Below are 118960 nucleotides of genomic sequence, written 5' to 3'. Positions count from 1 at the left end.
TCTGCCAAACGATGGAGGTGCCTGGTGTTTTTTGGCCACGTGTCCCTCGAACCGCCTCGCCGGCCAATAGAAGCTGTGGGTGGGGCGGGCGTTAAAGAAGACTTCGGGAATCATCGCTGGCATTCCCGGGGGCAAGAATTGATTGTTGACCATCAGCCTTAAAATCAACAAAGAAAAAAAAACAGTGAAAAAACACAGAAAATCACATAATAATTAAAGTAACATAAATAATTCAGATAATAATTATAGAAGAGGGAGGGGGAAACGATTGAGCGGTGGGGGGGTGTATCATCGTTGTTGAATGAACCGAGAAACAAAATAATTGAGAAGAAGATCACGATCGTAGCGGAGGGTCTCGTGAATCGCAGATAATAGCGGCAGAAGGGTACTCGCGGAGCTCGGAGTCGAACCGAACGGTGTAGTGCTAATTGTAGTGCGATCGTAGCGGGATCGGTGAAATCGTAGTGATCAACCTTAGCGAGCATCATCTCTTCGTTGTTGGCCGGCGCACCCGGTGCGTCGGCGTGTATGCTTTTCGTAGCGTTCCGCGCCTAGTATGCTTCCGTGCAAGAGCCACCTTCCAGCGTGTGTGCCTGTGTGGAGTGGACGATCGCTTACTCCAACGTTCAAAACGGATTGATGGCCAATGCCTTTAAGTAGCGGTTCTTTGGTTTCGCGCTTCGCTCTCGCGGTGGACAGCCGGCGGAACAGAGGAAAAAGAATATTTACAACCACCAAAAACAAAAACAAAGAACAAAACACGGAAAGCAGACAAAATCCTGACTCGTGTAGCCCAGTTTCGGCCTTCGCCAACGATCGTTGCGCTCGATCGTGTGTAGAGAGCTTCGTACAAAAACAAACCCAATGAAAGCAAATCTTATTTGCGCGGTGATAGAACTTTTGATTTCATTCGGCGAGCGAAACGCACAAAATCCGTGTTGGTAAGGGCGCTTCGGTTTCAGCCCTTTTGCCACTCGCGGCTCCGGAGCAAAATATTGAAGCCTAGTCTAAGTTGTTAAAGTGACACCGGCGTAGCAAATTGAAAAAATGTTCGACAAAAAACCAAAGCAAAAATGTGACGCCATTTCGGGAGTGAATATTAGTGCCGCATTCTTTCCAACTACTTTCCTTTCGGGCCATTGACAAGCACCCGACTACCATTTTCCAGTCTCGCGGTTTCGTCCGGTGTCCGTAGAGTGGTTTAGGAGCGCTTCGCTTTAGGATAACCCTCCGTGTCATTCTATCGACTTCTGGTGCAGGATGCCGGCGACCGGGAGCGCTAATCACACTCAGTAGATAAATCGAAGAAATAGATGATGCAAAACGAGGAAAGAAATAAAACGATCTCCACGTGACGGTCGTCTTGACGTGGATTCCCATGTTCCATCAAATGGTAGGGTCATTCGTTACCCACATTCGTTCGTGCGAAAGGAAAACGAGGTGGACACATTCCAGGCACACTAGCAGCTAGTAGCATCGGTGACCGATTTGCGTCGTAGAAAAACTAACACACTACAAACAAGATCATGATCATATGTTCCAATCCGGCGTAGAGTTGTGTGTAAAGTACCAAATCAAAATAAAATTATACATAGCAAAAACAGGAAGAGGACGCGCGACAGAGAGAGCCAAGCAAAACACTTTAGTGAGAAACACAATATGTGGGGCATCCGGTTTTTATACAAAAACACTAGCGCTAGCCGATCGTCGGCCTGCCGTCGATCGAGTTCCGGCGGAAGCGCCCGCACGATCGCGCACGTGATGATGTATTTTTGAATCATTGCGCATCATCATCAGCAAGCTGCACAAGAGAAGCGGCCCCGAGAAGAGCATAAGCCACCACAGCAGAACCCCCAGGAAGAGGGCATTGTACAATAACGGGAGGGCGACCCGGTGGGGCCGGAGCACGAGGTTTGAACCACACACAAACACATACACAGATTATTTACCAACGGATGGCCGAAAGGACGAACGAAGCGGTTCCATTTTTATAGCGACGAGCTTCGAGAGGAATAACACAATTGGCAATAAAAACATTCACCACCATTTTGTTGACACTTTTCCCATTGGCAAAAGTGGAACGGAGTGGAACGCGTAGATAAATGATCATTAGAAGACTCGCAAAATATTGATAAAAAAGGAGAGCAAAAAAAATATTCCGAACGTATTAGCGAAACTAGCGAACCTCTCCTCGATTGAGGCACCACGGTTTGGTTCCATTGTTTTTGTTCGGTTTCCGTGAAACAATCACTAGCGAATGAAGCGTAAGGACAAGCCGCCCACGGAAGGACACAGTCACGAACACAAACACACACCATCAAACCTCGAAACAAAAAGAAACCCGTTCGCTCAGTTCCGTTGCATCGGACAGCAGAAAAGTAACAATCGTAAACCGAAAACGGAAACACCGACAACAAAGTGGAAACAAATGTCAAGGCTGAACCTCACTTTCCTCGGCAATCTCCTCCGGAGGGAAGTGATAGTCTTCAAACGAAACCTCAGCTTCTATTTCTATCGCGTTTTCATTTTCCTATTATACCCCTTGTACTAACGCCAACGATACTGCACACCGGAAGCACAAATCTGTAACGCGCCGAGCGACGATAGGATTACTTTTTGTGTACCTTTTTTCGAACAACGTTTATACAATGCTTCACGAGATCCGACACATGGGTATGCACACGGTTATGAGGTCAATTAGATGGTCAACACAGTAAAACCGTACAACCAACCGGTCGCGCGGCTGATCTTCGAATCGAGCCTATAGTTCTAGTTTTGAGGCGCACCTTTTCTGCTCGACCCACTCCCGACCCAGGCACTAGGCAACCCCAACAAACCATCAGAGTACTATCAGAGAATACCTAGCTGAATGCGCTAATTTAGCTACACGTACAAATGTCGGAACAGCCGCTCTGGACCATTCAGTATTCCATGGTTTCCCCGGGGGAGGCCGGGAGCAACGTGACCGGATGGGAGAACCGGAGAACACAAGAATCAGCAAAAGAACACGAACGAGAAAAGCGAACCCGGACACGGCAAACACGGTTCGAAAAATCCAACCACTTGACATGAACTATTATACCAAGATTACAAGAAAATGATATTGTATTGTACAAGAGTATAGTAATAAAAATATTTCGTAAATGTGCTTTAACCGTTGCTGTAACGTTTTCTGCGTTGTAACCAGCCAAGTGCTCAGCAAACGGTCGTTTTTGAAATTTTGCTGAGCACTTGTCAAAACACTACAACGGCGTCCGGCGCGTAGCATTTGTAGTGTGCAACGTGCGCTCGAAACGTCAAACTTCTTCCGCCGCAGGCAGTTGTTTATAAATACTGGTGCGAATCAATCGATATTGTTTGCGTGTAAATCTATAGTATTTTTAAAGTTTCCACCATTGTTCACGTTCTTAAAAATCACGTTCTCCTTCGTTCCTGAAATCATGAGGAACGCTTAGCAAAAGTGTGCAGCTCATTTTAGGTATGCCCCCCCGAAGGCATCATGATTTCCCAGCTATGCTCACCCCATTTCCGTGTTCTCACAAGCAATTTACGTATTAACGCCTCCAGTAAACGAGTGCTTCCGCTTTTCATTAATGCAATGAGACTATTATTTCGTGCCTGAGCGTGTGATGCGAGCACGTTTTGACCGAAACGTGGCTCAGCGCTGAAACCGGCTTCAAAACCGTTCGCTGGATTGTTTTGCATTTCATGACCACACGATCACCACACAACTACAACGGCCTACTACCACTAGCAAGGCGCTTAAACCGCGAACCCGTTTCCTTTTGCTTCTTGTTGTTTGCTTTCCGCCATCGGTGAACGCGTGTGGTGGTCGGTCCCGCGGTTCGGTCGATTCGGTTCCAGATTTACGCGAATCGTCGTGCGGTGCGGGCTCGTTGTTTGCACAGTGAACATGTTGGTGGTGCGATAGCAAGAGGTCGGTGTGAGCGAAACTGTGTCACGCCGTTCAAAACAATTCGCACATCGCAATAAACACGGCCACACTGGGAACGTGAAACGGAAAAACAACGCATCATCTGTGGACCCGGATTGCGGATGGGATCCGATGGGGGCTGTTGAGGAAATTACTCACCAAGTAGTGTAATTTATTGCTTTCCCCAGGGCGGTCTGCCTGTCTATCGGTGTGTGGATAAAATACGCAAATTACATAATTTCCTTCGGACCGTTCCGAACGGTGGTGACGGATCACTGGCCGCACGTGGCACGAAGTGGAGCGAGAGTGGTGGGAAAATTCGGCACACAGAAACCTCGCAACTGAGGCCCAGCGGTTTAGGAGTGGAAAAGTGTAACACTCGCTGAAGATGCTGAACCCGGTGGAAGCGCTGGCCAGCGTGTCGGGTGCATCGGCGCCCGCAATCCGGCTCATTCTGTCCGTCCTTTTGGGTAAGTGTTTCCCCGCAGCGAGGCCAGGGGCCATTACGCAAAACACGTGGCAACGCGTAAGCTCTCGCTCTTCGTCGCCGTATTACGTGGATGCTCCCCGCGCGGAGGCAAGGGATTCGATAAAGCTACCCAGCTACCCGGCAATGATATAACGAAAATCATCGTCATTTGAAAAGGTTAGGCTCGCGTGAGGGGCGCCAATGGGGCGGCTGCCAATCTCTTTCTCGCCCTCGTGCTATCGATTGGACAGACCCCCTCCCCGGTCGGTGCAGTATGGCATTACACATATATTTTTAGCCGTTTTATATTTAACACCAACGGACGCCTCCTGCAACGCCGAAGAACCACCGCCGTCGTCCTTTTGTTCCACCTGGGGTTTCATCGCCTTTTTATCCCTTTCCCAATTGCAGCGTACCCGATCGGACTGGTCTACCGGCAGCTGAAGGGTGGAGCGACAGTACGGAACCTCTTCCTCGCCTTCACCGGCTTATCGATCGTCGTGTTTAACTATGGCACCGACGTGTGCCATAGTTTGCTGGCCGTCGTTGTTACCTTCGTGTGTAATTCGCTGCTCGGCACCAGCTCCCTGCTGGTGCCGGTGAGCTTCGCGTTCCACATGGGCTATCTGCTTACCGGTGAGTGGACGAATGTTTACGCTCGGGCCGCGACTCGTTTGATTTCCTGGTTCGAACGACAACTCAAAGTTCAAACTGGGCATGGATGGGTGTCACAATGTCCGTAGGCATGATAAAATTGTGCCACTAAACTTATGCCCTCATGGTTTGAGATTTGGTGGTCAAATCAAACGAACGTGGAACGAGAGAGGAAGCCGATGGGCCCATGGAGACCGTGACGCGCGTAACCTCTTGCTTATCCCCCAGGGTACTACTTTACCACGAGCGACACGTACGACATCAAATGGACGATGCCGCACTGCGTGCTCGTCCTGCGGCTGATTGGCCTTGCGTTCGATCTCTCCGATAGCCGCCAGAAGGAGAGACAGGGCAAAGCCGATGCCAAGTGCATCACGGCCCCGACCCCGCTGGAGTTGATTGCATTTAGCTACTTCCCGGCCTCGGTGCTGGTTGGGCCCCAGTTTAGCTTTCTGCGCTACCGCCGCTTCATTTCCGGTGCGTACGAGCCGCACACGCAAGGGGCACCGGCGTACGCGATCAAAAAGTTTCTGCAGGGCGTGTTCTATCTGGTGGTGAACCAGGCCGGCACCCAGTACGTGTCCGATGCGTACCTGATGTCGGGCGAGTTCGAGCAGGAGTCGCTGCTCATGAAACACATCTACATGGGCTGCTGGGGAAGGATTACGCTCTACAAATATATTTCCATCTGGCTGTTGGCTGAGGGGGCCGCCGTTTTGTACGGTAAGTGGGTTGTGCAATCTTTACGCCTGCTCTCTTCTCTCTCTGTCTCCCAGCGTGGCCTGCTGTCGGCGCTTTAATATTTAGGTCAATGACAGTGCATGAAAGTTGACTATCTTAATCCCCGTGTCCCGTGCAGGTTTGACGTATATTGATGCAAAGCCCGGCGAGCGAGAATACTGCTCGGACGAGCTTTCCGGTTGTACCAACATCAAAGTGGGCGTATTCGAGAACACCAGCAAATACGGCCACTACGTGGAATCGTTCAACGTGCAGACGAACACGTGGGTCGCCAACTATGTCTACAAGCGGCTGCGTTTCCTTAACAACCGCATGCTGAGTCACCTGGGCGCGCTGCTATTCCTGGCCGTGTGGCACGGGTTCCACAGTGGATACTACATTACATTCCTGATGGAGTTCACCGTGATCCGGATGGAGAAGGAGGTACGTCCATTCGTGAGAGTTTACCGTAGGTTCGAAACGATCTGTTTATCCACTTTCCTCCTGCTTCGCTCGTAGGTGGAACCGATTCTGGCGAAGAGCGAAAAGCTTCAGCAGCTGTACCGGGAGCAACCCCTTCTACGGGCCCTTGTCTTCGTAGTGCTCAAGTTCTACACGATCGTGTGGGCCGGCTGGTGTCTGGTGCCGTTCGTGTTTCTCAGCTTCCACAAGTGGTGGCACATCTACACGGCGGTCCGTTACAGTGGCTTCATTCTGTTTCTCGGTGGCAACGCACTGCTCCCTCCACTGTTGCGTGCCGTTCTACCCCGGAATGTCTCCTCGACCACTAAAGAACCTTCCGCCGCTAAGGATCAACCACCGCAAGGTGCAGTGAAAAAGGACATCTAACCTGAGGGTGGGTCCAACCTCAAAGATATTTTATATTTTCTCGATTGATTTCTAAAACACCGTCTACCGAGAGCGGTGCTATCGATATCGTTGGCGGAGGTTGAAAACAGATCTTGTCTTGAGATTCGGCAAAGGAAGAAACCCGATTTCGGGGTGATAGGGGGTCGTCGACCTCTGATCTCCTCCTTTTCGCAGGATTCTTTCAGAAAGTCAGGCACGCGAACGGTGCGTGGAAAAAGTGTGCGCCCTCCCTAACCATATGCTCAATTATCTTAACGAAGCAAAAGGCAAAGACAACAGGGATAATGAAATTTATATATTCTCGAGTTCTTTCACACCTCTGGCGCGGGTAGAGCGTAACGAACACGTGGCAAACAAGTTTGCTGCAAAACCGCTTACGCTGCGGACTGTGCGTCGTAAGAGTTGCTGTGTTGCTGTGACCATGAGCCGTTCCTAATTCTTTCTTCCGGCATGATGCTTGCCCGTGTGTTTGTGCTTGCGCTTTCTTCCCGTTTCCTCTTCTACTCTTCCAAGTTGAAAAAAATATACCAAAAAGTAAAAGGCAACGGATGGAAACCCAAACTACACCGAACCGGATCGCCGGAAACGGTTTCGGACTTCCGGTTTGAGGTTTCGCGAGTGATCTACTGAGAGTGCGAGTCCGATGCGAGCGTCTGTCGCATTCTGCATAACACGTAGACAAAGAAAGGTTTGACTCTAGACTAAAGGAACCTAGAATAAAGCAGTACAACCACTAGTCATATTACTCTTGGCGAGACAGAAAATACAACGGATTCGGACTTTGCATTTTAATCAGTCAAAGTGTGGTACTCTCGTTTGCACCGGTACTGAAAGAAACAGCTCCACCCCAGGGAAGTGTGACACGCTGCAAGTTGGAAGCATGTATGTTTTATTTCGTCCTAAAATACAACTCAGTGTGTCACGTAGTTTCTAGTCCTACTTTCCACCAAACCTTTTTGTTTGATCTTATCCACCTAATTCCACTTAGCAATAGCGATACGGCACCCAACCACCCATACGTCCCATGGCTCCGGTCACCACTGGATGTAAGGTAGCAGATTATTTGTTTTTGCGAATTTATATACATATAAAAGCATGTCCTTAGAGACGACACCTGCCTCATGTTCGAAAGCAACATGAATTACCAAACAAAAAAACCAAACAGATTTGCCCATGGGCTGGCCTGGAAATATAAACCTAAAACCGACACTGCTGACGCTCGAGACTCTCGATTTCGGCCCATATGCTGCGCACCTCCTTGAAGAGCTGTAACGGAAGGGAGATCGGTGAACGACACGGCGGAATGGGTTAGCCTCAGGGTGCGCCTTACCATCGCGAGCCAGTGTTCGTCGGCGAGCAGTTCGTTCAGGATGACGGTGGCCGCTTTGCCGGAATCGTGCGAAATCTGCTGGTTAACGCGCTTGGCACACTCAACAAACATCATGTACTTTTGGTGGCAAATCTTGTGCAGTAGCTCGAATCGCACCGAACACGCGCTGCACAGTTGAAAGCTTTTATCGTAATGCGAAGCAGCGTCTACTGCGGCCGGGGCCAGCGTGGCGGCGTTGTACGTCTGGCCCTGCAGCACGATCCGCATCGCGATGCCCGGCTGATGGCAGGCCACACACACCGGCTGAAGCTGGTGAATGTGATGGTGCACTTCGGTTATGATGTTGTACGCCGGAAAGGTACCAATCGACGTCAGTATGTTCCGAGACCAGGGCGTCAGCTGAATGAGACGCCGCCGGCGGTCCTCCGTGAGATTGTCGATCGTTTTCACGCGTGTCAGGAAGTAATCATCTATCGTCAGAGGGGGAATGAAAATTAGTGGAAATCCTGGTGGAACACGCGCAACTTACAGTTACCTTGTTCCTGGAAGATTTCTTTCAAAAAGTTCGCATCGAGTGCCTGCGATATCAGCGTCTGGATGTACACCTCAAACACGTCCTGGTACATCTTTGTTTCGTCCATCGATTTATCAAGGAAATGCTGCTGCTGCTGATCGATGGCACCGCCGTTGCTACCATCAGAGCCGGTCCCTCCAGACTCGTCCGGGCTGATCGGCAGTTCGTTGCGCATAAACTCGACGACCGATTCCGTCGCGTTGTGCGCCCGGAAGCGGACGGGAATTTTTACGTACAACTTTTTCGACTCCCCATTCCACGCGGCGTACTGCGAAAAGTTTTCGATGGAATTAACTCACCTCACTCAAACATACGATTCAAAAGGAGATAGAACGCCGACGGGACTTACGGTTGATACGTTCCGATGTAACGTTTTGCCACTCGGATCGTCGTACGCTTCGTATTTTTGCAGCAACGTTTTGCCATCGACACGCCAGATGAACGGATAGTTTTGCACCAAATCCGACCGCAACACAACAAAGTCCCCCACCTTCGGAGAAAACAAACGGACCGGCGCAAGGCGGCATTAGTAGATAGAAAATCTGGAATCGTCAAAAAGGCAAGGCCAACCTGGAACTCGTCAGTTGGGGTCTGGGAGATGGAACTGGCCATCATTGCGGTGCCGGGTGCGTTGAACGATTGCTGTGGCTGACTGTGGTGCATACCATACTGATCCGGTACTGCAATGTGATTGTTTGCTTGTTGGCCGTAAAGGATTGGCTGTGTTTGCGCGTTGATCATCTGCTGTTGCTGGTGTTGCAACGGCGCTGGTGCTTGGTGAAGCATCGTCGCTTGCTGCTGAAGCTGCTGATGTTGGATAGACAAAGTGTGCTGCGATAATACCGTTTCTTGCGTCAGAACAACGGTGGAAGGGTCATCCTCGTCGCTTCCGTAATCATAGTCGGCTATGCCGGCGCCTGCAGCTGCCACTGAACAACGTCACGTCGGTCACGGAAAATAGATAAACACGTTCAAATCAATCAATCGGTGGTTGGTTTTACTTGCGCAACAAATTCGGCCACTTAATGTTCAACTACTTCCACCAACGCTAGAGCAGAAAAAACATTTACCATAAGGTCGGGCAGGGTGATTTATTATTTGTGAGCCAAGTAATGATGTTGCGAAGAAGATTTACGGATGAGAATCACACAGGATGGGAAAATGGCAGCAGGAAAATTACAACGAGTAGAATGTTAGTGAATGAGCGTTAGCTACCGTTATTCACAGCCTAATTGCACTACTGTCTCTATGTTTGATATAGCAATGGAACACGGATCTGAAGAACGGGTCGATAACTAGTGTAAGGGCTGTTATGTGGATTATGCTTCAACGATTGATCGATACCTGACAGAATGTTGGACCGCGCCCGTTCCGGTTGTTCCTTGGTCTGAGCTGTGGTCCGTTTTTTCGCAAATTTTTTGCTGCCTTCAACAATGGGCTCTTCATCGTCATCGTCCTGTAAGGAAAAATTACAAGTGACTCAACCGACGACGAGAACAAGGAACCTTCCCTCGAGAGAAAAAGGGGAACGTACCTTATCGTCGGTCGGTGTCCACGCAGGATCAGAATCGGAATCGTGCGCAAAATCGGCCGGCTCTTCCATGGTACTGGGCTGCAGCAGCTGTTGCTGCTGTAAAATGGCCTTTGCCTTTGCCTTTCGACTGGTCGTTTGACGGCGCTGCGGTGGCATCGTGCTGAGAGGATCTGCATAGAGAAATGGTTACACTCTCTGCGTATTTGGAAAGCAACCACGTGACTCTTGTTGGTGAAAGCTTCTTTCGATCGCACACTTCAGCAACAGCAGCATCACTCGTCGGTTATACCATCCGGTCTGTCCTGTAACCACCACCATACTTTAAATACTTACCACGCCGAGTAAAGCGATTGTTCGGATAAGCGAACGTAACAGAAGTAGCAACACGACCGACGGGAGGTTTTGGGAAACATAATGACCGCCAGCGGCGATCCTTGACGATGGCGCGATTTGTTGGGACAGTAAGGGAAGAGGAAAATTGGTGGACATTGTTGCAATCGTGCCAACTCGCGAGCTCATGGTTCCTTCCTCATTCACATTGCGCTTCGAGAACTGGATGGCAAAAATAAGACAGTTTACCTTTTGCGCCCATATCAGAAAGCGGGTGAGTCATTTTCTTACTTTGGTGTACAACAGTACACACAAACAGAAACTGGCTAAAGAATGTATGGCCTTCCCACGGGGTGCTACCTCTGTTACGCTTTTTTCCCAAATAGACACACAAAAGTGTTTGGCGCAGGGATGGTTATGTTTTGTCATAAAATCAAAGGCATTATATTCTCTTTGCACGTGTCGCATACGTAGGTTCCAAACTCTCTCTCTCTCCCTCTCTTTCTTGCGTTACAATCTCATACTTAGACCATAGTGTATCTCACCGTCCACGAGACTGAATTGTACCTTCCGAACGTGCCGGAAGCTGGTGCCGCTTACTATCTACAAATGACTTTGTGGACATTCAGATGAATTGTGGTAGATGGAGAGAAAGAGAAAGAGAGAGGGTGTCGAAAATTACTGGGGGGTTTTTTCGTTTGTTCCTTCGAGAGTTCTCCTTGTACCCTGGGGCTTACACACTACATTTTGTTGATTCAACAATAGATTTTTGTTCGTTACGCTTTATGGCATTGTAAGTTTCCTCCTGTCCCCTCGCCCCTGATTGCCCTACTACCCGGCCGCCAGCTATGCCAACGCCTGTGTCGGTTCGACTCACGATGAGATGTCCGATAACCCTAACTCTAGTATTGTCCCATTCCGTAGCAGCTTCCTTACATGCGCTCTGTTAGTCAGTTTTAGTATGCTAAAAATGCGTCTTTGCTCGCATCATCATTCTAGCCAATAAAGGACTTGTTACTGGGCATAGTTTGCTCACTGGATGACTTACGTAAGTTAAAAAAATATGGCTATGGCTCTATGGAAGGAATCAGGTGTGAATCGAAATCAACTACTGTGCAGCTGCTGCTCGCAGCTGACCAAACTACTGAACCGTTGGCTCTAAATTATAAAAAAAAACATAAAATATGTAAAAAAAAACACTGCACAACTCCAACCAATCACTAAAAAGCTACTATCACTAATACTTCTTGGCCGACCTGCAGCATAACCGAGATTTTCCACAAGGCGTGATTGTAGGAGCTGTAGCTCTGACGTTGGCCATCGTCCTATGCACATCGTTTGATTCGTTTGTCCTGTGTGTCCTCAACCTTGTGGACAGTGGCGGGAATTACGTACTCATGCAACGTTACATCGCATATTGTCATGTGTTGTTTCGCAGAGCACTACCAACAGTATACACGCCAGCAACGCACCTCGCACGTCTCTCTCTGTCTTTAAATAGTTCCATTTTCGTCACAAAGAGGCGGTAGAGGAAATTTCTTCTCCGGAGATTCTGGAGGACATTGGGACTGTTGGCATATCACAGAAATTCACTTCAAAGTCAGCAAGTTTGCTGTGAGTATTTTACAGTCTGACGTTACACTACGAGTAGACGGTTGTTTGATCGTCTGTTGCACCCTCGGTGAGACAGTTATTGCTTTTGACCACTTTTGTGCTTCGCGAGTCAGGAGAAGATTAAAACCTAAGATTACAGCTTGACCTACAAAACGCCATCGCGTAAACACCATCGGTAGCACCCCGTTTGTCCCCGTTGGCATCGGTTAGAGCAATCATACCCAAAACTACCAAAACCAAAATCGTAAAACTTTCCGGCGGAAATGACAGCGATGTAGCGCGATCGCAACAATGTCCTAGCGAAAGGTGGGTGTAAAAAGTCTAGGCGGGTAAAGAGAAACAAAGAATCCGAGCTGGTCCTCAGAGCCATCCTGCGCATCCCGCTTAGCACACCCATCACACGCTTGCAAGCGTCACAGCGTCACTCTACCATCGTTGCCTACGTTGATGCAAATCGTACATACTGAACGCAGTACCAGCCGCCTCCTCGGATTGTTGCTGCATTTGCTGCTGCTGCTGCTGCGGCTGTTGCTGATGGTGGTGGTGTTGTTGCTGTTGCTGCAATAAATGTGCATTGTGATGATGCGGATGTTGATGTTGTTGGTGGGGATGAAAATAAGGTTGGTGCATCATTGCGTGCTGCTGTTGGTGTGATGGTGGCTGCGGTGGAAGCGCTTGCTGATGGGGCTGCTGCTGGGATGCTGCAGGATGGATGGGACCACCAACGGGCGGAAGCAAGTGGTCCGTGTTGCTACTTTCCGATAGAGGGGACGCAAGCATCCCAATGCTCGCCGTAGATGGCGGCACGGCTGACGCCTGCTGACTCAGCCCTGCCACCACCGACGGTGTATCGACAGTGCTCGGAGTGGTTCGAGGAACCGCTGGCTGATTATGATGCTGTTGATGCTGAAGATAGCGTGCCTTTCGGGGCATCGATAATAGTGGCTGTGCCGAGGGTATAGCAGTGCCCGACGAAGGCGGTACGGTCGGTTTTTCATTACTATCACTGGCCATCGAGGCAATCGATGGCGGTGACGAGTTCGTGTCACTTAGTGGGGGTTGTTTACCTTGTTGACTCCTACTGGCAACCGCCGATGGTGCATTGTACTTTCGCTTTCGATTATCTTTCGCACCGCTACTATACATCTGCTGTTGACCTGTCCCATCGTGGTTCGCTTGTTTGGCCTGCAGGGCAGGGATACTGTGATTAGAGCCGCCTCCCGTAACCCTACCGCCGTTTTTAGTACTAACATCCAGCTTGTGCTCCGGTTCGCTTGGATTGCTACCGTACGGTAACGCTTTGACGGAGGACGTTCCCGATCCCGCCGTTGTTGTAGTGGTGGGCATCGTTGTAGCTCCTGTCGTCGTAGCCACTTGGGCTGCAGCGTTGGAAGTGGTGCTTTTATTTGCTGGCGCGCTGCGGCCCTCAGGCCTTGACCATATCGCTTTCCGTCCACCGCGAGTGGTCGGTGGCGGTGAGCTGTCCCGTTCGCCTTGCAGAAACTTCAGATAGCTTCCCATGAAGCCTTTGTTCATGTTGGCGGGAATATTGAATTTTTTCAGGGCATTCGAAACGCATCCATTATTTGTCGTTCCAGTTCCGGATCCTCCGGCGGCAGATGTCTCCGAGCTGTTAGGCACCGCTTTACCCGAGGTATGTATCGCTCCTTCTCCTCCTCCACCAGCCAAACTATTGTTTGCTCCATTGTGTTCTGAAAGAAAGCCAAGTTCTTCTTCTATATCCGGCACGACGACCTTATCCGAAACTCCACTACCAACACGTCGTTCGTCTTCGCTTCTACGAGCCTCACTGTTGGCGATCGTGGTCGAAACGCTCAGTAACGTTGTGTAAGAACTAGTGCCTAAATTGCCTACGGTGGAGGGACCCGGCCCGCCACTAATTATCTCACTCGGAGTAAGCGGTACCAGAGGTGGGCCACTGCCCCCTGGCAGTGAATGAAACGATGGATGGTGATAATAGAGCGAGTGAGGTGAGGAGGAAAATAAGGACGACTGTGAACCAGTGGCCAGATGGTGGCCGGGGAAGATTCTCCCCGGGAGATTGGCACCAGCCCCACCAGCACCACCCGAACCACCATCGCCACCGTAATGCCAGCGTTGAATCGACTCGCCCGCTCCCGGCTCACGGTGTTCCGTTTTGCTCGCCACGTTCTGAACCTGCAACAAACGATCACTATTCGGAAGCCTCGCATCCTCGTGTCCCACCGTGCCGTTTAGCGTAGCGTTAGCCTTTGCCGGGGACGAGGTAGTCGCCGGATCTGTTTTCTTGCGTCGAGATCGGGCTCCTTTCGCGCCACTAGCACGGGATCCTTTCGATGCCGGCTTCGGGGCAGGCTCCGGTGGGATATTTTTCTCCGCCACCGGCTCCATCGTCATGGGAGGTCGCTGTAAATTTTTTACCATCTGCATTGGATCGGTTTTAGCAGCCTCGTGGGCTGCCGCCGAGTTCCACTGACCGATATGTTGTTGCTGGTGCTGCAGGTGCTGTGCCGTCGGAACAGTTTGTTGTTGTGCCGCTCTGGTCGTTATCACCGACGGGTAGGCGATCTGCTGGTGTTGTTGTTGAGCGTGATGATGCTGCAAAAAAAACCCTCCTCCACCTGGCCCCGATCCTGGCCCTCCCCCTTTCATGGACTGATCGATCACGTAGAGCTGCTGCTGTCCGCCGTTATTGACCGCAGAGTAAAGCGCATAGCCTGAGAGCGACGACGAAGGGGACCCCTTTCTCGGTGGTGGGGCACCGGCGACGGTGCCGGAGGAATAATCCGACGATACACCGGACGACGAGGAGGAAGTTGAGCCGGCAGCGGGCGAAGACGGTGGCAAACCGGAGGTGAGCGATGGGGTGCATTGCCCCCCGGTGGCCGCGTGAGAGGCTGCGGCTGCTGCAGCTGCCGCCGCAGCCACCGCTAGCATGTGGTACGAGGCGTGATGTGGATGCGCCACTGTCGCATCCGGAAGCCCGGGAGAATCTTCCCCTGCGCTCCCTTGCGAAACCCGGCCGTACTCGCCACTAGCGGCGGACGGATTGAGCCCGTGACTGCCTGTAGCACCTAAATGCGGATTATAACTACTGGACCTATAAGTAAGAGAGGCACTGGCGTGTTGCTGTTGATATTGCTGCTGCTGCTGGGACAGGGGCGCATTGTTATTACTATTACTATTACTATTTGCGGCACTGTGGCCACTGCTATTGCTGCTATTGCCGCCGCTTCGAGCGTGCTTCTGCTGTTGACTATCCGTCAGCGAGTAGCTAATCGGTGACGATTGCGGTTGCTGGCTCACGATCACCTGGGACGGTTCACTACGGTGCGCCGCTCCCTTCTGGCCACCGTACTGTGCTGCCACCGGTGGCGAGTGATTTGCCGACGGACGCGGAACCGTAAAGTGATTTAAAAAATGCTGCAGTTGAGGTTGTTGCTGTTGTTGGTGGTGGTGCTGCTGCTGGAAGGAAGTCACTGGACCGGGTGAATGCAGCCGCCGTTTTTCCTCGCCGTGCCGACCATCACCACGAGGCGATGCAGAGTATTGCACCACACCCGGTCCACTAACTGAGGGGGAGGATGAGGGAGAAGCGAGCGGAACTGCTCGCGGGTGATACTTGAAGTCAACACCGGTGGCCACCGAGGGAGAGGACGAGGAAGCTGATGAGGTGACGGTTGTTGCGGCCAACGAAACGGCGGCACCCGACGTCGGTAGAAGTGAAGACGAAAAGCCGACTCGCCGGTCATTCGGTACGGAACAAGACTTACTCGCTGCAGCGCCGGGGATGTGATGTTGCGTGGTGGCTGCCCCTGCCAAACCCGGATAGGTTCCGGTTGCCAGAGATTCATTCACGGCGTACGGCGAGGTGGTGGTGACCGTGGGACCGCTGCTGCTGCTGCCGGTGTTTGCCGTGGGTGAAAAGTAACCGCCCGGTTGACCGATCACTTTCGTGACGGCCGGCGACGAGGCACGGCCAGCGACCGGAGACGATGTTGCACCAACCTTCGCGCCCAGGGTATTCAGTGGCTGCTGCTGCTGCTGATGGTGATGGTGGTTCATGGTGTTGCTGTAGTGTGCTCCAAACGCTTCGTACGGATGGCCACCGGATACGGAGGTGACCTTCGATGGCACAGAACCACCGCCGATCACGACCGGATTGTTCGAAGAAGGACTCGGTGGAAGGACGTTTTCGTGGGGCATTATGCCAAACGGGCTCGGCAGCTGATTGTTGCCGCCCTGCCAGGATCCGCTAGCTGGTCCTCCGGGTGCCGCAGCGCCTGTCGCCCCGGTGTGCGGTGGACCATTGCTAACGGCCGCCGTCTGTTGCTGTTGTTGCTGCTGCTGCTGTTGTTCGAAGAACGTTCCGAGCGCTTGTTGATGGGCAGCGGCAGCCGCTGCTACCGAGTAACCATCGCGGATGTTGTCCGGACTTTCCACCGGTTGTTGTTTAATGACGACGGCGGCTGCTGCTGCTGCGGCCGCTGCAGCGGCCACTGCTGCAGGATTCTGGGCCTGGACCAACACTTGCCGGTGCTGAGTATTGATGTTGCTACTGCTACTCCCGCTACTCGTGGTGCTGTAGTGAGCGGGTTTCGGGTTGGCCGCGGGATGAAAAAACGGTGACAACATGGCATCGTATCCGGTTACTCCGGCGGCTGTGGACAGAAAACCGGGCGGAGGGTTGAACGGACCTCCCGTGGCACCGAGCGATGTCGTGTGAGCTTGTAGCAGTAATTGCGAGGTGGTCGAAGGAACCCCGACACCGGAGGCGTTATGATGTGCGGCGAGACCGGCCGTTCCACCGGCGGCTGCTGCGGCCGATGCCAGATGGTGATGAAACTCACCGCTCGCCGCACCCGGTATTCGATTGTACGTCGTGTACGACCACGGACCGACCGGATCCATGGTTCAGTTCGTTTTTGTCTGTCCTTTATCTCACGCACTTTTGGGTCTTCTTCTGTCTGCTAGGTTTCGTGCGCCACAATCGCACTATCGATAAGGCTACTCTGATCGCTCGCTAAGGTTTCTCTTATGTCCACATGACACGCGAAACGAGCCCACGGTGAAGGTAAACGCGGGAAGAGGATCCAGAGCATCCGTTACGCGCATCTGTAAGTGGCATCCGAAATCTGCAATGGAATGGAACACCGATCAGAAACACAAACACAATCGAAAGAGAGACGCGCTTAACAACAATAAACCAGTAGCCACGAGGCAGTAATAATAGTAATAAAACCAGCAGCCACGAGGTGTCGGGCTTTCAAGTGGGTCACTTGGATGCATAAAAATGTCATTCCGCCAGCGCTGGGAAACAAAAGGAACCTTTTACTGTTTTCCCAATAATAATAAAGTAATATAGTTTATACATTACTGTATCTGGTAAATTTTATGATTATTACTGCGAATTATTTTTGCGTTTATTATGCAAAAAAGAAACCGGCGACAAGGAGTAGCGGCAGTAAAAGGAATTCCACTCACGCACACACACGGCGAATTGTCTCGCATTGTCTTCTTGTTGCTTTCCTTCTATGCTGCACACGCAGGGATATGCACGCAAGCAGTGCACACGCAAAGTAACGCGCGATGAGCATTAAATGCGAATAAAACAGCGAAAAAAAAAACACTATGTACATCGCGTGCGTTGCGGCGGTGTTTGTGTATTGTCTTCCCGCAGATGCGTTGCGGTTTGCGTTGCGAATGCACCGACCACCATTGTCCCTATCACTGCCCGCGCCGCGACCACAACCGCGACCTCCTCTGGTCTCTTCGTTGTCTTCTTCCGCATGTCACACTAATTTACACTCGCGTTAGAGCATGGATTTAGGAACTCTTTGGTCGAACTGCATGTTTTATGCAACAGAGGTCAAAAGATGGCACATTTCATGCCGCGCGACCTCTCGCATAAATGGGTGGCAAACTAACCTTCGCCCCTGCCGCAAACACCCTCGTCCACAAACGATGAAGGTGTTCCCGCTGGTGGTGGTGGACAACTCCTGCGCTGCGGCTACCCGTGGCCGACATTCCGGGCCCGGGTCCGGCTGCTGCCTTCGATGCACTCGATGTTGTTGCCAAAGTGTTGCCCGGATTTGCTTGCACTCGGTGCCGAAACACTACTTGCACATCTCCCACTCTCCGCTGCGTTGCCACTATACGAAGAACGCGCGCTGGGGAACACTCTATTCACTGAGCGGAAGGTCGCAGAAAGAAAACGCAGGTCCTGTTTTCCCCTTTCGTTGGAGTTTGGACGTGGACGTTTCCCTTGGACGTCCTGTTGTCGGAACGTTTACCAAGCTTTACCATCGGTTTTCTGACTCCGCTTCGTCGCTTGCTTTGGTGATGTGATTTAGTGGCACCCGTTTTGGACACGATTAGGTGAATTGAACAACTCGCATTCACTCGCACCCTGCACAGGAACCCGCGATCGTCGATCGGCACCGTTTCGCGCCGTCTTTCCTTTCCGGTTGAACTCGCAAAAACGAAAATAAAATCTCCGTTCTTCAACCTTGTGCCTTCAAAATGTCGGCCGCGATTTTTTTGTGTGTATTGCTTTTTTGCCTCTCGATTCGATGCTTCAAAAATGGGCGCACACACACTCGCACACAGTGTCATGTACGAGGGGTGCTAGCTTGAATGCGCGGACTACGGTCGCAATTTTCTTGATTTTCTCCCTCTGGTGGACCGTAGCGGTAACACTGAATTTTATTTTAGAAGAAATTTGTCCAAAAATGGAACATTTTTGTGATGGGCTTGCATGTAAAAAAAGCTGCAAAAGATTGGCAAATGCTAGATTAAAGTAGAATTTTATTTATGTAAGCTAACCCACGCAGCGCGCGAATGGGAATATATTGCTCTAGTTTTACACGGTGGTAAAACTCAATTTAATAACTAGCACGACAAGAAGCGGGTAATTTGAATAAAATGCAACTTAAAAGCGTACCGCGTTCTACAGGAATCATTTGCGAATCGTGTCGTTGCGAGTGCAACGAAAAGCTTTGGTCATTTGCAAAACTATGGCAAACTATGGTTCTCATCCAGCAAACCCGTTTGGATTGTTTTTCTGCCAATTCCAAGTGTCCTCACACATCTCGTCCAGTCCCCGCCGTGCGGTCCATCCGAGCTCTTTGGCGGCTAGTGAAGCGTCCGCATAGCTCGACGCAACATCCCCAGGACGTCTAGGGGGAAAGAAACAAATCGTTTAGAATGAGCCTTTTGCGTTCGAACGGTTGGGAATGGTTTGGCACTACCTATCGACCAGCTCGTACTTGACGTCCCTGCCGGAAGCCTTCGAAAAGGCGCTGACCACTTCCAGCACCGAGTAACCGCGACCCGTACCAAGATTGTAAACCCGGAAGCCACTGATGGAACCACCCGCCAGCTTGCCGATTGCGTGCACGTGACCTTCGGCCAGATCGACAATGTGAATGTAATCACGCACACCGGTACCGTCCGGAGTATCGTAATCGCTGCCGAACACCTTCAAACACTCCCGACGACCGATGGCCACTTGCGAAATGTATGGCATCAGATTGTTTGGCTCACCGTTCGGATCCTCACCGATACGGCCCGACTTGTGCGCTCCCACGGGGTTGAAGTAACGCAGCGACACCACCGACCAGCGACCATCCGAGTCGCACAGATCCTTGAGGATTTCCTCCGTAAAGTACTTGCTCTTGCCGTACGGATTGGTGCAGTTCCCCGTCGGATGGGTCTCGGTGAGCGGCAACTTTCGTGGCTCTCCGTACACCGTGGCGCTCGAGCTGTAGACGATCTTGAACACGCCAGCCTGTTGGGACGAAATTGGCGCATTTAAGGATGGGATCGAAACACTAGGAACGCTTCCCACTCGTTACCTCTGCCATCACTTCGAGTAGCACGCTCGTGCCGGTGATATTGTTTTGGTAGTATTGCAGTGGAATCCGACATGACTCACCGACCGCTTTCAGCGCTGCGAAATGGACCACGCAATCAATTTTGTGCTGTTCGGCGAGAGTGAATAGTAAATAAATCAGTCCATTGTGATACGCGATCCGTGATAAAGAGAAGTGCTACTTCAGCGTGCGAACGAACCTTCCGGAAGACCGCTTGCAGTTCGGTGCGATTCCGAATGTCCACGTCGTAGAAAGTGATGGCCGACCCGGTAAGTTCCTGTACCCGTTTCAGCGATTCCGGCAACTTTGAGCCACTGCTGGCGTACGCGTTGCACAGGTTGTCCACACAGTAAACAGAGTGACCCGCGTTCAGCAGCTCAAGCACCGTGTGCGATCCGACGAATCCCGCTCCGCCGGTCACGAGAATATTCAGCGCCATTCCTGATGACTCTTCCGGAGGTACTCGCCGACGCCGAACTGCCACGCAACTGATCCGTTGGCAGACGCGTCAGCTCATCTAGTAATTTGTGTGTTGAAGCTGAAGGGCGGCCGCGTCTGGTGCCGCGACACATACGCACATCTCGAAACTGTCGCTACATACCTCCCCGCAGCAGCTCGTCTTACGCCTTATCAGTAACGCGGCTTTAGATGTTTTCAGCCAACCCGTCCCCGGCCAGCGGACGAACAAGGCGACGAAATGTAAACAAACAATTCTGACGTTTCGCACCAACACACAAGCAACGAGCGTTTTCTTTTTAAAGCACGCGCGTCTTTCAGGTGATGGGTGGGTCGAGAAGTTACCGTGGGATGGAAAAGTACGAATTAAGGTTTACACTTAAATTGCTCTAATCAGTCGTCAGCCAATGAACAGTATTCCGAATTGCAGTTACTACGTTTTAGATAAATAAATTTATTTCGCTACCGTTTTATGAGCTAAACACGAGTCATCTCCTTAATCAAGCTATTCCAAGTAAATGGCGAATTATACTGAAACGTATTTAAGTGTGGCGGCCCTTTTCCGATGTAGCTCAAATTGTGGTATCGGACCAATCAACTGACGTATCGAAATCTATTGATAGCGCGCCATATTGCTAACGTACTTTAAACGTTCTTTCAGTTTTTCCAACAGCGTCTCCATCGGTGGTTTGCTGAGACCTGGCGTTTCCTGGCCTGCAATGACTCCGGTTCGAGTTGTGTACTCCCGCGCCCGGCTCCTATAAGAAAACACCCGCTTCCACCAGCGATCCAGGAAGGGCGACGATAAACCGAACGGCAGCAGACGGAGCTTACGGGCCCCCTTCAACCGGAAATCTTCTGTAAGACTTCCCATCGGAACGGTGACTGAGGTTTCCTGTTTTGTGAGGTACGAACGAAGGGGAAACAGTTTGAGGTTGGCGCCGAAACAAAGGTCAGCACGGTACGTGGGACCTTCCGCCCCAAGTCCAAGTTCATTACCTCGTCGCTACCGTACGCCGGCGTGGTCAGCGTACGGTTTACAAAACATAGTAAGCTGTTTGGTGGATCCGCTGGACACTCAGGGTGCTGTGGGAGCTTCTGCATCGTTAGGCCTAGTTTTTGGAACGTTTCACTCGTCCCAAGCTTCAGACACAGCTCGACAGTGTCCATCAGGACCGCCAGCAGGGTGGCGGGATCGGACAACTCGCTGGCGCCTTCTGGGTAGATGACGGACGGATTGAACCCGATCCACCGATTCGGCGGCTGTTCTTTCAGTACAATGTTCACCTTGGCGTTCGGCTGGATGCCTTCCGCAGCGCGCTTACGATCGGTGCTGTCCTTCGAAAGCGTTTCAATGAACAGCTCCGTCGCCAGGAGGTAATAGGGTTGCTTGGATGGTGGCGGGTAATCTTGTGGATCGGGTGCATTGAGTGCGAAGGCTGGGGCAACGATCGGACTTTTCAGCGCAATCTGTAAGGGAACCGCATGGAGCATCTTCTGCAGTGCGCCCTTCGACATGACTTGAGCACTCGATAGCAGTTGATAGTCTTCGGTGCACCTTCCAGCGATTATCAGTTCCTCGCGGGCAAAAATGTAATGCGTCTCGAAGTTGATGCTCACTTCCACCCCTAAAATCGTCGCGGAAGCTGCGGAAACAGGGAACAGGGTTCACTTCACGCGTATCACCTGTGTGACTAATCCTTCGACGCTTACCTTTGTTGTAGATAATTCTCTGCGGTCGCGCATCGGTCAGCATCTTCAGATTCGGATCGACGGCGTACAGCTGCTGCCGGGGAAAAAGGAATCCCTCCGACTGGTTCGTGAACGCAATGCCCGGTTTCGAGCCGTGCAGAAACGGATCGATAAACTCGTACCCCAGATAGTGGGCACTTTCCGCGAACAGATACGACACCTCTAGCCACTGTCTCGAAGGTTCGGACGGTTCCAGGACATCGTTACATCGGTTTCCCTTCAACACTAGCACCGTTTTATTGGAATCCTTTGCGGAGAGGTATCGCCCGACACTTTCGGCCACATGATCGCCACCGAGCACTATGTACGTGAAATGATTATCTAAAGCGATGGCCGGTGGGACACCGGCACGCACGGTCCACGGTCGGACCAGAAGGGCCACTAGTACCCCTAAACTACCTACACTCATTGTGGTGTTACTGGCGCACGGCTTACTAGGAACTAAGAGCCGTAGCTCGGTGCTATCTGGGCCACTTATATACACACCTTGCGCGCCATCCGTTTACACTAACGCACTTGTTGTGGTAACCAAATCGAAAACATGACGGACCCTAAAGGCCATCCTTAGCCAGCCCATGTTTACTCAGTGAGCCAGCCCAACAACTCAGACCCAGTCTGGCGGTCGTCTCGATCGTGAACTTTTGACTCGTTTCGCAAGTTGCAGACATTGAAAAAACAATTTACGCCTGCACTGTTGACGAAACAGAATGAAGCCACCGGGTTTCACCGAAACAGATCCATTAACAAAGCTGTACTCGATTCAATCGCTCCGTCAAAACGGTGCTGATCTTGGCGAACCGTCTCAACGTCATCCGTCTGCGACTCCGTCTACGCGTGATGTAATGCGGATAATTAAGCCTATTCATCAGCGCCGTAGCGCGATCTACGGAGTGAAATGGGAAAGAAACTCGCGGAACGGGGCGAGGCCCGGCCCGAAACTAATTTCGGTGTCTTTGGTAACGCTTTTGATGTGGCTCCACCGGTTTTCTCCCAGCGTTTCAATGCCATTCGGAAACGTGGTCTGTTTGCCACGGTCCGCTAAACGAAGAATGCTTCGCTGTCAACCTGCTCCACGGGCTACATGTGTGACACCGCTGTGCCTCGTCCCCGGAGTTACTTTAGGGTGTGCTGCTGCTGCTGCTGGTGGTCTTCTCTGATCAAGTCGGCAGCCTTCTCGCCGATCAGGAAACTGTGGGCCGCCGTATGGCCGGTGGGAGCCTCGGGAATGATACCGACGTCAGCCACACGCAGCCGAGCGATTCCGTACACCCGCAGCCGGCTATCGACGACGGCTTCCGGATCTTCCGGTGGGCCCATTTTGCACGTAGCCACCTGCAGGGAGAATCAACCTCGTTACTACTACTCGTTCGCATCCTTCCTAGTCAGCTGTCCGTGCTACCTGATGCTGGAAGGTTGCCGTGAGATGCCGCACGTGGCACCGCCAGTAGTCGATCGTATTGAACGCCATATACTGACAGCCGGGCACCTTACGTTTGTACAGCTCGACCCCCAGCTTTCTCAGTGGCGCCTCGGTGCTAATGCGTATCACTTCCTTGATGGCGTATACCAGCGCATCCACGTCCCGGTCGTCCTCAAAGTACTGGTAGCGAAAGACCGGATGGTGGAATGGATTCGTCGACTTCAGCTCAACCCGCCCGACGGCCCGCGGTTTGAGTAGCATCGGGAGGAACATGAAGTTGCGCGTCTTCGCCAGCGGCCGGAAGTACTCGTCGTACATCCGGTCGGTCAGATAGTAGGCGTTCCGTGTGCCGGGCGACGTGTCAAAGCTGAACGACGTGAACGCCTGCATCACCTCCACGTCCGGGTACTCCGGGTCAGGATTCTCGGCAAACGGTGAGTGTACGTAGAGCAAACTTTCCACCGAATTCGTAGTCAGTGGACCACTTCCGTTGCGGAACCGAATAACCTCCCCCAGGTTGGCCAGCTGCTCGAAGCTTACGTAATCATCCGTCGGCTTGTGGACGACGAACGTTGGTCCGTACACACCGCCGTGCTCGTACACCTTCCGACCGACGGGTAAATCGGCCACCAGACGGATGCCGTGACGCTTCAGGTGCTTCGCTGGACCGACGCCGGAAAGCATCAACAGTTTGGGACTTTCGAACGCTCCCGCCGAAAGGATGATCTCCCGGGAGGCTTCGACCTCGTAGTGCTGGCGCTCGTGCACCAGCCGCACACCGGTGGCCGTTTTCGTGTCTGCAAGCAGGAAGGGAGCGTGAGCGTCCTGAAGCGGAAAGGAAAAGGACGAGACCCGATCCGCCGTTTACCGGGATCGATGAGAACCTTGGTGACCCAGGCCCGCGTCAGGATATGAAGATTCGGTCGATCGACAATGTCCCGCAGGTAGCTAGTGCCTCCCGTCGCCCGGCGGCCGTGCAAGGAGTGGGCTTGCAGGAACGAGACCCCCAAATTGTCACCGGAGTTGTAGTCCAAATAGCGATAGCCGGCCGACTGGGCGCTCTTCACGAACGCCCGAGCCAGATCTGTTCTGCTCGGTGGGGAAAGTGAAGGCAAGGCAAGTGTTCAACCCCGGTCATCGTGGGCATAGCGTGGATCCAACTCACCTGAACGGACAGTCCTCGACCGAGAGTCGGCCGTCATGGCCGTGCAGGCCATTGTCACCAAAGTCTCGAATGCTTGACCGCTCGATGCGCTTGAACAGCGGCAACACATCCGCCCAGGCCCAGCCTTCGTTGCCCGCTTTCGCCCAGCTATCGTAGTCGCGCCGATTGCCGCGCGTAAAGATCACGTTGTTGATGATCGTCGAGCCACCGACGCCCCGCCCGTGGGCCCAACTGCAGCGGCCACCCCGAAGCCCTAGGCACCCGTACCGCTGCTTCTCGGTCTCGTACCCAAAGTTGTAATCCGTCGACGCCAGGATCGGACCGACCAGCGGCGAATCGGTGATCAGCGGTATCTCTCCGCGGCCAATCTCCAGCAGTAGCACCGTCGCGTGCGGGTCCTCCGACAGGCGGTTGGCCAGAACGCATCCAGCCGGCCCAGCACCGACGATGACGTAATCGTACGAGTGGCGCAACTCCGGATGCCCGTAGTTTACCTCCCGGGCGTCGTAAAACAAACTGGTGACGTTTCCGAGACTAATGAATGCCCCGCACGGGCGTGACAGCCTCCCGAGGACGGCGAGGAAAAGTAGCGCCGCCAATCGTAACATGGTCTTAGCGTTCCGGGCCCCGGGGTTTCTTCACTTTCTAAGGCTCACTTGCACTTGGCACCGTTAACATACTAAGCCACTGGGTGGCCACTGTGGCCCTGTGAAACTCACCACGGCCGAACTCGGTCCGAACCACACCGTCCGAGGGTCTACAACGATCTGACTCGCTGCGCTGGCTCAACCCGGGTCTGCCTAATCGGCCGGCCGTTACGAGATTCGGTTTGGCATCACCTTGCCACTACTTTTTTTCACGTCGTCGCGTGCGCGTGTGTGTGCGTCTGCGTCAAGCGGGAATGTTCGCGCCGTCGAAGCATCGATGCGCGCCTCACGCACGTGCTCCGCGATGAGCCTTTTTTGCGCGCTTTGTTTTGTCCCCTTTTCGTCGCCGCCAATCCATTACGGTTCGCGGTTCGTGCAAAGCGTATTGGAATCGGGTCCCTTCCGTGCCGATGCTGACGCCGCTGGTCCGCTGCTAATTAGTCGCGGATCGATATCTTTAGCGGAATATTAAACAGCGCTCGGTTGCTGCTTCCGATTCGGATTATTCTTTCTTACCGAAGGGTGAAGTTTGATAACGTAACAATCGCATTAAAAATTGTGTAAAATTAACGCATGAAGGAAAAAAATCATTTAAAATAATAGACTACGGGTCGTTAAACAGTTTATGGCCCCGTAATGCTTCCAAGCGCGCCTGCTCATGGGTGGATCGATTGGCCGTGCGGTCGCTTAGTCTAATTTGAGTAACACTCACCACCCCCAGTGGCGGGGCCACTGCCCCGCCACGCCACACGGAATGTCGCGTCCAGTTGCCATTACTGACCTGCGCAGCATAATGTAGAGTAGCGCGGCCACCGCGCTTATGTTGCGGTCCATTGGCGCCACGCCAGCCCCCCGCTCGGTCAGCATCGAACACATATACACGCGTGGCTCGCGGATCGTAACATAATTTTTTGGTATTACGAAACGTTATCCAGCCCACGGGCGGTCGGACCACACGACACCACCACCGCTCACACCGTGTAAGCCGCGTCGTTATGGTCCCGAAACCCGAAACAACACCGACGGGTCTGGTGGCGGAATTATTTAATAAATGCCTGTGCCTGCGATTGTTCGAGAAACACGTCGACACGTTGCCTGTTCGATGGGCCGGTCCCGAAATCTTCGGGACCATCTTCGTGACCTTTCCCTGGGATTGTAAAGTAAAATAATCAACTCGCTCGAAATAAAATGGTAAATAAATTTATTAAAATGGCCATTCGGGCGCGGACCACAGGAATGTTCCGTTCGCGTACCGGTTCGCGTCTGCCGGTTTGTTTCGGGCACCGTGGTCACCCCGTCGTTCGGCTTCCCGTATCAGATCGGCCGCCTTCTCGCCGATCACGAAGCTGACGGCGGCCGTGTGAGCGGTCGGCGGGAACGGGACGACCCCGATGTCGACGACACGCAACCTGGCCACCCCGTACACGCGCAGTTCGTGGTCAACGACGGCCTCGGGGTCGCCCGCCGGTCCCATCTTGCAGGTGGCCACCTGATGGTGGAAGGTTGCGGTCAGCGTCTGCACGTGGCACCGCCAGTACTGGTGCGTCCCGAACGGGAACTCCTCGCAGCCGGGCACCGGGCGGCGGTAAAGCTCGACACCGAGCCGTCGGAACGGGGCCTGCTCGGTCACACGGATTGCCTCCTGCATGCCGTACACCAGCGCCTCCAGGTCACGGTCGTCCTCGAAGTACTGATACCGGAACACCGGATGGTGGAACGGATTGGTGGACTTGAGGCGCAGTTTGCCGCGTGTTCGCGGTTTTAGCAGCATCGGCAGATACTGGAACGACCGGACGTTCATGATGGGCCGGAAGTACCCCTCGAATGTGGCGTTCGTTAGCCGAAAGGCGCGCGGTGTCCCGCTGCCGGTGTCGAAATCGATCGACGAGAACGCCTGCATCACCTCCACGTCCGGAAGGCCCGGGTCGGGACTCTCGGCCACCGGGGACTTCACGTACATCAGGCTTTCGACCGAGTTGGTCGTGAAGACACCGCGCCCCTTGACGTACTGCAGGAACGTGCCCAGGTTCAGGTTGTCCTCTAGCCGGACGTAGTTATCGATGGGGCGGCGCACGAGAAAGACGGGGCCGAATACGCCCGGATGCTCGTACAGGATCTCCCCGACCGGCAGGTCTTGCACGACCGTGATCCCGTGCGATTGCAGGTGGTCCGCTGGACCGACTCCGGACAGCATCAGCAGCTTGGCGGACTCGAAGGCACCCGCCGACAGGATCACCTCCCGGCGGGCTTTCACCGTCCGTGTGGCTCCATCGCGCAGGAACGTCACTCCGGTGGCCTCCCGGGTAGCTGGCGGGGACAGGAAGAAAAACAAGGTGAAGGAGCCACTGAGACGGGGACGGGGACGTGCCGGTACCTTTGTTGATCAAAACCTTCGTCACCCAGGCCCGGGTTACGATGTGTAGATTGGGGCGCTTCCGGGCGGGAACGAGATAGGCGGTACCGCTGGTGACGCGTCGACCCTGCTGGGTGTTGGCCTGCAGGAACGACACTCCGATCTGGTCGCCGGCGTTGTAGTCCAGGTACCGGTAGCCAGCCTGCTGGGCGCTCGCGACGAACGTCGTCGCTATCTTTGACCTGACGCGGATTGGGCAGGGAATGTAACAGGAGAACATCAGAGCGCCATTGTGATTAAATAATTTCACCCGAGGGCTGGAATGTGCCGCGCGATCGAAAATGACTTCACTGCATGGCGAGTACGTGTGCGAGAAGTCATTACTCAAATTTATGGTGAAATAAATCCCACCAGACCGTGCCCGCGGGCAGACAGGTGTAGTTCCTTTGTTTTACCCAAAAGTGGACCACAACCTGTCCGGGGCGCCAGACCAGGGCGAGGTCTAAAAATAAAATAAAGAGGAACCGGGAAGCAAAAAGAGGGCTCTTGGTTGGACCGATTTGTCAGGCAGCTCGACAGTGAAGGACGAAAAAACGGTCAACGTGAAAGTAACATGAGGATACCCATAAGTGGGCATATCTCGCCACCGGGCGATGTTAAAAGCGGGTAGCTGGATCGATGGCAAAGCCCAGATCTGGGCTTTCGGCAATCGGTTTTAATTTATGTAACTCATTGCCATACCTTCACCAAAAACAACATTCAGATCAATTAAATGAGGCCCCAAAGCTAGGCCAAAAGACGGCGGCGGATATCTGGACATATTGCTCCATTGCTCCGCAACGGAAAGGCTCAATTAACACATCAATCGATGCCCATTTCCATACGAGGCAGTGGGTCATTCTTAGGTCCCTGGAACTTCCCTGACGGTCCGCCCGATGCCACAGGATCGTTACGCTGATCGGCGACGTTGCGTTTAATGTTTATTGACCGCCGCCCATAAACTAACGCACTTACGATCCCACCAAACCACGGACAGAACCATGTCACACTCGGCCGCTGGCCCCCCTCGGGCGTCGCTGACGCAGAACCGGGCCAACCATCGGGGGGCCGGTTTGGAGGCCCGATTACCAAACGATCCGGTTTTTGCGCTTGCGTACCTGAAAGGACAGTCCTCGACGGACAGTGGCCCGCCCCGACCGTGGAATCCGTTGCGGTCGAAGTCGCGAATGTTGGCCCGCTCCGAGCGGATATGGTACGGTAGGATCTCGGCCCAGCTCCAGCCCGGATTGCCGGCCGCGCTCCACGCATCGTAATCGCGCCGATTGCCCCGGGTGTAGATCATGTAGTTGATGATGGACGAACCGCCGACACCACGCCCGTGCGGCCAGCTACACTTGCGATCCCACAGCCCGAGGCAGGCCCGTTCCTGGGTTTCGGTTTCGTACGCAAAGTTGTAGTCCGTCGACTGGAGGTTCGGTGCCGATAGGGGGACATCGGACGCGAGTGGCATTTCGGGGCGGCCCGCCTCGAGCAGGAGTACCGTCCGGTGTGGATCTTCCGTTAGGCGGGCGGCCAGCACGCAGCCGGCAGGACCCGCTCCTACGATCACATAGTCGTAGCGCTTGCGGAGCTTCGGATGACCGTAGTCGATACCGAGCCAGCGCGTAAAGTCGATAAAGTTCCCGACCGTCAAGTTGGTATCCTCTTGATTCCGCTGCAGACCAAAACTGGACACTTGGCAAGACACGAACAGGATAAGGCACACGGCCAAAACCAAACTCCGGAAGGACTTCATTTTGGAACACACTAGACCTAGACACTAGACACTAGACCATTGGCACTCTGCCGACGAGTGACTCGCAAGGACTCGCGACTCGCACGTTCTCTCCGCGCTTGGGTAACACGCAGACTAAAAGGCAGTTGCGCCTATACGAGGGTGTGACACCAGCAATCATGTCCTCGGACGCACGCTGACATGAGCTGATTATCTGCCCACCCGATTGCCGCAACAACAACAACGCGCAACAACCGAGTACGCCCAGCACCGGCGGAGATTGATCTGCAACTGCAACACGGCCATTCTTCGCGCACTCTGCACGATGCATTCTTTCCCTCTCTCTCTCTCTCTCTCTCTCTCTCTCTCGCTCTCTCTCTCTCTCGGTCTCGGTGCACTGGGGCGGTGCAAGTTTGTCCAGCGAAAGTGCAGCGCCATTGCATTGCACACAACTTGCAGATGCAGCTTGCGTGATGTGATCGTGAGCGCAACTTGCGCCGGACCGGATTTCACGGCGGGAACTGGGTGCATATGAAGCACCTGACACGTCACACGTCGCGGTGGTCGGTGGCCGGGTGTGGAGTGAAACTGTCTGTGAGCTTCACTTCCATTTCCATGACACGCGGCAGCACTTCGGTTTTGCTGGCCGTTGGCCGAGACTTATGGGCGCTTAATTTATGCTTAATTGGAGCTGCGTTTCTCACGCCCGGTCTGTGGCGAGGATGATTGATATAGCGTTGTGTGTCGGTGTTCGATTGGCAAATTTTCTTTATGGAACTAGGTTTCCACTTTTAATTCGTGGCGGGTTCATTGAGCGAGCGAACCCCTTGATGTGAGTTCAATAAGTTTGACGGTTCGATAAGAAAAACACACAATTTTATGGTTGGCGCAATACACTTTACTATTCAGTTCGGTCTCCCTAGATACACTTGTTCTGGACGCAATTCAAATTTATAAATTCCATCCCTGAAGCGGGAATCTGGAAGGGTTGCTTTCCACGCATGGATTCCTTTTGGTCTGGAAACCGATAGAAGTCACTAGCGGTCAAATCTGGTGAGAACGGTGGATGCTCCAAAAATTCGAGCTTTCGATTCATGGATTTTTGCCATCGTCAAAATACGACTAAAAAGTACTAAAAGAACACGAACTAGTTTCGAAGCCAAAGAACCAGGAATTCACATCACTCTTTTGAGCCTCCTGTTCCGATTCAGGATCACGCTGATAGACCCAAGTCTCATCCACAGTGCTGAGATGGCGCACAAAATCCAGTTTATCCTTTCGAAAACGCTCTAAGTGTTGCCGAGAAATTGCATTTGCAATTGCAACCACAATGGTTGCGGCACACATTGTGCACATAGCTTCCTGAAACCCAATACTTCAGTCAAAATTGTTGCTTAAACTGCCCAGATGTGATGCTTAGGACATCTTCTAAAGCTCTTTCAGTCATTCCGCGATTCTCCAATACGATATCCTGTATTTTTCCTACGATTTCAGGTGTTGCTGCTGGTTTTGGACGTCTTTGACGTGGCCATGGCTTCATGGCCCATCAACCCATCTTTTACCTGTACTAATTGAAGGCGAAGAGTCCTTATATGTTTTCAACATTAGTTCATAAATTTCCTTCGCTTTTAAACCTTCCAAAACTAAAAATTCAATCATTGCACGATGGTGATTTTCATACAAAGAGTGTATCAACATCTATATATATAAAAGAAAGCCGCACTAAAAATCTGAGAATTTCAGAATCTCAGAATCTCGGAAATCTCAGAATCTCGGAAATCTCAGATCACAAGGGGCTTAACTGAAGAAAAAAGAAGGCCTAAAGAAAGAATCGTTTAAATGGCAGATGTTTTTAAAATTTATGTTAATGCTAATAAATAAAAAAATGAACTCGATAAAATCTAAAATCTGTTTACTTATTGCCTCTGGAGCGGAACCAAGTTCACCGGGTCTGCTAGTAACAAAATAAACACAGGGTGTGCCATCCAAAGTGCCGTTTATCATTTGGTTATAAAACAAAAACGGCTGAACATTTTTCGAAGCTTGGACATTTATTTGAAAGGACAATTTCTCAATTTTTTATGAAATACAATTTCTGTAAAATATCCATCATGACTGGCTTGGCAGTAGCTCATCTGGTCGACCTATTTTTGAGTACATTTTCGATTGTATCTGGTCCTATTTCGGCAATAGCAACTCGAATTTGGTTCTTGAGTTTGTCAATAGTTGCTGGTTTGTTCGCATAACATAAATATCGATTGTGGCTAATGCTGTATGGCACGTAGCACCGTCCTGTTGAAACCAAATGCCGTCCAAGTCCACGGAGAACCAATCAGCCAAAATCAGCACCAAACAGTTACTCGTTGTGAGTGCATTGGCTTCTCTTGCACGATGTACGCTGCACGATACTGCTGATTAGTATAGCCACCGAGAAGGAAATGAGCTTCAATGAAATGTGCTTTTCAAATATCGTTCCGTTTGAGTTTACTACATATCACTTTTGAAAAAAATTTCATATTTCCCATCCTCCTGCAACTAAAATTGTATTATATACATGAATTTGGTGAATCGACCTTTCAAATAAATGTTTAAGCATCGAAAAATATTAAGCTATTTTTACTTTTCGTTTCAGCGTTTGAGAGCGTAAAAGGAATGACATAAACAACCGGGGCTACTGTTTCATAAATACTCATTTATTCAATGATCAGTCAATTTAACTTAGTATTGCATCGTCCGTGTCCACCGTCACTGTCTGCGTCGTCCTTAGTCGTCCATCGGTCTCCTCCGTAGCTGCTTTTTCTAAACCAAAAAAAAATACACGAACTCACTCCGCCGTCGTCGGTGTAGTCGCAAAAACATAATATGAAACATAACAAAATATGGTGCCCGCCAGCTTCCGTTCGACTTTCGGCCCCCTCCGTCTGCTCTTTGGTGATCTTCGATGATGTCGCCCATTCCGAACTGGACCCTCCGCTACTCAGCGCCGCCGCCGCCGCCGCCGCCGCCTCCGGTCTCACGGCTTCACGAGTAGATGGTCATTAAAATCATCTGCAATGGAAGATGGAGAGTTGGCGTGAGATGATGATGGTGTGTCCTTAACACGGTCCTGCGGCTCGTTGGCCACTTACCTCCTCTAACGATAAGGGGCTTGCTTTCGCTTTGGCATCCAGACTATGGTAGCGTTCTGTGGGGAGTGAGTTCCAAAACAGGCATTAGTCGATTAGCTAGGAGCCGGAACGGAACAGGATAGGCCACGCCATCTTACCGTGTGCCAGATGCAACCGGGCCATCGACAGCAGGTAGCCCTCGAGCGTGATCTGACGGTTGCGCGTGAATCGGCTGACCAGCGCCTCCAGCACCTTGTTGCTGGCGGTGGCCCCGCCAGCCCACAGGAGCCCCCGCAGGCAGTACGATGAGACTTTCGACGCCCAGATTCCTCGGCTCAGCGTGGCCGTTCCGGAGGACGAAGGTCCACAGCGCCGGAAGGCCGCCTTCCAGAAGCGCATCAGCCCGATCAGGGCCGGGACATGCTCGATGGACAGCCGACCACCGAGAGCTGGATCTCGCAGAGCTAGCATCCCGCGGCACAGCTCCAAGGATGGCCCACAGTTGATGCCGCCCAGACCCCGGAAACCCCGGTTGGTTCCGCCGTGTGCCTTCAGGATGGCCTGCAGTTGCGTGGAATCGATTTCGTGCGGATACCGGGAGCGCAACTTGTACAGGATTCGCTGGAAGTTGACGTTAGACGTTAGAGATTGGACCGGCCGAATCCTTGTCCTCGGCACTTACCGCATCGATCGTCCGTTCGTCGCAAAAATCGGCCGCAATGTTGTGGATCACCAGGTTCTCCTCGTTGACCTCCCACACGTCCGTGTGCTGGTCGGCGAAGATGCGCAGCAGAAAGCGGCCCTCGCGGTGCTGCGCCGCGTGGGGCATCACCACGAAGTCCCCGGCGGGCAGCGCAAAGAACGTGGCGATCTCGCGCAGGTTCGAGAGAGGCGCAAAGTCCAGTGGCATCTGTTCGCTCACGTACTGCGGCGTGACGCGCTGCATCCCGGGTGGTACCTCGTAGATGGTGAACCCGATCTCGTCATCCTCGTAGTTCCGGCTGCGGTAGCATTCGTATTTCTGAGCCACGGCCACCACGACGTGCGCCTTCGACGGGTGTCCTGGTGGAACGCGGATCCGAAACTGTGGATTGGTGGCGGTCGTTTCGACGAATCGATGGGGTCCTCCGGCATTGAACCCGGCTCGCCACTGGCGTACGGCTAGTGCGGCCCGCCAGGGGGCGCGCGTGTGCAGGCCAGGCTCGAGGGCCCAATCGTCCGGGCCGATGTGGGCCAACCAAATGACGACGAAGCGTGTCAGAAACTCGTTCACCGACATCCAGAATTCGCAGTCGTTCGAGGAACGCGACGATAGCAGCTCCCGATCGCGCTCGTTCAGTGCGTTCCACTCCCAGCTCCGTTCGGACCAGGCCCCACACCAAACGCCACCCCATTCGCCCCCGATCCAGGGACTTCGGAGCCGGATCAGACTGGTGTCGCCGGCTGAGGAGCCTCCGTGGGTTATCGAGTCGGTCGAGTTCGCCCGGACACGGGCCAGCCCGGTCACGCAGTACGGATGTTCCGTCAGGAGGCCCGATCGGCGTCGTTTAGTTTCCTTTTCCTACCGACAGAGGGCCACGAATTAAGTCGGCGGTCCAGGATGAGAAGGATCGGTGCGTATCCCACTTACCACTCCACTGATGGCGATCAGCAGTGTCGATCGGGGGACGGCACCACCGAGGAGGGGCCCACTGGGCGGTACGCTCTGGACCACCGCGCCCGTCAGGTCCTGCAGGGCACGGCCGACCGTGCCGTACTTCAGAAATGTGTAGCCTCCGTACAATCTGTGTTGAAGAAGAAGCAGAAGAAGAAGATCGTTCCGTAAGAAGGCGTTCGGCTTGGAGGACTTGTGGCCTCACTTACTTGGCATATGCTTTCTCGAGCAGCGCGGCCCAGAAGATGTCCGGTTGGGCGCAGTGCATGTGCGCAGGGCGATCACCTCGCGTCGGCAGCCGATCGTCGACGCGCACCTCGATCCACTTGCCCCACTGCCAGAAGCGGAATCTGGAATTGGAATTTGAGGAAGTTGAGCGAATTGAGGAGCCACCAGAACAGGGAGTCCAGATCCAGATTAAATCGATATGCGATGTCAATAATTCCCGAGCCAAAACATCACACACGATCGATCAACGGTAAACACCAGGTGTGAAGCTTGCAATGGAGCCCCCTGATGGAGTTCAACGAGTATGGCTTCGAGTATGGCACTAATGCTTCGTGTAGAGCCAGCGATGACCAATGGCAAACAGTAGTTGCCCTGCCTGTGGCTTCGATTACACCATCGCGATCGCGTGGATCGTCATCACGACGTGTTGTTTGTACACATCAGCCAGCAAACATTAGTCGACCCAAGGCCCGACGGCATTGAAGACGATTGTATCGAAATTAGGACCCCCAGCGCCGATGGCCTAATGACCCCCGGGGCGGAAGATGCGCCGGATGGCGGTTCTAATGATAAGCGTGGCTGACGTCTTGAACGGGCAATAAACTGGCGGATCGTATCCTATCGTGGACCGTCGGCACCGTTAATGGGAAACGAGTTGGGTTGTAGAGAAATTTCAAGGTCGCCCAGTTCCGTGCCCGCACGTCCGGAGTCGTCCATCCTGCGCGAAGTGCCCTGTGAACTTTGTCAAATCGCGCGCGAAGATGCTTCCATCCCGCACCTGCTAATCGTGCCCGGTTCGCCGACGACTTCTATCATCGGAGGCTACACAAAGCAAACGTGAGTTCCGCGAGCCTTTATCGTGTGTGACGACCGCGATCAGGTATCCCTACTTGTGATGCTGCTTTGACCTCTCCACTTTCGCTTCTACGCCGGCGAAGGAGTCGTGACTTCGGGCAGCTCACTCGCGTGGTTATATCATTCGTGTTTGGTGTCGCGCGTCGTGCAGTTCGGTTCGGCCGTCACCGACGGATCGTCTTGAAAGCTAATTAATCAGACGGGAGTTAGTGGCGATTAAGAAGTTTCGCGTTAATCTACCGGAGTGTTTGGTGGCCTTCAACCCGCAAAATCTTCGCCAACCCGTCGGGAGGATACTAATTTTCACGCTGCATATTGAAAAGGTCGCGATCGCGGAACGGACCGTATTATGAAGCTGATCAACATCAAAAGTAAGTGAGCCAGCGAGGGGTCAGGGAGTGTGCCACGGGTTACAGCTGTGATCGTCTCTTTCAGGACCCGTGATCGCTAGCCCCCGATACGGTCACTTTCTGCTCGGAATCGTTTGTGGACTGATCGTGTCCCGGATGCTGCAACTTCCCGGCTCCGTCGAGATCGCGTCGAGGTTCCCGATCGGGCGTCCCAACCTATCCGAAAGCGTGCGAGTTCTGTGCTGGGTGATGACAACCCCCGAGAACCATCGGGATAAGGTACCGCACATCAAGGCCACCTGGGGTGCCCGGTGTAACAAGCTACTAATCATGAGCTCGGTGGCCGATGAGTCGATCGGTAGCATCGGGCTGCCGGTCGGTGAGGGTCGCCAGAGTTTGTGGAACAAAACGCGTGAAGCTTTCCGGTACATCTATCGGCACCACTTGGAGGAGTACGATTGGTTCTTCAAAGCGGACGACGATACGTACGTGGTGGTGGAAAATTTACGCTACTTCCTTCACGCGTACTCGCCGCGGATGCCGATCTACTTCGGCAGCAAGTTTCGCTACCCGGAGTACGTCCGGCAGGGATACTTCTCCGGCGGGGCCGGCTACGTGCTGAGCCGTGAGGCGGTCCGGCGCTTCAACGAGATGGCCCTCGAGGACGAGGAGCACTGTTCGGCCGAGTACGATACGGAGGATCTGGAGATGGGTAAGCGAGAGAGAGAGAGCGTCCAACTCTTCGCCGCACTCGAAGTTGAAGTCTTCCTCAAATTCCATTTTGAAGGCAAGTGCATGGAAAGCGTTAACGTGACGGCCGGGGACTCACGGGACGAGCTCGGAAGAAAACGCTTCCTACCGATGGAGCCCGTCTTCCACCTGACCAGCTCGGTGACGGAGGATCCGGACTTCTGGTACAACCAGTACTCGTACTACGAGCCGTACTACGGAAAGAACTGCTGTTCGGATTTGGCCATCAGCTTCCACTACGTGCCGGGGAAACATATGCACATGATGGACTACCTGATCTACGATCTGCGGGCGTGGGGATCAAGCTACACTTATCCGCCGCTCCCGAGGGAGAAAAGTCTCCAGGAGGCGATGGCCATTGCTGGACCGTATCCGATCAGCACCATGCATCCGGAGGCGGAGATTTCAAGCACCGAAGGCCAATCTACCACGGAGCATGGTCATTAGCTTCGTGGCCCTCTAGCTAAGCTTTTAAGTGTTTCTAGTCATAGGATAGTGCGTCACATTAAACGCGGTGAACGTTCGAATTCGAACTGCAAGTGGTTTTCATGCACCGTGGATTGCATACCTTTAGGCGACACTCTCTTCGCAAAAAGTGAAACGTTTCAAGTCGATTCAAATTCAACGGAAAACGTGAGCGTTTACGTACTTGAACATCCCGCAGTAACCGTTGGCAGCGTCGAAGGTTTGTTCCGGTGGCACCACCCGTTCCAGGAGTCGCGGCAACTGCGACAGACATCCGAGGGCCGCTAGCAAACTGGGATCACCGGGGCCGACCGGTTCCGGAAGTTCCCGTGCCGTTAGTGGCGTTCCTGGCGGTGCGATGCGAAACTGTGGCCGTGCGCACATATCCTGCGGGGTGGGGGAGGGTGGGGAGCCAATCAAGAACCGATCAACAGCACTCTGGCCTTCCGACCCCTACTTACGTGTGGCCGCATCCAGACGATCTGTTTCTTTTTCGATAGCGTTCGCGGTGTCGGAGGAAACTCCAGATCCTCGTGCAGTCCACCTGGGCCACGCGTAAGCACCCCGTTAATGTGTCGCCCATTCGGTAGCGTCCCGTTGCCGTTCGCGGTGATCACCTCGGTGGAGCGGGGTCTCGATAGGGTCGACTGGTGATCCTGTTGCTGTCCGTTCGCAGCCCACGTTCGTAGCTTCGGTCCACCGTCTGTTGAGGAAGGAAAACGGGAGTTTGGGTTCGGTGGGTTCGGAAGCAGGAAGGAAGTGGTGGATTGAGGCCACTACGGGCCTCGGGCGTGTGTGCGCAAGTGAGAGTAGATCAATGTCAAAAGAAAACCCGGCAAACGGCGGCACGGTGGAGTGTGTGCCCCAAAGGGGTTGTAAAGAAAAGTGATGCACGAGTAGGAAAGCTATTTGAACAGCCCTCGACGGCTCGCACTTGATCGCCCCTGGGAAGGCTGCCTGCCACACTTACTTGTGTAATATTTATCCGCCGCGGTGAACTCGCCTGCAAGTAGTAGGGAAAGAGAAGAGAAGAGAAATGGAGAAGAGAACCATCGGTCGGTCGGTCGGTCAGCGGTCCCATAAAGTCGCGTCCCCACTAGTTTACGAGATCGTTTATGATCGGAGGAAAGTCAATTGAGGCTAGCGAAACGGTGCCGTTTGAGAAATTATCACTTTCTCGTCCGTCAGGCCGTCGGGAAGTTGGAGTCCGAAAACGGTGTTTGCAACGGCGACAGCCGGTGATTATTTGACATCGAGCCGCATGCTCTCAATTTGACGTTTGCAAGCGAAACTACTTGTTAACCCCTGGGGTCTACAGGCTTATGGGGCTTTGCCGGGGGCTTGACCTTCATTTGTTCCCTATTGCTTTCACCCGTGGGATTCGTTTCCGTAGCCCAATTTCGGGCTGCAGTTCGACAAGTGTCTGGAGTAACCCCGGGGCGCTACCTATAATGTGCAAATTACAGCAATCAGAGGCGTGTGAAGTCGATGTTTTTGGGTTGAGGCCGCGATTGATGGACAAAGTCGGCGAATCGCAGCACTTCCTTGGGGCACGATGTAAAGTCCAGCAAGCAAAATAGGTTACAGTGGCCCCGAGGGGGCCCGCAGAAGCTTAATGATGGTAAATAGGCAGTAAAAGCGAGATAATCTTCGTCAAAACAGACTTTTTTTCGCATCGAAACCGACTTGAGACACAGGCACAGGGCCTTTGGGCAATTGGGCACACAAAGTAAGTAATTGACTTCCCCGGGTGGCCGGGCGGGATACTAAATAGGGTTTCGCTTTCGCAATAAAATCCACCAGAATGAGTGGATCGCGCCGATGAGTTTCTCTTGCGTGGCCAATCCAAGCGTATCAAGCGCAGGTGATAAACCCGGCGTCGGTCAGCCGGCCGGCCGAAGATTGGCTACAAAACGCTGTGTGATAAAACTTTGCAACCCCCGGAAGGCCAATTCCGCCAACCGGTACGGACGGAAAAGGAAGCGAGGGAAAATGAGATGTTGTTACAAGATTCGTACCTCCAGAAACAATGCCGGACGACGACAACACTTCTGGGAGCCACATCTGGGGAGGGAGACACAACTTTTACGACGGTTGACATGAACTGTTCAGCGGAATTAGTCACACGATAACCACATGTGTGCGTTTGTGGGGACGTGCAGACTGCATCCTGGCGGCCCTTTACTCTGTGCGCCTCTGGAGTGAGTCGGGAGAAACTGAAAGCGGGGACCACCGGCGACCGGGCCGAGTCGTCTGTCTGTGCCGACTGACTTTTCCCAGTTCTTCGCAATTCTGGGTCCCCCCACCGCCACACCTACCTGCGTTCCAGACCCGACGAACCCGTGGCCTGGGAAAATGTCAATTTTCAGCCAACACTTTTGCGGAAACCCGCTTCGCCACGCCAGACGACGCCGCCGCCGACGACCGGTGCCGGGTGAAGGTGGCCATAAAATGTGCATGAATCATTGAGGTTCGTCGGGAGGGACGGCCCCCGTGTGCCGGTCGCAAGAGGAATGGGTGGGGAAGGAAAATATGGCACATTCTGTGCCCTCCTGTGCGCACCGACTTCGGGGGGCTCCGGTCGGTCGGCGGTCTGGATCGGGTTTTTCGGGGGGGGCAGGCAGTGCGCGCAAACCACGTCGCATAATAGGCCATAGGCCGGGAGCTCGTGAGCAATAAAATGTATCAATTTCTGCTCATTAGCTCGGGCCACGGGCACGCCGACGATGGCGATCGCAACGGAGCGCCACGGTCCACTTTCTCGGCTCGGTCAGGTTGCCGATGAGACGAGAGGGGGAGGGCAATTGGCAGAGTCGGGGCATCGGAGGGCATGACCGGAGTAGACCGGAGTTCTCGGTCGCAGCAAATTGGCGCGTGATGGCTATCGAATGCCGGCTCGGAGACAAAGTTGGTCCGTTGACACGCAAGGACTGCGGAATGCGTGACATCCATAATTAATCTTTTTCGAATAGACGAGGCACGAGGCGCTAGGGATGTGGACAGTTTGCGCTAACTTTAATTTGTAATGATCAGTAAGTAATAGCAGTGGGAATATTTTAATGAAGCAAGATGTGTATTTATTTAATAAAGTAATGCTCTTAATTTTCCTCTTTGAAAATTTTGGCCAAGTCCGTAATTGGAGTTGAACCTCTGACCTCTGGTGTCTCTGAAGGGTCCAACGCTTAAGATATTGCTTTCATGACTCTTTTATAATTAAGCAAACGATATTTGCATTCTGTCAACATTCTGTCGCCTTTATGTTGAAAATTTCGGCTATTTTTAAAGCTCAGTTAATTTTTGACAGCTTTTTTGCGTGAAAGAGTTTTGTCTCATCGGCGATTTCTCTCCTAAATAAATTGACCACGAAGCGGTAATTTGAGTTTTGGAAACAAGAAAAAGCCATAGGGGGCCAGATTTGGTCAATACGGTACGGCTTTGGCATCATTAGTTTGTAGTTTTTGGCCAAAAATTCGCACACAAGCAACGATCTTAAACTTCGTATGCATGTGGTCTTTTGAGTTTGGTTTTTGAATTTTGCATTTGTGGCGGATTGCTTCGCGCAAATTGCGCATAAGTTGCACGTAATATTCGTTATTGACAGTTCTATCTATCGGCAACAACTTATGTGGCACCACGACCCTGTAATTGAAGAAAACTGTAAGCGAAACTGTTCACATTCGACCGAACTTTGCTTTTCGACGTTTACATCTTCTCGGCCCTCTGAGAAATTTTTGAACCACCGATAAGCACTGCTTTTGGTCTTAATAGCTTCACCATTAACCACGTCAACACAAAATTTGATATAGATTCCTTGTCATCCATTTTTTGGAAGAACCAAGGGCCAAGACACGAGCACAGTAAAACAGCTGTCAAAGATTAAGTGATATTTTAAAATGGCCGAGCTTTTCGCCATAAGTCACCAAAATAATCGAAAATCGAATAAAGCATATTTTTTTTAATCACAAATTTCCGGATACTTTATTGTCACAATGTAATGTCGACCAAGAATGGTACTGCATCATCAGTTAAATGTGCACCGATTTTTGGGTCACCGCGATTCCCAATTACCCGGAGTTTCCTTCCCTGATTGGAACGATTATCCGCTTCGACCGAAATGGATGAAAATTTTTTCGTATTCCCGGATGGGTGTTAATAAACATGCAAACAAAACCAACGAACCCATATACCGACGGACGTATGCCACGTCGGACTGCCCACAAAACACGTGCCTCGAAAACACGGGATGCCGGAACCGTCTTTACTTCCCGTTCCGAACGGCGGGTAATCCAGCATCTGGACGGTTCGTTCTACATAATCATTGCCATCCGGCCCCGCTCAATGACAGAGAGCCTCCGGCTTGGTTGCAGGTTGCTCCCGGAAGCCCCGTGACTCGAGAAACATTGGCAAATATGAGGACACACGCAGCGGCGACAGCGACGGCGACGGTACATCCGATGGGATTACGGTGTCGGCGAATAATTGATTTAGGTCAGCGGCTCGGGTGATTTCAGCGTTCAGCGGGCTCCCGGTCCGTCCGTCTTATGGTCCGATGCTGAGACGGAAGCACGGCCCAGGGCTGGGGGGTTGGCCGGCTGGCAGGCTGGCGGTCTAATCTTCGGCGTGAAATCTCCAAATCCTTCGCTCCGGTTAATTGTGGAAATTACCGGCCGGTCCGGTCCGGTCCGGTGTGGGAAAAACAATGGCCCCTCGACCGGGCCCGGGCTCCGTTTCGTGTCTGTGTTTGACGAACTAATAAAGCGAAAGGGACGACAAACGACTTAAACGGTGGCTAATTAAACGTTCCTTTTGAGAAGGAAGTATCGCGATTACGGTTGGCGCAAATGGCGAAGCCGAACTCGAGGGGTCCGTGGCCGTGGCACACCTCACACGAAGCTTCGATGATTGATCGAGCAGAAGGCTCCGGTGACTATTTGTTAACAAGCCCGGGCTCAGCGGGCTTTGGCACCTTTCACCGCTCCGGAGCTCCGGAAAAAAAGGGGGACAACATCCTGGCCACGGCCCACTCCAAAGTGTGTAATGATGTGTCAATGCTGGCGGCCCCGCCTCGTATCGATGATGATCGAATGCAAATGCCGCCCAGAAGGCCACCCCATTCCTTATGCATTCAACGGAGGCCAACAACAAAGTAGGAACCTTTACGAGAGACCCCGGTCGTCGTCGTTGTGTGATCGATTTGCGAAACTCTCGGAAGCGTATCGGGTGTCGGGGAGCAACCGGAGAAGCCACCGGTGAGGGTGGGCCGTTGCATAGCTCATAATTAGACCATGTCGAGTCGATCACCCTGGTCGTGGCTGGAGTCCGAATGCGCATGCGCGGCTGTAACTGAAACTACATTCCGAAATGTGCGTCCCGGCGGGCAGCGTCGTGATATGTAGAACTTCTAATGATGCAAGACATCGGGCCTTTCTTTGTCCGTGCCCGGACACCAACCTGTTGCCAGTTGCCTGGTGCCAGCTAATTTTTCCCATGATCTAGAGACCCTGGGTAGGCTCGTTAAACGGTGACGCCAGCCACCCAGCCACCAATCTAGATCGGCCCGCAGGAGCCGGAGCCAGAGCCGTTCCCTTTCACGTACGAGAGCCCGGGCCCGGGTCTGGGAGTACGCCTCGGAATCCGGGACCCTCGGGGCGGGTCCGAACTCGTGTTTTATCGCCATACCGGCACGGCTCTTCGATTCGGGCCGGGCTCGGCGGAGCAGTAAACCAACAAACGCAGACGCTTTGACCTCTCGCGCGCGGTGCACTAGTTTTTGCCGTTCCAGGACCCCGGTGCCGGTGGTCCTCTAGGCGGGGAGTTATGTAACCGTCAAGCTCGTTATCTGCCCAAAGCTATCGACAAGCGCTGGGTGGTTCACCGTGCTGTGTCTTTTATTTTACTTTGTGCTGTGCTGTGCGGCACGAACCCGGGGAGGAAGTCCCTGTGGTCTGTGGCTGTGTGGGGCCTTATCGTGGCCAGTTATCAAACAAGCACTTGTACAAATGACATCGACACTTCTGCGTTCATTAACGTCCCGGTGGGGAGAAAGAACCGTCGAACGGAACGTCGAAGTTGGCGTAAAAAAGGGCTCCAAACCCGGGCCGGACTTTTTACGCTTTCAGCGCCGGAACCTGAACGAGTTCTGAATGAAAATTCCACCCGGAGCGGCGGAGTGAAATGGCGGCACAGTATGGCCGCGCCGCCCGGGAGTTAATATTCGCCGGGCCAGCCCATCCTGGGCGATGATGCTGCACACGGACACGGATGCACGGCGATGCACGGCGGCTTCCAATGCGTGCCTCGCTGCATAAATGTTCCGCTTAGCTGCGAGACCATAATTGGGATGGGGTCTCTTTGTTCTGTTCCTTAACCTTCCTTCGGTCGGTCTCGGTCGGTGGTCGGATTTTGATCTTCCGTCCGTCCCCTTGGTCCCCACGGCCACACACGCGACCGGAATGGTAGTTCGGTTTCTGCGCTCCCCGCATCTGTAACTACAATGTAATGGCCGTGTAACGTGTGCTCGGGTTTCTTTTTCCCCCCGGCCCAGACAACGAGATGCAACACAGAAATTATGGCCACAATTTTCTGTGTGCATTTAAGAGTTATTGGTGGCGCTAGTAATGAGGCCGGCGATCCCTTACGTCCATTCGTTTCACAGTCCCCGACACCTCCTGATGTTCGATTAGAGGGCTGTGAGTTTTTCAGGGTAATTTGGGCTTTCCAAAAACTCAAGTAACCACCGACGGAGCCCTCCATTTTGCGAGCGTAATTCCCAGCACCAGCGCTTGGAATGTGCATTATGCAAGCCGCTTAAATAAATATGGTTTAGGTCGACAGGCCAAATAAAACAAAATAAAAAACGCACCAAAAACTTCACGCCATGCCCGGCCGATGATGCAACTTAGAAATGCGCCTGTGCGTTGTGGTTGTACCGGTACCAATCAAGATCCAATTTTCTGATTATCGCCCACTGCCGATCGATGAAGCTTTTCCCATTCGCTTTTTCGGGGGTTGAGCAAACGGGCGCCACCCGCCAACCCAAAAAAAAGGGTTGCCAATACGTAATTTCGCCTTTACGATTTGTTTTCCACGGGGTTTTTGTTTTTACTTTTCATAACCAATCACTTTCTTGTTTCGGACCGCATCCTGCGGAAGGTCGTAAAAAGTGAAACACAGCGATCCCGGAGAAACCGACCGAAAACCGGAAGCCTCGCAGTTCGGTGAAACGGCGATGAACGGTGCCGCTGCCGCCGCCAGTTGAACTATTGAACTCGAAAGCTGCTGCCACGTTCCAATTTTCCGCGATACAGCGGGGTTCGGGTCGGCTAGCCTAAATGCGCCCACCGCCCCGGAATCCGATGTCGAATCCAACGGATTAACCTCGTTCGTAATGCGGAATTTTGCAGCAACGAAACGCCCTAACCTGTTCCGTGCCGTGGCGGAATAACAGTATCCGGGCGCAGTGTTTCGGCAATTATCGGCAGAGCCGGAGAGGCTCATGGGAGCGGGTCTATGGTTTTAAAAGGCGGTGTGGCCGCACACGCGCCATCTGCCCGTGGTTCTGCCGTGGCCGTGGCTATGGAATCTCTCTTGATACAAACTAATCAAGAATTATGCAACGGTGTAGTGGCGAGGCAGACACGAAAAAAACCGAAACACTTTTCCCGGCACGGTGGTGGAAAACACGGAACGGTGGAGAAAAACGGAGCTCAGAATCGCCAGCGCGCGGGCTCGCGGTTCTTCTTAATTAAAAATGTTGTTTGCCCGGCCTGGCAACATTATCTGGCGAGCATCTGCTTCCGGGCGCCCAGCCGAAGGGCTGGCCAGCCAGGGCTTTTGAATTGTAATTACGGGCAATTTATTAAATACTGACATCCATCCATAAAACGTTTCCGATACAGTTGTACCGCGTGTACTGTTCGTGGTGCTTGATGGATGTTTTCGACCCCCTCGGCACCTAACGCTAGTTTTTGATGGCCACTCCGAACGGGTAATGAAACGTTATTAGGTTTATGTCCGTTCGTTTAATCAACGCGCGCGCAACGTGGTGATGATTGCGAATCGCAAATGAAAGTTAGGCCCGGCGATGGCTAATGAAACACCCGAGCCGTTCCACGAAGAATTGAGCAGAAATGCAGAAAAGTATCACTCCGGACTGCGGGAGTTTAGCTCCAGTGCGGTAAATGGGGAGCAACATACTGGGGTGTTCAATAAGTTCGTAGCCTCGAAGGGTGCTGCTCTGAGTCCAATTTTTTTTGTTATATTGATACACTCTTCATATGAATGTATGTGAAGTTTCATTTGAATCGGTCATTTAATTTTGTTTTTACAGGCCGTTATGTATCGACGTGTCACAGTATTTTTTACAATGAAAAATGGCAAGTATCGCGGATTGATTTAATTTTTATTTTTTCAAGGTTTAAAAGCAAAGGAAATTATGAACGAGTGTTGAAAGTGTACAAGGACTCTTCACCTTTAATTTGGGGGTTAAAAGGGGGTTTGTGAGATTAATCGTGGCCGTACTAGCCTTCAAGACGATTTATGTCAAAAACGTCAAAAAAAAAACAGAAACAGCACCCGAAATTGGAGAAAAAAATACAGGATATCGTATTGGAAAATCATCGAATGCCTGAAAGAGGTTTAGTACAAGGCCTAGCCTTCTCATTGAGCAAAATTACCAATTATTTTAACTGAAGTTTTGGATTCCTGAAAGCTTGGGTCTATCACTATGATCCTGAATCAAAACAAGAGGCTAAGGAATGGTGTGAACCTTTTTCTTCAGATCCCAATCAAGTTCGCCTAGAAATTGCCTGAAAATATGTTACTACTAGACCTATTGAAAGTGAAAATTTGTGAAAAAAGACCCGGTTTAAAGAAGAAAAACATCCTCTTTCATCAGGGCAATGAATCTTGTCGCAAGAGCATTTTTTAAATGGCAGAAATCCATTAATTAAAGTTCGAATTGTTGGAATATCCCCCGTATTTACCAGATTCGTCCCCTAGAGACTTCCATTTGTTTTCAGACCCAAAAATAAAGCCATGCGTGAATAGCGTTTTTCATCAAATGATGACGTCATAACAGCTGCGGAAGCGTATTTTGAAGTACTTCTAGATCATCACCTCAGGGCTGAAATTTATAAATTACAGTCTCGTTGTAATAAGCGTTTTGATGTTCAGGAAGGCCATACTGAATAATAAGGTGTATTTCAAATCGTTTAAATGTATTTTTCTTGTCGAGGGTACGAACTTATTGAACAGCTCAGTTGTTCCTAGCAACATAGACGATCGCAGATTGTGCCAGAAATGGAACTGATATTATTCTAGCCCCAGTCTCAGCTTCCATTCTTTGACCTATCGATCGGGAATTCTTTGCCCGGCCGGGAGTCCAATTCCGTTCCGATCCACACGCAAGGTACCCCGGCACGGACCACGAAACGCCCGAGGTTGCGTGCGCTGCCGCCCTTTCCGATAGCTAATTATTTAAAATGAAATAATGTGGCATTCCTCCGCGCGGATATAATCGGACTCCATTCTGGGCTTCTGGGCGCAAACCGGGAGCTCCTGAAGGCGTCCGCTCCTGTTTGGAGAAGACGCATTCCGGAGCCCTGCCCCTGGAGATGCGGTTGCGTGCGTGGCTGGCGTGGCTTAATGTATTCTTTTGTCGAAAGCCCGCTTCCGGATTCCGCCCGGGCACGGTTGCCCAGTTGACGACTGACAGTTCAGCTCTCGCAACCCACACGCCCTGTTAATTTGGGCCGAAAACCCACCGTTTAGACGCCTCTACCGCAAAAGGTAAACAATGCAGCGCAGCGGACAACTTGTCAAATGAGCCATTACCGGCGTGGTTGCGTGGGGGTTCCTTCGTCAAAATGCTCCGGCTTAAGCTAAATATTAAGACACTCGCCCCACGGGTTGTAATTAGATCGCAAATAAAGCCGCCTCAGAAGTGGGTCCCGTGTCTTCGCAGGCGATACAGTAAAAGGCACTTCGGCGGCGACAAAACGTTGGAACCGTTGCACTGCCTTGGGAAGGTTCTGGTGGGCCAAACGGGGGGGACTCACATACGAGGCGTGCCGGAGCGAACACCTTCAAGGCGCATTACTCAACCCGCCCGCCAAGTGGGGGCCATTATTCAAAGGCTTTTCTATTTGCTTTCGTGGTGCTTTAACCTTTCGGCCACAGTCACCGGCACCGACCGTTGGCCCACAGCCGTTTATGTTGCCGGAGCTGGGAGTTGGAACCCGTTCGATTGCCATCGACCGAGGAATTTGGAGGCGAGCAAAGTGAGATAAAACAATAATTTCCATCACGAATGAATCATACAATGCCCGTACCGGGGGTAAGTTCTCGACCCCTCTCTCTGTCTCGTTTCTGAGCCTATTATTTTCTTTCATAAAATAAATCGTTCACAAACTATGGCTCGGGCTCCGGCCAGAGTTCTGTCCCGGCCACCAACAAAACGGAGAAAAACCCGTTTCAGCTTCACGGAACGGTCCGGCCTGCTGCGTGTTGGCTTTGGCTTCTAATGCCCGGTTCACTGCTCCTCTCAGCGGGCAGGCCGGTTCGTGGTATCATCTCCTTTCACTTTCCCACACCAACCGGACCAGACCGGTGGATCGTGTGGTGGATCCGAAGGAGCCGTCGAACGAGAACTCGAGCTCGTTAGAACGGGCCCGGGAAATGTAAAACAGTGCGCGGCCAGAGCGCCGATGGTCATTGATCAAACACACTAATCGAGAACCCCGAGTGTGGCCCCGAGCACGACGCCGCACGGACGGTCGTATTTCAAACGGGGCGCGCCAGGTGCGATGAAAGTACCGGAGGGGGCACCCGTTTGGCCACGAAACAGATCGCTTCCAGCTGATACGGTACGGCATTCAGCGTACGCCCAGCGGCTTCGAATGATTGAGTTGTGAATCGCAGCATCATTAATATTGTTCTCCCTTTTTATTCGTGTGGCCTCTCCGAGGGTTATAAATAACATTAGGAAGTGGGGGTATGAACTCGTCCTCGGGCGAAATTCCCACGCACATCATTACCCAGTTCGAATCGGTTCCAAGCCCGAATCACGGTCTCTAGGGCTTGATAAATAACGAACAAGCTGCGCGCGGCGATAAGCGACGAACCCGGGCTGCGTTTCGGGCGCCGCTGAATTTATGCCGCTCGAAGCACGATGCGTGTGTTTTGATTAATTTTACTGCTCCTGTTACATGTTCCTGCGGGTCGTGCACTGGGGCCATTAGTCATAGAAACACACACTACCCGGTGCAAGCTATCTGCTATCTGGTTGATCTGGTTGCAGGGCTGCAGTTCTGCACCGGAAAACGGAAACGACCATTATCGCGATGCAAAGCACACCCGGGGCCAATTTGCCAGTGTGCACATTGTTATCGGTCGGAAACGGCGCGACGAAAGCTCCGTAAATCAGCTCCGTTGTGACGGTGGACCCCGGACACACTCCGACAAATGCAAATCGCAACATTCGCTAATGACGACGACGACGGGCACACTCTGTTACAACTGTCTCTCGCCGGGCCTGTCACTGTCAGGGGCGTGTATTCGGAGGTCTCGGTCGTGTTGCGTGCCCCAACCGAGAGCTTCTCCGTGTGTGGCTCGGCGAGTGTTTCATTAGTGCACGGTGACCCAGATCAAGGGTACGGGAGGTTGCTCACGGATCACCGTGGACACGCGCACAGTTGATGATAAGCGCTGATGGCGGGGGGGACTGGTGTGAAAATCCAACCCCATTGTTCCCCACCACCGACTGGCTGGCTGCTAGAATGCGATTTAAGCTTTCCGAACGCAACGGTTGCACTGTTCACCCCAAAAAATGCGCTCGGCCTACGGTTCTGTTCCCGGTAACCTCGATAGTGGGCCAACCGCTCCCCCCGTTCGCTTTTGGGGTCAAAATTGGACTAATAAGCGCGGGATGGCTTATATAAGTGGCGTTTGTTTGGGTTTCCTCATTCTTTCGGGCTCGAGTTTTCCGGGTTTCGGTTCGGGTTCCAACGGTTCGGTGGAAAGATTTACGATGCGAAGCGCCACTCGGCTTATTAGGAAGGTCTCATTCTGGACATCATTTGTTGATTCACATCCCGTCGCCGGTCGACGAGCATTGTTTGGCCCTCTAGTTGACAGAGCGACCAGAGAGACGCTCGCTGCTGCTACTCGATTGTTTCACGATTTCCAGGCACGTCCCTTTCATAACTCTCAGAGCCGGACCGGCGCAGTTGACGATCGCAATAAATTAGACAAAATAATAAATGCGGTCCGGTGCGAGCGTAAAAGTGGGTTAATTCTTTTGAGCACAACAACTAGGTCTACCGAAAGACATCGGCCCCCGTGGTTTCTGACGGGGACACTCTGGCATTAAATTAAAACGCCTGATTAGCTGCATCGCGCTAATGGCCGTAAATGATGAAATCATTACGGGGCCCATCGCCGAGATCGGTAAAGATCCGCCAACGACGCTCGGCATCAGTTCCCTGTTTTGCGTGCAAAGTACGCCACCCTTGCATTCGCCTGCACGTGCAACTCGGCACTCCGGCAGATGCACCTTGTTGGGGTGCAATGCGACAACCCACACACGTGAGGAGTGCATGATGGTGGTGAGCATTGGTCGCCTTCGGAGTCGGGTTGCGGCAATCGTATTCGCTAATGGTCCCAGCGTAGTGGCGGTGCCAACCGCTTTAAACGGCCCTTTTAGAAGAGGGCCGACGCCGCGTGGGAGCCGCAAATTGGCGCAAGTCCGGAAGACGTCAATTGGGTGCGATGAAAAATCGGTCCCAATTTATGCGCACTCTTGTGGGCCGTTGCGGTGCTGTTGCGGCTGCTGCTGCGTGCCGTCATACAATTATTACGGTTTGCAGGGAAGGATCGGGGCTTATGCAACACCCCACGAACCTATAAGAAAGGTTAAATGTGGCAATAAAATGGCACAACACTCTTTATATCCGTATCCAATTTAAAAATACGTCAAAACATGCTAAATGGAATACTAAATTGTTTTTGCTATAATTTATGGAACCATTTATAATTTATGGAGGGAGCACAACGACACCTACTGGATCGCCATAAAACGCCCCGGAAACAATCAAAGTCACCCTTGGCCAAATTAGTTTCAGAGTGACATTCTGTGGTGTCGTTTGACAGAGTGAAGCCTGAATTAATTACGAAACGAAAGATTCATTAAAGGAAATACATTTGGTAAGACATTTATTTTAATCTCGTAAAATCGTTAAGCCTGGTCTACACGCTACGATTTCATTGCGATTTGCAATCGCAGATCCGATACGTTGTGTTCAGAGTTGTGGAAACGGTCATGGAAGAAACACTGCGTTTGTCTGCCTTTCGTTAAAAAGCAAAAATTAGAACGTGCCAAGAGTGGCCTTTTCGGTCACAGTGGTCGAGGAATTGGTTTTTAAAGCGAAATAATTATTCTCACGTTAAACTTTTGCGTGAATTGGAAGACGAACCAAACGATTGTTGAAACCACATGAGGAGGAATGTGGAAACATATACTGATTTACTGAATATGATGACCCCATAAATTGCAAAAGAAGATACGATTATGCGGCAAGCGATCTCTCCCTAAGAGCCACTGCTAACGGCCACTTTACGATATTTAGCTACGGGGAGGATATTAAAATAGCCGTAAAATCGTAGCGTGTGGACGGCCTTTTAAATGTGGTGCAAAGTGACTCTTATTGCTTGTGGTATGGCTTGTCCCATTCCAGACTCTCGTTCAAGTGATAATCGATTCCCAAGTGATAATCGATACAATCCACATTCCTCAGTCGTTGCTGCAAGCTAACCTCCGTGAGTCAAACATTAGCTTCAACATAAAAAATAATAGGCATCCTCCTGTAATTAGTAATTACCACTAGCACCTTCATTGTTACAAGATCCAGGAGCAACCATCGATTCCGCGAGGAAAAGCATAATCTATTGCGCAGTTAGGTGATCCACATTCGCGGTAATCTCTACGCCTCTCGCAAGCCCATTGAAATCTATACTAAGCTAATGTGCGCTCGCTCCAGACAAGGCGTACGTGCGCATAAAAAGGAAATTAGCATTCCAACCAGTTTCCAACCGCTTGATGTGCCGCGGTCGCCGCCCCGTTCTGGGTCGCACCGTCAACTTTCTTTCCACAACTACTTTTTCAGCCAGCCCTTCATGCCACTGCCATCGTAGGAAGCACCAGCGGGAAAAAACCAAAGCCCGTTGGAACCTCCGAGGTGCCCCTCGCCGGACGGAAGAACGTCCCGATAACGCAACGGGTAGACGGCGGAAAAGTAAACAAACTGTCGCCGGACGGCGATACGGCTTCGGGGCTACACATAAATCAGTGCCTCGGGGCCGGAAGGTTTGCCGCAAACGGTTGCGATTCTTCACTTCTCAAGTGCTCCTCAAGGGGATTTCGTGGCCGGGGCCGTTCGCTTCTTGCGAGCGGGAAGAATTCGCGAATGGATTCATGGACGCCCACTCGCCAGTTCCCAGGAGGCGGAGGAGACGATCACTTTCGGTCCCGGTGTGATTGGTTTTCGGAGGCGGCCACCCTGCCACCCCAGGATGTGGGTGAGCGCCTCGGTGTGCGTTGACAATACTCGAGCGACGCGGCGTCGCCGTCTAATGCCGCGCCACTGCCGGATATAGACCGACGAGTGTAGGCAGTGACGAGTGACAGACTCCGATCCGATCCGATGCGGCGGTGGCCCGGAGAGCATTAGCACGCTGGCCGCCGATCGAAATCGGCAAATCCATTCCGGACTCCGGGCAAAAGGAGCCGGGAGGAGCCGCACGCGCACCGTAAATGGCGCTGCCGGATAGGCCAGGTTCCCCAGGAGCACCCGGTCCCGAAGGTTTGATTATTTATCTCCGGTGCCGGCGTCGGCGGCGCGGATCGGTCAATGTACGATAAAGTGCCCGGGCTGCTCATCCGGACTCCATTTGGCGACCCGGGCGACTCCGATATCAAATCTCCGGCAGGACGGCCGAAAAAGGGGAATCTCCGTGATTCATTGGCACTGGCGAGTCGCGAGAAAACAGATGCTCCCAAATCGGAATCGGGGTGGTGTTGCTCCGCAAACGGTCTCCAGGATCTCTGGGTTCGATTTTATTTATGTCCATTTTGATTTGTTTTAAATACGACACCTTGGGCCCGGTGCTGCGGTGCGTCAAGGCTTATCCTGAGTCGAAGTCATATTTTATTCCGTTTTACTGCCACGTCCGGAACTCCGATCTTGGAGTTCCATTTCGGAACTCCGGCGTAACGGCGTAATAAAATCTACCCCTGGAGACGACTAGCGATCTACGTGGCTGTGCCGATAGTGGAATGGCCGAAGCTAGGACCCTATAGTGGGTCGCGCTTATCTAAATGGGACGCTTTGTTTTAAGCACACTTCCTTAATCTCCTGGGTTCAGTCCCAAATTACGACACTCGACACTCACTGACCTGTGCGGCTATAGGAGAAAAACATTCGTAAATTAATAACTCTCCACCATCGTCGAGAGTCTGTAGCTCGTAACTTCGGTTTATGGTCGAACGAAGTCTCTGCCGGGCGCAGGAAATGGCCACCATTCGCTTCGCTTTCGTTGCAGTTATTGATGCACTCCCTGCGTGGGGATGGATTTTACTGACTAAAATGGCAATAAACACAGGTCACTCGCAACTACCGGCGCCCAACACAACTTCTCCATCAGTTGGCCTCAGTCTGCGTATGAAGATAAAAATTCTGGAGCCGAATGCGAAACAATGAGGGAACAAGGCGATGAGGCCTACACTCTCGACGCAAGGCGACCCAAAACAAATATGAGGCCCACGTGAGGCGAAGTTGATCCGTTAAGTGCCTCCTGGGCATATGGACGGTACGCGCCACTGCCCCCCCGGTGCCCATGAATATTCAACGCGCACGCGTGATGATAAATAACCGTGCCGTGTGTGGTAGCAAAGCTCTAAACTCGCTCTAATATGGCATAATTTTACAACAACTCCCTGCGGCGGCAGTGCAAATTGCGGCGCTGCACTCCGAGACCGCCCGTGAGGACAAACATGGAAAAAGGGAAATGAAGTCGGGCGAAATCACGGGGAAAACAGAAGGAAAATTAGTGCCATAGAAAGGCGGAGAAAGAACTCGGCCCGAGAGCGGCCCACACACCGTACAAGGAAGCCCGGGAACTGGCATGCGCCTTTCAGGATGACGATGCTCAAAAGAAAGCAGCCCGTTGGCAGGGAGAGAGAGAGAGAGAGAGCGAAAAAATGGTGGAAAGAAAATGGGCCACCAACCGACGACGACGACGAGCAGGGGGCCTCCGGACTGGCGCATCCCAAGGGAGGAAAACTGCATAATGCATCGTGATGCACACTTGCACTACATAGCTGCATTAACGAGCGGGGCCCGGAATGTGTGGCCCGGACCCCGCGGAGACGAATCGAGCACAAAAGCGCATTGTTCTAGGCGCACAGCAGCAGCAGCAGCCGGCGTGCCATTTTCACTCTTCATTGGCTTTCCCGGCTACCAGGGGGTAGGGCAGCCCCTGGCCGCTTTTCCGCAGGGGCCCACTCATCAGTGGCACGCTTTTCGCCAGCCGGTTGTTGCGGCATTGTTGTTCCCGATTCCGGCGCCTCGCCTGTGGGTTTTGTTTCCTCCGTTTCTTTTTTTATTGTGGCTCCTCTCATCTTCCTGTGCGCCAGATCGCTGCCAATCGCTGTGGGCTGCGGGGTGAGTTGTTGATGGTTGACGGAGTGACGATGATTGACAATCTCTTCCAACCACCGCGACGAGGCTCCACTTTTACTTTATCGACATCGTAGGCGAGGGTTCGTCGCTTGTCGCACTGTTGATGTCTTTCGTTCGCTAGCTGCCCGGAGCGGCCCGGAGCGGCAGGAAGGAAGGAATGTGTTTTTCGCGATCTTTATCACACCCCGGTGGCAGTGGCGGAGGGGGGCTCGTTTCAGTGCCCCTCGCTAATGGTTCCTTCCTTCGGTTTCGTTGGCCCTGGAGGCGGTTGAGCTCGTGCGCTGCGCTAATATAATTGTCCTGTCCTGTGGGTTTTTGTTTGCTTTGTCGACGATCCGCGCGAGTGGTCTGTTTTGCAAACTGCCGTCCGGTTTCGGTTGACAGCCCCGGGGCCCCCGATTATTATTTATCAATTAGCGCTAACTCCAATCGCTGGCCGCCAGACTTCGATCTCCGAATGACCTACGATACGGTCCGGCGACGGTGGGCTAAGGAATGTCGCGTAAATGAGGCGTTAAAGGCAAACGCGTGCACTCGGCTCGGCCCTCATTTCCTGTCACCGGCGGCCACAAAGGCGCAACAGTAAATCTATTAATTATCGGCCGTTTTTTTTCGTCTCTCGCGTTCTTCGGAAGCGGCACTGGTAAATGGCACGGGGCACCGAAAAAAGGGTGTTAATCTATGGCCCAGGGCCGGTGCGCACGATGAATGGGAATCATTTTCTTCGCCTTTCGCCGTGTGGCCCCTAATGGTGGGACGTGTTCAAAGCTTTCGGGGTTGCGCTTGCGAGATTGAACTAATTTTTCTCCCTAATCCACCCCGTCCCAAAAAGGAGGCACTTGTCTCCGGGTCTCCGAGGGGTCTCTCTAAGGAAGTTTTCTCCCTGCCAGGTGCCAAGAAGCCGTCCCCGAATTCGGCTACGGAAAGGGAGTTATTTATGAGTTACACAACGCCAACTGGGCCAGCCGTCAGTTGATGGCGGTCGGAGCCCTGTGAAAAGGCTGTGACCCAGATCGGTGGGTCACAGCGTGCCAGTGGCACACAGTTAGAATCATTAGCGAGAACAGTCTTCGAGGCAACGCCCGAGCCAACACACTTGCCGTGTCCCTTCTCACGGCGCTTGGTGCACCACTTTCGGGCGATTGGTGGACAATTTAGTGGCGCACTCGTTGCAGCATGCCAACGGCCAACGGTGGCGGCGATGTCGTTAACGCACCATTCCGGCATTCGGGGCCGTTGAAGACAAATTACCGGCAGCCGCACCGCACCGGTGCGGGGCTTTCAAAGTGTCATAACCCCTCTTTTTGTGTGAGTTGTTTTGAAGTTTCGAGAAAGTGAGGCATGCAGTAGGCTTTAAAAAAAGGCTGAGCACTGTTTGAGGGTTTGAGAATAAAGTTTGCAGCCTCTAGGGGAGGCATCTTTTACGAGATCGCCCTTTTGGGGAACCTCCACCGTGAGCGGATGTAGTGTTAAGTTCACGTATATTCAGGGCATATTAAAGAGGAATGGAATAAAGAAGAAGTTGCAACGATCTTAGATGCTGCCCATCCACAGCCACAGGGTGATAAAGATGTTAAATCTAATAACTGCGGCATCTTCATTCTTTGGTCATGCAGTAAGCTCATTGAAACCACCAAATGCTGAATTCTTTTCTTATTCGCTGACGAAATGTACCGAAAAACTCTTTCCTGTCCATCAACCAGCTGTATATTTTTTTTGATGTTTTTGTTATTCTTACGTTATATTTCTTTTGTTATATTTAAGTGTCAACTAGACCACTTGACCCCTTTACTTAATGCGAAATAAATAAATAAACACTAATTTATTTCGTGGAGCATCGATCTTACAGTTTTAAGTTTAACCTCCTTTTTAAAGCTGATACTCTACAATTAAAAAAAATGCTTGCATTGTTTTTGTTTGTTCCATTCGTTTGTGGGTGTTAACGATGGAGGTCAAGGAAGAGAAAATTCGGTACATTTTACAGTGTTTGTCCAATGAAGGCAAAAATTCAAGCTAGGCTTCTGAAATTATGCATGGTGTTTATCGTGCCAATACTTTAACAGTTAGTAATGTGCAATTTTTGTTTAGTTGACCCGTTTCAGATATCTTTTATGTTAAAGCCTAGGCAGACATGTTATCGAAAATGTCGATAAAATCACAGAAATAATCTAAGCGGCATGGCATGTTAGTATTCAGAGCATCGGCTTGGAGTTAAAGATCAATAAATGAACAGCTTAAAGCCATTTGCGCAAAGCTCGATTTACAAAGAAGCTCCATGTTTGGGCGCCACCCTATTTACACATGATGGTTCGAATTTCCATCTGCTCAATTTAGGCCAATTTGAGTTTAAAATAGAAGTATCTTAAACAACGTTTTGAATTTCACCCAAAAAAATTGATGACTTTTTCCCCAGCCTTATATATTAATAAAAAACTTAATTACCAGTGGCGCACTTCATCAAGATTCTTCTGTACTCTTGCTACACAAAAACGCCTTCCGTTTCGTTTGCCGTCCTGATGAGACAAGTTTCTGGTCCGAGTTTTAGAATCCACCTTGGTGTTCCTGCCTGTCTTGTTGCGTGCACACGAACCAATCCAATCCGATCGGATTTGAAAGCAGCGTGAAAACGTGGAAATTGTCTTCGGAATAGCGTTTAACTTTATCTCCATCTCGCGGAGCAAATGGAGTTGTTTGGTCGCCCAGACGCCTGCTTGATGGGCGTAGATTACGTTGACAGCCAACAGGCAACACAGAATCCACGAAAACAATCAGAGTGCGCTCTGGAAAAAGTACCCGGCACCCGGCGAAAGTTTCTCGAGCCACACGTATTTAAGCGTGTGACTCTTGGTCCGACTCTTGGTTCGGGGCGCCGGAAAAGAATTTGAATTATGATGCTGCGCTCCGCTCGCCAAGGATTGCGCCGCGACGGAACATAAATAAAGTTTTACAATTTGTTATCGCCATCTGCGGGTGCGCTTTCTCGTCCCATCGGTTAACGAAGACGTTGCACGGCGCTCGCACACACTGTGACAGTCGAAAGACCCGGGGCCCATCTCGGGGCCCTTTCGGAACACTCGCCCCCCCCCCCCCCCCCCCCCCCCCCCAACCTCCCCGGGTTAGGTGCGAAGACAGTGCGCGGGGCAGCGATTTTCACACGCTCCGCACATCGAAACGCGGCGAGCGATTGGGAGGCGGACTGGCAAGCAGAATCGATTCGAGCGTCGATTAGCGCCGTGAAAAAGGTCACACTGGAGACCCTGGTCCCCGGGGGGGGAGGAGGGGCTCGAACCAGGGGGCCACGGGAGCCGGGAAACTGGAGCAAAACGCCCCCTGGAAGACGGGCGGACCCCTATCGATCGCTGCCCTGGCCCTGGCCGCTATCTGCGAGGTCACAACATTCCTCCGCTTTCGATTCCACACATCACTACCCCCTGGCCGGCTTTCTGACCAGTTCCCCCGCCCCCCCTCGCAACCGGAGCGCAAAGTGGCAGTTTTCACTTACGGCCCGGGGGTCGTCCTCTGGAGTAAGCTGTCGCGAGGAAAGAAAGAGTGATCACGCGATCGCGGCCGCGACCCGCGCGAGATATCGACGACATCCGGCCACCGCCGGCATCCTTCCCCGTCCTCCTGTTCGGACTCATATGGGTGATCGGTGATACAGTTTTACAAATCTCACCCGTCCCACCGGTGATGGGCGAGCGTGGAAAGCGCCCTTCCCAGGCGGATGATTTGCATACATTAGACGCATGCCACCGGGCGACGCGGGGGGGGACCACGTCCCGGGACCGGTGCGCATAATTTGCATATTTTCTCCTCATCAACCCACCGCCCGTGGGTCCGGTACATGGATTTTGAAATAGAAAACGCGATCGACAGCCGAGCCGAGCCGGGCGGTTCCAACGAGACATCCCGGGCCGCGGGTCCGGTGACATCCTTCCTTCCTTCCGTTTCGCGTTTCGTTATCATCATCCCAAACCCCTCCAAACCAAACAAAACCCTGCGGTCGGTCAGCGATCACGAAATCGACCCGCGGCTGCTCCGTGACCGGTGAATCCGCGAAATGGATGCCCAAAACGTGTGCCGCCGATTCGTGCGCTTCTTCGGCACGGCCACGGCAATTAAGATATCCGATTAGCGACGAACGACGACAGCCCGGCGGCCACTTCCCTTCAATCGCCCAGGGGATGGGGGGTGTAAGAGAAAGAAAGTGGCGCAGGTCGTGGTCGGGCGGCCCTTGGAAGTCGGTCCATGGGCCGATCCCTCCCGGGAGGGCCGGGGGCCGATAGATCGAAAAACGATTCGAGCAGGAATGTGAAAAGTGATAATTACCGCCCATTACACGGCCATCGAAGGCTCGGGGGAAGGGGACGGCAGCGACGGTGGTGGGGACGGCGACGGGTGGCATCATTTTCGCGTCGCGCAGGAGGTCATTTACGCGCTTTTACGGCGGTGGTAAAACCCTTTTTATGGCCATCCTCTTCGGGCCCGGTTCGCATGCCGGTGATGATTGTTGCGCTTTGCGTCGGGATGGGGAACCCGGGACCCGGGTGCACCGGATGCACCGGAGCGTTGCACCTGGCCCAAGCCATCCCGCCAGGCCAAACTTCAAAGCGGGTTTTAAATTTGATCGTCTGTTGACACACTCCACCCGAAGAAAGGCTGATGGGGTTTGGCTGGAGCGAGACCGAAGGAGCGCTCTCTTCAGGAGGCTTCATTTACAATGCAAAACATCCTCTGGTCGGGCCTGGGGTTTGCATAATCTGGTGCCACTAATTTTTGGTGGCCACTAATTTCCGAATCAGTTACGGAACTAAACCTGGCGGCGGACCGAAGGTGGATTTGCAATAAATTCTTCACTTTGAAAACCCATCGCACCCCATCTTGGTCCTGCTCATTTCACGGTCCCGCTCGGCGGCCTGTTGGATGTTGCCGCTAAAATATTTGCAAAACATTACAACACGCCATATGCGGACAAAGCAATGTCTGGCGCGGAATGGCTTCATTTCCATGTTGATGATGATTATGATTTAAGGGACTGTCCCTGTCCTGTGCTGTCGCTCCTTTTCGGTGGTTCCAGCTTGCGGAACAACGAAATGAAGAAAGGCGCCGCGCACCAAACGCAACTTGGAGGTGTTTGTTTGGAATGCGAAATTTAGATTTCCTAACAACGGTCAGGCTGATGGGCATGAGGCCGATTTTTGGAAGTATATTTTAGGATTGAAAATCTGGCCAATCTGGCAGACGCTTCAACAATCGATCAAAGAGAAATTTTCACTCTTCCATATCGCGATCGTGATATTGTATGAAAACGATCCTGGTCAAAGCGTGATTAGGCAGCTGAAACGGTGGCCAAACCAGGACTAGCGACCAGGAAGGTTCTATTATTTGGTGGGACTGGACAGGAATCATTTATTATGAATTACTTTCGTATGGTCATATTCCAAGTTCACTCAACAGAAGCTCCGTAAGTTTTGTTTGGGAAGTTTTAATGCATCCAACGTATAGTGTGGAACTGGTACCAAGCGATTACCATCTTTTTTCTCGCATTGCAAAACTTCTTGAGTGATATGAAATTAGGATCGAGAGAAGATCATTTCGAAACATCTTAAACAAAATTTTCAATTTCATGTTAAACTAATGGTTTTCTTTTCAGTTTACGTTGGCCAAGAGAAATTAGATATTTTTAATTATTTATTTATTATTATTATTATTATTATTATTATTAGTACGGAGAGAAACTATTAAGCACCAACTCAAAGTTTAGTGCTGAAGTTGACGGGCACGCTGGGTTTTAAATGACATCATTCGCCTTTCGGTGAATCAGATCAGTGGACCGCGCAGGCGAATGATCTACGAACAAGCCACGATCAGAGACATCGAAATGGTCCTAAGGATCTTCTGTACTTTTATCAACATTCTTAAAACACTAAACTTCCCCAACATATTCACTAAGCTGTAAGGTTTCCACATAAACCTGTCGGCAATCACCCGGATCTGTAGTGAACGCCTCCGAAGCGATCGGTAAGGTAACGAAACCTGCTGTGATCCCCCCCATAAACTGTCAAAAGCGTGTCGAAACGGAGATAGTGATGGTTCCGGTGAGTGACCACATATAAATGCCACAAACTCGGGCCACAGAAATTTAGTTAAAAATTTATCGCTAACCTAACCACACAACCCACCGTTGGGATGCAGATTTCCATCCGCCGTTGGAACGGAAACAAATCGAACCTCATAATCGTTTGTCTCCGTTCGTGACACATAAAGCTGTGGGCTTCGGTGGACCCCGAACCCGGAACGGCTCGAACCACCCGAGGAGGGCTTTTCTACACATTCCTAGCTTTGTTTCCCATTTTTGGAGCGATCCTATAATTTGGCGACGCGAACCACACACCGACCCGGAATCGATCCGTCCCGGGTGACGGAATGGGAGCCCCGGTCTGGACGTAGATGACAAATTTGCGTGTAATTATTATGGTTTCGCCTCGCCTGAAGTCTTTGGTCGTTTTTTGGTCACCGCGCGCCCAGGACGTCAATTTCCCATGCGCCCCGGGCGGTCGCAGTCGATACGCGGCGCGGCATGCGATCGCGACAATGACCTTCAATATTTGGCAGCCCGGCCCGAAGATTGGGCGGAGTGCTCTCGGGGCGATCCGTTTTCGTCGAGGTGGAATTCTGCTCGGCCAAACAGCCGCTGAGCCCCGTCAGTGCCAATGATTCTAATTCTTGGCCCGTACTTTGCACTTCTTTCGATCCGTTCGAAGTCGATGCATTCGACTTGGCCCGAGGCCGACTTCGTAATGTGTGTCTCGGGCGCGTAATTCAATATTTGCTTTCGGCATCGGTGGTCACGCATGCCCGAGTTGATGTTGCTGAAACCGGAGAGCTTCGTGACTGTCGTGTTGGAAGGCGACCGGGGGGCACACCCGAAAGCGAAGCATTTTTGGCATGATCGACGATCTGCCTCGGGGGCGCTTGTTTGTTTGCGCGGGGAATGCTTAAACGCTGCGCCACGCTCGAATTAAGCGCGAAGGTCACGAAACAACCGCGCTGCAACCGCTGCGAACGAGTGTCCGACGAGTGTGTTGACAAACGCTTAAAAACGCTCCTTCGCCCCACCGTGACGCGGCTGAATTGGTTTCCCCCGGACACAGAGCCACTCTGGGCCGAACTGGTCGAAGAATGTGGCTTATAATTTAATGGAATAATAAAAACGAGACAATTCGTCGACCGCAGTGCCGCCCGGATTGATTACGAAACTCATTCCAAAGTCATTTGGAGTCCGGCCGTCCGTCTGCGGAGAGTGTAATCACATTCCTTCCGAGCAACGCTGACATGCATTCGGACGCAGCGCGCCAGGGGAAACTTAATCATCTCGGAGCCCTCGGAGCCGGGACGCGAACCAGGAAGCCGCTGTGGCGCAGCTCGGCCCGAATGACTCCACCCGAAAAGGGCTGCTGCCCGCGAGCCTTAATCGCTGCCAATCGCAGCTGCCGTGGGTATCGCTTTTTAATCTGCCGCCCGACCCAACGTCGTCGCGGGGCCACAAGAAAATAAGATAAAACATGTAGAGAGCGAGAGAGAGCGAGAGAGCGTGAGCCTGCGGTCCTGCGCGCGTGTCGCGATTGCGCAAGGCGCGTGCTAACTACATTTCGCGCTCCGGAGGGGGGCACTGAGCATGGGAAGAACCCCGCGTAGAACCCCGGGGCCCCGGCATCGATCGTTCGAAGATCGATCTGCCAAGCCTCGCAGCTCGCGTCGACGGCGGCGAATAATTACAGAAATTAGCTTCGGTGACTCCAACGGGCGGCTAGACGGGGAGCGCCCCATTACTCGCCCCATCATCCTGCTGCTCGATTTCCAATCCATTATGCCATGCCGATCGATGGGTCGTTATCCAACGGGCGACAAGAAAAACGCGCCCGACCCGGAGGAACGGCCGGGAAAGAAGACGTAACGAAACGGTCCGTTTTTTACCTTGTTTTGCGAGAAGCTGTGCTACCGAAATCAGCTGATCGACCGAGGATTCCGGACAGCGGAGAAAACACAACGAGAGCCACCGCAGCCGACCTGCCAAAGCTGTCGCCAATATTTTGACCACCACCAAAAGCACCACGGGAGCCACCGAAGCGTGAAGGTCCGGCGGACGGAAGGCTCGTAAAAATCGTAACTTTATCTTCGCTTCGCACAGATAGGCGCGCGTATAAATAGACTCCGTGGAATTCCGGAGTCCGCGCGACCAAGATCCCCAAAAGCGGTTCCTCCGGTGAGCACACGTGGTCCTCGACTCATCGGCGAGTTATTTCAGGCAGAAGAAAAAAAACCGAAGCCGGAAGATGCGCAGGCAAAGAGTCGTTGACAGACCGTGGCGGCGTGGAGCACGATTTTGTGTGTCTTCCCCGCCACTTTTTTCCGTGTTGATTGTGCCATTTTGCGTGGCTGTAAAATATTTAAATGATGCTCATTTGTAAAACCGTCGTTTTGCCGTCGTCAGCGGGGGAATCGCTCGAAAGGATCGCTCGAGGCTGATTTTGATGAATAAAAAGCCAAGGCAGGAGGCCGCCGCCGTGCAAACAGTCGCCGGCTGGCCCACCCCCCCTCCCGTGAGTTCATGCTGCCCTCGGGCTAGTGAGTGAAGAGTGTCCCACGGGCGTCCGAAGGAAGATCGTGCCGATCGTAAGCCTGCGCCATTCTGTGGTCTATTCTGTGGCCTTTTCGTGGTTCTTCGGATATCTAAGCACAATTATCTCGTGCCTCTCGTGGAAGCCATGGGCTCTCTCGCTCTCCCTCTCTCTGTCCCGCTGTTCACCAACACGTGCTAAAATTTGTGGATCATAAACATTTTACGATACGCATTGTCACTTCTGTTAAGGCACTTCCCTCGCCCGGTCGGTGCCGACAGGCAGCAATAAAGTGATGAGCGACAGAGAAACACGGCATCCCTCTAGCTCGCTCCCCGCCACACACAATCACAGGCACACAGATGGGCTGATAATGGGACCGATTCAGCCCGCCCGGGTGGGGTCATAAAAACGAGTTATAATTGCTTCACGCAAAACGCCATCCCGTTTTGGGGCCGGTGTTTGATGGTGATAAAAGCCGAGCGAGAAACAATCCGCCATTCTCACACTCCGCATGGTAAGGGATAGAGGCGATTTTCGGGTGTTCGCCCGGTGAGAGGGTAAGGATTAAAAAGGTTTTCCATTTGTGCTTCATTGTTCGGCGGCGACGACCAAGGAAAATTATGCTCAAATTGTAACGCGCGACGAACGGTGATGATACTCACTGATGTGGCCGTTGACCGGGGGGTGTGCGATGTGGCCGTTGCCTCGATATCCGGACGGCATGATGGGCACGGAATTGTAGCATAAAAACATAAGGCGAACACCGGTGCTTGCCCTAGAGCTTCGAGCGGGACGAGAAAGGGATGTTTTGGGGCCAGCGGGAGGGCCACTTGGCTCTGGTTATCAGGGCACACGTTTCCGCACACAGACACACGTGGAGCGACACGAATGTACGATCACGCAGCACCGGCCACTGCAGCCGACTGCAGCTAGTGCATCCTCTTTCGCTCTCGCTCTCTCTCGCACTATACACTTCAGTACACTTTTCGCTCCACTTCTAGCCCGAAGTTGGGCCGGATCCGGAACGCGACCATGTTCGGCACCGATTCTTGGCACGCCAGTCGGCCAGCTTGCAGACGCGCACACGCGAAGCCGGAAATCGGAGCGAACTGGAGCGCACTTGTTGTGCGATCACCGGTGAGCGTTTTCCAATCGTCGTCCCCTGGATCTGGATCGCAATAGAAATAATTTAAATTTCACTTCGGGGCGCACGTTCGGTGGGATGCGGATTGTTTTATGATGGCGAACGGGGGTTGAAACGACCGTTACGTTTGGAGCATTTAACGTCTTGATTGTGAGTCACTGGAATAAAAAGAAGTAGCAGTAACATCTTTGTCTCTTACGGGAGGCCCAACGCGATCACCAATTGTCGTGACAAATCGTGTTCTTCGTTCGAAACATTAATAAACATAAGCCGGCCCCCAAACAAAATCCACCCTTAAGGCCCCAAACCACAGCTTTGGGTTTCGTAAGCAGAGTTGCTTCCTTCGAAAGGTCTGCGGCCGATCGGTACAATCGGCCGTCATCAATCAACCGATCAACCCTTGTTTGGGAAGCTTCCCGGTTGGTTGGGTTGTTGGTAATTTAGAAACATGCGCCGTATCAGCCGTCATCATCTACTGGGACTGGGCCGGCCTAAGGAATCGTCTCCCGCTGCTGATCGCTCGACACGATACACGGGTTAATGAGCCGAGAGGGCACACACACGGGATTATGCTGGCGGGCAGATAAGCAAATGAGCCGATGCTTGGCCACGACACGTTGACCACCCTGGCACCGGTGGTGGTGGGTGGACGGATGGATCGCGATCGCGGAACAAGGCGCGGTTTCACGATCTACCTAACAACTCCCATCGAACCCGTGATTGGCGGCTTTTCTTTCTCACCCTTCTTGAAGCCCGCCGATCGTGTGCCACCAACCTATCGGCGTCGTGGTGGCCAGTGTCAATGTTTTGGATAGGCAAAAAGAAATCAAAAATACACTCCACACCAGGCATTAGGTTGCGCAATGCGCGAAGATGGTTTATGCTGATGCCATAACAGTGTTGTTTCAAATTTCGTGATGGTTCCGACGCACGCACGGCACGTGTTCAACAAACGATCGATCCCTTATGTGAACGATTTGTGTTTCTTTGTCTCTCTCTTTTTCTGTTGGCCAGTTTGGTGCATCGATTTTTGGGTTTCCGCGTTTTCTTTTCTTTTTTTCGTTGCGTTTGATTATTTTCTCATCATTTTCCGATAGTCAAGATAATAGGTGGGCTGTTTTTGGGGTGAATTGCTGCTATTAGCTTGACATCCGTTTAGAGCTAATCATTGCACTCCGAACCAATCTCGCATCAGCTTCTTTCAGTTTTAACATAAAAGGAAACCTACTTTTGTAGTAAGATTAGCACCCACTCGGGTGATCCCAGAGAATTGGCCCAGAAAAGCGAAAGAAAGTTGATGCGGCTCGAGCGAACCCAGCAATCAGCCCGCCGCAGCATTCCGACACGTCGGTGCAACGGCGCCAATTCTTGGGTATCAAATGTCTCACATTACACCTCGACGAAGCGGCCCCAAAATGATACTAACTTTCCCCCGCGGGGGGGCCCAACCCAACGGTGATCTACTTCCCCCGTTTGGATTCTTCTTCAATTTGTAGCGGCTTCAATTCTAGCCGCCTAGCGGGTTGGGGGTCCCCTGTCTTTTCTCGCCCCCTTTTTCTGGGTCACCACCACTGCCGGGGCCACACTGCATCGTGGAGTGTGAGATTTTGATTAGCATTTTCCATCCGCAGCCCGCCGGCGCCCGGAACTCCGGGGAGTGTCATGCGAATGCGCGCGCCTTACTTTTACACCATTTCTCGGCCGCAACCGAATTTTCCCGGCTCACTAGGGACCGTGGCCACCTGCCGTGCCGTGGAATGCGAATGTAACGTTTTTCGAGCAGCAGCAGCACAAATGAAGGCAAAAAGATGGCCCAGCGTCGTTCGAAAGGAGAACGAAACCAACGAAGGAGAGGAGAGCTAAAGTTCTTCCATGTGCGAAAGAGAGAAAACACGGTGGGGGAGAAAAGAAAATCCTCGAGGGGGGAGAAATCTCGGGGTGGGGGGCCATGGAAAAGACGCGGAATAGAATTAATGAAAATGAAAAATGATCCCGCCCGCCTAAGCTCACCGGACCAAAAAAATGGCAGCAAAGTGAGGAGCTACTAAAAAAACCGGGTAACGACGAGATCAGCTCGATCATTGATCACGCCCGCACGGTGGGTGGTGGGCGCATTTTAACTATGCTTCCGGCGGGCAGGGAGAAGGTGGGCCCATTTCACCCAGGCCGACTTGCGGAGTGTACGGGGGGGGTGGTTGATAATTGCCGAATTTTAGAACCGTAAAATAGATCGCCGTCGACCACCCCGGCACCGGTTGGCTTGAGCGTGGTGTTCTACCAAGCTCCTTCCAAAGTTCGATCATTCGATCGGCAGAAAAAGAAGAAGAAAGAAAACACTGCAAAGCAGATGAAACAATGGAAAGAAAGGAAAGAAAGAAAAAAACGCAAGAAGATCAATCAAGACTCACTCCCGACGGAAGGCTTCGGTCGGATTCGGGGCTCGGGGTGGGATATTGGGTGGGCTAGGGGGGGATTGTGGGTGGCTATCAAATATTCTGTCCGTTCGGAGGTGACCGAAAAGAAGAGGAAAAGACGACGCTGGCGACGGCGGCGACGTTTTTCGTTCCGCGGCCACCATTCTTTGGTCGCATTTGAACGGATTTTAGCAACGCCTATTCGGGCACAACAATTGCCTTGCGGCGAGGCTGGCTTGGCGAGGGGACCGGCGGGGTGACGGTGGCTAGTAGGCTAGTTAAAGGGCGGGCAGGCGGGTGAGGGTGGCCGGGGAAGGAGACCGTCTTCCATTCTCAAAACGGGTGTGTTAATGCTTTGTTCCGTCGTGGCGTGTTTGTTGCTGCCATTGTTATTGTGTGGTGGAAGGGGGTGGCTGGCACACACACACACACACACACAACCACACACACGGTAACAACCTTGCCCGCTCGCTACACACACTCGTTTCAGAATTGGGCATCGGAGATCGAATTGTCTAGCGGTTCATCAATTTTCAACACTTACACATGATTAATGGATCGGAATATTTTTTTTTCTTCCCCTTGGTGTGGGTCCTGGTCCGTGGCAAACTCCCGCACAGGGCAAAAGCGTCCCCTCGACCGCCCTCGCCGACCACCGGCATCATCGATTGTGTTGTGCGCAAAATAATGGAGACAACAACGCGAGACAGGCGACGAACCCCACCGAAAGCCGATCACGTTCTGGTGGCGCAGCGTGATCTTGTGGCCCGAGGAAGGGGGGGACTGTTGGGAAGTGTTGCTAATTATTTATTCGGCCACCGGCAGGGGACAAACGGGAGGCGAACGTGAGACGGTCCGTTCTGAGGGGTTCCGTCGATCGTCGAGTCAGCTGTTGCGGTCTCGAACTCGCTGGTCTCTTGCGAGCGTAATCTTCTATTCTGTTCTCCGTTAACACAGATCAGCCCATCGGTGGCAAGCAAAAAGAAAACAGGTTCCCCGGGCCGGTCGATTGAAAAGGCCGGAAAAACGGCCACCGACTCCAAATCGGTCACCCCGCCCGGCCGCTTTCGAGCGCGGCTCACGGTCGCGGAAAAACGGGGCTGAAGATGTCCCTTTTGCCGCTCGGCTGATCGACACGGATGGGATGGAGCTTCGGGTGCGGCTCAGCTCAAACGGCCGATGCTGCTGCTGGTGGCTGTTGGTGGCGCTGCAGTTGCAGTGCAGATGCGTCGTCGGGTTGTGTTTTTTTTTCCTTGCGCTTCACTCAACGGAATTATCTCCCGGCCCAGAGCCGGCGATCGTACTCTCTTCCCCGCCCCTCCTCCCCGCGACGGCTGATCGCGCCGATCAACCGGGAAACGGTTGTTCGATGTTTTTTTTTCCCGTCCTCTCTTTCTATTTCATCATTTCAATCTCATTTCGTTTTTTCGCAATTTTCCATTCCACCACGGCGCAGCGAAGGCCAGTTGCACTTCCAGGCTCCGCTGGCTCTTCCATAACGCCGCCCCAGCATCGCCATGTAATGATGTTGGGCCACGGAATGGGCTCGTAGTTCGAGGTGGAGGATTCCGAGTTTCTTTGCAAACGGTTCGATCTTCAAGTGGGGCCTTTCAATTGGTGCGATCACTTTATGCGAATAAATTGATGAACAGGGACAGAAAAAGTCTTCATGCTACGGATTTACATAAATTGATCAGTTTCCTGTTTTGGCTATTTTTAAACAGAAAGCCGTAAATTCGTTCAACAAATTTGCCTTCAGCGATCTATTGAGCTTTCGTGAAACAATTTCTAAGCCTTGAACTGCATTCGCCTGAAACGGCATCTGTGGCCACCATCTCGCTTTCAACAATGGTCGCGCGGAATGTTCTGGCGCCGTTCGTCGCTTGCCGCCTGGCGCATGTTACGAAATCGTTCGATGAATTCGAACGACGATTTTTAGCAAGTTCGTGTGGCTCGACGGCTCGCGACGGCGGCAGGTTGACCCCATTTTTGGGGTCGCTGCGCTGCGTTTGGTTACTCACTCACGTCGCCGTCGCCGTGGTCGCCGTGCCCGTTCGTGCCTGTCCTGCCCTGAGAGGTGCAGGTATGAAAAGGGCACGAAACAATAAAACAAAATCCTAAGCCCAACATAGGGTGCCGGCGGCCCCCTTCGAGGCACACACGTTTTGTCGAAAAAGACCGACCCGTCCGTTGGACAGAATCGTCCCAGGCGATCGGCCACACGGACATGTGTTTATGTACGCGGCTCATAAAACCGCCGCTGGGGCCGCCCGCTCCAAGAACCGCTTGGATGTCGATGTCGTCGACCAAACAAACAAATGGCTTGTCCCTCACACGGTTATGCGGGTCCGACTATGGTCCGGCGGCACATCGGAGAGCTACTCGCCCTTCCATCGATTGCTTGTTGAGTGTTATTTTATCTCACGCCCGGGCTCTCTATTTAACATTCCGCCATCCATCCGCGAACCCTTGGTCGAAGAAGGGCTCCCGGCCACCGGCCCGATTGCCAAACCCCCGGTTTCGTTATGCTCCAGCCGCCAGCCAGCCAGCCAGCCAGTCCGATCGGGTGGCCGATATTTATGGACCGCACTCTCTCTTTCACTCCCGGATCGATTTTAGCGCGTTCTGATGCGTTTGAGGGGAGCGGTGGTAAAAGGGACGTTCAGGGTCCAAGATCGTCACATAAAATACACACACATACACATGCACGGACCACAAACAAAGACAGCACTCCGGCGTAACCGCAAACGCTCGTAGCGCAACCCAGGGCTGGGGCGACGCTCGAAGGCACAGCCACAGCAGCGGCCGAGAAGGTGGTGAGATTTATCCGAAATTTATGTTTAATGCTCCGTGCTCCACGAACCTACCACGGGGCCATTCTATGCGTTCTTATCTGGGCGTGCGTATATTGCGCTTAATGGCGGAAAGCCGAGAGGCGAAACTTACGAGCTGCACTTTGCACCGTCGTCCCGTTCGGGGTTTATGTTTCACGTAACAAACAAAAAAAAAGATCTTTCTTATTTTTCCGAGACCCAAACTCGAACTTCACTTCTGCACAGTCTCTTCGAAGGTCCGTTTGAAGTGCGATCGACGACGATCCGGGTTCGTCAGCTGATCACGTTGTCCCCTTTTTCAAGAACGCTTTGTTATCTTACACTTTTCCGCTTCGACAGGTTTTTCTTTTCCACTTTTCGGCGTGCGTGTTTTCACTTATGCTTAGCACTTGTTCTTGCGCTTGCACTTGGCGCGAGATTTTTTGCACCGCACTGCACACCACCGCGTTTACACGCCGCTCGCTGTAAATTGCGCCGTACCGGACCGGAAAAAGGCTCAATAACCCGTTGGCGCCCTCACTCGGCAAACGTTTCGTAGCGACTGATCGTGCGGCTCGGGCGGACTCAGCTGTTTCAGCGCGTCGCCCGAAGATCGGCTAGCGGCGAGTTTCTCGCGTCGATCGCGAGCATAAAGCCGGATTCGAGAGAGCCACGGCAACGCGTAGGTTCGTTGCTTGCGCAGCCGTGATGTTTCATCCATTGATTGTGATTGAAGACTTTGATAAATTATTCCATTTTGAAGAAGATCCTTTCACTCTTTAATTGTAGAATCATTAACATTCCGAAACACATTAGAAACAATTGCGCTTCAAAAACCATCAAAAACGGTTTGATTAAAAGTGGAAGGTGAGTTTCTTGCATGCGAGCCCCAAAAACCATGCGATGCGGTGTGGTGGGAAATATTTCACGACATATTTCAATTCACGGAACGAATGAGCTTTCAAAGCTCGCTTTCAAACGGTGGACCATTTTTCAAACATTTGAAACGGAAAACATATATTTTCTGTCACGTTATTGAGTAAAATCACGGAACAGAAACAATCAGAAAATTTGAGTTAACTATAAATACAACCCGTTTGCATTAAATCATCCCCGAATATTGTGCCAAATAGATCACAAAACCCGCCCTGGGAATCGATAATCAAACGACATAAATCAACCAATTTGTCACAATACAATACTGCTTTTTTTCCTCGCCAACCACCTTCAAGTAGAAAGTTTGGTTTTCACGGCACAACAATGGTACCGGAGGCCGGAAACGATTGGTGGGCACGTAATTGGCCGGAATCCATGAGCATCGCGATTCGATTGCGATCCGTGTGTTTCGTGGAACCGCAACCGTGACCGTTTATCGCACCGCACCAGAGGGACCGGTATTAAATAAGTTATTCTATGGCTCTGGGATTTTTGCTGGCGAAAGGAAACCCGGGAAACGAACAAAATGAGTCCCACCGGCCTGGCTATAGTATCTGGCTCATCCTTTCGCATCGCTCGCGCCCCGAAATTGAGTTCGGAACGCAAAAACCGCTCGTGCTACTCGCCTTTTGTGCGGTGGGAATATTTGTTTCTACAAATTGCACCGAACGCATCATTAGCCACAGCCAAAGTGCAGTGTTCAGGACAGGATGGCCGCAGGATATTGGGCAACGCGTGTCTATCGAAACATCAATTTCCTGTCTTGCCAAACGCTCTCGATTGCAGCTTTTGTTTGGTGCCTTGCCCCAAAAAACCACATCCTTTAAACTCCGGCCTCCGGTCGGCTCGGGTGGATGATTGACGAGCGAATCATCGCCCATAACCGTGAGCCCGGGGCCGTAAATAACGAGAGACCCGGAACCGGAAGCGCAAGAAGACGAAGTGCAATATGCGGAACGAAACCCTCGTGAATCAAACTTTTGCGCTATCAAGAGGACTTGCTAGTGGTGTCGTTCATTCGTGTGTGGCGCTTCGGACCAATCTACGGTTTATGTAGAGTCCTTAGACACTTGAACTCGGACGTTCGCATAAGGATCAGAAGAAAAAAAATTCATCGAAAGAGTATCTAGTTTTGATTGGTTCGCGTTTTTTGGCTATTCACCAGCATTCGGTTCGGTTCGACTTCGTTGGCTGCCTGCCACGGACAATATTCTTGTCGGCGGGTTGCCATTAGCCCGCCGATAGATGCCTCGGACCGGCTTTAATCTCCTTATCTGTTCCGTCCAATTTCTTCCGCATTTTTGCGCCATCAAAATATCAAAACGGCACATCGCCGACTGTTGCGTTCCGTGCTGTGATGTTATTGAGCAATAGACAAATTTAAAGGCCTCATAAAAGCTAACATTCTCTTAAACGCATGCGGCAAGCGACGGAAACGAACTGAACCGTAATCCCCTGTTAACGACAATCACCGAGAGTGTTCCTTCATCACCGGAGCTCGGGCTAACTTCATAAACAGCAAACAACCCGTGTTTGGTGCATCGGTTTTCCATATCCGGGCCAGCGTTTCCCCGGTGTTTTGTCTGTCGCGAGAACCTTCCGGGAAGTGATAGTTATACGGTCAGGCTTGTATTGCAATTTTCCTCGGGAGCGACTCGAACCGAGTTCGAAGAAGCGACGACGACACGCCATTAGCGCTAACCAAATCCAGCAACAACCTCCGGGCGTATCTTTAGAACCGCAACATAGCTCCGAAGATGGACTGCCAGCGTGTAGGGCCATATGTTGCTAGGCTTGGTCGGTAAGGTTGGTGAGTAAAGCCAACATTTTGCCATTCCCTTTATCACGATAATTCCTTTACTGCGATAGCCTTTTGTAGGAGATTGGAAACATGGCCTGTTTGTGATGATCTCCTAAAACATTTCTACAATCTCAAAGAGCCCTTTACAATCAGCATCAGTATTTACTGCTCGGGAAAACTATGAAATAATTTACCCAATCTAGAACGGTATTCTTCGTTTCGGCATTTGATACTGAACCATCGTGTTCCCGCCTGCCAACATGCTCCTCGATCCTCGAGCATCACTCACATTCAGGTCTAATCTTGTGTACGATGCTATCGGTAAGGCTTGGCATCGTTTCTTTCGTTCCGAATTTGGTCGAAACTAATAACCTAATAGCATACGGTATGCCTTAGGGACTTCCATCGCTCGCTCACTGTTACGGGGATTCCTGGATTTCTGGGAACTGGGAACGTCAGAACCAGTCCTAGGGCGTCCCACTTGATCCCACTTGTTGAGAAGGGCTCATTGTTCCAAGCTGCTGCTCCATTACTTGAGATGATGTGGAGCCGCTCACCCCGTGCCACGAGCCCTTCAGGCACGGCTCAACTCGGGAAACCAACTTTGCGATGAATTTTAATTACAAACACGGGTCGCTCGCGTTTAGTGTTGGTTCGATTTTTGGAATCATTTTCCAATCACTACCGGCATTTCGCCGCTGCTGGCTGGCTGCCTGCCTTCGAAGAATTTACCGGAGACCTACCGGAAATGGATTCTCTCAATTATCAGAACGCAAAATGTTGGACGGCCGGCACCTTTCACCGATGGCGGCCGATAGAAGATTGTAATCAACTTACGAGTTCATAAAAGCTTGCCCGAACTTCCCGAACCAGTTCTGTTTCCAGTTTGCCGGACGTGCGAAACGTCGGAACATAAAACGGCGAACGGTCGGAGCCGGGTTTTTGTTGACCCAAAAGTTAAAACCGACGATGGGATCGGAGTGACGCCCGGTTTTTCTGGTTGTGGACCGGATGGAAAAATGCCCGCAAAAACTTGCCATTTTGCTTTGGGCCGTTCGGACGGTTTCTTGTGCCGCTGCCGCGAGAGGTGATAAACGATGGTACGCCAATCAATGCCCCAGGATGGCCGAAGAGTGCCGGGCAGGCGGCGATCGAACGTTTAATGAAGACATTTTCAGGATAAATGGAAATTTCCCCCAAAAAGAAAAACCACGGCACGGCTGGCGTGAAAGTAAACAGACAGAGCACAGCCTCACTGGGCGCCATTTATCCCTTAGTTCGTCCCTTAGCAGAGTCCCTTAGTTCGTCCGTTCGCTGGGACCAAGCGTTGTGCTCCTTGTCAAAGTCAAATCAGCATTTAATTACCTTTTCGGGGGGGAACAAGTGTTTGTGGTCGCTGATCGGAGAGCTCAACATAGCGATAGAGAGAAAGAGTGGGAGATGGAGCACCATGTTGACGAAGGAGCGTGCCAGGATTGGCCTTTTTTCCGTGTGCTGCTGCGTAACATTGTTCGCCGTACACAATGGAGCGCTGAAGATGGGACGGAAAACGGAAAATGTCCTTGCCTTCGTTATGCATGGCCCGTCCTGGGACCAGTCTCGGGGTGTATTTTTGCTGTAAATATTCTATTAGCCACGCTGGCATCCCTCGGTACGCCGGAGGGAGCCTGTTGGAGCCGGGCTCGACGGTGACAGCGATTGCCAATCGCCGGAATAATGATCGATTGAACGCTGCGGGCTGTTCCGGTTTACCCGATCCGACGGTCCGGAACCTGCCGGGCGGATGCTGGCCCTTTAAATGCCGCTACGGGTCGTTGAACCCCGTTGAGCCGGACGCCTCCTCGGGGGTGGTCTCGGGAATTGAAAAGTCAATAAATTTTCGGACCCCATTTGAGCAATCTGACTGATTACTTCCTTCGACGGGGGGGGGCTTGGCGCTGTGTTTAAATGAATTCGGGCGGAAACCGAGCTTAGGACCTGGATTTTACCAGCCAAAGTCTAACCGCCCGGAACGTCTTACCCTGTCCGAAAGCAATTAAAATACGGCGCACGGTTTTGGTGCGAAATTTTTGTGTCAAAATCAGTCGAACGTGCTCGGAAAAAGGATTCCTCGGCTCGTTAAGGGCCACGAGGGATTATGCAGTCGGAATGCTGTTGAACGCAAGAATAAGCCGGAGCTTGCTTTAATTTTACTTCGAACGATTTGAGGGATTTTGTGTCCACCCAAACCTACGAGTGCCTTTCATTAACGGGCTGAATTCTCGAGAACGCCCAATAAATCCCGTTATCAGTCCCAAAGTACGCCACCAAGTTCTCAACTAAAATTGGCAGGAATTAAAATCGTAGCCACCAAATGGCCACTGACCACTTAAGCTCACCGAGCCCCTTTTCGCAAGCCATAAAACGATCTCGTCTGCATCTTCGCCTTCGCTCCCAAAATCATCGTCTTGGCCACTTTAACCACCGATGGACCGAAGGACCACAAAATTTGTTCTTCATTATCACGGGGCGGACCGGGGCGGACCGGGCATGGCAACGCCATTTTGAGAAATGTGGTAACTAAAATTTAATAACCCCTCGTTTCGGTTCGGATCGGAAATTATTGCCTCACTTGGCGCGAAGGCGATGCCATAATCTGCTTCCAATGAGCGCTCGTCACCTCGCTCAGCAACGCCGGATCCCCGGAAAATCCATCCCCGGAAAACTCATTCTCGGCCGGGGAACTCGTATTTATTAGCCATTACCATACATAAAGTTGTCGTACTAAAAATGCACTCTTTATGGCCACGCGATCCACAAGGACCGCGACAGACGGGTTCGTCGGTCCCGAAACTCTTCTTCGCCGCGGCCCGGCACCGTGAATTAGGGATCCTCTAATGTGTCCCGCGCCCCGTGTCGGTGAGCGGAAATGGCCGCATCTTGGTCCACGGCGGACGATAATCTGGTATGATAAATCTTTTTTATGAATCTCTTCCGTCTGCGCCGCGTGGGGCGACCGTTTGTGGTCCCCGGGCTGGTCCCCAGACGACAGCCACCATAAGGACGCACGATGGCTTACCGATTTCGGACGCTTCCCTACGACGTGACCTACTTGTCCGGCCTGCCCCCCGGGCCGTCCAGCGCCGGGAGAGTAATGATTTTCCAAATTGTTCTTTTATTGTCCCACCAATCATGGGGCGCTAAGTAGGACGACACACGATGACGGAGGCGGACGAGCACTCTGGAGGGGTCCCCCAGAGGCTGTATTTCGTACGCCGGGGATTAGCTCCGAGGGCTCGGTGTGCAACAGTAGCGACATCGTTTTTCATCGAGAGGCCACCAACTAAAGCCTGGCGCTCGGAACACGGTCCCCGGGGAAAATGGGAAACAAGTGCTTTAAGTTGTCGTCGCCCCCCGGAAGGCGTCAAAGATTGATGAATGTTAATAACACGGGACGGTGTTCCAGCCTCCTCGGTTGAAACCTGATGCCATTAACAGGATCCCGTTCACCGGGGTGCCCCAATTTCGGCCCCAAACCGGCCAAAGTGTCCCCTAGGCAGGGTGTCCTTATTCTGTCTCTGTGTTTTGTTTCCCTTCGTTTTCGTCGGCGCCTCGTGCCATTTTCCCAGCCCCACAGGGTTCCCGAGACACGGGATAGGAATGCTTTCAATTTCCTTTTTCCTGTGCAAATATTTTCTTCCTGCCGGTAAGGGGGTGATCCCCGCCCCGGTTCCGTGCTGCGACATTGTTGTCACTACCGGCGTGGGGTACGGTGCATGGTTACGATGGGACCCGAGCCAGCGTCCTGGGCCAGGATGAACGATTAAGTGCGGATTTTATTACGACCGTCGATGGCGACGACTCGGAAGTCCTGTCTCCGCACTGACTGGGAACAGTATTGCCGCGACTCCGGGAATGTGTCTGTCTGTCTGTCTGTCGCCCGTCATCATTATCCTTTTATTCCCGCTGGCTGGCTGGTTGGCTGGCTGGTCGACGACACGGCTACGGAAGGTATTACTTCCGTTCGTTATCCCCCCAAAAAAAGGGGAGTCCCGACCCAGTCCCAGATAATAAAGCACCCGGAGTCATTCGTTGACAAACGATGTACGAAGTCCGCCGACGGACCAACAGTAAACAGCGAAACCGGAAGCCGGAAGTAATGGCCCGAATGTTGGCCCCTCACTGAGTGGGCGAATCCTTTCGAGTCTCGGTTGACTAAAACCCGATCACTCCAGGGCTCCAGGAAGGCGTGCGGTGCCGTGGTTTGGCGTCCTGCATAAAACGATATAAATAATTTTTCTCCTTCGAGTACACTCATAAATCTTCCCTCCTTAATAGCGGAACCGCTTACCCTGGTGAATGATGGCGGCCTGCCGCCTCCTGGGCAGGATGCTGCTGGAAGAGATTGTCAAGTGAGGCGGTTCATGCACCCCGTTCCTGGAAAGCGAGGGGGGCCTTCAACCCTAGCCACTGGTTGAAGTTAACTGTGCGTATGAGCGGAAAATGATTTGATCCTGTGTCGGGGTGTGTGGGGCTGGGGGGTCCGTGTCACACCGCGGTCTTGTAATATATTTGCATTCATTGAGCGAAATTGTTGCTCAAGTGGAACCGGTTCACCGTTCGCCTCCTTGGCACATTCCACGCTCGGCCAAAGTTTCCTCGGCGTAAGCATGTCTCATCCATTACGGATCCCACGAGGGAGCCTCCGAGGAGCCACTTCCACACACCGGGCTGTCTTCCGGGTTGCGTGGGCAGCAAAAACTGGCTACAAGAAAGTAGAAAGAAACACTGGCGATGATGGTTGATAAATTAGCGGTGTGCCTTTTATGGCCATGGCCGCCGGAGCCTGTGGGCTGGCCTTCAGAAAACACACACGGATCCTGGCACGGATGGTGAATGTTTTTCTGTTTGCTAAATGAGAGCGTCTAGTTTTGAGGTTTCTACCACACTCACTCACTCTCCGGGGCGGCAAAGTAGGGTCATTTATCATCACAGCCTGGGCCGACTGATCAAATGTTTGCACAGAAGTAGGACACTAAATTTTTCAAACATTTTCGCCCCGCACTGAAGTGTGTACGGCGCAAAACTGTACGGTCGAAATGCTGGAACTAAGCCTGCCTAGATTGTGCTGCTCAGCAAACAATCAATGTTTGATGGCTGGGAACAGCGAAAAAAGTGGCAAACAAATCATCGGCCTGATTTTGACGTTTAATAAATGCGGATTCATGGCATGCTGGGCCCGAAACAAACCTAAAAGTGTCGGCTAGTCTATGTTTTGGATTTTTGTTTTTGCAAATAAAGCTTTTGAGCCAGAAATGTATAAGGCCAGTTGTGTAAAATTGTAATTTTTATATACTTTTATTTTATTCAAAATAATGCCTTTCGCGTGGCCATTTCAGTATACTAGACTGTTCAATAAGTTCAAAGCCTCGATAACAGAGAGCGCTGCTACGAGCCTCATTTTTGTTTTGTTACATTAGAAAACTCTTCAAGCAAACGTATGTGAAGTTTCATTTCAATCGGTCACTTAATTCTTTTTTTAAAGCCATTTAGTACCGACATGTCGCAGTATTTTTCACATTAAAAAAAATTCAAGTATCGTGCATTGTTATTTTTGAAAAGTTTAAAAGCAAAGGAGAATTATGGACGAATGTTGAAAGCGTATAAGGACTCTTCACCTTCAATTAGGGGGGTAAAAAGGGGGGGTTTCTGAGTTTAAACGTGGTCGTACTAGCCTTCAAGACGATCCATCTAAAAACGTTAAAAAAACGGACATAACACATGAAATCGTAGAAAAAATACAGGATATCGTAGAAAAAATACAGGGTATTGATAATCGTCGAATCGCTTAAAAAATTTAGTATAGGGCTTAGTATCTCATCGGGCAGTATAACCAATATTTTGACAGAAGTTTAGGGTTCCAGAAAGCTGTTTGCAAAATGACTTCCATCGCGACTTCCATCTGTTTTCAGACCCAAAAAAATTATACGAGAAAAGCGTTTTTCATCAAATGATGACGTCGTAACAGCTGCGGAAGCGTATTTTGAAGCACTTCCAAATTATCACTTCACAGATAGAATTTATAAATTAGAGTCTACTTGAAACAAGTGTATTGATGTTGAAGGACACCATACTGAGTAATAAAGTGTATTTCAAATTACTAAAATATGTTTTTCTTATCGAGGCTACGAACTTATTGAACAGCCTAGTACGATGGCCGAAGCGAATCGAAGTTTTCTCTCGTTTGCCATATGAGCCCCGCCGTCTGTGTCGCATCGCCCTGAGGACATTCCATCCGTCCTTGAGATCGTTCCCCAGAGATTGAATGTAAGAAATGACCCACATAAACGGTTTGGGACAACATTGGTAGAGCCTCGCTACGTCACTCGCAGTGAGACGATAAAACACTTCTCATCACTCAATCGCACCGAATCGCACAAACCACGTGGCAGGTGCGACCGGAAACACTCGTATTAATCACACCGGAAAACACGTGACGGCCGAGGGAAGGGAAAACCCCCATTTTTTACATCCACATCCAACCATCGTGTTTGTTTTCTTTTCCTGATTAAGGGTGAAAAATTGCGCCGTTCAATTTGTGCGTAAATGTTGCGTAAGTACCGAGAAAAAGCGTCTCAGCACAACGGAATGGTGTGTGGAGATTGTAAATTGCGATTGGTGGCTTGTAGTTATTTTGCCAACAGCCCACATTACGCTAACCCTGTAATTGGATATTCAATATGAATTATGTACAGTCCACCGCCATCGGCGAATATGCGACTCGCGACCAGGTTCCCAAAAAATGGTTCCAGATGCTGCCGAAAATAAATATGTACTCCATACGAAATGCATTACGCACCATTCGGGAAAGATAATTGGATGGTAGAAACTGTTATTGCATTTACGAAAGCATCTTTCAGTTGCGGAAATGAAATATCCTCCGGAACGTAATAATATGTGTGCGGTGCCAACCACAATGCCAGTTTGACCACAAAGGACTTTTTTAAGCCGGAAGAGAGTCCGTCGAAGACCGTTCTTTTAACCACAAAGGCTCACCAGGGGGTGGTCAAATTTTGAGTGTCAATACGATCCGACTTTTCGTCACCACCGTCATCCGATGGGTGGCCGGAACGAGATGGGAATGCCTAGCAATGGGCGAAAAGAATCCGGACGCCCGGCCCGGGAATGTTCATTTATCTCCATTTAGTCCTGTGACCCCCATTTCGAGCAGTGACCAGCTGGAGGCCCGAAAGAAAACCCCCTGAAGCCGGCGGCTCACTGGAGCCGTCGCTGGTCAGTCAGTGATGAATAGAGTCGATTTTGTTCTGCCCACTTTGGGAACGTCCTTAAATCCGGAGATTTTACATTTTTCACCATTTCATCCTCGGCACCGCTCAACATGACCAGCAACAAACGGTCCACCATTAGCAACGCTAGCTGGGCAGAACCATCAGCAGCTGTGCCACGGTGGGCTTTATTGTCGAAGCAAACAAACACAAACGCGCGCCAACGGCTTTTGAGTGAGCGGATCGGGAAAAAAAAGACTTCCGGGTTATCGACTTTCGAGAATCCACCGGCCGGACGCAGACCGGATCCGACGGCGAACCGATCAGTTAACAGGCACGGCAGCCAGCCGTTCATCCTTTTTGGCGCCTTCGGAGTTTGGAGGCCATGTTTGCCCACTCCTCGCTCTGCTCGTCGTGTCGACAATAATCGAACATAAAACCTTCAAACGGGATTCACCACCCGTCAGCCATCCCATCGTTCGCCGTCCCACCCTCCGGTGGTGGCTAACCGGAAAGGATGGGAAAATCGTGCCAAATACTCGCACCGACGCCACCGCACGAGACGTGCCAACATAAATAAACTACAACCCGCGAGGAAGGAACGGCGACGGCACGTTCCGGCGATGACCCCGTTAATGATGTAACGATGATAACTCATTTCTTGGCAGACATACGCACGCACGACGAACGAAACCGCACGGGGGGAACCGGAGGGAATTTCGAGTCGAATTTATGTCGCCTCACTGAACGGCTCCCGAAAGGATTCCAAAGGAGACGCCGACTGCCGATGTCGGTGTCAGGGTCGAAGATCATTGATCGGATACTTATCCCCACCACGGAATGGTGCCTGAATTTTGAAGATGCGGTTGAAAGCATCTGAAATATTAAACTGAACCTTCGGATAAGCGAATAAGAGCAACGCATGGTTTGGCCACATTCGTTGGCCTGAACACGCCCGTCGCGTGTAAGGAAAATGTTAAAAAATACAAATAATCAATTGAAACTTAAACTTAAAACTTAAACTTAAAAATGAATTACAATTGGTGCATATTGCATACATTTAGGGGCTTAATGCATTGAGGGTCGTTTTGAATTTCTAAAAATCGACCGATGATATCTAATACCTACTGAACAATTTTCTAACAATTAAATTAATATCGGATACAGCATGCGTTTTGTAAACATATTTTTAGCGAGAAAACTCCTTCAGTAAGTAGACCAGCTCAATTTGCTATTTAGCACTACGAAATGCATCCAATAACTGTAATTAATTACACCGCGATTAATTACACATGACGTGGTGGGCATGTTTTTCCTTCTAATTTCCTAATTCCGCAGAACTTCCGTTGGCGCCGCATAATCGAGAGACAGAGAGAGAGAGAGAGAGCCGAGAGAACTATTTCATCATCGCTCAGCTGGCGTTACGGGCTATGATCGATGGCCCAAAGTCAAGTGCTATTACGGGACCATTAGAGACCCTCAAACAATCGTTTCGTTGCTGGTTGAATGTGTGGCCTACCACCATGACGGTTTCGCGTTGTAAGCCTTCGGACGCATTTTCTGCGTCGTCCTGGTTCGGCGTATGTTGTTTCCTTCCTGCTCACTCTGCCAGTCTGGTGCCCTAAATTGCGACCACCTTGGAGGACCGGAGCTGGAAAAAGAGGAAAAAGTTCACACTCCGCAACACACCAATGACGGATGAGCGCCAGGATCCTGACACTGGACCGAACTTCAGTCGAACGGCCCCCTCAACCGGAAAGAAGAAAAGGAAACAGCCGAGCCGTAACTTTGACACAGAATTTGGCGCAAAATAAACAAACCCGGAAGACGTCGGTGGTGGAGGCGGCCACAGGGCGGAGACAATGGCAAGAAAGGAAAGCCCAAAACTTCGCCCTAGACCCCGGCTCGGCAAAGAACGCACGAGGACCGAAAGCTCCGGTTCATCATCCGTTACGGCGGATCGACTTTTCTGTCGCTGCTGTCAAGTGATCGTCCTTTGTGCGTGGGAGGTCCTGTCGGAGGCGGGCGTCGGAAGGTGCCGATTTGCAAAAGCATGATTGATGACGGTCGCGGCCCGTACGCTTCGCACCGTTCTGCTACGGATCCGGTCGGCCTAGTTCTCGGTCCGATCTCCAGAGCTCCAGCGGCTCGGTGGAATCGAACAAACTTCCGAACAGAGGCCTAAAAATGTGGGGCCAACTAATGTGGTTAGCGTTGTACAATTGTGTAAGCATGAACATAAATTGTGGTATCGAAAATCAATCAAACTGTTACTGACCATTCGTCCTTCGATTATTTTGTTACTGCCCCCCCGATTGTTGGTCTGTAATTTTTGACCCAATTTTTCCCGAAAATCGATCATCACGCGAGACTTATCACTGTCGAGCGCCACATGGGATGGGAGCTCTGTGATATTGGCGCAAGAGAGATATCCTTGGGCACAAAGGGCTAGCTCATCGCTGTTGCGCCTCGAATCACGCTCGAATCCGTTCCGGCAGGGCAGGATCAATCCATCAATCTGGAGCCACCGCGTTCAAATCCCACTTCGACAGTCGGCCTGTCCGGTGGGGCGGATCACCGATCCGATGTGACGATTGTTGGGGTGCCTTTTTTCTTTCGTTTTTGGGACACATTTGGACAAACCAACTTCAGGTGCCACAATTCCACCATACATCACCTGAACGCGGTGGGAATGCGCGACGGATTGGCACGACGTTGACGGACGACCAATCCCGTGACTTGGCAACTGTCTGGGGAAAACTTTGTTTTTCTTTCCATCGGGGTCTGTAGGTTGGACTGCAACAGAACTTTTCGACTAGACTCAGGCAAACTAAAGTTAATGTTGTTGAATGTTCTTTAGCCGGTGACAAGCTCGGACCGCTTAGGACCGAGGTTGCCGAACGATGAGAGTGAAGTAGAAAGAAAATGGAGAAAGTATATTTATTGATGAAAGTAACATCGAAATAACATTTAGGAAGAACTTCTTCCAGGCAATGGCGCACTGGTAGTATGTGGTGAAAAATTTATAGAGAGTGCTGGCTTCGGTCCAAACAAAGTATCGCTTCGAATTCCTGCAAACTGAGTCCTTCCTGTAAATTATGAGTTTCAATTACGCGAACCTTAATAATCATTCCATTTTATTGCGATTCGATACGTAGTGTCCGTTAATAATTCCATTCGTGAAAATCCACCGTCCAAACGGTTTAGCTTTTCGCGGAAGTGCGTCAATCAACCGAAACATGCCCATGCGTCTGAATGTCAATTGCATCACTGGATGGAGCCATCTTTCGATTTGATCCGCCTACGGATGCGGAACACTCTAATTAGCAACCGATTTCCGGTGCATTTCAATACGCGATGCTTTGCTTCGGTGGCTTACCTTTGTGTGCTGTTCCCTGTTTGTTGCACCATTTTCCTATCCAACACCGAGCTGGCGGATAATTCTGGGAAATCACATGCCGTTGATCCGCGCAGCAGAACGCTGTTCGTACAAATCCTTGGCTGAATTATGGCGCCGATAAACGCGTAAATCATGCAATCGCAGAAGCAAACTGTCCACCAGAAACGGCGGTAGACGGGCCGAAAAAAACTGCCGACATCGGATGGGAATGAAACCAGTGAAGCCTTTTATTGGTGCCTTTTTATCTGTAACAGCTTGGTTTTATTTATTGTTCAACTTTTCGGTTTATTTTAGTTTTTATTCTTTGTCCCCAGCCACAGACATCCCTAACACTGGGCCGGTGTTGTTGTTGTTGTTGCTCAAGTCTTACGCAAATACGATTAAAGTTTACTGGTATATAGGAATAGTTTCGATGTTCGATTTATGGGGCACCCCCCAGTGGGGTAAAAAGAGAGCTAGAGAGCGACAGAGAGAGAGATAGAGAGAGAGAGAAAGGAGTGTCCGGTAGAGACATTTGTGCTAGGAGTTAGTTTAAAATTACAATCATCTCACTGGGCCTTAAAACTGTTCACTGATTTTTTGGTTTTAGTATTTCTTTCTCACTAGCGCAAAATTTGTGAATCTCTTATCTACACTAACGTACGAACGATACTTTGGTACTGCCGCATTGCCGCTGGCCTGAGTAATTGTGTGTCTGCTTTTAAGGGATTTTTGTTTAAAAAAGGGAATATGCGGCGAAGTATATCATAGTATGACGTTAAAATTCTATGCTCAATTCGCGAACAGGGCGCGAAAGAATTCGGGTGTTACGCCACGGCCCACCAAAAGCTCCAGCACACAGAGTGCACAGCGAAACACTAAAACGGGGCTCTTCCGTTAGTGTGCCACTTTGCCCACCCAGCCAGGACTCTCCTCGGGCGCTGCATCTCACGCTCATCACGCTCACTAACACTTCGGTGCCTAAGTCTATCGCAAAAAACAGAAGAAATAGTAATTACAAAAGCGGACTCGATTTCATCTGGACCGGAATGGTGCAATGGACCTGGACGGTGGCTTTCCTGTAGACCAGCCGTTTTGTTGCTGCTGCTGCTGCTGCTAGTGTTTCCTGTTGTTCTATGATTATGTTTCGATTTTGACATTATGCTCACGTTTTGCTTGCATTCATTCGGGTTGTTTGCGTCCCGGAACCGGTTGTTGGTTGTTTTCGTAATTAGATAAAGTTACGCCTCATATTGTCGGCGCAGTTTTACCAATTAGGCATGTCCGCGCTCTCCCATTCGCCCATTATGGGCCAAGTTGTTTACAATTGTTTCGCATCACTGTACACGCCCACGGGTGCTGCGCTGCGGGTGTCCACGATCAATAGACGGTTTATTACAAGGACCCGGCCGGCCACCGCCCCGGGGTTCGCTGCTGGTTCGCGGTTCACTGAAAGTGAGAGAAAGAAAAAAAAGAGGGTGCGATGTAGAGGAGAAACAATGTTTGTTTTCCACTTGCAGTGTTGTAATTACAGCGGAGGGCACCTCAGTTTTCAATGCACTCCCTACCACAGGGACAGGTCGACGGTATGCGACGAGTGACGGAATGCAATTTTAATTAGTGTCCGTGCTGAATACCTGACACACTCTTTGATCCTGCCATCGTTGGGATGCAGCATCCACGTGGAGCGCCTATTTTTCAATCGAAGACGAACACACCAATTACAGGAATCGATCAGCGACACGTGCAAGACACACGTGCCTCTAGTTCTTGCTCATTAATGTTTGATGGGGAATCGTCCCGAGGTTAAAGTGTAACGTGCATGGTCTTTCGTTCTAGGTGTGCGATTCTCATAAATTCCTATTGAGTATCATTAGGCAGTTCTAAGAACCGTTCCTCGAAACTATTCGAGGGGTCAGTTTGAAGTTCTAATAAATGGCCCTAGAGGTGTTGTGCGATATGTGCTCCGCATAGTTTCTCAGAATACTCACAAACTCGCCCCAAACATTGAGACTCCACCACTACGCTAATGCCGCTAAAAGAAACCCCCCGAAAAAGGGCAGTCCCAAAAAGGCAACCCTCGTAGGTGATACTTTAACCTTTTGCGCCATCTGCGCGGGTTGCATAAAACAGAAGGGTGGATCCTCAATTTATGCTGGCCAACCCGGCCCCGGCATCGGCATCGGCAGTCACAGCAGGCGCAGGTTTTGCATTTGTAAAACGGAATCGTGTCCCGCGATTGAATCGTCTTGGCTCGCTGCAGTCTGCTACACCGAAGGGTACGTGCCAGGAATGTAATGCCGCGACGCGACCTTCCGGGCCAACGCCAACGCAACGGCAGATCAGCGGTTCAGCAAAAACCGTGTAGCGCTTAAGCAGACGAATTTCCCAATTGCAAACTATTTCGCGGAACGGGCCACAGCCGGAGTACGCAAAAGTCAGCGCCAAGTTCAGGCGTCAGTTCAGGCGAATAGAACCCCAAAGTTTCGCCATACACCGTTCCGTTCAGCCAGCCGTCTGGCGGCTGGACGCCCTCGGAGATGCTAATTGGATGTTAAATAAGCGGAAAGATGAATGATTACGTTTCGCGTAGGTTTGACTTCATCAATTAAAGTTCTTTGCCCAACTTTGGCTGCCGTCTTCCTGTGCGGCTTCCGGCTTGGTGGTGTTGATGGAGCTTTAGTGAACTAATGAAATTCAGCCATCTTTTTCGATCGATTCCCGGCCCATTACGGGGTCACTTGAAACTTTTTAACGCACAACGCACAGACATTCGAATTAACACAGCGATTCGAGGTGACGGCCGGGGCAAGTCGTCTCCCTGGTCGTAGCCTGCTAGGAGCCGGCTAGGAGTTGCTTCACTGGAGCTTTTAATTCCACAGCATGCAAACTGTCAACGGCAAACATAGCAAACAGGGGGAGCCCTTTCGTTGACAGGCGCGATTATAATGGGCGGAAGAAGCCACAGTCTAGAGAAGCTGGTTCATCATCGTCATCATAATGGAAAGGAGTCCCGGCTACACACGCAGAGGAGAGACACTGGATACGGGCATCAGTTTATTACGGAACGATCCGGAGGATTGCTGGGTAAGTTATTCGCACGCTGCTGGTCCTGCGCCCCGGCGATAATCGTTGTAAGGACATCGGCCGGGGTTCGGTTCTACCGCCAGTATGCCGGCGGGTTCTTGTCTCGTTCAGGCGCCCGGTACCCCGGGTTCGTGCTTACATCCTTTTCCATTATGCTGTTTTGTTCTTTTGTTGGTTCCCGTCTAAGGAAGAAATCGAGCGAGCGGCCTCGGGTCCGCAGTACCACGGATGAAAGATGATATTTAATATTCTCTCCTCACGTACGATCACGTGCAGTGGACGTGCGCCGAGGAGGACCCCCAAACCCCGATGAATGATAGCCATCGATGGATTACACTCTACGTCCGCGACGCCATCCTTTTTCGCCCGCCAAAAAAGAGATAATCCCGCGGGCCTCGTGCTCTGTGCCATCGCGTGCATGTCCTGCGGGTCACGCGGTTTGATTAAATCGAAATTTGGACGATGAACCGGGCCCGGACGATGGGATCATTAATTGAAGCCGGATTCGTGGCCACCCGGACCCGGACCCGGAGGGCACCCGAGTTTAAGACAGTAATCTCGCCTCAATCTCCTACAAGAATACAAAAAAAAAACGCAAGGCCATCGGAGTTGATTTCCTTTCGGCCGGAACGTGGTGGACTGCCGGTGGCGATTCCACGGAGGCCGGTCGGCGTAACTAGAGCACAGCCCTTAAGGGCCAGTGTGCCTTGGTAACGGCGCTGGGTTTCTGCGAACCGTGAGGCACTGCAACGTGACCTTCGACCGGTTCCATCTTGTGGTCCGATGAATATCGAACTACGCCACCAATCGATATCGGAATTGATGCTGGTACGGGAAATCAAATCAGTCACCGAAGATACTAGAAGGCACTGGCCTTCCAGAACCAAGTGAAGTGAAGGTCCAAGGGGCCCAACACTGGGGTGACATCTTTGCCCTGCTGCGCATAAATCGGAATATAGTTTCGGGAGATGACACTCGGTGCCTTCGTGGGAGACGGCGTGCGAGTGACAGTGTGTGTGGGGCCCCTCAATCATGAAGCCCTGTCGGAGACGTTGCCGCAGGCGCGACCTACGCCGCCTACACGACCACCACTGCCGTGGCCTAGGTGGGGTGAGTCGCCACGATAAGCGACAGCGGGTTTGTGAGAAAGTTTTGACAACATTTGAGGCACCATTTCTGTGATATATCAAGTGGATAAATGGGGTCACCGGGCGCGCATGTCCGCGGGGTAATTCTGGGTCTCGCTGGGTCGATCTCAAGATCCAAGAAATCCACACAGCAAACAAGGACAACAACAACTGACTGCTTCCCGACACGCCGGTTTCATCGTTCAACGAGTTCTTTCCTGCTTCCCCGTTAATCTGTGTATTATGGGGAGGTAGAACAACAAACGCTTCACGACCAAACGGCCCAGCCAGCCAGCCAGCCAGCCAGTCGGAGCTCTCTTCGGTTCGGTTCAAACACAACCATTTAAATGGTTCCAATCAGCACAATAAAATCATTACGGCGTCAAGATGCACTGCCACACTGGGTCGGGGTCGGGACCAGGGTATACCAACGCCCGGGGGGCCCCATAACCCGATAATTGCCGTTGGTCGGGGCCTGTCTGCGAGACACACGAGCCAGGGCCCCTAAAACGCAGGGCCCTCGGACGTAGGCGTAGACCCGCTGCTCTTGGGATAAATGCAGGTCAAGGGGTTTTTTTTTCGGGTGTGTCCCTCCGTTTTTTTTTCGCTTCTTCTTCACCTTCTTCTCGTCTCCTGGACTGGTTTTAGGCAGGGAAGACAAAATCTTCCATCCACCGTCTTGCTTTGTGCACTCTTTCTTAGACGACGACGACGATCCACAAATAATACCAACGCTACGTAGGAGGTTGTACCCTAAAAAAAAAACGGGAATGGAAAAAACCAATGAGCCATCTTTCCCCGGAAGGCCAGGCTGGATGGAGGTAGACAAAGAGCGTCTCAGATGTGTAGAAGGAAGCGATCGGATTTCAAAGGACATTAAACAGAACGGGGTGTGTATCATCGGGGTAACGTCCGGGAGGTACCCGAGTGCATGTGTTCTAACAGTGACCCCCGAGGGGCATCTACCGTACCCCGTTGGCTGGCGGGGCGCGGGGTCGCGTAAAACAATTAGAAAAGTACCGTTTCAGAACTGGTTAGAGGCGAACGGCACAGGACGGGCAGTGGAAGCGAGACAGACGCAGGCAAGGCGGACAAGCGTCTTATAAATACCGTCGATCGCGCTGCAACGGAGTTCAGTGTGTTCCTAGCTGCCCGTGTCAGTGCATCGTCAGAGCGTGTCTTAGTGTCCTCTCGAAACGTAAAAACAGGTTCCACCGTCGAAGATGAAGCCCACCATCGTGTGCATCTGCCTGGTGAGCCTGCTGGTGGCCTCGGCACTGGCAGCACCCAGCAAACCCCGCAAGGCTGACAACTCTTCCGAGTCGGAATCGAACGAATCGGACGAGTCGAAGGAAACTCCGGTCGCCAGCGCCCAGACTCCATCCCCGCAGCCGGGCACCGAGGCCGAAAACAGTGGCGCTGAAGTGAAGGATCCGGTTGTGCCACCGACGAAGGCTGAACCGACCGTCCCGGAGGTTCCGAAACCGGAGCTCAAGTTGGCGGAGCTGCCCGAAGTGAAGACGTCTGAAGTGACCCGGGACCAGGAGCCGGTGAAACCCGAGGCAGAACATCAGCAGCAGCAGGTTACGGAGGTTACGGTCGCCCACGGGTCAAAGGATGAACCAGCGGTCGCCGCCGAAGCGAAACATGACGAACCGGAGCCACAGGAACCGGAGAAGGTCGTCCAGACCAGCGGCGTGCAGGAGGTAGCGCAGGATCCGGTGAAGGAATCAGTGGACCAAGAGCAAGCGGTCAGTGCAGATGCCGTAACCGTGGCCGCTGTGGTTACGGGCGAACCCAGCCCGAAGCCCGACGAAAGCAAGGAGTCGGTTGTGGCGGCCACAGACAGTGTAGACTCCGTTTAAGGCGGGCCCCCGGGCGGTGACCGAACAGTCTGAGCATTTCATCCATAAGTAGACAAAAAACTGTAGAGTGTAAATGAAAATTGTGAAAAAAATAATAAAATTTAAAAAATGAACCAAAAAGACTCGGAGCGTCATTGGTGTTTGTAGGGGAGAGCGAATCCCCGGAATGGCTAGTCCTGAATATTTTCGGGCATAACATCCGGACCGGCGTGGGCACGGACCTCCAATCTATTCTCCGGCTACGCACCGAATAAGCAATCAAAATGGTTGACATGCTCCAGAAAGTGAGCCCGATCCGATGCCGGTCGATGATCCCGTTCGATTAACGGCCGCTGTCACTTAACCCTGGCCAATGCCAGACATCGGAGGGCCACAACGACGACGGGGTTTAGTCTAATAAGCAAACACACCAAGTGCTGTGGTCTACTTCGTTGACTTCGTTGGCCAAGTGACGCCTTCATTGCCGACGACGCTCGGCTCGGCGTTGTTTACACATTGATACCCTGACCCCGCCGCTTACCCGCTTAATTTCCATCTCGCTGCCGGAGGATTCGTCCGCCGAAAATCTCGCGCGAGTGCGTGCCGCGAACGGTGAAACGAAGTGGAAAACTTGCCGTCGAATATCCGCGGTCTATAACCTTGATAGCGTGGTGATGACGACGGTCTGCGGATTTTGGGCACACAATTTGATTGAAACATATTCACCGACCTACGGACGGGGACGCATAATAATCGGGCGCCAGCCTAAATTTGGGTGCTCCTCCGACGGTCCTCCGGGGCTCTAATGTGCGTCAATTACGACCGCGATCAGGACGACCGGGCGGCGGCGGCGGCGGTTCCGGTTCGACAGTTTCGCGAACTAACTTTTTACGCTCCCTAACCCTATCGTCTCGATCCGCGCCTTGCGTTTTCAAGGCCGGGAAATCTTTGGCAACTTTGCGGAAACATTACGGTATCTGTGCGACTTCCTTAATTAAGGGCACCGGGTTTTGTACCGGGACTTCGGGCCGCCTTTTCGACTTTCGGGGCCGTTCGAAAGTTTAGGGAAAAATTCTGCGAAAGAAAAACACGGTGGACCACGTTCCAGGGCACACCGAATAATTGTAGAGTCATCATTATGTGGCCCCGTTGGAGGCCCTAATTGGAAGGATGATCGATAATGGTGCTGGAAGATCAAGAGGCCTAGAGACCTACGTCTCGGAGAGTGAGATCGGGCCACGGTTTACACTTATGTCACGCTATTTGGGGAACCGAAACTGAAACTCGCGGGTGATTGTAAAGTGCTTCTCGGCTGAAGTCGTCCTTGACCATCCGCCCACCAGCCCCGGGCCGGGTCAGACAAATGATTAGATCCAATCAGCGGAAACTGAAGGAAAGAAAACCCGTTTCAAACAACGATTTTCCCAACCTACTCGGTAAATAAATAAACAACATCCATCATCGGATCGGAACCGGTACCATTAAATATTGATCTTCGATCGCGGCAGAAGAAAAAGAACCGCAGCCCGGGCCCCCGACAGACAAACAATAAACACAACCCAATGGCCGTGTGTGCAGAGCACAGTCTGTCTCTCTCGGCCGCGATTGATTGAAACGTCGTCGGAAGCATCGCCCGCCATACCCGCTTTAATCTAAACGTTCATCGTCTGGGCGAAATATTTCATCATCCGGGAACACTCGCGTCGTCGTCTCTGAATGTCGTCTGCCACGATCGAGGCACCGTGCCGTCTATTTAATCGTGAGGAAAATTCACCAATTCCAGCATCGGGCAATCACGGGATCCCTACATACATGTCCCGTCTGCTTCGTAAACTCTCTCGTGGGTCGTCTGCCGCCCGGGCGAAGATGGTCACATAATCTCGCCCGTTACCATGTTGCAACGGAACGCAATGGTGCGTAATCGTTCCCAAATCGGTACCGCTTTATCACCAGTGCAGCATCCTTAACATCGGCTTAGGGCAGAATCGCAGTCGTCCAGGTGATCGATTTACCAAACGATTTAATTTCCTGTTCCTCTACGATCCGGTACCTCCATCATCATCATCGTCACCGTGAGCCTTCATCAACACCTCTTTCTGGGCCCCCCGAAGCACAAGTAAACAACCAACCTCGACCAACCGGGCCTCGACTCATCGTGCGAGCAAATCGCTCTCGTGGGGAGCTCGCAGGACTCGCCAAACTCAATCAACCGTCAAACAACTGGCCACATGGAAGAACAACAGACGACGACAATGGCGCCGCCGCCGGCTCAATTGCAAGCCCTTCCGATGCGCCATTCATTCTGTTTGCTCGCGGTAAACATTTGGCAATCAATTGGCACGGTAAATAGTGAGAGCTACGATGGTGTCCACCGGCTTTGTGCGGTTGGATCGCGATCGACCGTGGTGGTCCTCGGTTCACTGCGAGCTACAGTCAAGTCCGGGATTTTCTTTTTCCCAGTATCCTTTACCCTCGCAGTTTATTGGGAGTCTTCCGTTAACTGTTGTATGAAATACGCCTAAAATTATGCAATGAAGTTAGTCGAAAGGGTATGGTTTCGTGGTACTTTCATAAAACATTGAGCCGTTAAAAAGTTATCAAAGCAGCCTGGTAGTCATAAACAAATCCTAACTGCCTCACTATCCGGATGAACGCAAACAACAAAGCTGGCGGCGACTTATCGCCACCCAGCGCTAAGCTTTATGAAGTGAGCCAAAGTGTCCCGTAAAGGGAGGAAAAATGACTGTTTTACCGGGAGCCCGGGGCGAACGCTACGGACGATGTGTTGAATGAGCTGTGTGTAACGAGTTAAGCGTTATGGGGATACGCTCATCGTCGTCCTGGCTGGACCAGCCCACCATCATGGGCTGGCTGTCAACTCAGGACGGCCAACCGCCGAGCTGGACGCAGTAAGTCCTAAATTGAGATGAAGTGATGATATCAACAACGGTTTCAGGTCTGAGGACAAAGGCCTCCCAAAGGAAACAAAAGCCTCACATCAGCGTGAGTTGTGTTTTCCACTAAACAGTAGCCCGAATTCGTTGCTTCAAACATATGGGGGCCTTATCCGGTGCTGGGCTCTCTGGTCTCTACTTACTTGCTGCCCCCAGGATCAGGACTTTACAGGTCGGTGTGAAGCACTGGCGGACGGGCGCCGTCCCGGCTCGAAACGGGCACGGTCGGTGCCGGCGACGATTGCTGGTCGGCCGATGGTCGCCGGTGCGAGGACGACTGGATGGTCGTCACACTCGTCGATGGTGCCGTCATGGATGAGCCCCGGGCACTGGAGGGCTGATCGGTGGAGCACGCACTGAACGGTAGGTTGTAGCTTCCGTTCTTACCGTTCGACCCACCACCGGCCACACTCTTCGCGCTGTTGTTGTTAACGTTGCTACTGTTGTTGTTGTCCAGGATCGGTGGCTGCAGTTGCTGCTGCTGCTGCTGCTCCTGCTGTTGCTGATGCAATCCTGGCTGTTGTTGCTGCTGCTGATCGGCCACCACCTTCGCCTGCCGATTGTTCGTCGCCGGCAGGACCTTCGTCGAGTTGCCCCGCTCGGAGCCACGGTTGCGAACGAAGCGCGGAAAGAAACTGTTCTCGATCTGCAGCTGAGCGTTGATCTCCTTGCCCTTGGCGCAGGTGCACGCCTTCAGAAAGCTCTTCTTAAAGTTATCGCTCAGAAACGCGTACAGGATCGGGTTCATGGCGGAGTTGCTGTACCCGAGCCAGCTAACCAGCACGAACACGGTGATTTCAAGCCGCGACTTACAGATATCCGGCGGTGAGTTTATGAGGGCTACCTGCGAGATCCAGTACGGTAGCCAGCAGAGTACGTACACGGTAATGACCGTCAGCACGAGCTTCGTCACTTTACGGTGCGAGCGTTTCTTCTCCTTCGATTTGGCCTTCGGCCCAACGGTTCGCAGCTTGCGGATGACGAGATAGTAAAACATCAGGATCAGCGACAGTGGGATGGCGAACCCGAGGATGAGCGAGTACAGTGTGAAGGTCGTGCCCGAGTTGGCGCCAGTCTCCGATGGCCACATAATGTTGCACGACATTTTGTTCTTTTCGCGGTGAATCGTATTGGCGTACAGCATCACCGGGAGCATGATAAGGGCCGAAGCGGTCCACGCGATCGCCGACACAACCTTCGACACCAGAGGCGTCCGGAAGCGGGGCGACGAGATCGGGTGACAGACGGCGATGTACCGATCGGCGGACATGATGAACAGGAAGATGGACGAGGTGAACTGCGTGATCGAGGTACTGACCATGTACGCTTTGCACATCCCATTCCCGAAGGTCCACTCGCCAAGGTGCATCGTGGTGATAAGGAACGGGATCCCGATCAGGAAGCACTGATCGGCGATGGCCAAATTAAGGATGTACATATTCGTGACCGTTTGCATCTTGGAGAAGCGCAGCACAACGTAGATTACGAGCGTGTTACCGAACAGCCCGACGATGGCCACCAGCGCGTACAGGATCATCGAAATCACGTTGCCCACCGGCATCTGTATCGAGGGGCAAATCTCGAACGCCGAGTCGTTGTAGAAGCTACTGAAAAACGGATGATGCGGAAAGCGTCGGGACAGGTTGGCGGTGAACTCGGCCGAACTGGACGTTCCCGGACCGGCGGATGCCGTCAGTGCCCGGAGTGTGATGTTGCTGAGGAAGGTGGAAAGGTTCGTCACCGAAGCGCTCACCGGCACACCGGTCGAGGATGGGGCCGACGAGGCCGAGGCCGCTATCGTAGTCGTCTGCCGAAGGAAAGTCAGCAGCTCCGATGGGAACGGTAGGCCGGCGTGGAAGTGTTGGGCGACCGTTGCTATGGCCACGTCACCGGCGGGTGTTCCCGGGTTCGCCATACTGCTGCCGCCACCGAGAGTGACCGGCGAAGGTGAAGATACGGCTGAGAGGACCGTCGTGCCGGAGGCCACTAGCAAATCGGCTGTACTGCTGGCATTCCAGTCCATTTGACACGGGCCGGCGAGCGGACTACTCTCGAGGTCCCCGGATTCCCGATGATATCACGATGTTTACCGTTCACCCCAAGTGGGTACGCCACTCAAGGTGCGTAGCTTTGAGCGTTTAATTTAACGGAAGTCCAACAACAGTCTCTCTTGACACTGCCGCTGCTGCCGGCTATTTATGCTAGGCCGGCTTCAGTTTCCTTCCGATTTTTTCCCTTTTTAGAGGCACTCGAATCTGCAGGACACTCTGCGACAGATTAGGAGCCGCTTCCGCTATAAGCCCGAACTCAATTCAAATGGCCCGTCTGCACGGCTCGCTGTTTTCTCTCAACACGAAAGTTGACACCCGTTTTGTTTTTCCACTTCCTGCACCAAGTCCCTGCTAGTAGTCAGAGCCAGCTTTGCTCGGTTGCTAACGTATTTTTTGCTCTCTCGCCTTTTCTGGTTCCTTTTGGTCGATTCTCCGCGCGGCACGAAACTATCACAAACACACCCGGGGACAACAGAATTAATTCTCCATCCACTTCCGGCACTTGAATTTCCAATGTCCTCTGAGACCGCTGAAGTTTGCACAGCCCCCGCACTAGAGAGCCGGTATCTTTGTTGGTTCGTCTGCCAGCACGCTCCTTGTGGCTCGACTCTCCTGGGACGATCTGTCAACACCCCGGCCCCGGCTGTATGATCCACCGGGAAGCTGTCGTGTTTAAACGCTATACACAAAGCATACAATCGGTCGCGGCCACGGTGCGTGGTGATATTTTTAGCCGGCCGTGTCTGAAATTCTTCCGAATCTCATAAAATCGTCTCCCCGGAGCGTCATGAGGCGCGTTGCAGCATTCGGATCCGACTTTGATGGTGGTCCGAAACGTTCCCGCAAATAATCCACCTGTGCCGTCGTATATCCCGCAAGGTGTCGACTGATCGAATCAACCCAGAACCGAAGCGAACGCCTACACTACAAACAAACGGCGGCTACTCGGGCCCACACCTGCCAGACCGACGGGCAGATCAGAGAACCGGAGATGTTTACGATGAGTGGGATCGCCGGAAGGTTAAGCAATAATTCATTTTTTCACACCCGAACCACCCCACGGGGAGGATGTTCGTCGGGATGCCTGGCACTTCACTTCGGACACCGTTGGACTTCTCGTGCGGCCGTTCGAATTCGCCGAAAGAAAGTACGGCAAAACGACGGCTGCCTTCGTTCGCAAGATTCCCAACCGCTCACTGGCGCGTCCAGACGCGAACTGAACTTCACTCCGAGACGGCACTGACTGGAGCACTGGTCGGAAAATTGCCGACTCCACCGGAGACTCGGACCAACTGGTGTTGGTGTCACGAGCTGGGTGTTGTCGTAGGACCGCGCGACTGCCAGTGAGCTCGTTTTCCACCATCGCGCGTCTGCAGGAGGAGTCGACCGCCCGGGCCACCTGTTTACCGCCCGCCCGGTAGGTGGCTTTCACTTTCATTCATCCCCGTTCGACCCGAGACACATCCTTCGGGTCGGGTCGACTGGCTCGGGTCTGCGCATGCACCCCGAGCCGTGTGGCCGAGGCGTTCCCCTTCCAGCGAAGGATACGCGCAGTACTAGAGCGTTTGTTTATCAACCTTCGCCAAGACCGACCGACCGACCGACCGGGAGCGGGGTTCAGCCAAGTTCAGCGAAGGGCCGCTGGCTGCCGTGACCTTTGCCGCCGGTGATTCACTGGACGTACGCGTACGCTCGTTACCGGCACGTCCTCTCACGGTCGAGGACGACATTTCACGAGATGCAGCGCTCTGTGCGGCACGTGACACGCGAAAGGTTTCGCAACCCGCGCCAAACGTGAGCTGCTCGGTAACACTGTCTCAAACTTTTTACCAAGGACACGTTAAAGAGAACCAATCGGATCGTGACCCCGAACCGTCACGATCGCCTTCCTTAAAGTTGCCCCGTTGCGCAAGTCATTAAGCTACGAATTTAAAATAATTTCTTCAGTTTTGGTCACCGCCGAATGAAACTTGACTTTTGGCAATTCAATTCAGGGTTCGGCACCACCAGAAACTTATTGTGTCATTGTGTCCGTTGCATTTCGTCCCTGTTTTCCCCGAAAGCAGTTCCCCAATTGTGCTCCTAATCAAACGGCGTCGTTCACAAACAACTCCCCACAATAATGGTCAAAACTTCTTTTATTAAAGTTAATCACATTTACCCAGCACCGAAATCGCTTCCATTTCATAATTTCATTTTCGTCCCCTTGCTCGAGTGGTTCGAGCAGCGACAAACCTCGTCGGTTGAATCCGTTTGCGATCGTCGAATGTGCACCGTTCTTCTCGTTTCCGATTCGCTCGAGTGCAGAACTTTGGGCCGAACAGAAGTTCCAGGAATATCACTGTTTTCCTCCCGCTTCAGTCAAGCACCGTACCGTTTCGTTGCCGTTGAAGTGCACCGGAGGCAGTGTATGAGTTCCGGGTTCATATTTGACAAGAGCACATGTTTGCCGCACTCCGTTCGTGGGTTTGAACAGTTTGAAAGTATCATCAATCCTTCAAGAGTCCGCATGGAATTCGGTGAACCGAAAGTGGAAACACATTGTTGCTCACGGAACCATCGTGGTCCTGATGAAGCCAACTCGCGTTCAGCTCGGATCGTTTTTCACATTGTACATGTTTAGGCAGCACAATGTTTTAAATCGGAATTGTTCCGTGAAATAACCCTACCAGTTTGAACAAACCACTTTAAGCCTTTACAATAAGATCCCAACGAATGGAACGTTAATGTTTTCTGTTGCAATTGTTCAATCCGTAACTCAAAGGTTTAGCTAGAAAAAAAAACATTCAACTCTTGGTTCTGAGCCTTAAATGGTAAATTGAACATTATGGTTTGCTAGAAAACCTTTATCCTCGAAACCTATGGGGCATATGTTGCTCTTTTATATAAATTTATCACACTTTAGAAAAAGCGTTCACTTTATTCGGTGAAACGACTGCAAAGTGCAGAGAAACCCCACATAAATGGCGGAACCAGAATCTACGGCTGCTCCCAACACATTTTGTGTATTTTAAACCCCCTTTTTTTGGGTGCAAAACAGTGTGAATTAGATGTGTTTTCGCTTTATGTTGCCAGCTCCCAGAGAGGTTTGTTTTTGCAACATCGCTGTCCCGCTGGCCACCGACGTACGTGAAGCGGTAGATGCAAAAACAATGATGCCAGACCGACCGACCGACGGACGGAGGTTGATAATCAACCTCGACAGCAAGATTCCCCCGGGGGCACCGGGACCAGGACACACACGCGGAACGAGGACGAGAATGCCGAACAAATTACCGAACAATTTATGATGCCATTGCGCACCCGATGAGATGCAAAACGCTCGGTCCGCTCGGTGCTGTCCGAGCGCAACAAATGCGCCCATTTGGACACATCGTATCACATCGTATCTGCCACGGTATCGGCATCTTCCCATTCGGGATGCTGCTCCACAATGTGGCAAATCCCGTCAACCCGCCCGCCGAGTGTCCACCGCCGTCCGGTTTATCGAGCATGATCTGGTGCGTGGTGCCAAACGTTCGTTCACGGGCAGAAAAAAAAGATCGGAACGAAAGGCTGTCAACATGTCGGATCAGGTTCCCCGGAATATACCCAGCTGATGGAAGTGCCCCGAGCTGCTGCAGTTCCCTGTTCCCGGTCGGTTCCGCGATGCCGGGGAGAAAAATTTAAATAAAGGAACATAAATTTGATGCCCCGGTGCAGGTCGGTTAAGCATACGAGCGGGGAAAAAAAACACCGAAACACCATTCTTTCTACGGACGCAGGAAAATCGGAAACATTTCGGTGAAGCTGCGCTTTTTGCGCTTCCGAAGCTCTGATTCCCTTTGTTCGTATCCGCCGGTGAATTGAAGCAGGTCCTCATGGAATTCCGATGGCCACCTCACACGGGCTGCCAGGCGGCATCCTTTCTTGGCATCGCTTCTGATGTACGCGAGCAGTTTACGAGATTGCCGGCCGATAAAAGAGGATGCTGTAAAAATTCACACCACCAACCGACACTAGCGAAGAACGAGAGAATCATTTTTGGGGTTGTTCAATCCATAAAATTGCCACGGCGTAGGGCAGCTTAACCACTTTTCAGTGCCAAATCTAAAACGATGACCGATAAGGCAGCGACAATCGCGATCAGCGAGGGCGATATATTTTTGCGCAGTGAAATTAGTCATAATTGCGAGGAAGATAAATTTCTTCGCTGCGTCCCAAGACACGGGCTGAATTATTATGTTTTGTGTTACAATATACCATAACAATAAATTTAAATTCAAAACATACGCATATGCAATGAATTCACATGAGTCGTTCTGTCTGCTGATGAACGGAACCCGGTTGACCCCTATTAAAAAAAGATCCCCTTTCGCCTTCGGTGCCCTTTTTGTGGGAGTTGACATGAAAAAGGCTGCACCGTTGCGATGGCTTCAGGAGTCAGGCACACAATAACCTCCGGCTTCTCGAACTCGGAGGTTAGTCCGGAACACGTCACAATGGTTCTTCGTCCCTGTGCCGTTCCCGCTCATGAAAAGGCTCATCAATTTGCACGCTTTTCCCTGCTTAAGTGCGTGCCGGTCACACCGGATACTGGGCGCCTCCATCTCCAGACCACCGGGCGCCTTTATCTTTATCTGCCGGCGGCATTAAAACAAAGCAGTGTCAAATTCACCCGGACCGAACAGCTTCTAAGCGTCTTCTCAACAGCTTTTTAACTTCTGCCCCGTGTCACCATCTGCTTCCCGATTAGCCCGGACGGTTCCACAGACGAACTCTGCCTGGTCGGTCCAGTAGCGAACGAGCTGGTGATGACTTAGTGACGCAATCGGTTAATTTCTTCTTGAAAAGGGCTCCATCGCCATGGGAAAATGGGTTCTGGTTTTCTGTTTGCATACCATACTTTTGGTGGCACTCTGCTCCAGTGGATCGGCAGGACCATTGTCAAGCGGTCCGCTGCCCGAGGGCAATGTGATGAGAAGTTATGAACATAATCCCACCCATTGCCATTTGAAGAGTGTCCTTTTTGTTAGGATGTACCACCACCCACAGGACACCGGATACTGGCGGTGCCGTAGACGCCGGCGACGCCACCGTAGCTGAATGACGTGCAGAGCGGGACAATAGTCGGCGACAGAATTACACCACCATCGATGGCTACGCAAAGTATGACATTTTGAAGAAACAACGCATGAAACGGGCCCTATGATCAATCTCGTTTCACCACTGGCCTCGCACGACACGCCGCAGGTCGGCCGTAAGGCCGTAGCGTAACTATTTTTCGTCGCTATTGTAGGACACCCTGCCCTGGTGTGATCCAACAGCTCGGAATTCGGAGAACAAGCTCCAGCCTTACACAACAGAGACCCCCGTTCAGCCGCCGGTTCCGTGAAGAGATTCTGCTCCTGACGTTTTCGATGATACCGTCGATATGCACTTTGGCCATTCATGGATGCATCTTCTGTTCTCCAACTGTTCTAATGATCGCCGTTTGATATGCAGCATTCGAAATTGAAACCTGATCCCGATTAGGGCGTGGGCGAATAATTTTACGCTCCAGAGGATGCGTTTCAGAAAGACAATGGCGCACGTGAAGAGAGCCCGAATTGAATACGTCCCCGGCATGGTGAGGCTTCTGGAAAAATCTGGAACTAACGAACCGATCCAGTAATGTCTGTATCGGAGCGAGCTATTTTGATTAGATTATGTCACTCTGTCTGTTCGCAGTGCGCAGTACTGGTTGAATATGATTTTAATTCCATTCGACCGCGTTGCATATTGGACGGTTCTGGCTGCAGGAGCTGATCCGTGCAAGAAAGCGCTTCTGGCAAGTAGCTGTCCAATGCCAAGTGTGAGAATAGTGCAACGTTGTTTCGTTGATTGGAAGTGGCTTCGAATCGAATGAATAAGCCGTTCTGTAACATTGTTAGTATTGAAGGGGAATATTTTCCCAGCCCAGCATAAAAATGTAGAAAAGGCTAAAAACTGGGAACTTAAAAAAACACCCTTAAATCGAAAAATGTAAAAATAGTACAACCCCACGGAAGGGTTGTTAAATGCTTTGTTGGATTTACAACGGTTTTATTTAAACACGTATACATAAACGATAGTTTAGGAACCTATATTTATTATAGTTTGTGTACTTGAGTGTCCATCCGTATATGCGGATGTGAAACCACTCGATCCGTCCGTGTATACGGGAATCAAGCAAGGGCCAACTTGACAGCTACCCGGGATCGAAAATGTCTTCCTCTTCCTCCGCGACGCCTGAGCTGAGACGTGCCCAACGTGGGCTCGTCAATCGCTCTCGTCTTTACGCAACGATTTCGTTATTCAGTGAGGCTACCGAAATTCAATAAAAGATAGCAATAGAACCATATATTTGCTATGTTCATTATTGGCAAATCCGAATCCACTATCCTGTTGGTGGCTGCGTGCGTCCGTCGTTCATTGGCTGCGCGCGTCAATCGATGGCAATGGCTGAATGCGGTAAGTGGAGCTATCTGTCATATTTTTTCCAAGTACTCTGACGAAAAGGACGCGTGGATTCATTGGGTCGCTAGAGTCAGGTTTAAGTAATATATTTTCTCCATACTTTTGTAGTTGTGCGCATATTTTGAGTTCCCCTCACACCACAGTTCACACGTAGAAATAATTAGTGAAAAGTATCCCGAAAAACATACATTTCTATAGATATAGCTGTATTGCGTCGTTCCAGACCAAAGAAGCATACAACATCGTAAGCGTCCTGCAATATACTACACATGTAAGAAACAATCAATTACAACAAGCATTAACTATAATTTTGTTGGGCTTAGTGCTAGGATGTTATTCAACCAGAAAATCGCACCGTGGCAGCGCACTTCTGGCCACGAAAGCCTCCCAAGCATGCAAACAATTGTTAGTGCCCCGCAAGGGCAGTCCATTTACAACGCGAGCATGGGATTGCAGCAACAGCAAAACCGCTTCATGCAGCCGCCAATGGGTTTCCCGCAATGGCAGATTAACTCACCGACGGTGCAGTATCCTGCGGCCGACACTATGGGTGCGATCAGGCCGCTATCGCAACTGGCGCTGTCTCCGGTGAATGAAAAGGCGACGAAACTCGATCCGAGTAACTGCCTACACACTGGGATTGGTACCGTGACGAGGACCGATAACAACTGGGGGTTCGTCGACGAAAAGGTGTTCTTTCATCAAGGCGTATGCGACAACGGGATCCTCCCGAAGGTCGGTGATCGTGTGCTGGTGGATGCCGATTCCAACCATTCCAACAGGCACTTCAAGTGGAGTGCGTCACGAGTGCATATTCTGTACCCAACCAACACAAACTCGACGGTCAATGCTGGTGCTGGAAGATCGCACGAAGGACCAACTTCTAATCCTATGGTGAGCGTTTCGCCAACCGTTGAAAATCGATCTCGTAATCGCTACAGTCCAACTCACAAATCACCCGACCGACAGGCGCATCGTGGCCGCGTGTTGCGGGACAGTAGCGGTCAGCAACGGGAACGATCCTACGAACGTCGTGAAAAGGAGCGCAGTCCGCCACGCAAGCGCGCTCGCTCCGTTCCCCGTTATATGGTGCGCGTGCCGAAACATCCTTTAACGATGAAATCTGTGGATGTGCTGGAAGTGTGCCACCGATACCGCAAGCTCTACATTCCGTCAAACTTCTTCATTTCGGATATACGCTGGCCAGAATCGTTTCCAGCCGGTGCAAGCTTCTCCTTGCGCAACCCATGCCCGTTCCACATCATGCCGAAAGGCGTCGATTCGCCAGAGGCCCAGCTTGGACATGTGCCCGCGGACTTGGATCCAGCCGATGCAGACTACCTGTATAGTGCAAAAGTGATGCTCTTAAGTACGCCTCAAGCCGCAGAGTTTTACGAGAAGTGTTCTGCGAAGGCCGAGGACCACGACGGCGCTGAGACCGACTACGTTCACCCTACACAACTTATCAGATTTCTCGTTGGTACGCGGGGCAATAAGGAAACTATGGCCATCGGTGGCCCTTGGTCACCGTCGTTGGACGGGCTAGACCCGCACTCCGATCCAAGCGTGCTGATCCGGACGGCGATACGCACATGTAAAGCAATGACAGGAATCGATCTTTCCGTGTGCACCTTTTGGTGCCGCTTCATTGAGCTCTACTACCATCGCTCCGAAACCCTGCACAAGGGTCATTTGATTCCGCCACGTGTGGAAACGGTGGTCATATTTTTGCCCGATGTCCACTCCTGCCAGCCAACGCTCTCGGACTGGGAGCTAACTCGGCTTTGCTACAAAACTGAAATGGCCCACATCACTAACCGTAGCAGCTCTGTTGATGGCGAGCCCGCGGAAACGAATCCGGGCATTGTTGAACGCAAAACGCAGCAAGATGCAACAGCCGATCAAGTTCAGTCACCTGCAGCTTCAGAAGCAACATCATCTACGACGACGGTAGCAGTAATACCGATGGATTTGAATACTGCCGAGGACGCGGACGCGGGGGCTACGATCGTAACTCCCTCAACAGCCGTGGTAGCAACGCCACCAGAACCGACAGAAACCGCACACGTTCCTGCACAGCAGCAGCAATTGAGCACGAATAACACCTCATTTGCGCCTTCGATAATGCAAATCTCGGAACTAGGAAATGTACTGAGCGCAGAAACAGATATCGCTGACCTAAAGGCCCACCGACCTAATCTCTCCACCGATGGCGTCAGAGCTATGCCCATGTCGAGTCTATCCACTGTCGACCCTACCAACACAAGGATAACTGATCAATTAAAAGATGACATTATAAGCGTGTCTGACGAAGACAGTTTCATCAAGTCCGAGGAGCCAGTGGCAGTAACCATAGACCTAGAGGCTGTTGTAACAGAACCGGTGAACAGCACAGTCAAGTCGAAGGACAAAAGAACGATGGAAAAAGGTAAGCTTGACGGAAGGTACGTTCTGCCGGAGAAACCCCACATTATTGTGCACCCGTCACGTATGGCTAAGTCGGGCAAGTTTGACTGCTCAGTCGTGTCGCTCTCGGTGTTGCTAGACTACCGTCCGGAGGATACGAAGGAGTGCTTCTTCGAGGTTTCCCTGTTCGCCGAGCTGTTCAATGATATGCTGGCTCGCGACTTCGGCTTCACCATCTACAAAGAGTTATGTCTGCTGGACGGCTCCACTGACGGTACGATTTCGAGCAAATCAAACGGTAACGATCCACAAACGCGCAGTAACGTGCGCAAGCGTTCAGCGCGCCACTCTGACAAGGATCGCAGTCAAAGGGAACTGGCTACCGCAGCGTACGTCAAGCCGGATCTGATGCTCTCGTTTCTCTATTTCGACGTTACGCGATGTGGCTACATTTTGGAAAAGGATGTAGAGGACATCATCTGCGCACTTGGCCTCTATCTTCCCCGCTCGCAAATACACAAAATTGTGGCCAAAGCTACCGTCGGCGACACGTTGCAGTACCGTCGATTGACGGAACAGACGACGGGCGAGACAGAATCCGATCGTAAAAAGTTGCAACATGATGCAAGTGGCACTGCTATTGATGCAGCAGAAACAGACCCTCCGGATGGTGCGGAAAAAGCAACATCGGACACGATCGTGACCGAACTGGCTTGCGGTAATACAAACTACAGGATGCAACTTAAGCAAAGTCTGGATCGTATAGCAAACGAGCTGGGTGGCGAGAAGCAACGTCAACCTGGGCAGAATTCCACGGATTTTGAGACAGCAAACAACGAAGGAGCACCGGCCATACAGGGTGGCTTCGTCGAATATCGGGGTGGCTTCATTGACGTCGCGAAGCTGCTGCAGCAATTGAAACGCACTAATGAATCACTGGCCAATACCGAGAAAAGGTTACAGGTTGCCCGGACACAAACCACCGAACTGACTGCCACCAAGAACCGTGTCAACCGTAAAGTAAAGGAGTTGGTTGCCGAAACGAAAAGCTTGTCCAGTAAGTTGGTCGATGCTAAGCGAAGTGCCCGCGAGCTTTCGAGTCAAAATTCCCAATGCTACAAAACTCTGTACTCCGTTCACGGTCGTCTAGAGTCTGTGGTAGGCAAACGGAACCGTGAACGGTCCAACTTGGTCGTTTCATCGAATGACGAAGGGAAAAAGGGAAAATCATCAGCTGCAGCGACGTCCTGCTGCAAGGAGAAAGTGGCTTTGACGAAAGAAACGAAATCGGACACAGTTGACCCGTCCACACTGCACTCGGCTGGCGTAGCAAAGTAACGAAATCCCAAAACAAAGCGCCTGACAGTCAATACTATAATCACTAAACGAACGAAGGCTTGAAACCTGAACAGTGTGACTTTGTTTCGCGAACTCTGGCTCCCTCTAATTCACGGCACTGTTCATCCTTCGACAGACCTCGTTGAAATAATCAATCTACTAACCTTCCCGATTTGTAAAATCCCTATTCTGAAATCCCGAAAAAGAAACACTTCCAACTACGTCTTCCAACTGAAAAAGCTCCATTCTAGAATTATTGTTTATCGATCGAACAATGAACGATGGCCACACGACGCTCACAGACGACATGATGGACAGTTAGGCGCAACTCGAGTGGAACTAACCCGAGTGGGAATCGAGTGTTAGTAACGATACATTGCGCAAGTTTCTGCCTTGCATTCTAATAATCCTCCCGATTGCATTCATGGCTTCACTCCCCATTATAATGAGGTCTACCCTGGTCGGCATAACCGTTCCGATCCAGCTGCAGGAGCATGTCTAAAATTGCGCATTACACATTTAACGAATGTTCATTGCACCATAAATTTTCACCTATCGCTCCCACTCTTTCAGCCACTTACCGGGACTTACCTAAGGTTTATTGGTAAGTCCCCAGTCCAAAGTCGATTTCGTAGACTTTCGTCCCGTGAAACCCCTGGAATAGCTTTTCTGGTACTACGGTTTGTGAAGGTGCCGTTTTTTTTTACTTTTCCTCATCCGGACACCGGAAGCTGGACCGTCCGAACGATCCAATGCGCCTTACAGAAAAGAACCTCTACCGCTCCCGGACTCGATAGTGTCCACCGGGCATCACCGGACACTTTATTTACGCTTCAATCGTAGCACATAATCGCATCCGATCGACAGGAAAAGCCGTCCGCATGTCTACATGTTGTAGCGAGTGCATCCTTGGTAACAACACGGACACTTTGTTGCCAGAGCCGGGCTTGCCCTTCCGGTCGGGTGCTGCTTATCGGGCCGAACAAATAGAAGCTTCCTGGAAGGTGCCACCTTGCACTGGCACAGCGAACCGAGAGAGCCGAGGTTACAGCCCTCCGGCGGCGCATGATGTATTCCAAATTATTAATCTTCTTCGATCCAAATTCTCGCCACTCGTCGGAACGAACGATCGAAGGTTCGATTCGACAACAAACTGGCCGACAAGTTGGTGTTCCATTTTGCGGAAACTGGCAGATACGAGGATCACAGTTCACTGAGCTGAGCAGCTGACTGTATTCTTCTGGCCAGGCTGGGTTTTATGCAATCTGTTTGTCCCAGGAAAGGCACCGGTTGTGGGACTTTTCTGTAGGTCGTGTTTTCGTTTCGTGATTAGTGTAACGACGGCCGTTCGGGTTCATTGAAGTGAAAGCCGGAAACAAGGGCGTCATGAAATGTAGAAACCCCTGTAAAGTAATGTAAATGCTGAGGGCCACGTTCGACATTGGTTATCTGTGCCGGCCATAAAACTCGAGGAAGCTAAATATTTGTTCGCATGAACAGTTTACTACCCATTTCTAAAAGGTGTCAACTACTTTATGCTGACGAATGGAGCACCTGGCTCGTCGTAAATTTTGCTCAAATCATTTATCTGCACAACGACGTGAAACGACGACCGATGGCGCCCCGATACAGGCTGGTGACAATTTCTGTTGCACCAAGACGATCCGCTGTACGTCGACGACTAATAAATCAACTTAACCCTAACCGTTGGGCCCCGAACCCGTGTTCCGGCCGCAACACCGAAAGCCCGAAACCCAGTTGACCGAAGGATTGACAACCGGGGAGCCCATGAAGCGGGTTCGGCGCCAAAGCTCTCCCAGACCGGTCATGAAATCTAATGACCCGGACGATGGTTCCGTCGGCGGTTTTTCATGGTCCAAGTCGGGGCATTTTGGGATTTAGGTTTTTGGTATCAGAGGCAGCTCGGATTTCCCGAACCGTTAAGTCCGGAACCACCCAGCCGAAACCGGCGGCAGAGTTACTTAAGGACCACAGTTGACCGGTACCGGTGAGTTCCCGTTGCAGTTAAACTTTTCTTTAAAGCGGATTTATAATTTGTCGCATTTACTTAAATTGTGTTTAAATGTAGCCCCGTAAGGCAACTGTCCATTAGGCAAAGGGTCCACACGAGGATTAACACAATTTCTCCCCTCCCCGCAAGTGGCCTTTCACTTCAGTGGCACACAGAATCTCGCCCTTTTCCCAGCTGATGTGTTATGATGCCCTGAAATGGAGCTGTTTGTGAGCTCGAGCTCGCGAACCGGCGATAATGATATGCATACGACCGGAAGCTTCCAAAATTGTCGAGGACCGTGGCCTGCAGTGGATTGTTGAATCGGAGCAAGAGTTTCCAGAAAATATCAGAAAAAAACGGGGAAGAATACGAACGCGTCGCGTTGTAAATACGCCGACAGCACGCAAGAGACTGATAGTCGTACAGAATTGAAAAGTTTACGATCCAGATCCGCGGATGGTGAAAACTACGGTTCAACGACGCCGGCAGGATGAAACGAATTTATGCGGCATCCAATCCGACACGGTGCGCATATTTTTGAAACATTGCTCACTGGTGTGTTTTATGCGTTTTCAACGGAAAATATATTGTCGCGAGTGTTTATTGCACCGCCATCAGGGTTTTGGGACCTTTGGGATTCACATCATCAACCGAGTATATCGTTATGCAACGATGAACATTGAGTCGCAGTTGAAGAGTCCTCGAGGACGTCGTCAGTAGGTGCAGCGAGTAAGCAAACAACTATTTCGCAATTACACTGCAAACAAATTCATTAATTTTATGGAAAAAATATCATCAAACACTATCGACAAATAATATGATGAGAAAAGGATATCAACTAAGTTGAAGTTGCTGTTTGGGAATTGAAATACGATGCATTTTTTATTGCTTTAAGCGAGTGTGTTTATTGAAATAAAGCGAATTACTACTCTGGAAACTCAGACTTTTTCTGAGAAGATCCGAAAGCTTTATGCAAAAACAATGGAGGCAATTAGAAGTGCAATGAATTGCAATGCCAAAGATGCCCATTGTCGATCCTGACAGTGCACTTACACTCAACGAAGATGGTTTAGTTGATGACAATATGATCTTTAATTTGTCGGCTCCGGCAGGCTCAACTTCTGGCGGGACCAGCGTACCTCGAGCTCGTCCTTCGGCGCACAAAACCGAATTAAATAATTTGCCGAATGAAAACAAATTTTGGTTCATCGATTTGGGGCTTGTTTATTGAATCCATTGGTATCCAGTAAATATCAGTTTGAATATCAATTTTCAATCATTCACCAGCATATTAGTTTACAAAACACAACAGCCTTGCTTTCTACAAATCCTTAAACAGGACGGTCGCTAACGACCTCACCTCTTACCACAACGAGGGTTCCACATTGGCGAGTTAAACTGGAACCGTGTTTGATGTTGGACTCAGTGTATAGCGTAAAATCGGACCCTACCTAGACGGCGAACAATGCCGGAAGAGGCTTATGTCCTTTCGAGTGAACACCACCACCCTGATCGTCGGTTGTTTGTCGACGCATTAATGCTGCCACATCACCTCGGACGTACTCGGGCGGGGCGGAACGAGCTGCTCGAAACAATTCCCAGCTTATGCCTCCAGCCTAACCTTGTCCAGTGTGGCGCTTTCCGCGCAGTTCCTCAAGTAGCGCCACGAACGCCAACACGAAACCTCGAACGAAAACCAAAAAAAGACAAATCAGTTCCCCACAATCGATTAACTGCATCCGGTGGCCATTGGGTGGGTCGCTTTGTCATATTTAATGCACCTCACGTTCGATTCCAAGTTGTCGCCATTAGCTGCCTGTCCCGGGTTGGCCGTGTGCACAACCCGACCCGGTCGTGTGTCGGAGTTAATCCTCCTGCGACCTGTGACCAGTTTCGGACAATATTTGTCGCTGGAACAACGCGAACTCTCGTTTCGTTGGCCAAAGTCAGCGGAAAGTCAACGCGCAGTGACTCGCGTCCGCTTCGCAGCATCTTCGCAGGAGGAGGTTCAACAAATGTGCACAACAATCGTCCCTTTTCGGCTAGACTGGCGCGGATATTGAAAGTCCGCGCCATCGATACCGCGCTATATCGGCTGGCGGACCAAAGAGTGTCGCGTCTGGCCAACAAATAGCTTGTCATAATACTCATAACCATCGCCATCATCGCCCTCGTCGTCGGGCAGCAGCAGCTTTTCGCTGCGTCACATTATTGGGCCCCACAAACATTTTGGACTTTGGTGAATTGAAACCTTAAACCTCATTTTTTTGTTTTCTCTTGGACACCGGACGGGACACTATCTGCGTCGGGTGTCCCATTTCGGTTCACTGATGGTTTGGAAGCATTGGTTCACCGTAAAAGGGATCGAATTGGGGGTAAAACCGGGATCTGGGGAGTGTGAAAAATATGGCTGCCAATCGCTGGCTGGCTGGCTGGCTGGCTGGTCATTTTTCAAGCTTTTTCGCTCCCGGTCCCGGTAATGAAGTTCGCACGTCGGGAGTAACGAGACTGGACAGCCGAGACCACCCGCCCGAAAAAGGGTTTAAATGGACGGAGAGGATGAAAGCCCTTTGGCCCCGGGCTGACCATCGATAACTCTGTGCCGAACGATGGAAGCGACGGATTCGTTCAACCGTCGAGCGAAATGGGAGAAAATTGGCAGCATGGCTCACGGAAGGGTTGTATAACCATTCATTAATTGTGGCTCTAAACTATAATCAGAAATGATAAATAATCCCCCAGAGAGCACCCCACCTAATGGTCTCCTGATCGAATCCAAAAATAGGCTCTGTCTACAGCTCCCTCCCAACACTGCTCCGCAGTTCTTGAAGACGCTTGGCATTCAATTAAAAATATCTCACAAGGCGGGGGTCTGTGTGCGTCTTGTTGGATGGTTAAGACTTCCAGTTGGTCACGTGGGTTGAAATCACCCGGCCTGTCGCCACAATGGGTTGCGATCGTACGCTGATTAGTGGCAGTAGTGCGTTCCTCGTGACTTTCTGTCTCAAAATAGCGTGTCTATGCCGTGGCTGTAAGATTCAATTCTTGTGTACGGTTAGATCTTGCATCACGTGTCCCTGCCATGTGCCAACAATGTTGCAACAAGTGAATCAAACGGGTGACATTTCAATCATGTCGATTCCATTTCAAACATCAACCAATAGCGTTTAAATTTTAAAGCATCTCGTGAGGAATTCACTTCACCCGAGAGAGCTAGCAAAGTGAGACGTCGTACCTCGGAGCATCTTGAGGAAAACAAAAGATGTACGATCAAATTTAATTTATTTCACATTACGGTACCATCGCCAGGGGAGGTCCTTTAGGTGAAGTCATCAGTCCCGGCCCAGACTGCATCCGCTTGCATCTCAATCGGGGCCACGGAAAAGAATGGAAAGAATGGCGCAGGTGGCACATTCCGTGACAAACAAACGGCTGCCACTGGTGCGTGACAGTGCATCACGGCGATACGCCGTGCATTCCCAAAAGCATATGTCCTTGACGGAAATCTGGATCGTAGCGGGATCTGCTTTCGATACGGTGGTGGTTGCCGATTCAGGGGAACGTTTGCAAAACAAGTTGGATTGGCAAATCTTATTACCAATGCCTTTCAGTGCACCGCTTCAGTCTGGGGAAGCAGGTTAAGCTCCTCTCTCTCTCTGTCTCGGAGCGTTCCGGACCGTTTCTACAAACGAGACGCTCTTTGATTGAATCACGTCCGCCTGTCGTCATTGTTGTTGGCCACTCAAACCACCGACGAACACCACACGGCGCGTTGTATGTTGCGACTTATGTTGCTGAAGTGAAAAAGTGCATTTTCCTCAGCGGGACACAAGCGAAAAAAATGAACTCGGGTTCTCTCGAGGAGTTTCGCCAGCATAAAGGAGTTAACAAAGCGCCCGTCCGTTCCGAGAACCGCAGGCCCGGCGTTCCGAGTTCTTTTTGCCTTTCATCCATTCTCAGAAAATATCGATAATATCCTTTTCGGGCCCCCTTGTCGTATCGTTACAACGACGCGAAAGCGATACTTTGTCTTCGGCACGCGCGCGCGGATCAATTCCGCTCGATTTCACTCGCAATATTCGATCGGTGCTTTCGGGGGGGTCCTTCGGGGAGATCCTTTGTGCCAATGGGCGAGCTGAACAATTGCCGTGCGTGCCGGTGAACAGGTGAACTTTGTCCTGCCCATCTCTCGGATTGATTCGGTCCACTGCGAGAGGTCCATAATGAAAGCGGAGTGCTAACATAAATTAATGTTTTTCTCCGCCAGCCCGGTGGTATCAATCCGAACATAACGTTTCTTTGTCGAAAACCAGAACCGGAACGCCCTCACCTGGGTCAGCATGACGACCGGGGGCGAGTGTAACATTTGTTCCGTCTAGACGGAAGCAACATAACTCGTCAGTCGGGCTGATCGCCGGCGAAGATTCGTCGGTGATGGTCCTCTACGCTCAGCCTCCCATGCACTCGGCTTTTGCTGGGTTTTCCGGTTCGGTGAGTCAACTTCAGCGTCCCACTCAGCTCTCGAAAAGCAGCGAATGATAAATTATGTTGATTAGTGTACCGCCTTTTTTTTGTTCTCATTGGACAGATTTGCTGAGGTAGACGGAAAAAAGAGACTAAATAAAAGCAAAACTTTCCCTTCGTCAAGTGCTTCATAAACTTCACTATTGCCCTCCGGTAGGGTCCTTCAAAAGTTGCAGTCGGTTAAAATGCCAAAGATTCCCAGCAGTCCCAGCATGCTTTGTCGCACCAGGCCACGTTACTCACACACGGTACATCGTTGCCATTTTTATATTTACCTCCAGAGACGCGACCAACCAACCCATCGACTTGGCTCGTCATCCCTAGCCTCAACGAACTTCGACGTCAACACCGGCGCACCGAGGGCGCCCACGGCTTCCACGAGGACCAACTTCCGGTGCGATGATCGCGCATCATCATAAAACGGAGATTCCTAATCACGAACCATTTGTCTCGCGCCGGCACCGTCGCCGGTGGAGAGAGCACCGCGGCTTCCGGTCACCGTCTGCCACCAGAACCTCCTGCTGTTTGGGGCTCTATCTGGGAAGGCTGGGCTGGGTCGAAGTGTGCTGCGCTCTGTTCTTGTCTCCCCACGTTCTCCTCGACGCCTTCTACGATGGCAGTGGTGCACCCGAAAGTGACATTTAATGCAATGTTATTGGTTGGAAAATAATGTCGTTTCAGCATTTTGTCGTTGTCGTCGGCTACGGTACTTCCGCCAGGGGTTTCCCCATTCACTGGAGTGCTGTTTACCATTTCAGGGGGTTTTCTTATTGTTTTCCACCTCTCTTTCATAACTACTTTCCGCCATTACGGTTCCATCCACAGCTTTACGTCAAAAGTTTGCTCAAAACTATATTTGTGGCTTCGGCAGGTAATTGAAATATGTTTACAAACACTGATTGAAGAGTACGAATTTATTGAGTTCACATTAAATAAAGGAGTACAGACACAACCCTGAATCTCCATTTTCATAGCACTGTTAACTTAAACTTAAACAATCACCAGAAAAAGTTCGTTCCCCGGTTGTTGGACAATGGAGTTGTGGCAGAAGAGCAATCCATCTGTTCTCTATCCTGTTTTTGGTCCCTCGAAACAATTCAAAAATTAGTTTACCTTTCTCAGAAAAACCATCGTCGCCCTGGGGACCGGTTCCCGGGATAACCCAGAAAGACAATAAAATTTATAACAATGTGGTTTTAAGCCTCTTGAAGGGCAAACTATTGCCACTTGTTTCAATGTCCTTACCATTCCCCCAAAAACGGTTTCTTGACCAGCAGATGACCAATACCTTTTTACCGGCGGACAAATGTAAATCGTGTTTTCAATGGTAATCACACCGCCCGTTTGTTGCAGAAATCTAATTAAAAAACCCCTTTTGCCGGCCTTTGCCGGCCATTTGTGTCTTTTGCAAAACGAGAAAAGAACGGACCGGGTCCGGGTGCCGAATGGCCCAACCGGGAGTGATGAAAAACGGACCCGCTCTGCTGGCTAAGCGCCCTAAAACAGCACAGCAAAAGAAAAACATAACAAATTTCAAGCAATAACAATAATGCTTACAGTTTAATTGAGCGGTCTCAAAAAGGCTCCAAGCAGTGCCGGTTCTTGTTTCGTGTGTAGCGATCCGGTGAAACAATCTGCTCGGTGCCATTCACTCCCGATCCTTGACTCTGCCATAAAATCAGAGTATTTCAAACACACGATCATTGAAAAAGCAATACGGTTTTTATCACCATCGGCCACTGCACCGGAAGGAATGGGATGGTTCCCGATGGCTCATAATCTGATCCCACCGGAACACCGGGTCCTGGGAGTGCAGTGCTTTAACGATGTCGCTTCCTGCCACTCAAATAGCGTTCATAGTCCATCCCGGTTAGGTAATTTGAAATCACTGTGCCATCACTCCATTCGGGGAAAGGAACCGGAAAGTGCACAATGCACCGTCCGAGCACCGAGAACCGATCAGGAATCAGTTCCAGACGCTTAGGAGACATTTAAGTTCGCCACGATTGCAGTGTCATTTCGTTTTATAATTCACTTCCATTTTATAGCCCCCGGGTGCTGCTCGTCAAGGAATTGGCACACTGGCCTGAAGACCGGCTTCGTGCCGAGCCTGCCTGCCGTGCTTCCGCCAGGAAGGTGTGGCAAAATAGAAAGCGATCCAAAGCGGTTGATGGAACCACGGAAAAGGACATCCTGGCGCTCGATTTCAATTTTCCATTCCGAAGCGCAAACAGCGGACCGCGACCACGATTTTGTTTATCATCATCACCGCCTGCCGACGTGCAGTTGCACTTTGCCGTGGCCATTTGGGGTTCTTTAGCATTTCGCCTGGTTGCGCTTTGATTGATGATGGCGATGATATTTGACGACTGCCGTGCTGGCCACCGGGGGGGCTCCCGGTCCCGGTGCCGTAGTGACCATCTCGATTATGAAGTGCGAAATCGCCCGGAAGTGGCTGCAGTTGAAGCGAAACGAGGGCTCCTGCGGTTTATTTAATCAGCCCGCTCGCCCGGGAAGTGGAGCAGAAATGGAGGCGCCTGGTTGTCCTGGATTCCCGTCTCTCGGCACCCGGCTCAACTTTAAATCGTGACGGGACCACGGGGAGACCGACCGACTACGACTGCTATCTCGTCGGGCCGAGGGTATCTTTCTCGCCAGCCAGCCGTTGGCAAGATAAAGGCTTTAATCTAATTAACCCACAAAACCACTGCTCCACAGCGGGAGCCGGCCGTGCGCCGTTGTTCCAGATTCTTAATTAAAAAATACTACACACTCTAACTCCACTTCACGGCGTGACGATGCGCATGTTGATGATGGCCATGCCGATGGACGATGCTGATGGCGGCGCCGAAACTAGGACATCTGCCGCCTGGAACTCTGGAATGGAATAATCAATTTTGCTACCCCACGTTTCAATGTTATCGGGGCTTCCTGTCCCGCTCTGGTTTTGCTTATCACCGTACAATGTCACCCGGCTTGGCTCTACAGGTCCACTCTACGTCCTTCAGGCCAGTCGTTGTGGCGTGTCTATTGCTTAATTATTTGCGGTGGAATGATTAATGGATTTTTGGGAAGATTTTGGTCGGGCAAATGGGACTGCGATGAGAGAGAGCGAGGATCCGGGACGGGCCTCCGGATAAGGACATTCTATAGGTAAAGCGTCCTTCGAATGCTTTTACTATGCCCAATCTGCGGGGTGCATATGTCGATTGCAAAGCTCTGATGCGTTGCATTGACAGACGGCACGGGTGATGAGCGATCAATCTCTTCATTGCCGTGTATCCCGGATTTGTGCTGCTTCTGCGAGTCCTACTACCCGACCCAAGCACGACCGAACTGCGTTGTGGGGAAAAGTTTTTCTCCCACAGCGAAAGATATGCGCATGAATTAGTGCGTCTCCTGCGGTCCAGCACCGCAAAACTGTCACGTCATACATTTATTCATCGGCCACTGGGAGCTCCGATTTGAGCCGGAGTCACGTCGTTCTGGTATGTTGTTGTCAAGGGATTACGATGCTCGAAGTTAGTTTTTCGGAGTACCGGGCGTATGAATGCGATCTGGCCCCATAAATTGACCATCCACGAGAATTGTTGACTTGAACGACCCGTCGCTGCGCTTGAATGGGTTTTGTCTAAGCACTTGAGACCACGTGGCAAACCTTTAGGCTGTGTACGAGACCATCAAGAAACAGCGATCCGCGGGATGCCTCAGTTTCGGAAGAAAACCACAGAATCGCTCATCTCGCACTATCTGTTAGTTTGGTTGAATTTTAGCCTAATGAATTCAGTTAGCAGAGTTTACTTTCCCGACGGGTTTGCCTCCAATTAGCACGCCAAATAATGGGGTTAAGCGTTTCAAACTAATTGTTTTGTATTCGAAGTTAGCATCGAAGTGCAAAGGTTAGAACATGATCCCTTCGCCCTGGGATGGCTCGCTTAATCGAAATGGAAAGCCACAGTTCACAGGAACCTCACCACAATGGTGATCGCAATGCGAATAATGTTGTGTAATATGAGTGAGTGCACAACACAACATCGTTTCCGAAAAACGAATTAATTTTCATCCCATACAGAAATGCGCCCGGCGGCTCCGTCTGTTGGTTTAATGTAAATTTAAATTGAGTTATAACGTACACAGTGCGGACCGGCCGGGGCCCGGCACACCGCTGTTTACCCCTCCGATGGCGATGAGTTTGAAGTAAAAATCTAAAAAAATAGAAGCAACTGCGGAACCCGAGGGCTATTTCGTACCGTACGGTGTTCCTGCGCCGCACACGTGTTGGAAGCTAAATTTCCCTTTCTCGGTTTCAACTGTGGACACGAAGTACGTGAAAAAGTGACTGGTTTTTTTCAGCAACCGACCTAGGCCAGACACGTCTCGATGCCCGGCGTGGAAATGTTATTTCACTTTTCGCAACGTTTGCTTTTTCTACCTTCCGAATCGGTCCCCGTTGGCGCAGGTTCTCTCAAGAACTTGCGGTAGGAAAATCAAATAACCCGTTGGCCTCGCCACGGGTAAGACAAGAGCATGCGAAAAAAAATGAGCGAATTCATCGCTATTCCCAGGCAGATGGATTGGGTGCAAAAATTGTGACTCCAGGACTCCAAGCTGGGCCTGCAGTTCTGCTGCGAGCTGCGCTAAACCGGTCCCGGCGGTGGGACCGGACGACTGCAGGGTGACTGCATTTAACTCAGCATAAATCAACCGTGCAGGGACCCCCCCTCGAACCGGGAAGTAGCACCGGACAGTAATCACTTTTTTCTGTGCGATGATTTATTATTTGCTCCGATCCGGTTCCACGACACAAATGTCACGCCGTTCAATCCGATGCCGTGTTGTGCTGCCACCAGGAAGGATCCGCGCAAAAAAGGGGCCACCTCTAAACCCAACAAACAGATGACACCGTTCCACGGTTCGGCACAAAAAGCGTTCAATTCGTGCGACTCGCGACATGGGGCTAGCAGTGGTAAGTGAAAAAAGGGAATTCGTATGTTGGCCGGAAAACAAAAAAGAAAGTGGCACACACCCGGATATAGATCCGGACACACACGAACACGCCACTTAAGATTCTGCCATTGAGATAAGTGTTTCCCGGGAAGTGCTCGAATATTGGTTCGAGGGCGCAAAGCTCGACAAAAACTCGTATGCTCCGGTTCCGGTTTGCCTTGGGCGGCTTTTCTCGGCCACTCAGGCTGGCAGGCGGGTGGCTGGAAAAAGGACACACTCGATTTAATAGATTGCTACCACCGGTGGCAATGGCGCTATTTGTTTGGTCTCCGGCGTTCTAATTTCAATACCCCGCACATGTGGGCCGAACACGTTCTTGGAAAAGCCAAGCCGAGAAGCTTCCGCCCCGTAGTGGGGGGGTAGGCTTTTCGGGAAACAGCTCAAGTACGGACCGCAGCTCAGGAATGGTTCGACAAAAAAGGCGAGCCCCCCGAGGTCAAATATTCGATTGGCAGGACGGCCCTTTATGGTGGCCGCAACAACCTTGACATTGATTTATGGGGAAAAGCCAATCAAAAAGCGGGCACCGGGAACTGAGGCCAGTATTTTATTTTCCGCAAAACGTCCCTCTCAAGTCTCTGTCGTTGTGAATATTTCCGGATTTTTTTTCTGTCTGGCCTGGGCTCGTGTTCTGGAAACCCCGCAACAACAATCGGAATCGGAAGAGTCTGTAGAGGTCTTTATTTAAAATAGAATGATTTAATTTTATTCCTCCACGAACTTGTCACAATGCGGGGCACTTGAAGGGATTGAACGAAAATTCATTGGTGCAAACCACTGCCAATCGGCTTACGCCGAATCGATGCCATTGGCAAATGGGCATCTTCAATAAATATTTATATAATACCCAATATTATCTGGCAATTATTTAACCTAAATCACGCTCCTGTGGCGTGGAAACACGAAAGGCTCGGCGATAAAATGACCCGCCTGGATATTGAGGATTAAAAGCGATGAATTTGATAAAAATTTAAATAATTTTAATCTTTCACGCCATTGCCTTCGGGCCGTGCCCAGGCCAGACAAATTAATCTTCCATCAATCTCACGCCACCAGGGGTTTTTCTGGTGTGCTCTCTTCATCGTCTCATCTCCGAAATTTTATATCCTGACACCGATTGTTTTCACGGACAATTTACGGCTTCATTTATGCCGGGCGGAGTACCCTCCGGAACGGAAGCGCACATAAAATATACAACCATCACCGCCCTTGAGCTCATCCTGAAAAAAGCACGGCACGTACGAGCATTTATTATTGTTGGGCCCCCCCCGTTACGGGCTGGCTTGTTAACTCCTGCCGAGGAGTATCCTCTTTGTGTCCGGGACCGACCCGGGAAGCCATATACTAGTCCCGCAGTGCAGCATGATACAACATACTCGCCGCCCAACCCAGGAGCATAAACCGGTGTCTAGACAGTTTCTACAATTAAATTCAAATTTCGATACCTTTTTATTTCCTCGAGCACCGCACGTCGTCGTCGTCGTCGTCGATGTTTGTTTCGATCGTCCCCCGGGGGTTTCTTCTATAATTTGGACCGCTTTATCTTGCGCCCCGTCGGGAACTGCATCCGGCACCGGAACGGAACCGGAGACTTTCAGAGTAAGATCTCCGGCGGGAGACGGTACCGTCTGCCGATAGCAGGTGGTTGCATTCGCAATTCCTCTGCCGACACGGCAATCACGGACTCGCGGCATTGGGCATCATCACCGGGGCGCGGAATGTTCTTTCTACGATCCCACCATCAAAAGTTCACCGGGAGCTTTTATCGTGCCATCGTGTGAACCCGGTGACCATAAAAGCAACGGTAGACGGTAAGCACCACGATGGTAAGTACCGGACCGGATTTTCGCGAGGGCACAAATATGGCAATGCGCTTCCAGAAGTTTCCGCGCCAACATGGTCGTGCGAAAAATCTAGATTCCAAAATGGTTCCCTATTCGGTCGGTCCCACGCAGAACGCTTTGAATGTGCCCTGGCACCGAAGCACCGGAAATGATGCCGGTGCTCGAGGCTCGAAGTTTTGGTGCAATTTGGCCGCGACTTGGTTAGAATTGTGTACGGAAGTGCTGAGAATTTTCCGCCCCGGGCACGAAACTGATTTGAATAAATTAGAAAACATTACGAAACGGAAGCTGCGTCACGTTTTTGGCTAATTTTTGGGGCTGATTAGCTCCAAATTTTAAACCTCATTTAGATGTAAGGATGTAATAAGGATGTAATTTGGAATTTCGTCACATACTTTCCCAGCATGTTCATATGTTTGAATTCATAATGTTTTTGAACAGACCAATGCTATGGTCCCTTTATAGAAGTAATAAGTAAACATATCGATTGCCTTGTGACCTTCCACTTGCTTCCATCTTGAAGGAACGCAAATTTCCGACTTACGTTCGATCCTTCGGCTGCCTTGCGGCATCATCAAAGTGCCATCAGATCAAAGGCAAAGGCTTCGATGTTTCAGTTCCGGCTCTCGACAGCGCTTCAAGTGAATCGATTTTTCCATGACGCTTACTGGACTTGCGAACCTTAGTTTACCCTATTCGTCTTCTTCTGGGCTCCGGCTCCGGTGATGGTCGAATATTTACGCCAAATGCAAGACGAACGATGACGATTCTGTTACGATGCGGAACAAAAACATTCGCATCCGACGCAATCCATCATTTCCGGAAAAGGGGTTTTGCGATCGCCATCCCCTGCGTATTGCCCGGCAACCCAGATTGTCCCCTTATCGCTTGGTCCCGGTACAGGTGGAAGGATCTTGTTTACTTCGGGTTTTTTTTCTATGTGATACATTGCAACTGGCGAGGCATTCCGGTTCATTCTATTTGACCAGCTACTAACAACTCTTAACTATTCAAACAGAATGATTCAAAAAATTCCTTGTTTCCTAGAATTTCCTTAAACATTAAGTCCTCGTTTCGAGTCATTTACGTGCCGATCTCTCTTTTCTTGTTTGGATGTCCAAAGCAGAAGACTTCTCGCCGCCCATTGTCTGGCTAGAAAATTGCCAACAAAAGTGACACCAGCATTATGTCGTTTATTATCCTGTCCTCTCCAGGGCAAGATTGTTGGCAAAGAAGTAGAGAGAGAGAGAGAGGGCCTGAAGGCGCACCCCGCGATGAAAGGAAAGAATCTGGCCGTCCATCCTCTCCGCAAAGTGCCCGCGGAGGCAAATTGTTCCGCGAAATCGAAATTGTTCACCGAAATTGAATTCACCTGACTAAGGGGCAATCTGGGTGTGGCTTTCAAACACCGAACGCATGCCAAAGACAAGATATTAAATTTGCCAAAATCATCCTACAAAGGCGTAGACGGGGCCCATTTCTCTTGCGTAATTTAGCCAAGCAGGCGCGCCGCATCCTGAGATTTCAATATTCGATTTGTGCGATGTTCGAAGGGAAAATTGGCCCACTTTTCTACTACGGTGGCGATGGCCGGCTCCATGGCAACCCACTGGGATCGCTGTCAGAAACCGGCAAGGCGGCCTTCTTGTGAGTCTTGCGAATAATTATGCGAAACGATTGATGCCCCGAGCGCGCCAAGTTCGAGGAAAATGATCGAGCGAATCAGGCGGAACCATTTACCGTCGGCTGCCAGCGTTGCCACCGGGGTCCAATATCTAGGCCACCAATATTATTCATCTGCGAGGTCTTTGAACTTTGCCTTTTCCCGAAGAGCCCACTGCCGATTCCCAGCTGACCACCGGCGTCGATGATTCATCTAGTTTCTGCCTCGGGGGGTGACCAAAGCAACGTCCACTTAAGTCCGGATGCCTCTAGTCAGCCTTGATAGTGTCTATCGGAGCTGGAAGAGTCTCTCACCGAGGAGGACGTTAATTTTAATGCTGCTCCTGTGTATATGTGATTAATTGGTGTTGGCCAAATTTATCGGGAAATTAATCATTTTTCTCTTGTGTTTTTTTTAGTTTCCTCCGAAGCGCCACCGAAGAGAGATGATGGATGACGGCAAATTTAATGGCCACTTGCCACTTGATGCCACGCGTTGCCACGCAACGCATAATCGCATCGGAGACGATCAAACAAATGGACAAACTTTGCGAAAGAAACACACATTTTTCTCCCAACAAATTTTCGGGACACGTGCTGGCGTCTTTGTTGGCGGGGCGTTATGCGGGCCGGC

The 118960-nt window shown here is 51.5% G+C and overlaps 10 protein-coding genes across 10 annotated transcripts; 3 read left to right on the top strand and 7 right to left on the bottom strand.

The window, feature by feature from the left end:
* Positions 1-3836: 3836 nt before the first annotated feature.
* On the top strand, positions 3837-7427 carry LOC131206304 (lysophospholipid acyltransferase 5). The gene is made up of 5 exons (XM_058198813.1): positions 3837-4404; positions 4815-5039; positions 5286-5780; positions 5917-6221; positions 6297-7427. The coding sequence occupies exons 1-5, from the start codon at positions 4323-4325 to the stop codon at positions 6624-6626; spliced, it is 1437 nt and encodes a 478-aa protein (XP_058054796.1). The 5' UTR covers positions 3837-4322; the 3' UTR covers positions 6627-7427.
* Positions 7428-7622: 195 nt separating this feature from the next.
* LOC131215044 (uncharacterized) lies at positions 7623-16940 on the bottom strand. Its single transcript, XM_058209422.1, has 9 exons — positions 16185-16940; positions 13097-16154; positions 10086-10255; positions 9896-10007; positions 9122-9480; positions 8901-9041; positions 8513-8819; positions 7978-8447; positions 7623-7913 (listed from the first exon to the last, which is right to left on the bottom strand). The coding sequence occupies exons 1-9, from the start codon at positions 16938-16940 to the stop codon at positions 7845-7847; spliced, it is 5442 nt and encodes a 1813-aa protein (XP_058065405.1). The 3' UTR covers positions 7623-7844.
* A 1887-nt stretch (positions 16941-18827) lies between these two features.
* Positions 18828-20524, bottom strand: LOC131214430 (UDP-glucose 4-epimerase). Its single transcript, XM_058208808.1, has 4 exons — positions 20103-20524; positions 19886-20011; positions 19280-19818; positions 18828-19207 (listed from the first exon to the last, which is right to left on the bottom strand). Exons 1-4 carry the CDS (start codon positions 20340-20342, stop codon positions 19063-19065), a joined length of 1050 nt encoding a protein of 349 aa, XP_058064791.1. The 5' UTR covers positions 20343-20524; the 3' UTR covers positions 18828-19062.
* A 448-nt stretch (positions 20525-20972) lies between these two features.
* Positions 20973-22780, bottom strand: LOC131215043 (uncharacterized). Its single transcript, XM_058209421.1, has 3 exons — positions 22073-22780; positions 21359-22005; positions 20973-21254 (listed from the first exon to the last, which is right to left on the bottom strand). The coding sequence occupies exons 1-3, from the start codon at positions 22518-22520 to the stop codon at positions 20973-20975; spliced, it is 1377 nt and encodes a 458-aa protein (XP_058065404.1). The 5' UTR covers positions 22521-22780.
* Positions 22781-22882: 102 nt separating this feature from the next.
* On the bottom strand, positions 22883-25304 carry LOC131216722 (glucose dehydrogenase [FAD, quinone]-like). Its single transcript, XM_058211280.1, has 4 exons — positions 24697-25304; positions 24400-24620; positions 23511-24328; positions 22883-23443 (listed from the first exon to the last, which is right to left on the bottom strand). Exons 1-4 carry the CDS (start codon positions 25302-25304, stop codon positions 23225-23227), a joined length of 1866 nt encoding a protein of 621 aa, XP_058067263.1. The 3' UTR covers positions 22883-23224.
* A 1243-nt stretch (positions 25305-26547) lies between these two features.
* LOC131215042 (glucose dehydrogenase [FAD, quinone]-like) lies at positions 26548-29491 on the bottom strand. The gene is made up of 3 exons (XM_058209420.1): positions 28854-29491; positions 27718-27938; positions 26548-27650 (listed from the first exon to the last, which is right to left on the bottom strand). The coding sequence occupies exons 1-3, from the start codon at positions 29489-29491 to the stop codon at positions 26548-26550; spliced, it is 1962 nt and encodes a 653-aa protein (XP_058065403.1).
* Positions 29492-32491: 3000 nt separating this feature from the next.
* Positions 32492-63000, bottom strand: LOC131213507 (calpain-11-like). Its single transcript, XM_058207561.1, has 10 exons — positions 62902-63000; positions 37850-37882; positions 37341-37582; positions 37064-37266; positions 34441-34581; positions 34208-34361; positions 33260-34138; positions 32736-33198; positions 32599-32654; positions 32492-32518 (listed from the first exon to the last, which is right to left on the bottom strand). The coding sequence occupies exons 1-10, from the start codon at positions 62990-62992 to the stop codon at positions 32492-32494; spliced, it is 2289 nt and encodes a 762-aa protein (XP_058063544.1). The 5' UTR covers positions 62993-63000.
* Positions 35664-36861, top strand: LOC131206382 (glycoprotein-N-acetylgalactosamine 3-beta-galactosyltransferase 1-like). The gene is made up of 3 exons (XM_058198917.1): positions 35664-35685; positions 35750-36376; positions 36452-36861. Exons 1-3 carry the CDS (start codon positions 35664-35666, stop codon positions 36859-36861), a joined length of 1059 nt encoding a protein of 352 aa, XP_058054900.1.
* A 28169-nt stretch (positions 63001-91169) lies between the features above and the next one.
* On the bottom strand, positions 91170-93026 carry LOC131215041 (nociceptin receptor-like). The gene has a single exon (XM_058209418.1). It carries the CDS (start codon positions 93024-93026, stop codon positions 91170-91172), a length of 1857 nt encoding a protein of 618 aa, XP_058065401.1.
* Positions 93027-99975: 6949 nt separating this feature from the next.
* LOC131215040 (cell division cycle and apoptosis regulator protein 1-like) lies at positions 99976-103597 on the top strand. The gene is made up of 3 exons (XM_058209417.1): positions 99976-101541; positions 102031-102994; positions 103527-103597. Exons 1-3 carry the CDS (start codon positions 99976-99978, stop codon positions 103595-103597), a joined length of 2601 nt encoding a protein of 866 aa, XP_058065400.1.
* The last annotated feature ends 15363 nt before the right edge of the window (positions 103598-118960 follow it).

Source organism: Anopheles bellator, chromosome 1, assembly GCF_943735745.2.
Source record: "Anopheles bellator chromosome 1, idAnoBellAS_SP24_06.2, whole genome shotgun sequence".
NCBI lineage: Eukaryota > Metazoa > Arthropoda > Insecta > Diptera > Culicidae > Anopheles > Anopheles bellator.
Note: the sequence above shows the minus strand (reverse complement) of the source record. Positions and strands in the feature narration are given on the sequence as shown.

Coding starts and splice junctions, on each gene's coding strand:
- LOC131215044 (XM_058209422.1), bottom strand. CDS start 16,940: ATGGATCCGGTCGGTCCGTGGTCGTACACGACGTACAATCGAATACCG. Junction 10,008..10,085: donor GGACACCGACCGACGATAAG/GTACGTTCCCCT, acceptor TTTTCCTTACAG/GACGATGACGATGAAGAGCC. Junction 9,481..9,895: donor GCGGTCCAACATTCTGTCAG/GTATCGATCAAT, acceptor GACGTTGTTCAG/TGGCAGCTGCAGGCGCCGGC.
- LOC131214430 (XM_058208808.1), bottom strand. CDS start 20,342: ATGGCGCTGAATATTCTCGTGACCGGCGGAGCGGGATTCGTCGGATCG. Junction 20,012..20,102: donor TGCAAGCGGTCTTCCGGAAG/GTTCGTTCGCAC, acceptor CTCGCCGAACAG/CACAAAATTGATTGCGTGGT. Junction 19,208..19,279: donor AAGTACGAGCTGGTCGATAG/GTAGTGCCAAAC, acceptor CTTTCCCCCTAG/ACGTCCTGGGGATGTTGCGT.
- LOC131206382 (XM_058198917.1), top strand. CDS start 35,664: ATGAAGCTGATCAACATCAAAA. Junction 35,686..35,749: donor GAAGCTGATCAACATCAAAA/GTAAGTGAGCCA, acceptor CGTCTCTTTCAG/GACCCGTGATCGCTAGCCCC. Junction 36,377..36,451: donor TACGGAGGATCTGGAGATGG/GTAAGCGAGAGA, acceptor TCCATTTTGAAG/GCAAGTGCATGGAAAGCGTT.
- LOC131216722 (XM_058211280.1), bottom strand. CDS start 25,304: ATGTTACGATTGGCGGCGCTACTTTTCCTCGCCGTCCTCGGGAGGCTG. Junction 24,621..24,696: donor GTCGAGGACTGTCCGTTCAG/GTGAGTTGGATC, acceptor CCCACCGAGCAG/AACAGATCTGGCTCGGGCGT. Junction 23,444..23,510: donor CGGCAACCTTCCAGCATCAG/GTAGCACGGACA, acceptor TTCTCCCTGCAG/GTGGCTACGTGCAAAATGGG.
- LOC131215041 (XM_058209418.1), bottom strand. CDS start 93,026: ATGGACTGGAATGCCAGCAGTACAGCCGATTTGCTAGTGGCCTCCGGC.
- LOC131215040 (XM_058209417.1), top strand. CDS start 99,976: ATGGGATTGCAGCAACAGCAAAACCGCTTCATGCAGCCGCCAATGGGT. Junction 101,542..102,030: donor CGGACGCGGGGGCTACGATC/GTAACTCCCTCA, acceptor CGTATGGCTAAG/TCGGGCAAGTTTGACTGCTC. Junction 102,995..103,526: donor CGAAACGAAAAGCTTGTCCA/GTAAGTTGGTCG, acceptor GCTCCATTCTAG/AATTATTGTTTATCGATCGA.
- LOC131213507 (XM_058207561.1), bottom strand. CDS start 62,992: ATGTTTTTATGCTACAATTCCGTGCCCATCATGCCGTCCGGATATCGA. Junction 37,583..37,849: donor GGCGGATAAATATTACACAA/GTAAGTGTGGCA, acceptor CTTCCTCAACAG/ACGGTGGACCGAAGCTACGA. Junction 34,362..34,440: donor CTCGAGAAAGCATATGCCAA/GTAAGTGAGGCC, acceptor TCTTCAACACAG/ATTGTACGGAGGCTACACAT.
- LOC131215042 (XM_058209420.1), bottom strand. CDS start 29,491: ATGAAGTCCTTCCGGAGTTTGGTTTTGGCCGTGTGCCTTATCCTGTTC. Junction 27,939..28,853: donor GTCGAGGACTGTCCTTTCAG/GTACGCAAGCGC, acceptor AATCCGCGTCAG/GTCAAAGATAGCGACGACGT. Junction 27,651..27,717: donor GAAGGTTTTGATCAACAAAG/GTACCGGCACGT, acceptor TGTCCCCGCCAG/CTACCCGGGAGGCCACCGGA.
- LOC131206304 (XM_058198813.1), top strand. CDS start 4,323: ATGCTGAACCCGGTGGAAGCGCTGGCCAGCGTGTCGGGTGCATCGGCG. Junction 5,040..5,285: donor CATGGGCTATCTGCTTACCG/GTGAGTGGACGA, acceptor CTTATCCCCCAG/GGTACTACTTTACCACGAGC. Junction 6,222..6,296: donor TGATCCGGATGGAGAAGGAG/GTACGTCCATTC, acceptor CTTCGCTCGTAG/GTGGAACCGATTCTGGCGAA.
- LOC131215043 (XM_058209421.1), bottom strand. CDS start 22,520: ATGAGTGTAGGTAGTTTAGGGGTACTAGTGGCCCTTCTGGTCCGACCG. Junction 22,006..22,072: donor GAGAATTATCTACAACAAAG/GTAAGCGTCGAA, acceptor CTGTTTCCGCAG/CTTCCGCGACGATTTTAGGG. Junction 21,255..21,358: donor CGGCGTACGGTAGCGACGAG/GTAATGAACTTG, acceptor CTCACAAAACAG/GAAACCTCAGTCACCGTTCC.